The sequence below is a fragment of the Pecten maximus genome, chromosome 2 (genome assembly GCF_902652985.1).
Source record: "Pecten maximus chromosome 2, xPecMax1.1, whole genome shotgun sequence".
Classification (NCBI taxonomy): Eukaryota; Metazoa; Mollusca; class Bivalvia; order Pectinida; family Pectinidae; genus Pecten; species Pecten maximus.
The window spans coordinates 41,022,341-41,155,599 of record NC_047016.1 but is presented as its reverse complement, the minus strand read 5'-3'; the positions used below and the strand labels follow the sequence as shown (position 1 = coordinate 41,155,599).

The window sequence follows — 133,259 nt, the reverse complement described above, 5'->3', positions numbered from 1 at the left end:
CGTAATCACCGAGCTTTCTGTGCAGGTGACACATCCACTTCCATGGAATTCTTCTTTAAGGTAGACCGACCCTTCGGGTTTCCTCTGATAGATCTCCTTAATTTTATTTGTATTTCAATGTTAATTATGCTCTTATCACAAAAAGCACATAAAAAAAATATGTCACCACGTTCGCTTTACTACCAGGGCCACATAAAGATACACTTTTTTTTTTTGTGTACGTATTAATTAATAGAGAGCGCAGCTCGAACGGGCGCAGCTCGAACGGGCAAAGCCCGTTCGCATAGCGAACTTAATGGTAGAGATGTCTCGGAAACCCCCCTTTTCCCCGAATATACTTAAGAGTTCAAAAACTTTCTCAGTAACCGGAAACAGGAAGTCACGACAAGATCCAGTGTTGCGCAAGACTGTATTCAAAGTCACATTCTCGGGAGATAACAAAATATCAACATTTTAAAAATATGCAAATGTTTGACTTCACACTAGTTAGAATTTGTTTATAAAATTTATCTCGAACAATTTCTTAATTTTTAGCTTGAGCTTATGCCGTGGCGCGGCGTCCGTCGTCCGTCCGGCCGTCCAGCCGTCCGTCCGGCGTCAACTTTCCATTCAAGCAACTTCTTCTCAATAACCAAAAGGCCTAGAGACCTAATATTGGGCCTGTAGCATGCTGGGGTGAAGGGCTACCAAGTTTGTTCAAATGAATGACCTTGACCTTCATTCAAGGTCACAGGAGTCAAAAAGGCTAAAATCTTCAAACGACTTCTTCTCAACAACCAACAGTCCCAGGGAGTTGATATTGGGTCTGTAGCATGCTGGGGTAAAGGGCTACCAAGTTTGTTCAAATGAATGACCTTGACTTTCATTCAAGGTCACAGGGGTCAAAAAGGCTAAAAAAAATTAGACAACTTCTTCTAAATAGCCAAAAGACCCAGGGACTTGATATTGGGTCTGTAGCATGCTGGGGTGAAGGGCTACCAAGTTTGTTCAAATGAATGACCTTGACCTTCATTCAAGGTCACAGGAGTCAAAAAGGCTAAAATTTTTAAACGACTTCTTCTCAATAACCAAGAGTCCCAGGGACTTGATATTGGGTCTGTAGCATGCTGGGGTAAAGGGCTACCAAGTTTGTTCAAATGAATGACCTTGACTTTCATTCAAGGTCACAGGAGTCAAAAAGGCTAAAATCTTTAAACGACTTCTTCTCAATAACCAAGAGTCCCAGGGAGTTGATATTGGGTCTGTAGCATGCTGGGGTGAAGGGCTACCAAGTTTGTTCAAATGAATGACCTTGACCGTCATTCAAGGTCACAGGAGTCAAAAAGGCTAAAATCTTTAAACGACTTCTTCTCAATAACCAAGAGTCCCAGAGGCCTAATATTTGGCCTGTAGCATGCTGGGGTGAAGGGCTCCCAAGTTTGTTCAAATGAATGACCTTGACTTTCATTCAAGGTCACAGGAGTCAAAAAGGCTAAAATCTTTAAACGACTTCTTCTCAATAACCAAGAGTCTCAGGGAGTTGATATTCGGTCTGTAGCATGCTGCGGTAAAGGGCTACCAATTTTGTTCAAATGAATGACCTTGACCTTCATTCAAGGTCACAGGGGTCAAAAAGGCTAAAATCTTTAAACAACTTCTTCTCAATAACCAAGAGTCCCAGGGAGTTGATATTGGGTCTGTAGCATGCTGGGGTGAAGGGCTACCAAGTTTGTTCAAATGAATGACCTTGACTTTCATTCAAGGTCACAGGAGTCAAAAAGGCTAAAATCTTTAAACGATTTCTTCTCAATAACCAAGAGTCCCAGAGACCTAATATTTGGCCTGTAGCATGCTGGGGTGAAGGGCTACCAAGTTTGTTCAAATGAATGACCTTGACCTTCATTCAAGGTCACAGGGGTCAAAAAGGCTAAAATCTTCAAACGACTTCTTCTCAATAACCAACAGTCCCAGGGAGTTGATATTGGGTCTGTAGCATGCTGGGATGAAGGGCTACCTAGTTTGTTCAAATGAATGGCCTTGACCTTCATTCAAGGTCACAGGGGCCAAAAAGGCTAAAATCTTTAAACGACTTCTTCTCGATAACCAACAGTCCCAGAGACCTAATATTTGGCCTGTAGCATGCTGGGGTAAAGAGCTACCAAGTTTGTTCAAATGAATGACCTTGACTTTCATTCAAGGTCACAGGAGTCAAAAAGGCTAAAATCTTTAAACGACTTCTTCTCAATAACCAAGAGTCCCAGAGACCTAATATTTGGCCTGTAGCATGCTGGGGTGAAGGGCTACCAAGTTTGTTCAAATGAATGACCTTGACTTTCATTCAAGGTCACAGGAGTCAAAAAGGCTAAAATCTTTAAACAACTTCTTCTCAATAACCAAGAGTCCCAGAGAGTTGATATTGGGTCTGTAGCATGCTGGGGTAAAGGGCTACCAAGTTTGTTCAAATGAATGACCTTGACCTTCATTCAAGGTCACAGGGGTCAAAAAGGCTAAAATCTTTAAACAACTTCTTCTCAATAACCAAGAGTCCCAGGGAGTTGATATTGGGTCTGTAGCATGCTGGGGTGAAGGGCTACCAAGTTTGTTCAAATGAATGACCTTGTTTATATTCAAAACGTAACGGTATAATTTTCAACGAAAATATTTCCGGTGTTTTACGAGTGCAGCTCCGGTCCGTTCGAGTTGCATACCACGTGATGTGTGGACTCGGTAAACTTCGGCAGATCTCGCGGTATTCAAGGAGTAATTTTAGGCATGGCCTATGTGAGAGCGCAGCAATCCCGGTGCCCATGAAATTCGAGAAACAAGCACACATAATCTAGTCTACTAGAATAGTAAATCCCACGTGATTTGTTTCATCTATGCGGAACGTAGAGTACAGTTTCCGATGGTGTGAAATGTAAAACAGACTGGTCGTATCACTGCCTCAAATATCATGTGAATTTAAATACATGCTTTATTTAGCGTAAGATATATATATAAAATATATATAATATTGTAATGTTTTTAAAACTCGAGGATCAAGACCGTGATTTCGATGCTAATCTATTTATGGTGGTCACGTGACTCCTCGAATACCGCGAGATCTGCCGAAGTTAGCCGAGTCCACACATCACGTGGTATGCAACTCGAACGGACCGGAGCTGCACTCGTAAAACACCGGAAATATTTTCGTTGAAAATTATACCGTTACGTTTTGAATATAAAAAATTAAGAAATTGTTCGAGATAAATTTTATAAACAAATTCTAACTAGTGTGAAATCAAACATTTGCATATTTTTAAAATGTTGATATTCTCCCGAGAATGTGACTTTGAATACAGTCTTGCGCAACACTGGATCTTGTCATGACTTCCTGTTTCCGGTTACTGAGAAAGTTTTTGAACTCTAAGTATATTGGGGGAAAAGGGGGGGTTTCCGAGACATCTCTACCATTAAGTTCGCTACGCGAACGGGCTTTGCCCGTTCGAGCTGCACTCTCTATAATTTGAATGAAGGCAAAGCCTTAGAAGAGCGCAGCTATGACAGTAATCACTCACCGTAACATGTATATACTAACACATTTTCAGATTTTATATTTTTTTTAGCATTACTGTCACGCAAACGCTTGCATCATCCAGTAATAACAGGCTATTATGGGTAAAAAAAAACTCTATTTTAAGCTCTGATTTCATATCATCATTTGTCAGAAAATATTGGAATGTTGTTTACATGAATTGTAATGTATGTCAGGACTCAAACTTTTCATAGCCATTGGGGCCAACACTAAGAAATTTTACATAGACCGACCAGGTTTTCTATAGCCTCAGGCCATCGTTGTCCTGATGTGAATTTCATTGTCTTTACTTTGCATTGTTGGATTCCAAATGATCGTGCACTTAATAATGGCATCAGTATTCTACTGCCATATTTCTTTGCTACTAACAACGTAAAAGGGCAGAAGGTTTTGGCCTTGTAGTGTTTGTATGTGACTTTGGCAATATTTTTATACTGCATGTATTTCATACATAAGCTACATTTTTATACTTTGTGCATGTTAGTTAAATATTAGTGTATTAATTTTGATCTCTCTTACAATACATACATGTATTTAGTATGTATAATTAAATGAAGGTTTTGCTGGCATTTTTATACTCCATTTACTTGAATAGTAACTACCATTTGAAATGATGCAGTGCATATTAATATATGTTTTTCTACCTTACCTACACTGTAGGTAGATTTGATAGTTATATTTTGTATAACATTTATGTAGTGTTTGTGTATACATTTAAGTGTATATCACGATTGTAGATTTAGCTACTAATAAAAAAGATATTAATGCCAATTTTTTTCTGTTGTTTATAATAAAGATATTATTATCAATAAATATTTATCAATCAATAAAGCCAAGCCAACAACTTTTACACAAGGGCAGGGGACTTATTTGAGGTTAAGATACAGTACCCATTCAAATCTTCAGCGACTTCATTAGAAAAGTAGAGTTTGATTAAACACAGTCTGATATTCAACAGAGGGCAAAGTGCTTGCATGCTTAATCTTGTGCAGACAAAGTAGTTTTTATACGCAAGACGGGACGTATTATGTTATGTTGGCGGGCGGGTAGGTGGGCACATATGGTGTCTGGACCATAACTCCAATACTACTCGACCCAGGCTCTCCATACTTGACACAAATATACATCTTGATGAGCCGGAGTGTCGCATACCCCCTTATTTGCGGAGTTATTCCCCTTTGATGATTTTACTTGTCCGGACCATAACTCCAATACTACTCAACCCAGGCTCTCCATACTTGACACAAATATACATATTGATGAGCTGGAGTGTCGCATACCAAAATCATGCCCCTTACCCCCTTATTTGTGGAGTTATTCCCCTTTGATGATTTTAGTTCGGGCACATATGGTGTTGAGCTCTCCATACTTAACACAAATATACATATTGATGAGCCGGAGTGTCGCATACCAAAATTATGCCCCTTACCCCCTTATTAGCGAAGTTATTGCCCTTTGATGATTTTACTTATCCGGACCATAACTTCAATACTACCCGACCCAGGCTCTGTATATTCTGTATATAAACATGTGAACTAATTTTTGTGTTGTGTCTAAACCAAGGTTTCCCATATTTGCAACATATATACATCTCATCATGTAAAGTTGCCCTTCAGTTTCGACTCACACCATTATGTGTATCAATATCTCCTTCCAACTTTCCAACAATGATACTTCATTTTAAAGCATTACAACCTGTGAAATTACCCCCTTCCAAGTGTCAAATATTGCGGCGGGCGTATGTTGTGGCCCTCCAACGGGGCCCTTGTTGGAGCTTGCGTTAAAAGACGATATAATAGCTGTACCCTGACAGGCGGCCATCTTGGATTTTGAATGTTGAAGTACGTATCACTCTTTATTGAGACGATCTCAATGGATATTTCTCACCTTTATATGTAGGTTTTTCCTCTAACCCTTTGTATGAACTTTTTAATTTAAAAAAAAAGAATGACACAGAAAAACAATGGCTGACATGTGGCCATCTCGGATTTCGACAGCAGCAGTTACGGGTACTGAGCGAGTTTAATCCAATTCCAAAAGAAATCCAAGCAAATTTAGAATTGATGTTCGATGATTAATGTATGTGAATATTAAGAAGGAAAATAAAATATTCATGATTTTATATATATGTAATAGGGTGATTAATGTCATGCTTTATATAATTTGTATGTATATATTTTATTGACTTGTGTTATTTATTTATTTGTGCCCATATTGTTCAGTGTGTGTGTAACAGAAGAGGTGTTTGTGTGTTATAGATTACAGGGAGTGATTATTGCTGACTTACCTGTATGTCTATTTTTAAGTTACCTTACCTGTATAGTTATATTTTTATACATCACATGACGTACATGTGATAGGTTTCTATACTTTTTATTGGTCAAGATATTATAATAGCCTTTGGTCAGTTTGGCGGGAATCTCTTTGTAAGGAAGTTAGTTCTCTACAGTCTGCCAAACTGATCAGACCTATACATATATTGAGTCGGACATTTGTGACAAAGGACCGAAAGACAGAGAATTTATAGGTAAGTTATGGTTCTAGTGAATTATTACTGTTTCAATGTATTGTATCTAACTAGCTTATATTGTAGATTTGCTATGAACTTTATAAGTTTGGCATTTAAGTTAAATTATTATCTTTATTCAAAATCTCTATTTTGAATTGTAACTTTGTATATACAGAGTAGTATTTTTCAGTAATATATATATATAAGTGAGTAATGGTTAAATTAATCCATTATATATGTACAGATCTGCAGTATTATTAGAAAGAACTGTTTTTATGCATTTTTTAGATTGTCATAAGAAACATGGAATACTGGTGATGATATGAGGTTGAAACGGCTCTGTGCCATACATAGGTGAATACCTTTTTAGTGTATTGTAATGTTGGGAGAATCCAGTTTGTTTATATATGTTGATACAAATCTCTTTATAGGTGATTTGTACTAGAGTAGATCTTTCGTCTCAAAGATAAATTTCATGTTAAATGTATATGATCTATATTTATTGTAATTTCAATAAGATAGTTGTAAAGATAATTATTACAAAGTTAATATCTTAGTTAAATGTAATTACATGTGTCCAGATAGCTTATATTTCGTGTTTAGCATAACTAGTGTGATTCGCTAGTTATCTCCCTTGATTGTATCTTGCAATGTATGTGCTTTGTGTAATTTTAGTCTTTTATGTTTGATACAGAGTGTAGGTGTTTTAACCTACTGAACTTGTCAAAATAAAGAACTCACGACAAACAAATCATGTCCAAGTGGTTATTTGATATCCCCGGTTACATGTGGAGCCCCCAGTGAGGAATATTCATCGACAGTACAAGCGTCACCGACTGTGTTTCAGACAGTGTGTTTCACGTGTGTATATTCAAGCGTCCATAGGACGGAGACTCAATTTATGTCATTCTTGCTGAGATGTGCTGCCCTGCTTGATCCAATCACTTTAGTGATTCAGACTTTCCAATATGGCGGCATATTGTGTGTTTTGAAATTCTATGGATAGTTATTTTGGAAATTTTGGCGTTTCCAGCTGAAGAACAAGGTAATTCGTAGTATTTGCTGACAATAAACATTAATCAGAAATTGCAGAAGCTGTGTTTACTTGAGACATTGTTTGCCAGTTCGTATTTATATTGACATTTGGTTCGAATAATATTGACATTTGTTTTCACGTCGTTTATAATAATTTGCATGTGATCCCAATTTGTTAATTTATTGATATGGGGCATGTAACGTTGAAGTTGATATAGAATTGTATTGAATATAGTTGTATTTTCTTGTAGATTTTGATTGATTGTGTTCATATTTATTTTTTGTTTGATTATATCACTGGTATTTCATATTTTTTTATAAATTCACTTAGGAAAATTCTTAGAGTTAGAAGAAATTGGCTGTATTTTTTTGATACATTTCTGTTGTAATTCACGCTTGTATTTCTCCCTTCTGCGGTAGATAGCAAGACAGTGACTTAGACCTGACCGCGACTGATTGGTTTTTTGTGTGCTTTATTTTTTGTTGGAATTGGATTAGATTGTCTTATTGAATTTTCATAATAATTTTGTTTATTTTTGTTAATTTGTTTTGTTTCAATTCATATTTACTCCGAAATTTGGCAATTTTTTTTTTTTCATTTTTTCTCCCTTATTTAAAATTTTCAGATTAGTTTCTACTTTAGATTAAATTAGTTGTTATTCTTAGTTAGTTGTAATCGCAACTAGTCATTATAATTAGGATTTAATCTTAGATTCTTTGAGTGGTTTTTGTGTGTGAATGTGTTGTCTGTGGGCTTTATTTTCTGTTTACAGTGTTTACTTAAATTTACTTTGATATAAACATTGTTGCTGTTGATACTGAATATACCAATCCTTTATTCAGACAGGTAAGTATCAGATACTGTGCATGTCTACATAAGTAGAACTTGTCTTTTGCTTGATATTTTTTTTTCAGGATTGGACTTTCATTTATTTCAGTATTTTGATTTATTTCAGCATTTAAACTATATCTTCTTGCATCTTATTTGAATTTTGTTTTTCACAAATTTTGATTCTGTTTGAAAACCTTTGTTTTCAATTGTGACTTTTGATGTTCATTGTTTGGTTATTTGCACTGTGTATAACTATTCCATACATTATGTCGGACTTGGATGAGATGACAGAGGAGGAAGTGACTAAGTTGGTAGCACATTTTAAGACGATGAAGACCAAACCGAAGCTTGATTCCCTTGCAGATTTTCAGGCATGGATGAAAGATCGGGTTTTGAAAGATGTGGAAAGCAAGGAAGATAGCAAGGCAAGCGTGAAGCAGGAGATTCAGACGCAGTATACTACCTCTGCCATTCAGCATTTCCCCAAGATTTCACATTTCTCGGGTGACAAGGACAAGAAGGATGTTCCCTATGATGTGTGGAGGAAAGAAGTTGAGTGTATAATTAGAGAAGGGCATCCTGAGCATGCAGTAGCACAGGCTGTCAGGAGTTCACTGAAGGGAGAAGCTCTTAGAGTAAGATCTATTCTGCCAGCATCCGTCACAACAGGAGAAGTTATTGCGAAGATGGATAGCATATATGGAACGGTGGTGAAGTGTGAAATGTATCTTGCAAAGTTTTTCAGTGCTCGACAGGAATCTGATGAAAGTGTGTCGTCATGGAGCTGCCGACTTGAGACATTACTCTCCAAAGCTGTAGAAGGTGGACAAGTTGATGCCAGAAAGACTAATGATATGCTGTGCACTATGTTGTGGCAGGGTCTTCGGTCTCCATTGAAGGATGTGACTGCACATTTGCTGGATCGCAACAAGGTCTTTGATGAGCTTCGAATTGCCATACGTAGGTTCGAGGAAGATCAGAACCAGAGGACTACAGAGGACAAGACAACCAAGAAACAGGTAGCTAAGTCTATGGCAGCTGTTGACACCCCTTCAGCTGAGAAGGGAGGACTGAAGGAGATTAAGGGGATTGTACAACAGCTGGCTGCGGATGTCAAGGCACTTAAGGAGGGAAGTCGGGAAAAACAGAACAAGCCGAAGAAGAATAAGATGTTTCAGCAGAGGGATTTCCAACGACCTCAGAATCCTCAGCATCCCTACGACCAGTCTAGAGGGAATTATTTTCAGCCTCAGCAGGTATATCAGAATCAACCGAACTCTGGCTACAATCAACAGGAACCTACTGCTGCCATGGACAATGACCAGGATAGCAGAGAAGAGCCAGAATGCTATAGATGTCATCAGAGAGGGCACATTGCATTGGGATGTCGGGTTAGGTTGGATCATACCAGGAAACCTTTAAACTCCCAGTGGCCATCATCAAGGGGGGGACGATAGGCCATAATGGACGACGGAACCAGACCATCAGACAACCTCCAGATTTACTTGGACCACCTACCGAAGCCACCATTTTCATTGACAGATTCCAGACTAAGGCCCTTTTGGATTCAGGCTCTACCGTGTCTACAGTAAGCCGTAACTTCTACGACAAACATCTTAGTCACCTTGAGTTAAAATCTTTGGATACTGTCCTGAAGGTGGAGTGTGCTGATGGCCAGGATTTGCCATACCAAGGACTCATAGAAGTGCCTATCAGTCTGGAGGGAACAGGTCTCAGCGATGAAGATAACAGGATTGAGAATGGTATCTTCCTTGTGGTTCCGGATAGCCCCTATAACACCACAGTACCTGTACTTGTGGGAACCAACATTTTGACTGTGATGCTACAACGCGTAAGAGATGAATATGGACGGACATTCTTACAGAAAGCAAGACTCATAACACCTTTGTACTTGGCTTTCAGATGTATGACACTGCGGGACAAGGAGTTAGAGAAGCACAATCATCGTCTAGCTGTTGTTAGAAGTGCTGAAGATAAACCAGTAACCATACCTGCTAACTCTGAGGTAACCGTAGATGGGTTCACTAAGAAGAATTTAGCCTACCCCAGTGTTTGTGCTCTTCTTCAACCAACTCCAGGATCCTGTATACCAGACGACTTGGATATTACCCCATCTCTAGTTCCCTATCACTATGATAGTAAGGGAATTGTCAAGGTTCACATCACCAACCTATCTACATCAACTGTAACGATACAGCCTCGAGCTCTACTATGTGAGATGCAGCCCGTTACAGTTGAGGATATCACCAAGGAGACAGAGGTGAATTCTTCAGAGGATGTGCTGGAGAAAGTAGAGTTATGTACAGAGGGATTGTCAGAGGAGGAGATAGTTAAAGGGAGACAATTCTTGGAGCAACATCGCCATATCTTCTCTACTGGTGATACAGACTTAGGCCATACATCATTAGTAACTCACAGGATTGAGCTTACTAATGACATACCCTTTAAACAGAGATGTCGACGTATTCCACCGTCAATGTTTGACGAAGTGAGGACCCATTTACATCAGTTACTAGCTGCTGGAGTCATTCGTCGCTCACATTCCCCATGGTCATCGAATGTTGTACTTGTTCGGAAGAAAAATGGAAAGCTACGTCTTTGTGTGGATTACCGTCAGTTAAATGAGAGGACTGTCGCTTGCTGGTAACAAATTCTTTTCAGTTGTGGATATGAAGTCAGGATACCATCAGGTTGAACTTCATACAGAACATAAGGACCGTACCGCTTTTACCGTAGGACCATTTGGGTTCTACGAGTACACCCGTATGCCCTTTGGATTGGCGAACGCCCCGGCAACCTATCAACGGCTGATGGAAGAGGCATTGCAGGGATTACATACAAAGATTTGCTTTGTTTACATTGATGACGTGATAGTGTTCTCTGGGACTTTTGAGGATCACCTACAACGCCTAGAGGTGATGTTTAAGCGCTTAGAGGATTGTGGGATGAAGCTTGCACCAGACAAGTGTTCTTTATTCCGTCGCAAGGTGAAGTATGTGGGCCATATAGTGTCAGAGCATGGAATTGAGCCGGATCCCGAGAAGATTGAGAAAGTGACATCATGGCCACGTCCCGAAAATTCTGACGATGTGAGAAAATTCCTGGGTTTTGTCGGATACTACCGCCGCTTCATCAAGAATTTTTCACGCATAGCCCGACCTCTTACTATCCTTATGACCCCACCTGAAAAGAAGAGAGGACGGAAGCCTAAGAAGCAGGACCCAGGCATACATCCCTGGATATGGGAAGACGAACAAGAAGAGGCTTTTCAGGAGCTCAAGACAAGTCTTACTGGACCACCAATTGTAAGTTATCCTGACTTTTCGAAGCCTTTTGTTCTCCACACGGATGCCTCTGGATTAGGATTGGGTGCCATATTATACCAGTACCAGGATGATGTAAAGCGGGTGATAGCATATGCTAGTCGAGGATTGACTAAAGCTGAGAGACGTTACCCAGCGCACAAAATGGAGTTCCTCGCTTTGAAATGGGCAGTTACAGACAAGTTTTCGGACTACCTCATCGCCTGCCCTTTCACTGTCATCACGGACAACAATCCTCTGACATATGTGTTGTCTTCTGCTAAGCTTGATGCTACGTCACAAAGATGGATAGCAGCGTTGGCCAACTATGATTTCGACATCCAGTACAGACCCGGTATCAACAATGCTGATGCTGACAGCATGTCCAGACACCCTTCACTCAGCGCAGATTCAGAGATGATCTCCAAAGATGTTATCCAAGCACTTAGCAAGGGCATCGGTGTCACTCCATACATTGAGACCATTGCTATGTCGGCACAGGTACCTCTGGATATACCATCTTCAACTACTCATCCTATTCCAGGACTACAGGAGGAACAGATGCGTGACACCCTTATTGGATATTGGATTCCATTTGTGAAGTCTGGAATTAAACCGCGTCGAGAGGATCTGCCTCCTTTACCTGGACATCAGGCTATGATGAAAAACTTTGAGAAGTTTAGAATCAGAGATGGTGTGTTGTGCCGTGACGTAATGAAAGATACTGACGTTGAGACCCAGATAATCCTACCGAAGTCCAGAATCTCTACTGTACTCACCATGTTGCATGATGACTTTGGGCATCAAGGACGCGACAGGACTTTATCCTTAGTTCGGGAGAGATTTTACTGGATTGGAATGACGAAAGATGTTGACGAGTGGGTAAGAAGTTGTGCTAGATGTTTACTTCGGAAGACACCAGCTAGGATCTGTACTCCGCTTGTATCCATCAACACCTCTCAGCCTTTAGAGCTCGTATGTATGGATTTCCTTTCGTTAGAGACATCTAAAGGTGGAATCGAAAACATTCTCGTCATCATCGACCATTTTACCAAGTACGCCGTAGCTATACCAACGAGGAACCAGACTGCACGGACAACCGCAGAGACATTCTTCAACCATTTTGTTGTACACTATGGTCTTCCTCGAAGGATCCACACAGACCAAGGACCAAACTTTGAGAGTCGGTTACTGAAGGAACTTTGTTCTCTTACTGGAATCGACAAGTCGCACACCACCCCTTACCATCCCATGGGTAATGGTCTTTGCGAACGTTTCAATAGGACGCTCCTTGGTATGTTGGGAACCTTATCACAGGAACAGAAACAGAACTGGAAGGCACATGTCTCTTCATTGGTCCATGCGTACAACTGTACGAGACAAGATTCAACGGGACAGACCCCATATTTTTTAATGTTTGGGCGAAATCCAAGGCTGCCAATTGATATAGCCTTTGGACTTGATACCAGACCTCCAGTGAAGTCATTAACTTCATATGTAGAGGACTTGAGGAACCGTCTTGTGCGCGCTTATGAGCTTGCAACAAAAGGTTTGGACAAGGCGAGAACCAGACAAAAGGAATACTACGATAAACGAGTACGAGAAGCGGTGTTAAATGTGGGTGATCGTGTTCTGGTGAAGATCGTGTCCTTTGACGGAAAGCATAAGCTGTCTAACAAGTGGGAAGAGGAGCCATACCTCGTCATAGACCAGCCCCATGTCGGAATTCCAACATATGTTGTAAGGAAGGAAAACGGTGAGGGACGGGTTAGGACATTACATAGGAACCTCCTCTTACCAATAGGATACCTACGTAGTACTAAACAGGACTCAACTCCACCCATACCACCAAAGAAACCGGTTCCCATCCCGAGAACGAGGAAGAATATGACTAGGAAGGTGCCTTCTTCTGACGAAGGGTCCACTTCATCTTCAGAGGGGGAGGAAGTGTTAGTGGTTGCGAGTGATGTTAGACACAACATCCTATCCGGATCAGCCACTAGCACAGGTCCTGAAGATGAGCCTAGTTTGGAAACTGAGCAACCGGTGCCAGATACGATAGCGGAGCCAGAACCAGATAGTCAGGAAACCTCTACTGTGCCTAGAAGGTCGCAGCGTACTAAGGTGAAACCTGCATGGATACGTGGCAACCAATATATCATGAGGCAACAGGCAAGTGAGCCCGAGTGGAAAGTACGCGCAAGATTCCTATCAGAGTTGGTGGAAGATGGAGCTCTGAGCGGGCAGGATGATAGAGTTGTCTCAGCACTACTTAACATAGTATCTGGTAAAACTTGAGTTTTGTCCATTTGCAGTACTAGTGTTGATAGTTTTCCATTAATTGTATACTTGTACTATTTCATAAAGATTATTATCAACCATTATACATCCCATGTCCAGGACGACATTTTTCGAAGCAGGGGAGGATGTAATAGGGTGATTAATGTCATGCTTTATATAATTTGTATGTATATATTTTATTGACTTGTGTTATTTATTTATTTGTGCCCATATTGTTCAGTGTGTGTGTAACAGAAGAGGTGTTTGTGTGTTATAGATTACAGGGAGTGATTATTGCTGACTTACCTGTATGTCTATTTTTAAGTTACCTTACCTGTATAGTTATATTTTTATACATCACATGACGTACATGTGATAGGTTTCTATACTTTTTATTGGTCAAGATATTATAATAGCCTTTGGTCAGTTTGGCGGGAATCTCTTTGTAAGGAAGTTAGTTCTCTACAGTCTGCCAAACTGATCAGACCTATACATATATTGAGTCGGACATTTGTGACAAAGGACCGAAAGACAGAGAATTTATAGGTAAGTTATGGTTCTAGTGAATTATTACTGTTTCAATGTATTGTATCTAACTAGCTTATATTGTAGATTTGCTATGAACTTTATAAGTTTGGCATTTAAGTTAAATTATTATCTTTATTCAAAATCTCTATTTTGAATTGTAACTTTGTATATACAGAGTAGTATTTTTCAGTAATATATATATATAAGTGAGTAATGGTTAAATTAATCCATTATATATGTACAGATCTGCAGTATTATTAGAAAGAACTGTTTTTATGCATTTTTTAGATTGTCATAAGAAACATGGAATACTGGTGATGATATGAGGTTGAAACGGCTCTGTGCCATACACAGGTGAATACCTTTATAGTGTATTGTAATATTGTGTAACTTATTATGGGAGAATCCAGTTTGTTTATATATGTTGATACAAATCTCTTTATAGGTGATTTGTACTAGAGTAGATCTTTCGTCTCAAAGATAAATTTCATGTTAAATGTATATGATCTATATTTATTGTAATTTCAATAAGATAGTTGTAAAGATAATTATTACAAAGTTAATATCTTAGTTAAATGTAATTACATGTGTCCAGATAGCTTATATTTCGTGTTTAGCATAACTAGTGTGATTCGCTAGTTATCTCCCTTGATTGTATCTTGCAATGTATGTGCTTTGTGTAATTTTAGTCTTTTATGTTTGATACAGAGTGTAGGTGTTTTAACCTACTGAACTTGTCAAAATAAAGAACTCACGACAAACAAATCATGTCCAAGTGGTTATTTGATATCCCCGGTTACATATATACTGAATGAGAGGGGTGTGGTAGAAGCATTTGGAAAAAAAAATGAATTGAATTTGATGTTTAACAAGTCGAAAGAAAGGTGTATTTCCACATTTTTTTGTCATTATATAACTCCTAGACCTCGGTGATTGTAGACTTGGAAGCATTTTTTAAAAGTTGACAGCAAATCTTCAAAGTTGTAGGTTTGGACGCCGGTAAAGATGATTACTCGTAAGTGATAAGCTGAAATGGCTGACAGATGGCCATCTTGGATTTTGATTGACGGGAGTTAAATTGTATAGTCATATTTTACAAAAGGAAAGCAGAAAAGTACGGGAAAAGTTTTAACTTCCATAGACTCAGAATAATGGTGACACTGTGGTTGATACACAACAGTGAATGCCGCCATATGCAAGCTCCCTTTAGAAAGACTTGTGAATGTTAACTATAACAAGCGAGATATAACATTTCTGTCCTCTTCTAACGTTTTTGTTTGTGTTGATTATTGTCCAAATAGATGGCAATTTCATGTAGTAAAGTTGGCACGAGTTACCTCAGATTTCAAGGTTCAGTGATCGGCACTATACCTTTTCCAATTTTCATTAGTTTCATATCAAGCTATATTTGGTAGTCGGGGACGTTAAGGTTCTGTTTTGTTTTGTTTCCATTGGCGCTTTCCTGTTTATTTACTACTTTTTATTGGTGAATAAACATGTATGATTTTTTTTTTATCAGTTACAATGCCAGTTTCGAAATCAAAACTGAAATGAACGCCTTCAATGATTATCTTCAAAGTCTTTAGTATTTTATGATTAGATAATGTTTTATTCTTGTAAAAGATCTGTGCTAGTGAGTGAGTAGACCGGAATGAATTGACAGGTTTTACGCTAATCACTCTTCGCGTAGAGATTTTTCAATATCTGCGACGTAGTATATTCTGTTTCTACAAATAGCTGGACTTTAACCATGTAGGTATACCGTTTATACACAAACACATATATATATATATACAGAAAAATGTATACAAATACTGTACCGACACCGATCTCTTAACCGTAAGTATCAAAATTAGTTTGTCAACTCTGACGTCCAAACTTTGGTAGTCATTGGAAACCTGTTGTTACTTGCATTTTTCAAAATTCATGTTGTTTAACTTAAATTTAAAACTATGTTTCTACGTCAAACTCTTATTCGAATTCGTTGGAGCTAGGCTAGCGACGTTGTGAAGTATCGGCTAACTGTGATGTCACAATAGTATTATTTTCTTCTGTAGTAATTTTGTTGATAACCTTACGCTGGTACATTTTCTCATTTTGTCCATCTGTTTATCACACTTGATAGTCTTACTCCGGTACGTTTTCTCCGTTTGTCCATCTGTCTATCACACTTGATAGTCTTACTCCGGTACGTTATCTAATTCTGTCTAACACAATTGAAAGTCTTACTCCGGTACGTTTTCTCCTTTTGTCCATCTGTCTATCACACTTAATAGTCTTACTCCGGTACATTTTCTCCTTTTGTCCATCTGTCTATCACGCTTAATAGTCTTACTCCGATACGTTATCTCAATCTGTCTAACACACTTGATAGTCTTACTCCGGTACGTTTTCTCCTTTTGTCCATCTGTCTATCACACTTAATAGTCTTACTCCGGTACATTTTCTCCTTTTGTCCATCTGTCGATCACACTTAATAGTCTTACCCTGATATTAAAATGATGTCCCTCCGTCCGTCAGGCCGTCTGCCCATCCTGCCATATATTACATGTATTCGTGTCATTTGTCCTTTCATCACTCCATCACTGCTTCCGTCCTTCTATGTATATACAGTTGTATGTATGTCACTCAATCCATCTGTTTATCACATTGTATCTTACTCCGGTACATAGGTTGATCCCCGTCCTTCCTCCCGTCTGTCCGTCACGTTTTTCAGAAGTTATCTCAATAACATTGTCTTGTTTGAACATGTTGTATTTTAATGGTAAAACTCGATTTGTCTATATCACAGGGCCTTGAAATGTTCCTATGACACAAAATGAAAAAAAAATATCCCGGGGTTCGACCCTAGATCACATATTGTATGACTCAGAAAAGAATCAGGCCTATCTCCGATAAATTGGGCAAGGGCTGATTATTGAAAGAGGAAATATGTGATCATATAAATAGTTGTACTAAATGTTGTACCCGACGATAGTCATTATGAAATCAATATCACAAATTTTCCTTGTTTTTTTTTTGTTTTTTTTTTGGGGGGGGGGGGGGGGGGGGGGGGGGTTCTTTACACTAGTTCTCCAGTACTTATTACCACCGGTTCTGACCCCCATATCACTTATTGACTACAATCAAGTTATATAGCGGTAGGAGGATCATGGGGCACATCTGTTGAAAGATACATCTTGATGATCTAAAAGACACTTTTGTCTATGAATAATTGTGTTGCTGTCCTTGTAAAATACATGTATGCACATTTGTTTACCTGAACTTAATAAACTTAAACATATCGTATACTTTGATAATCAAGATTCAATATTATTGAAAACACAAAGACATGTCTATGAATAATTGTGTTGCTGTCCTTGTAAAATATATGTATGCACATTTGTTTCCCTGAACTTAATAAACTTAAACATATCGTATACTTTGATAATCAAGATTCAATATTATTGAAAACACAAAGACATGTCTATGAATAATTGTGTTGCTGTCCTTGTAAAATACATGTATGCACATTTGTTTCCCTGAACTTAATAAACTTAAACATATCGTATACTTTGATAATCAAGATTCAATATTATTGAAAACACAATATATTGATCTCCGGTACGTTATCTCATTCTGTCTATCACATTTTATAGTCTTACTCCGGTAGGTTTTCTCCTTTTGTCCATCTGTCTATCACGCTTAATAGTCTTACTCCGGTACGTTTCTCCTTTTGTCCATCTGTCTATCACGCTTAATAGTCTTACTCCGGTACGTTTTCTCCTTTTGTCCATCTGTCTATCACGCTTAATAGTCTTACTCCGGTACGTTATCTCATTCTGTCTATCACACTTAATAGTCTTACTCCAGTACGTTTTCTCCTTTTGTCCATCTGTCTATCACACTTTATAGTCTTACTCCGGTACGTTTTCTCCTTTTGTCCATCTGTCTATCACACTTAATAGTCTTACTCCGATACGCTTTCTCCTTTTGTCCATCTGCCTATCACACTTAATAGTCTTACTCCGGTACGTTTTCTCCTTTTGCCCATCTGTCTATCACACTTTATAGTCTTACTCCGGTACGTTTTCTCCTTTTGTCCATCTGTCCATCAAACTTAATAGTCTTACTCCGGTATGTTTTCTCCTTTTGTCCATCTGTCTATCACACTTAATAGTCTTACTCCGACACGTTATCTCATTCTGTCCATCACAATTGATAGTCTTACTCCGGTACGTTTTCTCCTTTTGTCCATCTGTCTATCACACCTAATACTCTTACTCCGACACGTTATCTCATTCTGTCCATCACAATTGATAGTCTTACTCCGGTACGTTTTCTCCTTTTGTCCATCTGTATATCACACTTAATAGTCTTACTCCGGTACGTTTTCTCCTTTTGTCCATCTGTCTATCACACTTTATAGTCTTACTCCGGTACGTTTTCTCCTTTTGTCCATCTGTCTATCACACTTTATAGTCTTACTCCGGTACGTTTTCTCCTTTTGTCCATCTGTCTATCACACTTAATAGTCTTACTCCGATACGTTTTCTCCTTTTGTCCATCTGCCTATCACACTTAATAGTCTTACTCCGGTACGTTTTCTCCTTTTGTCCATCTGTCCATCAAACTTAATAGTCTTACTCCGGTACGTTTTCTCCTTTTGTCCATCTGTCCATCACAATTGATAGTCTTACTCCGGTACGTTTTCTCCTTTTGTCCATCTGTCTATCACACTTTATAGTCTTACTCCGGTACGTTTTCTCCTTTTGTCCATCTGTCCATCACAATTGATAGTCTTACTCCGGTACGTTTTCTCCTTTTGTCCATCTGTCTATCACACTTTATAGTCTTACTCCGGTACGTTTTCTCCTTTTGTCCATCTGTCTATCACACTTTATAGTCTTACTCCGGTACGTTTTCTCCTTTTGTCCATCTGTCTATCACACTTAATAGTCTTACTCCGATACGTTTTCTCCTTTTGTCCATCTGCCTATCACACTTAATAGTCTTACTCCGGTACGTTTTCTCCTTTTGTCCATCTGTCCATCAAACTTAATAGTCTTACTCCGGTACGTTTTCTCCTTTTGTCCATCTGTCCATCACAATTGATAGTCTTACTCCGGTACGTTTTCTCCTTTTGTCCATCTGTCTATCACACCTAATACTCTTACTCCGACACGTTATCTCATTCTGTCCATCACAATTGATAGTCTTACTCCGGTACGTTTTCTCCTTTTGTCCATCTGTATATCACACTTAATAGTCTTACTCCGGTACGTTTTCTCCTTTTGTCCATCTGTCTATCACACCTAATACTCTTACTCCGGTACGTTATCCCATTCTGTTCCATCTCGATGTTATGTTATTAGTTCTACTCCGATAAATCCCCTCCTTCGGACTGTCCATCTGTCTGTCACACACGATATATCGTTATAATTCTTACTCTGATATTAAAATGATGTCCTTCCGTCCGTCAGGCCGTCTGCCCATCCTGCCATATATTACATGTATTCGTGTCATTCTTCCTTTCATCACTCCATCACTGCTTCCGTCCTTCTATGCATATACAGTTGTATGTATGTCACTCAATCCATCTGTTTATCACATTTTATCTTACTCCGGTACATAGGTTGATCCCCGTCCGTCCTTCCGTCTGTCCGTCACGTTTTTCAGAAGATATCTCAATAACATTGTCTTGTTTGAACATGTTGTATTTGAATGGTAAAACTCGATTTGTCTATATCACAGGGCCTTGAAATGTTCCTATGACACAAAATGAAAAAAAAATTATCCTGGGGTTCGACCCCTAGATCACTAATTGTATGACTCAGAAAGGATAAATTGGGCAAGGACTGATTACTGAAAGAGGAAATATGTGATCATATCAATAGTTGTACTATATGTTTTACCGTATACTTTGACAATCAACATTCAATATTATCGAAAACACAAAGTTCCCTTTTTTTGTGCCAGTATTATTATTGTTATTATTTCTTTTTTTTAATGGAAACTTTAAACACCTTATATATACAGCTGAAATTGTACTTGCTCAAGTTACTCATTGATTTCTAAGGGAGATAATCCTACGTGTCTGGATGAAATGTAACACGACGTTTAGCTATGATACTGAGTATGCTGGAGAGAGACATTTAACTGGATATTTCTGTTCATATCCAGTATTCTTTAGGTATAACACAGTCACTTTTATACCAGGATCAGGACTGACCGTAGTTACGTCACCACACAGGAACCGCCCATAGGCCGTCACCAGTCAACAGCTAGGTAGGTATAGAGATACAGCAGTTATCTCCCTTGCATTGTCACGGAGCTTTTGACCAAGAACTACTGTAAAGAAATTGTAATCGTACTATGTACACATATATTTATATATTTGTCAAAGAATAAGCGTTTATATAATTCCCCCTGTCTCCTTCCTTTCATATCATCACAAATAAAGGGTTTAATAATGTTCAGATTATTGGCAGTAAAATATATTTCTTCAGTTCAAAAGAAAACAAATATATATAAGCCAGTTGTATATCATTCTTATATGAATACCGTATGCCCATGTACTGTAAAATGCTAATCATTACTCATTACTGACTCATATAACTAAGATATATATAAAAGGATCTATCTTAGAGCACACACTTATCATCGTGTATAATTAACCGCGTTATATTAGTTGTATTATGGAAACCCTAGCTGTTTCAAGATGTAGTTTTATTTGAAAAAAACTATTTTGTTTTTGTGTGTACTCAAATTCTGTTTATATTTTAATGTTATGTCTTCTGTTTCACTTGCACACAGTGTGTGGAAAGAGATGATGGCACATTTGAGAAGTAAAGCGACAGAAACGTCTGATCAACGTGACATTTCTGAGGAAATTTCGACATTTGTATTTCTCGGTCTAACTGGCAGTGCCGTTCTTCCATTGAACCCCAGCATCCTGGAGATCAGTTTACTGCCGATCGAGCGGTCAGATATTCTTCTGCTGGCCGGACAAGGGCTCCCAAGGTCACTCAATAGACTGACCATGACCTTCAAACCCCATAGGTCACCGATACCTATAAGAGTCATGCAAAACACAGGTACTCTAATACCCCTTTTTTAAACAAAAACCTGTCTACAAAGACCGCTTTTCACTGGTCCCATGGGTGGCATTTAAAGTCACGTGTCTACATACCTTTCGAGGTGTGCCACTTTTTTAACGTTTGGTATTTCTTGAAAGGCTATAATTTATAAACTGTAAAATCGTGTATTAGCAATAAGAGCAAGACGGGGAGGCGATATACAAACGGTTTTGAGTTATTTAAAAAATGTTTTAGACTCTTGAATTTCGGACCAATTATAAATAAAATAAAATTCTAGAGTAAAAATTTGAAGATACACAATATATCTTACAATGCATTCAGATGTATAGTTAAACTATAAATACATTTACGAATATTTTATCAATACTGTTAATTTATTTATCAGTGTTGCTATTTTTAATTTTCGTCACAATATTTTAACTACAGCTGTTTCGTCCTTCTAGGACTCGTCAGTGTTGTTATGGATACCATACAGCTGTTTCGTCCTTCTAGGGCTCGTCAGTGATGTTAGGGATACCATACAGTTGTTTCGTCCTTCTAAAGCCCCTCAGTGTAGTTAGGGATACCACATACAGCTGTTTCGTCCTTCTAGGGCTCGTCGGTGATGTTAGGGACACCATACATCTGCTTCGTCCTTCTAGGGCTCGTCAGTGATTTTAGGGACACCATACAGCTGTTTCGTCCTTCTAGGTCTCGTCAGCGATGTAAGGGACACCATACTGCTGTTTCGTCCTTCTAGGGCTCGTCAGTGATTTTAGGGACATCATACAGCTGTTTCGTCCTTCTAGGTCTCGTCAGCGATGTAAGGGACACCATACTGCTGTTTCGTCCTTCTAGGGCTCGTCAGTGATTTTAGGGACATCATATACATCTGCTTCGTCCTTCTAGGGCTCGTCAGTGTTGTTAGGGATACCATACAGCTGTTTCGTCCTTCTAGGTCTCGTCAGTGATGTCAGGGATATCGAGCTGTTTCGTCCTTCTAGGGCTCGTCAGTGATGTAAGGGACACCATACTGCTTTTTCGTCCTTCTAGGGTTCGTCAGTGATGTTAGGGACACCATACAGCTGTTTCGACCTTCTAGGGTTCGTCAGTGTTGTTAGGGACACCATACATCTGTTTCGTCCTTCTAGGGCTCGTCAGTGAAGCTAGTGGCTATATGATGTTTTAGGAACATTTGTTTGACCGGCTATGTCTTTATAAAAGCATACACGTTGACTTTGGATGGAACTTGAGATTCAAACGGCAGCTATGAACAGTAAACACAATTAATATGACTTATACGGATTTATTTAAGTAATTAAAAGAGCCTATTTGATGCTGTTTAAAAGGAATGAACATAGCAAGAACACTGTTGTCGAGACTGTGGTGGTTGGGTCTTTTTCATAAAACTTTTTTACCTCAAACTCAGCAGCTGATCTAGTTTTCTAAAATAAATCTCGTATATTTAGAGTTTTTCATTGTGCCTAAGAAGAACATTTCTGATAACTAAAATAACTTTCTCTTTGTGCTATAGTTGTGTGATATTATTCATAACTGTTATTTGAATTTCAATATCAAACAGAATCAAGGCGCGTGCTCATGCAGAGTCAACTGCGGTCAATTAAATGCTCCAATTGTACACTGTATATTATAGATATTTGTGAGCAAAACGGCATGGCTGTTTTGTAGAACATCTGTGAGTTTCGAAGCTTCTCCCTAAACATGTATTTTTCGCATGCTTTGCCAAAATAAACAAACAGCTTTGCAAATTAACATTACATGTCAAAAGTAAGGTCCATGGTCAGCTATGATACATACAAACAACTGTCAAGTTAATTCTGTTAAAACATACCAGAGTTGTGGCTGACAAGCTTGTAGGTAAATTACTGGATATGCTATTTAGTTCTCCATTCATGAAAATAAACCAGGCCTAAATTAATTAAATGTTAATATAGGAACTCAGAGTTTCATTTACCCATCAATTAATTAAATAAATTATAGCTATTGCGTATTAAATCCATGAACAGTAAAACCACATTGACTCAAATTAGGCTTCTTTCTTTCAGAGTTACTGGACAGTTCTGTTGAGCACAGTCAAGTTATTTGTGCCGAAGACGTAGCAATCATAGAAAAATTTATCGAACGTCTTCCCGGGCCAGTTTGTCTGATTTCGTATTCAGCAAACATATACGATTATAGGGTCATCAAAAATGAACTTAACAAACTAAATCGGAACATTAGCAGAGATGGGCTTTTTTGTACAAGTCTGCGTAAAGCCGTTTGTGAACTGCGGCCGGAACTAATCTCTCATGAACTAAATGATGTATATAGAGAATTGTGCAACGGGGAGGAACCAGATTCAACAGAATCGGCGGAGGGGACAGTGCGTATGCTCACGGAGATTGTTTCTCACCTACCCGGGGTTATAGGATGGATGGATCTACACAACGAGTTATTTTAATGAAAGTATCATCCAATTTAATGTGACGCACTACTATTTCAGTGACAAACTACACGGAACTGTTATAACGTGAATCCACGCTTCCTGCAACTCCAAAGTACAAGGGTTACGTTCTCTTTACCTTATCTCTTCGTCTTGTTACTACCACCTCTGTAGCTGTTATTTGCATATCAATTAATTTAGTTCCTAAACACGCTGGGTTGTATATTGTGTTGTTATTGTTAACGTTTTGTAAATGTTTTTATAGGACCGCATGGGTTGTCCCTAAGGTTGCTTTAAACAACTCCAGATTTTGATCAAATCTGTTTGTGGGTGGCAAAATTCAATTATTTATGTAACTGCCCATTTCAGATACATTTTAAAACGCTTCATGCTCAGTATTCGAAGGTGATGTCAGATAGAGGATGACGTAAAAGTGACGTCAGAGGATGACGAAACATAACGTCAGATAGAGGATGACGTAAAAGTGACGTCAGATAGAGGATGACGTAAAAGTGACGTCAGTTAGAGGAGGACGTAAAAGTGACGTCAGTTAGAGGATGACGTAAAAGTGACGTCAGATAGAGGATGACGTAAAAGTGACGTCAGATAGAGGATGACGTAAAAGTGACGTCAGTTAGAGGATGACGTAAAAGTGACGTCAGTTAGAGGATGACGTAAAAGTGACGTCAGTTAGAGGATGACGCGAAGCTTGATGTCATTTTGAAGAAATAAATATACTTCATGATGACAAACAGTTTGGCAGTAAAGTTTAATATTCCAATAACTTTACAAACACACAACTCCGTATCAGTGGCACTCGTCTGTGTCAGGTATCAATTAACATTAACATTAATTAATACATACGACTCTATTGCTTGTTGAAATTTTGAATTTATTTGATGTTGTGTTGATGCTGAATAAAATATTGGTATAAATTATCATTTTAACGTTTGTGTTATTTATCTATTTACTGTTTACCTGGTAATTTTCGCCCCGTTTAATTTTCGCCATTTTCACCCTTTGAAGATAGGGCGAATTAAAGATGAAAGCGAAAATTCAAGCTGAATTGAAGGGATTATAAACCATAGTACATGGGCCAAGTGTAGTCGGATCAAAAACATACCCTCTTACTTTTCAACTGTAAAATAACTTGCTTGGCTTAGTATTTGCAATTTAAAAAAAACGAAACATTGTAAGTGATTTTAAAACCAAGTCATTTGTTAAAATTATGTAGTCTGGTCATGATAAAAATTCAAATCAAATTCCTGCCATGGAGAAGACAAGTTTTATTCGTTCACCGTTGTGGCTTCCATTCATGTGCATGTACAAGTGAACAAGAGAAAATCCTGGTCAGTCATTAGTCACGGCATGATGAACTTACAATTGATCGTGCTTGCTGATGCATACCCGTTACTACTGCAGTTGTGTTGATACTGAATTGATATAATATTAATATGAATTATGATTTTAACTTTTGTGTTATTCATCTATTTACTAGTATTTATTTATTCATTCATTTATTGGTATAAAGAACACTTTCTTGCCTGTCACACGAGGCGATGGTCGTTTTATTGATGAAATAAACGACAGTTTGTGATATCAAGATCATTTCCATTTGACATCATAACATACATAAACATATTAGAACATTTGGTCTTTGGTGGTAACACAATATATGCCACACATGGTTCCAGATATATAAGCCCTAATTCTACTCTGGGCTAAATAGATTTGGAACCATGACCAAACCCGAAGCTCTTCACAATAACATTATACAGTTGTTGACTGGGGTTGAGGGCAACAGATGATTTGTTGAACCCGAAGACAAACTGTTGCCCTCGGGCAACAGTTTGTGTGAGGGTCCAACAAATCATTTGTTGCCCGAAAACCCAGTCGATAACTATTTTGTTATACCCCAACAAATCATTGACGTCACGAATTGTAGGTGTGATGTCACTCCGGTCCAACAGCACATTTTAACAGTCGATTTTAACAGTTCTTTGGACCGCTCGACGAAACAGTTCATTTATTGGCATTTTTGTCAATAGAGTTTATATAGAAACTATTTTATAGGGGTATAAAAAAATGGTTTCGTTCACAGTTGTAAAATAAAAAGGTGCACGTGAAAACAAAAACTACTTTTTCTAATAACCGTCAAACTTTAAACGTGAATCACATGATGGTCTAGCTGTATGCACGTGTAACTGATCGGGGTGCCGGATTTGTCTAATAATGTACATATTTGTTAATCTTCAGTAAATAGATTTATCATAGTTATGTAAATGAGTGTATGGGTAAGTCCGGGTCAGAGTTCAGCACGTGCCGCATTATTGGCACGTGCGATAGGTAGTCTTAGGACAGTGATGACACGTACAGGTGTCTGTGTTTGCCTAGCCATTGTACTATACGCAATACGGACGTGTTTTCTCTATACCCTTATCACTTGGGTTCACATTGACATGTCTGAGAAGGAAAGTTTAGAGGAAATCATTGATTCTCATCCTGCTCCTCCAGCAAAGGAACCAGCCAGCAATGACGCTTTCCAGGCATTAGGCTTATTCACTACTTACCTGGATGAAAGACTAAAAAGTCTCCGTGAAGATATACGAGATGAGCAGGTCCTATCTGCTAATTCTTTCAAACGGTTGAAAAAGGAAAGAGAGGTAAAGTTCAAGTTTAATGGTAACCAGAAGCAATTTGAGTTTAACACAGAAGTGCTTGACGAACTTGAACTAGCAGAGAAAGCTGTTCATAAAAGTGACGCAAACTCTACTTTGTTAAGCCTGTCGAAAATCAAGACTCTTATTCATAAAAGAAACAAACTCATTCGTATTGCTGACAAATCTTCCTGTGGTTGGGATACCGTGAAGGAGTATGAAAGTGACGAGCTCGCAAGTGATTCCGAAGATGAAAAGAAAATCCGTCAGGCGGAATTTCGGGCACAACGCAAAAAACGAGTCCAAAAGAAATCTACTCCAGCAGCCGCGACTGGTGGACCCCCCGGGAAACTGTATGGCTCTCAAAGTATTGGCGGTAATCATTCTGGTGCTTTTCGTGGCTCCCCTCAGTTTCACCAGCATTCCAGGTTTCATCGCGGAGGGACCTGGCCTCAGTTCGGCGGTAGGGGGCGTGGCAGCCCCGCCCCCACAGACTTGTGCCATGCCTGTGGAGGAGTTGGACATTGGAGAGCAAATTGCCCAAAGATCACGGATTCAGCCGGAAAATGAAGACAATTCAGTTAAGTACCATACTCGAGATTTGTTTGATTGTCAGCTTAATGACGAGAATTATGAAATTTCAGAAAACCAGATTTCTCGTGATTCAAAGCCAATCTCCAGTGTTAAAGGTCGTTTGAAAAATTCGTTAGACTATTGGAAAAACTGTGTAGAAGCAAACGATTATTTTTGAGCGTTTTATCTGATGGTTATTTAATACCTTTTGTATCCACTCCATACAAGAAATGTAATAATAACAATAAATCAGCTATGAACCATTCAGAATTTGTAACGGAGGCTATCTTAGAATTGTTACAAGCAGGGAGTGTAGTTGAAAAGTTTGAAATTCCACATGTTGTAAACCCGTTGTCCGTGTCGGTTAATGCCAGCGGCAAAAAACGTCTGATTTTAGATCTGCGTGAAGTAAACTTTCATGTTTGGAAAGAGAAAATTAAATTTGAAGACTGGAAAACAGCTATGGATTACATCGTACCGAACGGGTACATGTTTAAGTTTGATTTGAAATCGGGTTATCACCACGTGGACGTTCATTCTTCTCATCAAAAATATTTAGGTTTTTCATGGGTCATTGACGGGAGAATCAGGTATTTTTGTTTTACTGTTCTTCCTTTCGGTCTTTCTTCAGCCCCGTACATTTTTACAAAAGTGCTCCGACCCCTCGTTAAATTCTGGAGGAAAAATGGAATTTGTATTGTTGTGTATCTTGATGACGGATGGGGTATACGTTTAGATTTTGACACCTGTAAAGGTCATTCAGATTTCGTCAGACAGAGTCTTGTATTTGCTGGTTTTGTAGCTAATGATGGAAAGTCTATTTGGCAACCCACGCAAAGATTAGAATGGTTAGGGATTAATTGCGATTTGGTTATCAACGCTACATCAATTCCTATAAGGAGGCTAGATAGTCTTACTCAAGTTCTTAGGAAGATCTCTACCCCCGGGTGTGTGGTGACAGCATGTCAAGTAGCTAGTGTCACGGGCAAAATCATATCCATGTCCCCTGTCTTGGGTAATATAACTCGATTGATGTCTAGGTATTTATACAGGTTGGTCGAGAAAAGGTCGTCTTGGGATTCCGCTTTCGTGATAGACAAAGATAACGAATGTTGGAGTGAAATGATGTTCTGGCTTTCTAATGTTAACTCTCTCAATTTGAAGTATATAAGCAATCGTATCCAAAAAAGTAAATGTGTCGTATACTCTGATGCGAGTAGTCATTCTTGTGGAGCTTATGTAGTGGAAGTTGACAATGCAGTATTTCATCAAACTTGGTCGTATGAAGAGTCTCTCAAAAGCTCAACTTGGAGGGAGCTCTATGCTATTCAGTTAGCTATGTCAGAATTTCGAGATATATTGAGAGGTCAAATAATCACATGGTATACTGATAATCAAAATTGCGTCAGAATTATTGAGAGCGGAAGTTCGGTGTTAGAGCTTCAAGTTTTAGCCTTGAAAGTTTTCCAGTTAGATATCTCTCTTAATTTGTCGCTTAAAGTTGAATGGATCCCTCGGTCTGACAATGAGAAAGCTGATTACATCAGTAAGATCATAGACTATGATGATTGGGGTATAGCAAAAGATTTTTTCGAGTTTTTGAATGATATGTGGGGCCCACATACTGTGGACCGATTTGCTAATCATTTCAATTCTAAAACATTGAGATACAACTCAAGGTTCTGGTACGCTGATTCTGAAGCAGTTGATGCGTTTTCCCAAGATTGGTCGAATGACAATAATTGGCTTGTTCCTCCTGTATATTTAGCTCCTAGGGTGATAAAATACATGATAGATTCACCATCTTCTGGTACGTTAGTGCTTCCCAAGTGGATTTCGGCCCCCTTTTGGCCCTTACTTTTCGGTGATCACCTAGAAACCCAAACCTGTATAAGCGACATTCTTGTTTTCACTGAAAGTGACCGCATTTTCGTACCGGGATCACACAAATCGCTGTTTAATTCAGTTGATTTTAAGGGGCACGTGCTTGTAGTACGTTTTGATTATCAACAATAAGTTGTAGCCAGGTGATCGGTTAGTGGTGATTGTGAGTGCGTGATCAGCTAGAAGGACTGTGATTGGCTGACTCGAGATGTATATATTGTTGTGCGGCCACTTGGACATTGACATGAACCATGTATTGTTACAATTGATGCCACTTGGTTTTTGACTGAAAATGACTTTGAGGCCACTTGGCTGTTGAAATGAATAATTAGCTTTTTTGTTTGCTTATTTCATGAAAATATCATGAGGCCACTTGGCATTTGATATGAATATACGAGGATGCCACTTGGCTTTTGATAATAGTGTACATGTACACTTTTTAGATAATTGATGTTTAGAGTATATTTATTGGATTTACTCAGCTTGTGGACACATGAAGGTTAATTTGTTGTTGTTGTTTTTTTTTTTTATAATTTTTTAGTGGTGATCATAATGAAATAAATGTTGTTGATTAGAGTTTGTTTACACGTTACAGATATTTTCTCGAATGGTATTTGGAAGGAGCGTTCCTTAATAAAAGACGGTAGTCTACGTAGTCTGGCTTCTGACCTACACGACTTCGTGCTAAAATCAAGGGCAGATTCTACCAGTAAAGTTTACCAAAGGCGATTTAAAAAGTGGGTTGAATGGTGCAGCCTTTACCCAGAGATCACCCCTATTCCAGCCAAGGAATTCCATGTTGCGTTGTATTTAAAACAGATCGCAGAGTCTTCAAAAAGTTCTACTGCGATTGATCAAGTATTTTATGCTATCGGTTGGGCCCACGATTTGGCAGGATTGCATAACCCTTGTAAATCAGCGTTCGTCAATCACGTGAGAGAAGCTGCCCGCAGGCAATTAAAGACATCCGTTATTAAAAAAGAACCGCTTACTCCAGAACATTTGAAAAGCTTAGTCTCGAATTTTGCGGGTCATAGAGCGAATTTGAGTGATTTAAGGCTTGTAACATTGTGCCTGTTAGGATATTCTGCATTTTTACGTTTTTCGGAAATTTGTAATATTAGAAGATCAGACTTAATGTTTTTCGAGTCGCACATGAATATAAACATACCAAAGAGTAAAACGGACATTTACAGAGAGGGTAACACAGTTTCAATAGCTAAGCTAGATTCCCAATGTTGTCCTGTTTCTATGACACTTAGGTATTTGCAGCTTGCTGAAATTCCTCACGATTCTTCCGAATTTATATTCAGATCTTTGTCATTTTGTCCAAAATCGAACTCCTATAAATTAAGAGGTACTTCACCGTTATCATACACTAGGGCCAGGGAGGTGTTACTTGAAAAACTGTCAAGCATAGGACTTGACCCTTCAAAATTTTGTCTACATAGTTTGAGGTCTGGCGGTGCGTCGGCTGCGGCTAATTGTGGGGTATCTGACAGATTATTCAAAGCGCATGGTCGATGGAGGTCAGAAACTGCCAAAGATGGCTATGTGAAAGACAAGCTTGAGTCAAAATTATTTGTATCAAAGAATTTGGGTTTGTAACTTGATGTTAGTTCTTACAAAGTTCTATGTACATTTTAAGGGATTACATGGTAATAAACATGTTAACAGTGTATCCCGTTCTTTGTTGTCTGTACGTCCTCATATAGCTAGGCGGACTAACTCCCAGTAATGAGTTTGAGTTTATATGATAAATAATTTATGTTCGTTTGAGAGAAACGAATTAGAATATAAATAGATTTATCATAGTTATGTAAATGAGTGTATGGGTAAGTCCGGGTCAGAGTTCAGCACGTGCCGCATTATTGGCACGTGCGATAGGTAGTCTTAGGACAGTGATGACACGTACAGGTGTCTGCGTTTGCCTAGCCATTGTACTATACGGACTTCCCACCCACCCACCCCTTTTTGAATCGTCTGTGTCTACTTTTGTTTTCGTTCTGTGATTGTAGAACCTTTATTGGACGGACACAACATGGATGTTTGTAACATTCCGAAGTCGGATTGAAGCGAAGACACAATGGGAAAGTGATGGACTCTGTGCTTGTGATTTATTGTTATATCTAAAGTGAATAAAGTACGTCCTCATATAGCTAGGCGGACTAACTCCCAGTAATGAGTTTGAGTTTATATGATAAATAATTTATGTTCGTTTGAGAGAAACGAATTAGAATATAAGTCATAAATGCGACCGGTTGTATATGTGATTAACATTTAACATATAGTGACGTTTTAAGTTAAGGACTTTCATTATCTGTTGTGTTTATCTGGATATTCGTGCGTGGGTATACCGTGTTCATTGAATGATGGCGGACATTACAGGTGAGCTGATTACAGGTGAGGTGACTACGGACAACTCGTCTAATGGCCAGGTAAGCGCACAAACAAGCCAAATATATATTCCTCTGTCACCTGCTATTAACTTGTCTTCACATTTAGACAACATTACTCTAGAACAAGCCAGGAACGTCTCAACTCCTGTTCTCGGACCAAATCCTATATCTATACACGGTCCTGGTATAATCGTGTCTGTGAACAATTATCACCAGACAATTCGTCCCAAACAGACCCGAAGAATCTTTTTCAGTATCACTCGCTCGAGGTTGAAAACTCCAACTCTAAACAGAAATTATTTCCCTCTGATATTGACATCAACGACACAATTTATTGTGTGGTATCAAGTCCCATGTTCATTCATCATTTGATTCAAGCTTTAGTCCAACCGGTCGCCAACACAGTAGCATGTGTTTTACAACAAACTTTGATTAAGCAATTAAATCCTCAGATTGAACAAAAAATGACAAACTTTATAAACAATAACGAGAAAATGAAATCATTGCTAAACACCTGTGTAGAGGAGAAAGTCGGAGACTGTATTTAGAAGGAAGTCAGTCACTAAATTCGAAACAATGTTGAAGCACAAAAGTCTTCTTCAGGATAATGCAATTAAAGATTTATACACAAAAATCGAAGAACTAGAAAATAAGGTCCTAGTCCAAGAAGCCATTCTTGATGAACACGCTCAATAGACAACGAGTTGTATATGATGGTTATTCATCTAGTTTTAAAAATGTAAATTCTGGAGTCCCTCAAGGATCAATTCTTGGACCTTTTCTATTTTTACTCTTTATTAATGATCTAACTAATGAAGTATGTACCAATATAAAGCTATTTGCTGATGACACTTCTTTATATGTTATTGTAGATGATGACTTGGTAACTCCATGTATGGAATTAAATGAGGATTTAGAATCTATCAACAACTGGGCGACCCAATGGAAAATAATCTTCAACCCAAACAAAACTATAGCATTAACCGTAACTAAAAAAAAAACAGAAATCATCCAACACTTATTTTTGATAATCAGCCTCTGAATGAGAAAGATATACATAAACATCTAGGAGTCACATTCAATTCTAAAGGTACATGGAGCAATCATATCCAAGATATTTATGAAAAAGGTTATTAAAGATTAAACATTTTAAGAATGCTCAAACATAAAATTGATAGGAACTCATTAATTACACTATATTGTTCATATGTTAGACCAATTTTAGAATATTCAGATGCTGTTTGGGATAATTGTACTACTGCAGAGTCGAAATTACTTGAATCAATTCAAATTGAAGCAATGAAAATTATAACTGGGTTAAGAAGTGGAACATCTTTGGAACTCCCTTGAAACAGACTTAACTAGTGCTCCTTCACTGAATATTTTTAAATCTAAATTGAATAGAAATAGACCTTTAAACACTGATACTACTCATTTATTTAAACTATGCTCACCTAGAAAATTAAATATCATTCTTTGCCAATTAAGAAACTCTGCTAGCAACTTAAATTATCACAGATTAATAGATCATCTAATTCCAAATTCAGCCTGTTCCTGTGGTTATTATTCTGAGGATCTAGAGCATTACTACTTCTATTGTCCAAATTACAACCATATAAGGCACTTTATACATGACATATTTATACAAGTTGGTTTTATAGATATTAACTTATTAACATGTGGTAACTATGAACTTTCACTTGATCTTAACAAATTTGTATTAAGCAATGTAGAAAGATTGATAACTAATTCGAGAAGGTTTTAATTCTCTTTGAATCAATTAATTATATAATATTTCATTAATATGTATGTATATCATTATAATTGTTCAATAAAATACTCATCTTTCTCACCGTCAGGTAGGTGAAGCGCTTTTGCTTTACAAAATTTTGTATAATTATCTATCTTTTATATATATATATAATGTTTACGTATATAAATAAAAATATTTCCTGAACTTTTGATACTTTTCAACTATAAACTATTCCATTAAACTATGAAAAACTACTTAAAATATTACAATGATGTGTGTATGAGTGTATGAGTGTATGTGCAAATGTTATAAATAACCCTAATTATATAGTTCTATTGTTCAATTTGTGTAGATTCTATCAATATTATATTATCAAAATGTCATTTATGTGGGAGAAGACTGATATAGGCAAAGCCTGTTGTCAACTCCCTTTGTACTATAACATCTTGTATAATAAAATTTGTTGAAATGAAAACACGCTCAATATTCTCGCAGGACGTGTCTTAAGTTCCTAAATGTACCAGTCCCTGAAAGGGAAACTTCCATAACTTTCGACCCTCTTTCAGCTTTTCTACGAATTTGCCAAAAATCCCTACGTGTGAGGATTTCCGACAGCGACATATCCCGATGCCATATACTCGGGCCTATCAAGGATAATAAAACCACTGTCATTGCCCAGTTTGTGAGGTATTTCGACCGTCAAAAATATTTGAGTGCAAGAAACAGCTAAAAGGAAACAAAAATGGAACAATGGTTGTTGTAGCACTTTCCCCGAACCGTCAGAAGGTTATAAATGAACTTAACAAACTCCGCTATGAAGGACATTCATTTTGGACAAGAGAAGGAAACACGTTCGCAAAAAAAAATCAGAAACTGAAAACAAAGTCCAAATCCAGTCAATCGGTGACATCTCCACATATGTGTCCGATTATATCTACCAACCAACCAAACAAACAAAAGTAACATAAATCGTTTCTCTCAGAGATCCTATGACCGTACATACATAAGTGTAGTCAATGTTCTGTCATTACATAAAATAGTCGTTGTTTGAAATTACTTACCTGTCGTATGAAGCAGTCTATGGATCTCAGTGTTAAAGTAATTTTCACCCTTTTTATTTTTTATTTTCATCATGGCAAATTGGCATCTGGTAAAACATGATACTAATCCTACATTACACAGTGTCAAACTATAATGTAATCCCACAGTAAAAAATATGTAACATATAAAACATTTATCTTTCCGGTTTGAACTATGCATGTGAATCATCTAGAGCCACTTTCGGATAGACGTAATAGAAGAAAACTACAATTATCGTATAAGATGATTTAACTTCAGATTTGAAAAATATTCTAATGCCCCAATCTGTTGGTCAAAACATCCCCTATGCATTGAGAAATAGAAATTATTTTGTTATTCCTAACTATAGGCTTTCTAATACATATTCAACCTTAAAAAAAAAAAAAAGTTTAACTTCAGATTTTTTTTAAATTCTAGTGCCCCAATCTGTTGGTCAAAACACCCCTTATGCATTGAGAAATAGAAATAATTTTGTTATTCCTAACTATAGGTTTTTTAATACAAATTCACTCTTTTTACCTTCAACTCTTCGTCTATGGAACGAACTAGATTGTAATATTAGATATGCTCCTAGCTTGAGCATTTTCAAAAATGCTATTACGCCAAATATAAATACATTTAAACCTCCCAGTTATTATGGTTTTGGGGATAGGACAATTAATATAAGTTAAGGTATCAAAACAGTTCTCTCAAATATGACTTATTTCGTTTTAACCTGGTAGAAAATGCTGAATGTATTTGTGGTAACCCTTGTGAAATTGCCTTTCATTTTTTTCATTTAGTGTCCAAATTACGATATACAGAGTCAATTACTTTTTCTTAGTCTTCGAAATGTAGATACAGATGCAGCTATGAACTTATAGTTACTCCTATGTGGAAATGTTCATCTACCAGTAGACACTAATTTAATCATATTCAGAAATGTGCACAAGTTTATAAAAACAAGCAATATATTCTGTTCTGTACTTCCTGCCTTTTGACAAATCGGAGAACAATGTTACAAAGATGTTACAAAAATATTGAATTGGTAACCTTTACTCTTTATTTTGTCAAATATTGTAATTTTGTATTTGTTTTGGGAAAGGGCGTTGATAAGTTGCAAAAACCTGTGCCCAATTCCTTTGTACGTTTTGACAATAAAATATTTTGAATAAAAAAAACATGTATAGTATGTGTGGTAACCATAAATGTTATCAGTACAGTGGTAACTGACAAAATAATTAAACAATTTAAAAATGCATTTAAAGTGGTGATATGTATTAAGCTCTATGCCCAATGCTCTAGGGGCAATGACTGTCAATAAGTCAAATCCCGAAATATGTGACATCTCCATCTTGCGCATAGGGTCGAAGTAAGGAGTTTAATGACATCAGGTGATGTATATCATCCTATGTTGGGTTTAACCAGTCATAATATAACATGTTACGTCTCCTTTCTGAGCATTGGGTCGAGGGAAGTTGCTGCGGGTCTTAAAAATTGTGTTTAAGTTGTTTAAATGGCACCAGCCGCACCTAAATTGTGCTATTTACATGATATATATACATGGTTTCCATCGCATAGTGTCGAGGAAACCAATTTTTTGTGTGCGGTAGTTGTGTGACATTTGAGAAACCTATCCGAGAACATTAAGAGGACAATTAAAATAGCATTGCCACCACGCAATTTGTTAAAACGACGCAATTTGTAATAAAAATGGCATCACCTTCATGTGAACTCAGTACATGTTAGTGAGTTCCTGCACCAGGAGACGTAACAGTTGAAATAGCACACTGATTAGATGGTAAACCATCTAGTGGATGCCACGTATTGTGAGTTACAAATCCTGTCATGTGACGATCAAAGGGCAAATTTACAGAATACAATCACCATTTCAACATGTCACCACTTTTATTGTATTTTGAAATTGTTTAATTATTTTGTCAATTACAACTGTACATAGTCAAATGGTGAGGATAACAACATTCATGGCTTCCATGCATAACGTGAACATGTTTAAAGTTTAACTGTTTTAAGCACAAAATAGTTTATGTTTTCATGTGCACCTCTTTTTTATTTTACAACTTTGACCGAAACCATTTATGTTATTGTCAAGAGCTTCAGGTTGGGTCATGGTTTCAAATCTATTTAGCCCAGAGTAGGATTAGGGCTTATATATCTGGAACCATGGGTGGCATACATTGTGTTCCCACCAAAGATGTTTGTTTGTTTGTTTGTTTTTGTTTAACGTCCTATTAACAGCCAGGGTCATTTAAGGACGTGCCAGGTTTTGGAGGTGGAGGAAAGCCGGAGTACCTGGAGAAAAACCACCGGCCTACGGTCAGTACCTGGCAACTGCCCCACGTAGGTTTCGAACTCGCAACCCAGAGGTGGAGGCTAGTGTTAAAGTGTCGGGACAACTTAACCACTCGGCCACCGCGGCCCCTCCCACCAAAGACCAAATGTTCTAATATGTTTATGTATGTTATGATGTCAAATGGAAATGATGATCATATCACAAACTGCCGTTTATTCTATCAATAAAACGACCATTTTCATTATAATGTGTTCACAAAGCCAAGATCCTGTATAAAGCTATATGCTTCGTTGGACGAAATGACATGAAACAGATTGACAGATTATGCAAGCTATGTACTCTAGTTATGTTATTTCGCACATACGAAATTCTCTTCCAATATTGTGTAAGTAGTTAATCCAAAAGGTCATCCTGATGCGACCTCTTATGCGATGTCGTTAGATGTTCATGTAGCGTATTGAGAATGAGCTAATATATATATTCTAATAAGATTGGACATAGGGCAATGCTTATCAACTGTATTATATTGTGATGAAACAACACCAATAAAGTGTTAGGCTTGGTTATAACCAGTTTATTTCAGCAAACCAAATATTGTATGTTAATTTACGTCAACTGTGACATCTTTAAATAAGTGGAAAGACAATGCACGGCATCATGGGAAAGGCTGGCTCGTGATAGGACCTACGTGATACCATTGCAGCCGAGGGCTTGCCTGTTGGTTATTGACTGATGAAAACGTTCACTTCATGTTTTTCAAGATCCAGTCCCTGTGGTAAGACGTCTTAGCATATATGGTTGGTCCCCGACAGTCGGCATTACCTCCAAGTACAGATCCTACGTGAACCCATTTCCGGTTCACAAGGCATTGGAGAGGACTACCACTATCACCCTTTAAGGAGAAACACATACAAGAATTAGTAAGCAGCACAAAACGTCAAAATGGGAAATTGATTTCACGTTAATAATACATTTTTTATCGAACCAATGTATAAGAGCTACATTCATCAGAACGAGATATCAATCGGACAGTAATTTATCAAAATTATATTTTGAAAACAAAATGACTTCACCCTTATTTGTGTCTTATTGTGATGGAGTAAAAATAATATTTGAGACATATCTTCTTTTCAGATTATTTTTTTCTGCGTCGTTAGTGTAAGCTATATTTAGACGGAAAATCGAATAGACATTTGAAAGAGAGGAAACTCTGTCAACAAGGAAATTGTCAAATAAAGCTATGTCCTCTATCGCCTGCTATGTCAACGACCTCGTGATTTTTGTTGGCATCTTGCCTCACGCTTACGTAATTATTGGACCATTTCTTCACAAATACTTTCAGAAGAGGAGTCAGCATCCAGTATGGGAAGTAAACTTATACACACATACCACACACCGTCTATAATGAGCGGCTTGAATGTCACACAGACATAACTCTAGTTTCAAGATGATAGCACATGCTGCGGTATTTTACTATGTTTCGTGTGTTGTAGAATGAGAGGTTGATTTGAAGTTAGATAAAATAGAGCATATATATCCTCTTATAACACTGATAATGATTTACAGTTCTTTGAGTTATCATTTACCATAATCGTTTGCTTCATCAAAATTAATCAATGTTCCCGTTCTATGCTGTCATATGAATACAGTTCACTGATACTTACAAAACAAGCGCCTTTGGGATCAACGCTAGTACACATCATATCATCAGTTGCATTAAATGAGCCCTGGATGCCGGCTTCGCACTGAGCTTTTGTTATCACTGACGTCTGAAGCTCTTGCAGAATTCTCGCATAACGAAACAGTTTTTGTCCTGAAGAGCGAGAAAGATACATCTAAAGCAATAGGCATGTGACACTTCATTGATATAGAAAGATATAACGGCTATATGGCAAATAAATGTGCGTGCGTGCGTGCGTGCGTGCACTGCTTTCAGGAAAACACAGTATCAACGTAACCATATAACACAACCTATCGAGGAAATGCACTCGATACCAAATAGATGTGAAAAACGTTCTTTTTGCTAATCAGTGTGATGTCATCAACCAAAAACCATATTACCATCTTATTTTTGTGGTACAGCACTTAAAAATACCTGAAATTGAGGACGTATACAAATACATTACTAACAGTATACCCGTGTATGCTAAGATACCATACGGATGGATGCAGCTGCTTAATTACATATACGTAGAGGTAGAATTGATGCTATTCGAATGCCCGTGTATGCTAAGACATCATACGGATGCATATATCTGCTTAAATACATAGAGGTTGAAGTAGAATTAATGTTATTCAAAACAAATCATTACAAAAAGTTCCTTACTGTTGTAGGCCCCCCAGCCAGTGACGTAACAGGTTCTGTTGGTGGGGTCCACACTGTCGTCTGCCAGTTTGGGTATCGGACGAATGTATTTGCAGAACTTGACACATCTTTCTAGCTTCAAGATCGACAGGTCGTTTTTCCCTGAATATCTATCATAATCAGGATGCTACAATATAAAAACGATACTGTTATAATATGTTGTTATCATAGCTAAACAAACTTCAATTAAGTATATGATACAAAAGTACATTTCTAATTGCTAAATGTTCATTTTCGTCAATTGAAATTGATTTGCTGTTACCTTTATTATTTTCTTGACTTTAATCCTCATTTCTCCTCTGGTACTTCTTTCGTTTTTCTTTCTGTCATATTCCCCAACTTTAACTCTGAAAAACTTTCTCCTAAAATATGAAGAAAAAAAGTTTAATCTTTAACATGTGATATATAATAAGACAGTTAGTGTGAATTAGTTGTCACCAGTGGTAACTTCAGTGGAGTAATATAAGTTCTTGTAAATCATTCTTGAACTCTATACTTAACTGACGATTCGGATTTTGTATACAGTAAAACTCACTTGTGTCGAACACGCTTGAATCGAATACATCGGATGAGTCGAACGTTTCGTTCAGTCCCGATTTTTCCCCTTCTTTATCTTAGTAAAGCAAACACGGTTGATTCGAACACTGTTGAATCGAAAACTGCGGTTGTGTCGAATATATGTTGTGGTCCCTCCCTTCTAAACTATACAAAGTTCAAGTTATTAATTACTTTAAGCGTTTTGGCTCATCCGTAGACATGTGAATATTCATATTATATCAAAAGCATTGGTCACTTTTGCGCCACACCCGCACCGTCAAATAAACGTGATATCCAACGTTTAGCGTAGAGAATGACCATAACATTGTGATAGTAAATTAAAATACTTATTTATTAACAATTACTGGCTTATTGTAAAATTCTCAGATTGGAAAGACCAAGTAGACATCATGTAGGCATATATATTATATCTTCATCCAATACACACTGTGCCTGTTCACTCATATACACATATACAACACATGTATACATATATACCCTCACAAATATTGATATGTATTTATTATATACATGTATATAACAATTAATTTACTATTGACATCTTAAACAATATCCTATCATAGATTTGTATTGGAAACGCACATAGAGACAATTCAACTACTAATAAAAGAAATACAACATTTGTGTGAGATACATTATATCACTATACACAATTATTGGTTAATAAGCCCTTCTAATCTTCTCTTACTTGCGAACTTAAGATATTTAGCAAGATTTCAGATATCCTTTCTATTATTTGTTGTAAAAGGCTCTATTAATTTGAACATGCTAGAATTTCTAATATGATAAGGTTTAATGTATTTCTTTCGTAATGGATCAAAATAAGTCAAAACTTTAAAATGAAATGGAATTCATCTTGAATATCTTCCAACATACAAAATGAGCACAACCTCCGGTTTCGTTCTACATTATAATATCTCCCAGTTTCAATACATAACTCATGAGAAGACAAACGTATTCTAATAATTCCTTTTAAGCTCAAAGTATCGAGTGGCTTCATTAAATTTTCTTGCATGCAAAAAATTATTTCAAAGAAATCTATACAAGCTACTTTTTGGCGAAGATTTTTTTTTTTCGAAACACTCTTGACGAAAGACGTCAATTATCCTTTCTTTATAAACAGAATATACATATTTTTGTCCACATGGTACAACTCCCATATATACCTTACTCTCAATCTATATAGCTCATTCTTAATACCAATTATCCAGATATCGTTATTTTTTACCATTTCTCTGTAACATGCTTGTAAAATACAATTTTCTATGTATTTTTTTAATTTTTGCCAGTATTTAATTATTCTACATTACCTGTTATATATAAAGGATATCTACCAAGTTCAGAATACACCATACAATAAATACAATAACCCCTATTACACTAACCATTTCTGTGTTTTTTAAATTTTATCCCAATGATTTCTAAGTTCAACTACACCATACAAATAGGGGTATTTTAACGAACATTTAGTAATCTTGTGCAAACGATAGATACATTTTTTCTACTTCCGGTGCAATATGCAGTCCCCATTATTCCGATCAGTAAGTAAGTACATTGTATAGTATTTACATATGTATCGAAAGCCGAAGTTTGTGTTTCAGGGTTAAAAAGTTATTACGACATACTTTCATTACTGCAAAAAAAATCATTCCTCCCTGTACATTAAAAGATTTGGATTTCGATAGATGGACAGTTGTCATTTAAAATGCAAGTTTCACAATCATTAGCATATAAGGCATACAGAATCGGTGACAAAATCTCACCTTGGAACAATCCATTTTTATAATCAAAAAAATCTGATAGAGACCCTTCAGCATTCACGCAGCATTTCACATTCTTATAAATAGACCTAGAACGTTTTAACTTTCTGTTAATTAATGACTGTATCACCGATAGACATTTCTTTTCTAAAACCAAACTGAGCGTCCGAGATCTTGTTATAATTTGCGTTAAATTTATTAAACTTTCGTTTAGGATAGAAGTAAAAAGCTTTCAAAACAACTGACTAGTGTAGTGTCCCTATAATTGTTGGTATCAATTCTATCTCCTATTAGTTCCCTGTGATCAAAGTAATGGGTAATTTCCAGATTTAAAAATATTGTTAAAAAGTACTATTAGACATGGCATCAGAACCTCTTTCCACCTTATAAAATACTCATTCATAATTTTATCATGTCCAGGTGCCTTACATAATTTCAGATTCCTTATAGCGGTATTTATTTCACTTTCATCAATATCCTTGTCCAATTCGTCAAATCCCATCATGTGTACTTTCATCATGTTCATTTTAAAATTATTTACGTCATTGTTGATGGTAGGCGTCATACAGGCAAGATCACGAAAATGTACAAAGAAATAGTTCTTGTTCAAATTACATTAACCAAATTGTTTGCGTTTCCTGAATTAACTAAGAAATGATTTTGGATTATGTTTCCTTAAATAGTTGTACATATTGCCCCTGTGCCCTTTATACTCTCGCTTACATTTCAATTATGCTTTCTTGTATACCTTCTTTTTAATTACAAGTTGTCGATGGGTCTCATTCATATTTAGATACATTAAAATCATAAAGTGCATTTTTATACTGTATATATTTTTGTTTACAGTCCATATTAAACCATGGCTTATCTTGGTCAGCAACTAACCGTCTCACATGTGTATCTTTATCGGTTATTTTGTTACACACTGGTAGAATTAATTGATTTAATCGAGTCTTAAAACCTTCAACACATTCATTAACACTCTTTCTACCACAATACCCTGTGTTATTCAACTTTTCTACCACAATACCCTGTGTTATTCAACTTTTCTACCACAATACCCTGTGTTATTCAACTTTTCTTCCACAATACCCTGTGTTATTCAACTTTTCTACCACAATACCCTGTGTTATTCAACTCTCAAACCATCAGTTAATCATTACAGCTGTTGATTAACATTCTGTTTAAACCACACGTGGTATAAACTCTGTACGCATTTTGATTGGCTAACACGGTAAACTTTGACCCAAGCTGCAATTGTTATTGACGTCATCAATAATCTAATGACGTCACATCACCGAGTCCCGGACGTCACCGGTACACTTTATTTGCATACGCGAAATTATACTTGGCCACGTTTCCCTTTGATTCAAGCCGATATTATTGTGGTAGAAACAGGTCACACGACTCGAAATTGTTGGATATGGAATTTATTTCACACTCGTTAGTTATTTTTTAAAAGTTGCAAAAAACACTCGCTAAAGCTCGTGTCTTTTGTAACTTTAAAAAAATAACTTAGCCTACTCGTGTAAAATAAATTCCATATCCAACAACCACTCGTTATGTAACCTCTATCTATACTATGACTAACAGGGTAACATAATTCAAGCAAGTTGTCAAAATTACTACACAAAACTTTTACTATATGAAAACATGTTCTTTTGATATTCAATATCATAGATACCAAAGAAACTGTTGGTGGTATACCTGTACTTGTAAACAACAAAACAAACAATATAAAAGTCAATACATATATCCTTACCATTCAAAAGTCATTTTCTGTTAGCCCTAGCATGAATTAAATATCTTCCAAAATTCCTTAAAGTTTTAACATTATTGCTAGAGAACAGTTCTGTTATTTGGTAAACCGATGGTCAACAGTAAAAGTATGGATTGATATACACAAATGCATTTAACTCTTAATTCTGAATAAGTTTAACAGAACAATATAAATTAAGTTTCATCTTCAACTTCATTACTTTCACATAGCATACATAACCTTTCAAATCTTGGGATACCAGTGTATCTACTTGTTTCGTCATTCAACGAATGTGCACTCATCCTAGCTATTATTTTCAGTGGCTTGCTTAGGTAGACCTATGTAACAAACTTGTCGACAAAATATTTATATATGATACACTTTGAAGAATTTTCTAAATTAATTCCCAATTCTTGAATAAAAATATCATATATCCGTTGTTTATATAGAAACAAAAAATATTTTTCATTTTAACACATGCTGTGTCAACCATACATCTCCAAAACCTGATGAATACAATGTGTATAAATCATGTTTCAAATGAAAAATCAAGTTTGCCTTATAATTCGGTTTTTGGCATTAAGTTCTACTATTTCGTTATAACAAGCCCTCAATATATAATTATCGGTCTACAATAGTGTTGTGGAATCCGGAATTACTCTCCGGCGACCGACTCCGTCCCTAGGACAGCGCCACCCGACTTCCGCCTGTGTGAGTTCCAGGAAACCTTCGGCCAGAGCGGACGTCTTTGCAACGCCGGCGGACAACTGGAGCCTCCAAGGACTATCCTGTCCCCAGCAGGATTGGCCCACGTCACCTTACTACTAAGGTAAATACTGAACCCACAACAATTGGTGTCAGAAGCGGTCATTCGAATGTCGTGTTTACACGGGTTTTGAACTTATCTGAGTTCTACTCAAGGCGCCATATTTGAATTTGATGTTTAGCTTAGCTTTTGTTTATATGGTTAGGTGAGGTAATCTCATCAACCATTAAGCAAAATTAGTATGATTTTAGGTTTATTTAGCGGTTTTGTTTATTATTAATGAAATCAATACAGGAATTATGTGAATTCATACGAGGCGAGAGTGTATTCCAATCAACTGGCCGGAGTAAACCTATTTTGGTTTCTGATAGCAAAGGCTTCACACTTAGGAATCGATATCCGGACATAAGGAGTGTTTGTTTTCCTCTTGAATTGTGGTGTATCACTGGAGCGTCTACTTATCAACTTGTTAATTTGATTGATTCCAGAATTCAAAAAGCCCTGAGAAGACATAGATTGATAACCATATATTTTTGGGCCGGTACATGTGATATAACGGAAAAAACTGGGAAATTCATTAGAATTAGAGATATATCAGATAATGTTACAGTTACAGCAGTTTTACAGGAATTCAGGAGGGCTTTAAATATTGTAAATAAATATTCTGATGTAGTACAAATCAAGTTTATAGAGATTCCAACTATTTCAACAGCAGTGTGGAATAAATACAAAGGACATAAGACCCCAGAGATCTTCAATGAGGAGGATAAGATTATCACTACTCAGGTCACGCAATTAAACCATGAAATAAGGAATTTGAACATTGAACTCTGTCAGAATACTCTGAAATTCAACAATTTTCTACTTAGAAACAGGAAATCTCGTGCGAAAACAAAATCCAGATATTCCTATAAACTGTCGTTATTGTGTGATGGTGTGCATCCGGGTACCTATCTAAGTTTATGCTGGATCAAGTGTTTGCTGGAGGACATAAGGAACAATGACACAGACATAAACAACAATGATAAGTCAACAATTGAGGATCAACATTCTGGAGATATTTTACAGATTGCTGTAGATAGTCAAGAATTGTTGGAGATTCTATAGGTAAGCATATGCGTGATAGAACGAATTCATATACAGTAACTAGGTGAGGTGTCCTCATCAGTCACATAGTATATGATATTATCAAGTTTGATTGAAGGGTAAGTTCATTTGATTAGCTTGTCTTATGTTTTTTGTAAGGTGAGCGTAGCTCATCAACAATTGTTTTCAGTACACACAGCAACATAAGAAATGGCTGCCATCAATATGAACTCGGCGACATTGGACGAATTGAAATCCATTCCTAAAATTCAGGATAAACGGGCTGAAGCAATCCTACAGAAAAGAAAAGAGCTGGGAAAGATAACGCTAACTGCTGTTAAACAGATAAGCAATATTCCAAGTACCATTTGGGATCCACTTGTTCAGCAGGGTGTAATAACATTCGATGCTGTGGACTCGGAGGGGGAGGAGGGTAAATTGGATCAAGCAGCTGCATTGACAAAAGACACAGAGGCCATTGTTGCCAAATATGAGGCAACCCTGGCTAGAATTGAGAATGAGAATAAGGAAAGGGAGCATTACCATCAGTTTTAAATGGAAAAATTGAGGAAAGAATTTGCAGATAAGATGAGAAAGCAGCACAAACAACATCAGGAAGAATTGGAGGCGTTATGGAGTAAGGAGGAGGTGGAAGATACAAAACCCCCAGCCACAGAAGGACTTCCTGATTTTGGGGATATGGTTGAGAAGCTAGCTCCAGGTGGAAGGTATAGGAGGAATTGGGTTTCCTCAAATGAGGGTACGCCTAGGAACTCAGGCAGATCCAGTTTTAGGATGGAAGGCCCTCCCCCGCCTAAAATGGCTTTGTATGATGGCAAAAGTGACTGGCGGCCATACTTCCTACAGTTTACTCACATTGCTAACCGGTACAATTGGTCTAATGTCCAAAAGTTGGACAAACTCATAGAATGCCTCAGAGGCAGTGCCCTTAACTTTTTCACAACCAGGCCACGCGCTACGCAACTAGATTTCCAGTCGATTTGTAATAAGATGGAGGAAAGGTTTAGTACCAAGGACCCCCCAAATCTTGTGAGGAGGCAGCTGCAGGACACTAGACAGTCTCTGGAGGAAAGCTTCCAAGAGTTTGCAGAGAGGATTCAAGAACTGGTACTTGATGGCTACCCAGCTGCTCCTGAGGATTTTCTTCAGTTAATTGCTGTTGATACCTTTCTACGAGGTTGCACTGAGAAGCAAGCAGCTCTTTCTGCTATGGACAAGGACCCAGTTAACCTAGACCAGGCTATAAAGCTTGTCAAGCTGGCCTCCACAAACCAACGCCTTATTCTTGGTGGTAGGAAGTCAGAAGTGCGGCAGGTCAGCTTTGAGGATGATAGAGAAGGGAGTCACGTGCAGGTGAGATCTGTCACCGCCACAGGGCCAACTATTGCTCAGCTTGACCAGAGATTGAGTAGGACAGAAAAAGCAGTAGAGGACACTAAGGTCTCCATCGAACAGATTTTAGGCATCCTCAGGGAACAAAAAACAAGCTCTGGACGATATATCTCTCCATCACGATCCTCTAGTCCAAACCGACCCAGAGGAAATAATTGTTTCCAGTGTGGCAAAGAAGGGCATTTCGCCAGAGACTGTCCGAATAAATCCCCTCAGAAAGACTTTAACAGATCACCTTCACCAATAAGAGGCGGGTCTTTAAACACCCAAGGGGTAAGGCAGTAGGCCAGCCCTTATCCCAAGATGAAGACACTGGCCAACCGCCACCTAAGTTATTGGAAGTAAATCTTTATGACAAGGACAAAAAGGTTAATCGTCCAACACTGTATGTTTCGGTGTCACTGGGCACAGACCCTGCTGATATAGGACTACAAGCGGTTGTAGACACCGCCGCTCAGGTTTCTGTAATGAATGTCTCCACTTGCCAACGTTTGGGATTGGACGTCGACAATCCTGAAAGGATCACGCTTTGTGGGGTGGGGAAGAACTCCAGACTAGTTGCCCACCTGGTGAGGTAGGTTCCCGTTAAGTTGGGAAAGGTTAAGCTGCTTCGAGATTTTGTTGTAGCAGACATCTCTGACCAGATCCTGATTGGAATGGATTTGCTGCGAGATTGTGAGGCCATTATCGATTTGGTCAATATGAATCTCATCTTGCAGGATCAAGATGTTCCTTTGTGTTATGGTGATGGGAGATCCTCTGTGCCTCCTTGGCAGGTTCAACGAATAATGGCTGTAAGGCGTACAGTCATACCCCCGTTCTCTGCAAAATTTGTAGAAGTAAAGGCAGACTCCCCGGGTACCGAGGATATGGTATTTCAGCCGGAACGGAGTGGTGCCACGGAGATGTCTCCAAATCAGTTGCTAAACCCTGAAGGGTTCATGAAGCCAATGATCCGGAATCCGACCTCCAGTTTTGTAACAATCGAGAAGGGAACATACTTGGGCATCGGCATAGGGTTGGAGGGAATAGTGGATGACTCTGTGGAGGAATTTACCATTCGTAGTTTGGGCGTGGATTCTACTGGGGAGCCAGTAATGCCCTCTCATCTCGAGGCACTCTATGCCAGGTCCACAAAGGAATTGTCGCCACCAGAACAACATAAATTAGGCCAGCTTCTGTCAGAATTCCAAGATATCTTTGCTAAGGATGATCTGGATCTGGGCAAGTTCAATGGGGATATTAAGCACCGAATCGATACTGGGGACGCCAAACCGATACGGCAATCATTGCGTAGGACCCCTCTCGGATTTGAGAAAGAAGAGCAAAACCACCTTCAACAGATGTTAGACAGGGATGTCATTCAGCCTTCGTCTTCCGAATGGGCTTCGGCTCCAGTCCTGGTGAGGAAGAAGGATGGTGGACTTCGGTACTGTATAGATTATCGAGCTCTAAACGAGGTCACTGTGAAGGATGCATTCCCCCTTCCAAATATTTCGGAGTGCATTGATACCCTCAGGGATACAGTCTTCATGAGCACGCTGGACATGGCATCTGGGTACTGGCAGGTGGAAATTACTGAGGAAGACCGCCACAAAACGGCATTTATAACCAAATATGGATTGTATGAGCACAAGAGACTCCCTTTCGGTTTATGTAATAGCCCTGCCACCTTCAGTAGAGTGGTGCAACTGATGCTATCAGGTTTGTCATGGAAGGAATGCCTCTCTTATCTGGATGATATAATGGTTCTCGGATCAGACTTTGATAATCATTTATCTAATCTAGAGAATATTTTCCAGAGATTCAGACAGTATAACCTGAAGATTAAACCTTCCAAGTGCTACCTATTCCAGCGTCGTGTCAAATTCCTGGGAAAGATAGTTTCTGCCGACGGGATAGCTGTAAATCCGGAGCATGTAAATTGTGTGGAAAGCTGGCCCACTCCAAGGAATAAGAAAGAGTTAGAATCCTTCCTGGGATTCATTAACTATCATCGGGATCATTTGGAACATCTTGCAGATATAATATGGCCCCTTCACCAGCTTACTGGTAAGAAAAGGGAATGGCATTGGGCAGACGAACAGCAGCAAGCTTTTGACAAGGTGAAAACAGTCTTGTGTGATGCTGTTACGCTGGCCTTTCCGCGGACCGATGGCACTTTCATCCTCGACACGGATGCTTCCGACAGGGCTCTTGGTGCTGAGTTGAGTCAGGTGCAGGATGGGAAGGAAATGGTGATCAGCTTCGCCAGCAAAACTTTGACTCCTCCGCAGAGGAAATACTGCACCACAAGGAAGGAACTACTGGCAATCATAACCTTTACCAGACATTTCCGCCATTACCTACTTGGACGGCCTTTTGTGATCAGAACTGACCATAACAGCTTGACCTGGCTACTGAATTTTAAGCATATTGAAGGACAGTTAGCCCGATGGATCGAGGAGTTGTCACAATATAGCATGACGATACAGCATCGTCCTGGTAAGTGCCATGCGGATGCCGATGGCTTATCAAGGATACCAGATCTGCTATCTCCCTGTGAGCATTACTCCCCCTCAGTTTCGTTAAATGCTTTACCCTGTGGTGGGTGTCCATATTGTACGAGAGCTCGCCAACAGTGGCAGTCTTTTGAGGAAGATATAGATTATGTCGTTCCTCTCACTATCCGGCAGGTACAAGTCCCTGATGATGCTATTCCATCCAGTTCCAACTGGATGGATGCATATACCTCGGAGGAGCTACACAATAAACAGAGGGAGGACTCTGATCTCCGAAGGGTTTCAGATTGGCTGGAGTCAGATTCTATTCCAACCAAGCAGGACCTGTATCTTTCTAGCTCAGCTGTTCGACATTGGTGGACCTGCAGATCACAGATTGTATCCCGACAGGGAATCCTGTACTATCGCTGGGAGGACCCCTTCGAGGTGAAACTCCTGTTCATGGTACCCAAAGGATTGACGCATGTAGCACTCAAGCAGTGTCATGATGCTGAATCAGCTGGACATCCCGGTCGTTCAAAAACTTTGGAGCGACTGAAGAATTCAGTTATCTGGTATGGGATGTCTGAGGATTGTAGGAATTATGTTAAATCCTGTCAGGTCTGCAACCGATCCAAGAAGGTTAGAGTGAAGCCCCGGGCCGCTTTAGGGTCCTACCATGCAGGTCTTCCCATGGAGAGGCTCCACATGGATATTGTCGGGCCATTGCCACTGACACAACGAGGCAACAAGTACATCCTGGTCATAATTGACCAGTTTACAAAGTGGATTGAGTGTTATGCCATCCCTAATCAAGAAGCAGAGTCAGTTGCTAGGAAATTGGCTGAGGAGTTCATCCTTAGATTCGGATGTCCTTTAGAACTCCACACTGACCAAGGGAAAAATGTGGATGGATCTGTAATCAGGAGCCTCTGTCAGAAGCTACAGATCGCTAAGACTAGGACTACTCCTTATCGACCATGCTCCAATGGGCAGGTTGAGCGATACAACAGATTGGTGTTGCAGATACTCAGGTGTTACACAGGAAATAAGCAGAACACCTGGGATGACCATCTTAATCAGTGCTCCGCTGCCATCCGTGCAACTCGCCACAGACAGACTGGTTTTACCCCAAATAAACTGATGCTTGGGAGGGAGGTCACCCAGCCAGTTGATATAATGTTTAAAACTGTGGACATGGACACGTGGGAGGATGAGTCAGGCTATGTTGAGGGACTAGTGGGGAGGATGTCTCGCGCTCATCAGCTGGCCAGGGAAAACATAAAGGAGGCCCAGGTCAGGCAGAAGAGAACTTATGACCTTAACCTTCACACTTCTAAGTACAGTCTAGGGGATGCAGTTTTCAAGCTAGATACTTCTAAGAAGATTGGTCAGAGTCCTAAACTGAAATCTCCATGGGTGGGCCCTTATTTAGTTGTCAAAAAATTGTCCCCAGCCCTTTACCGGATTTGTGACAGGAAGTCACGGGCAACGGTTGTTCACCATGACCGCCTGAAGGCTTGCCATGATCGAGAACTCCCTGTTTGGCTGCTACGACTGCGCTCTGACCTTCAGCTTCCATTAGATGTCCCACAGGCAGATGGCTCGGAGGAGCTGGGTCATCCAGAAGATTTGGATGCTAGAGCACCAGCTTTTCCTGGGGTTGGGGTAGTTCTGGATAGCGACCCTGATTCGTGGGAGTCTCCGGGTGAGCTGGAGGAGGAAACTGAAAACCTCTTGGATAAGTTTGATGAGGGGTCTGAGGACCTCCTGGGGGAACATGAATCAGGGGATGCTGCCCCCCCTCTCAGGAATCGGAGAAGACCCGCCTGGCTCTCCGATTATGTTGTGGAGTATTTAATGATAGAAACCTTACGTTGTAAATAATATGGAAAACGACCAAAATAAACCATAGAACTATTAGCAGCTTTCTTCACACCAAAAACAGATCTTAAAAACAACAAATGTAGCTCTTCCCCCTCACAACCATAATTCTAAATTCATGATATATAAGTATCAAATAATGATAACTTAGTATTTTCATTTAAAATATACTTCCTTATCTTAGGACTGAGGAGATAATAAGCCTTTAAACTATAATTTTTTTTATCTTTATACTGAATATTTTATATTAGATATGAATTTAACGTTGTAAATATCTTTAAAATACGACGAAGAAAAATTAAATGGCATTAAGAAACATAACAAAATATGAAAAAGATACATCTTGGTGATTCGAACACCAAACTTTTGGATTGCTAAGCGATGGTTTTACTATATGAGTTATGCGGACTTTTGGAATGTGATGTTTATGTTATCAGATATAGTCAGTCTAGTCAATGCTAAATTAAAATATTTTATCAACTACGTTTTTTTTAATTTTCCGATACCAGCGCATCGGAGGACCACTTTTTAAGAATGGGATTTTAGTTGTCTTTTGGTACATATAATAAAATAAGACGTTGTAAAAGTTGGTCTTCCGATGCGCTCTATGTCAAAAAATGATGTGAATGCGGGAGAAATTCCCTCGAAAGTTACAAAAGCCCGATATGCAATTTTACGGCCATTTAATGAAATATCCATTGTAATGAACAAACACATCTTTTGCAAATAAGAATATTTACATGTTATAGATTTAAGGTTTGTATTCAAAAACTCAGATTTTGACTTTTTTTTTTTATATATATATATATATAATTTTGAAAACGGTCACCGTTAGGTCGAAACAGGCTAATATGCGCCATACCTCTTTGGACATATCTATATTAAGTGGTAATTACCTCATTCTTTTGGTGCAATGGGCCATTGTCAGAACGGTATCGGCGTTTAGGAGTGTACCGCCACACATGAACCTATTTTTGTGTAGGAGAAGAACCTGCCATGGCCACGCATCCTCTCCGGCATCATTGCCCCCTATAATCCTAGGAACTGCCCCTACACGAGAGAGAATATGCTGGTACAGTATAAGGGACCAAACAACCAATTATTTTCCCATAGACTTCAGTGTTAACGTTTTGGAGTATATCATTAAAATTCTTGAATTCAATATGGCAATTATGGTTTATAACAAAAGTTTAGGGTCTCATATAACACGTAATCGAAAAAAAAAATTGGGTCCTTCAGCTCAAATTTTTTCCATGGTAGCCATTTTGAAAATGGGTGAATTTCGCAGTAAAAATTCTCAAAAATCTGAAATGTTTACCTGTTATCTATTTTTACCTCAACTTTTGGGGAGAAATCAATCGTACTTACAAAATTTATATCAATATTTCTTATAGATAGTTACCTATCAGGCTACATATTTATTTTGTTACTTCATAACATACTGGCCAATTAGTGGCTGCCAGACATTTTATCCCTGGCTAAACTTTCAACTATAGATAGGGAATGTTTCAAAAGTCTATAATTTTTATTGGTTGGTTGTTCCCTATAAAGGAGAGTGCTATATCTTGTTCCATGTTTACAGTAAGCCTCATGATATTTTTAACAAATTTAACTTAAGTACTCGTTTACTTCAATCACCATTCAAACAATGCATGTACGTGCATATTCTGGAATGTGCTGTTATAGAAATAACTTCTACCATAACACCATAACTACCTAAGCGTGTTTCAAAGTTGTTTGTAAAAATAGAAAAGAATTATATTTTTCAACTAAAGGAAACAGATTTTTCTAGCAGTTGTTTATAAAAATAGAAATAATTATATTTTCCAACTACAGGAAATATATTTTTTCTAGAAAAAGTTTCTTTTATCTTTTCACAATGACAATAGATGTTATGTTTTCATGCTATGAAATAATATGTGATGTAACCTACACGATTTCAAACAAACACGAATAAACTGTAAAAGCATGGTTTTCATGCAAAGGTATTTCTGTGAGGCCTTTACATAATGATAAAACTGTGGGGTTGGGTGTTTTTTTTATCAAATCTTGGTATACCTTACCTTGTGTGAGCGTGATAGCGAACCCAAAGACGGCCAGAATCGGCAGAATCCACCGGTCGTCCATAGCTTGCTCGAAACTCTGATAGTTTGTCGACACGCTTACTTACAAAAGTTAAACTGACGTCTTATTGTTCACTTCACTTCTATACAGGCGACAGATTATATGGCCTGGGGCTTGTGTAAGACTGTTAGCGAGGTCTTTAATATATTGCTTGAACCAAACTTCATATACTTATCTTGGTCATACATCAGACGTTAACTGACCACTTAGATATTACATAAGGATGTGACAAATCTATTATTACACACACATATACAATAATTACCCATTTGAATGAAGTTCAGAAAGTTCACTTCTTAATTATGAGGTCATCAACTGTTTCTTCGTTTCAATGGCGATTTATTGACTAGACATCAGTTCTCGTCTATTTTGAATAAAGCCTTGGTTTTCTGCAATACTAATTCAGGACACTATCGGTCCCATAGTTTTCGTATAAAGAAGCTGCTAAGCATGGTATCTCTGAGGACACTATCAAACAATGGGGTAGATGGAAATCTGGAGCTTTTAGGTATTACACTCAGTTGTCAATTTTATACCGTATTGAAGACAAGTCCAAAATCTAATATTTCTTAAGTTTTCCATGTCATTACGCTGAAAATTAGATAGTGAGGTCTTCAATCGAGATATGGAAAGTAAATTGGGCATCCGCCAGACCCGGGGGGGGGGGGGGGGGGGGGGGGGGCATGCATTGGTCTTCAGCATACACGTGTTCGCGTACAATGGCATGAAGTCTCGGGCATAAAATGGGAGCAGCTTAACGCCAAGGTGGAGCAGTTATTACAGAAGTCAGCACCTCCCCAATACATATAGTTTTACCTTTATGATCAAATGACATGGTGCCTGTGCCCTGCAAAGAGCTTTTTTACCGATATTAAATATACTATCTTAAAGCTGAGAGCATTAATCCCCCTCACTACGATAGTGTGGTCAGACTTCCTCCCTAGAAATGAAATTTTTACTTCCACGAAAGGAATCAATTATAGAATTTACAAGACTGAGCTTTGTTTAGAGAATTATTTACTAGAACTCCCCCCCAAATTAGCCAAAGCGTACTGTAAATTTAGAGTAGGTAATACAAAAATACCAATTGAAAGTGGTATATGGTCTAATATACCACGGGAACATAGAATATGTACTTTATGTAATTGAAGAGAAATAGGCGACCAATTTCATTATTTATTTAACTGTGATCAGCAACTTATACTCAATAGTAGACGGAATTATATGTCTAGATATTATTGTGAAAGACCAAATACATTTAAATTTCATACATTATTCAATTACGTAACTAAAAATGAACTTATTTCATTGGCTAAATTTATTATTGATATAATTATAATAATTAATTCACAATACTGATGTCCATCCTGTTTTACCATGTTTCATTGTTATCCATTTGTCTGTATTCTTATTCTCTACACTGTATTGTTTACGAGAATAAACAAATTGTCATTGTCATTGATAGGTGTTATTGGCATGGAGCGAATAAACCTTTCAAAACAAAAGAAAAAAGAAATATGGTTGATAGTAAATTTAAAACAATCCCCATGAAAGAACGGGGTCGTGTAATCCGTCACCCAGCTATTTCTGTGAGGGAACTGTCGCTATATAGATTAGATTGGGGTCCATCTATCTGCTTCGACTAATGATATGTTCCTTAATGATATTCAGAGGGGGGGGGGAGGGTTAGAAACATTTATGTCCAACCCATCTGTGAGGGTGGGGTGGGAGTGTGGTGGGTGTTGGGAGTGTCCCATGGATAAGGGGGGTAGGGGGAGGGGGCCTTCTTCGTGAGGGAATAGGTTTATACCGTGTCATCTGGCAGGATCCTGGGGATTCAGACACGAATGCCATTATTGTTGACTTCAACCCAGTTCTAGGCTAGGTCTGGGGGGCAGGATTTGTTGTCCACTCGCGAGACGGGGAGGGGGGCGGGGCATGGTAGGTCTAGGTCAGTCTCATCCATGGTTTACCACGAGGAGAGGGGAATTTTAATCCAATCCCGAGAAACCGGGTGAGGCGTCCAAGCTACTTATTGGTGATACTTACAACCGGGAAGTATTTGTCCACTGTGTTGAAAGTTAATATGTTATATCATTAAACCTGGTGACATGAAATGGGTACATGAAATATACATACACATATATGGAAATAAATGAATAAATCATGTCATAAATAAACTCTGGGTTGTTGTACGATTGCTCCCACTCAAAAGCTACTTTGGAGGTATACCGTGGTGGCGCTGATGTGCCATATATGTATTGGAGAATACAGGCGGTAATTTTCTGAATTCTTCGGATCCTGCCAGACATGGCTATTGAATAATATGAAGCAAATGTAAGGTATGGATAATTGGCTAAATGTAAAGGTGCTTATCACCAAGAATCAATGAACCAAACTTCATATTTTGCTATACATTCACATGTTTGTCATTCATTGTAGGTTAACTGACCACTTAGACTTTACAGAAGGATATGGCCAATCTATTATTACATATGTATACAACTAAATCGAACCATTGGAATGAAGTTCAGAAAGGTTCATTTCCTAAGTACTCTTCGGGGCATCAGACGACATTAGTCGTTGCTTTCGTCCTGTCCATTACTTGCGCGGCACACCCACACAATCTATAAACTCAAATCTATCACTCTAACACGAAGACGGAGTATATTAAATATAGCATTATCATCGGGACATAATCTACGTAATACGTATATTAAAATCGACACAAACCAGGAAGTTTTTGGGTTTTTTTTTTCTAACCAAGAGCGTTTTCGCTTTACTCCTCAGGTCCCAGTTGTTCAAAAAGGTGATTGAGCTAATCACAGTTTTGATTAACAATTTTGAAATTCTGATGAAAGACTTTCTAGGAGAACTAACTTGATTTGATTTTTTTACGAAATCAAAGCACTTCTCAATCTGTACCTACTGGATTTTTTAAGAAATATACAAACACGGGTCTTGAAGTAAACGAGAAATAGGATTATCACTAATCAAGTAATTAGCTAATCATCTTTTAAACAACTGGGCCAAGATGCTTAGTAACATATCTTCATGTCATAAGTATGTCATAAGTATGATAACGTCATAATTAATAAAGGAAGATACTGTCTATAAAAGACTGATCAATTTTGAGTTGAACGATCGGATCAAAGTATTTTTTCCTTTCCTTTCCATTCTGATACAGATGTATGGTATCTGTGTGTATTCCAAAAAAAGAAATATTTCAAATATCTTGTGTTCGCGTTTATCTTTATGGTAGCTTAACTTATTATTTTCGGTATTCTGGTTTTTGTATATGTTGTTCATAATCTCGGATCCAGGCTCGTAATTCATTTCCAGTTTCTCAAACGGAATATTCCTTACAGCCCGTGCATGCAATAACATATATGACATTCAGCGTGCTGCAAGTCATTAACGAATTGATTGTAACAGATTTCTTTTAATTGTAATGTACTTCATTCTGGAATAAATTGACATGTACGACATCTCTGTTCCTTACACTACGTCACCACAAAGTTCCTGGCAGTTGGTTATTGTGGACTCACGCGATATTCCTTGGAGGTGCCTATAGGGTGTGTTTGACTGTTGATAATTTTCTATTTCTCGATAACAAGATTATCCCCGAAATTTTATACAGAAACTAAAATTATAAACTCCGTGATGCTAGTAATTCCTGTATACAAAACATGTTCCCCTCCACTGTCCGATTCTGGAACCAACTAGATGTTGTAATTCGACATCGTATCGAATAGTGTACTTAAAATATCTCAGCCATACAGAAACTCCATATTGTTACTTTATTGTATAATGGAACTCTAATATATCGCATGCTAAAAACACGTCACGTGGTTCCAATTCTTCAGAATTGATGACCGGTATTATTAATGCGGGCATCTCAACAATATATATATTTTTTGTATTACTTCTATTTGGTTGAAATTGTGCCGTGAAGTAAATGATAGGTCATTACGCTAGACCTGCAGCTAGTAATACATGGGTGTAATACATGGGTGTAATACATGGCAGTAATACATGGGTGTAATACATGAATATAATACATAGGTGTAATACATGGGTGTAATACATGGGTGTAATACATGGGTGTAATAAATGGGTGTAATAGATGGAAGTAATACATGGGTGGAGTACATGGGTGTAATACATGAATATAATACATAGGTGTAATACATGGGTGTAATACATGGGTGTAATACATGTGTGTAATACATGGGTGTAATACATGGGTATGTTACATGAATATAATACATGGGTGGAGTACATGGGTGTAATACATGAATATAATACATAGGTGTAATACATGTGTGTAATACATGTGTGTTATACATGGGTGTAATACATGAATATAATACATGGAAGTAATACATAGGTGTAATACATGGATGTAATACATGGGTATGTTACATGAATATAATACATGGATGTAATACATGGGTGTAATACAGGGGTGTAATACATGGGTGTAATACATGGCAGTAATACATGGGTGTAATACATGGGTGTAATACATGGGTGTAATACATGGGTGTATTACATGGAAGTAATACATGGGTGTAATACATAGGTGTAATACATGGAAGTAATACATGGGTGTAATACATAGGTGTAATACATGGAAATAATACATGGAAGTAATACATGGGGTGTAATACATGGGTGTAATACATGGAAGTAATACATGGGTGTAATACATAGGTGTAATACATGGAAGTAATACATGGGTGTAATACATGGGTGTAATACATGGGTGTAATACATGGGTGTAATACATGGAAGTAATACATGGGTGTAATACATGGGTGTAATACAGGAGTGTAATATATGGATGTAATACATGGAAGTAATACATGGGTGTAATACATGGGTGTAATACATGGGTGTAATACATGGGTGTAATACATTGAAGTAATACATGGAAGTAATACATGGGTGTAATATATGGGTGTAATACATGGAAGTAATACATGGAAGTAATACATGGAAGTAATACATGGGTGTAATACATGGAAGTAATACATGGAAGTAATACATGGGTGTAATACATGGGTGTAATATATGGGTGTAATACATGGAAGTAATACATGGGTGTAATACATAGGTGTAATACATGGAAATAATACATGGAAGTAATACATGGGGTGTAATACATGGGTGTAATACATGGAAGTAATACATGGGTGTAATACATAGGTGTAATACATGGAAGTAATACATGGGTGTAATACATGGGTGTAATACATGGGTGTAATACATGGGTGTAATACATGGAAGTAATACATGGGTGTAATACATGGGTGTAATACAGGAGTGTAATATATGGATGTAATACATGGAAGTAATACATGGGTGTAATACATGGGTGTAATACATGGGTGTAATACATGGGTGTAATACATTGAAGTAATACATGGAAGTAATACATGGGTGTAATATATGGGTGTAATACATGGAAGTAATACATGGAAGTAATACATGGAAGTAATACATGGGTGTAATACATGGAAGTAATACATGGAAGTAATACATGGGTGTAATACATGGGTGTAATATATGGGTGTAATACATGGAAGTAATACATGGGTGTAATACATGGAAGTAATACATGGGTGTAATATATGGGTGTAATACATGGAAGTAATACATGGAAGTAATACATGGGTGTAATACATGGAAGTAATACATGGGTGTAATATATGGGTGTAATACATGGAAGTAATACATGGAAGTAATACATGGAAGTAATACATGGGTGTAATACATGGAAGTAATACATGGAAGTAATACATGGGTGTAATAGATGGAAGTAATACATGGGTGTAAGATATGGGTGTAATACATGGAATTAATACATGGAAGTAATACATGGAAGTAATACATGGGTGTAATACATGGAAGTAATACATGGAAGTAATACATGGGTGTAATATATGGGTGTAATACATGGAAGTAATACATGGGTGTAATACATGGAAGTAATACATGGGTGTAATACATGGGTGTTATACATGGGTGTAATACATGGGTGTAATACATGGAAGTAATACATGGAAGTATAATCAATATAATACATTTTTTCTATTATATCATTAAATGCCACATGATACATAGTCGGGACCTCGAAAACGAATACACTCATTTGTTGTCGAGACATCTGCTTTAATCGTCCCGGTGTCTGTAGGGACATCCCAGTGTGTGTAGGGACATCCCGGTGTCTGTAGGGACATCCCGGTGTCTGTAGGGACATCCCGGTGTCTGTAGGGACACAGACTTTTCTGTAGGGACATCCCGGTGTCTGTAGGGACATCCCGGTGTCTGTAGGGACATCCTGGTGTCTGTAGGGACACTGAGACTTTTCTGTAGGGACATCCCAGTGTCTGTAGAGACATAGGGACTGTTTCATAATAAATGCACATTTGTATCACTTTTAAATAGTGTACAATGTAGTTTTTTAAATTAGAGTTACAGCAATATATAAGTGCTATAAAAACATGTCCCGATATTGACCTCTTCCATCCCCTTGACTCACCCTCTTACCACTAACTCATACTATCACTCCCCCCTAACTCTCACCTTCTTACTCATTTCGCACACACTCTCATCCTCTCTCTCTGTCTCCCCCACTCTCCACTCCCCACTCTCCACTCCCCCACCTTCTCTCTCTCTCTCCCACCCTCTCTACCACCCTCTCTCTCTCCCACCCCTCTCGCACCCTCTCACTCTCTCTCATCCTCACCCTCTCTCTCACACATCCTCGCTCTCATACCCTCTCTCACCCTCACCCTCTCTCTCACACACCCTCTCTCTCACCAACACCCTCTCTCTCTCTCTCTCAACCACTCTCTCACACCCACTCTTTCTCCCATTCTCTCTCTAACACCCTCTCTCACTGTCTCACATACTCTCTCACTCTTCACATTCTCACTCTAACCTTTTCGCACAACACTCACTCTCTCGCCCACACTCTAACCACTTCGCTCACACTAACACGTCACACTCTCACCCTCTTACCCACCTATCACTCTAACCTTCTCATTCAACTTCTCTCTCATAGGGCATCTCCAATGAAATGAAAGCATAACCGTTATCAGCAAAGAGTATCCAAACAGAGGTGCAGTCCTACCAGAGTAGGAGCCTCAGATAATGGACTACAATATTACTACAGCAGTATGTCACATTCAAATGAGAAATTGCAAATGTAGATGAAAGTGTAGTGTTAGTACACTGTCTCAACCTACATAGGCACTGGGGCAAGCATACGAGAAGGTCAATTGGGGCTTAGGGGACCTTTGATTACACGGTGGTACATATTTGCACCTGTGTTTGAAAAATAAATATAATTTTTTCTTTCCAAAATCCTTCCACTTTATACAAAAGAAAGTCGATTTTCCCAGGTGTAAATATTTTCTGCTCTTTTTCATATATCGTCACAAACGTTTCGTGTTCAGTAAATTTGATTGAAAATGTTTCAGAGTATTCTAAACATTTACGTATTAGTTTTGTTCCAATTGTTAAAAGTAAAGTACTGAAATAAATTATTTTTTATTAAACCCAATGTAAATGTATTGGAGGTAACTCTTGATTTGTTTCCCCAGGTAGACTTAAAACAGTTCACCCCTCCCAGTACAGTCCCTAATCCCTCCCTCAGCCAGTACCTCGGTATACTAATCCCGGCAATTATCACCGTCTGTCGTTCCTACCGCCCAGTTAAACTTGTCGAACTACGTGAGCTCTCGATGTTGTGTTAGACAATAAAAGAACAAATTAATACTGCTTTACTACACAAAAATAATGTTCCGTGAAAGGCGATTTAATTGGTTTTTATGTATATATATATTTTTTTGTAATGGAAACGTAAATATTTATAGTGTCTCATAAGTGTGATAAGGCTGGGCATTTTAATGTGTTAATGTGTTTTTATGTACTGTTTTGGAATGTATGACACTTAAATTAAATATACAGTAACGTACATGTATCTTATCTAAGAATGTCCAAGTTAATTTCAACTAGTCAAAAAACGCAAGGCAGAATAATATCTTTAAGACAACAGACACTATTTAAGCATCAATTCAATTTCAATTCAATTTCAATTCAAGTTCGATTCAATTTCAATTCAATTCCCAGTTATTGGCTTTGAGCTTTACATCTCATCAGTCATTGTAATGTAGCAGTGTAGTATCTTTATCTATAGAGAATGGACAAATCTGTTACCGTATTTAGACATTATATCACGTTTCTACTTAATCGTGTGGCATCATATACATATTTACTTAATATTGCTACATCTCTTTAAAGACAACACAACAAAAGACAGCACGTTTGTTGTACTTATTAATTGGATCAATCTGTCCCAGGAGTACTTTTTTGTACATCTTGATATCAAAACTTGAAAATTTGGACAAATTAACAGAAAGTGATATTCATCTTCTATGTCACCGGAGTTGCATGCTCTTCACAGACGTTCTTTCTTACAGTATTTCGATATCGACAAGTTTCAGTGTACAGAGTATGTGCTGATAAACGTATTCTACTCAAAGCAATTCTATTACGTGTTGGTATCTATTTACATGATAATGCTATAGTGATATATTTAAGTTTCAAATTGTCTTCTTTTGAAAGTTTTTGCCCTTCGATTGCAGATAAATTGAATAACGCGGATGTATGCTAATGAGCCGCGAGGCTTCACGTGAAATAAACATTGAAACATTGAAACCTCGTACAAATCCTTCATCGACACCATGTTTGAAATAACACGTTTATGCACCTCGTACAAATCCTTTACCGACACCATATTTAAAACCCTTCATCGTCGCCAATTTATTTTTGTTTAATTATCTGTTAGACAATTTCATTTATATAAATAACAGTTAGTTTTCCAACGAAGGTCATTCTACTGTCCATCAGGTTATAGATATTACAAAACTATCTGTCTATCTTTCTGACATTATAGGAGATTGAAAGTTAATCTCTGATTTAAAAAAAAAAGTACACATACAATATCCTTCCATTGGTTGACTCTTTAAGACCATGGATCTTAATTTCTTAAATAATTTTGATTTATCTTCAAAGACGATAATATTCATTTTATATTTGATTTTTTTAAGTGGAATTCCTTCAACACGATGTTCAAAGAGGAAATACAGAGAAAGAAGATGTCTGAAAAACACATTTATATATGTCACCTAACGGCCGTCTTGACAATTGATAACACAGTATTTACGAAAAATGATTGACCGTTACCTGCGATATTGCGCCTCAAGGACACATTAACTTTCCACGAAGCGCCACACTCGTGGTCAGTTATGTTTCTGTAACACGTTTATTTCCTCTGGCTATCGTCAACGATAACTTCCGCACACTGTATGCACTACCACTGACGTAATTTTACCAATAATGGTGTGAAATTTTGGGGTGGTACCTTAATATGTCCGACCAGTTGAGTGGTCCGTGTTGGGTTTTCACAACGTCCGGGTTTTTGTATATAAGTAGCAGCGAAAATTTTCGCCCGTAAACAGCTTGTACTGATAAACGCATGCAAAGGTGGGTCTTCAAAATACTGTAGAACTAGTGTATTTTCACACACAAAAAACTTATTACTTCTGTTAAGAGAAAGCATACTTTATGTTAATGAAAGCAAGCTGTGTAACTGGCTTCAAAGTAATTTTCGGCTTGTTTTATTACAATCTCTTCTAAAATAAATGTTCAATGCTATGTTAGATTATAATTGAATATACACTATTTTTCAAGATTTTTTTGGGGGGTGGGGGGGGGGGGGTTAAATCTAGTGGAAATTGCAAATTGAAATAGAATAAATCATTAAATCAGTTAATTAAACATTGATCGTGATATTTTAAAAAAGAAATACTTATTCAGTCAATATAATGCATGTTTCAGATGAGGGCTGTATTAATCTCCATTGCCGTTGTGGCCTGTTGTGTGGTTACGGCCAGGAGCGAGGCCTATGGTAACTATGGCGACGGCGTGGGGAGCCAATACTTACAAAAAGGTCATATCAACCAGTACAGCACTGGGGGATACACCAAGGCTTACTCCTCATACCCCACGTATTCTGGATATTCCGGATATGGCAAAAAAGCTGCAGTGAAGAAACAGGTTATATGGAATCCGCCATTCTCTGCCCCTCTGTTCACACCCTCCTCGACCCTACCATCTGACGAAAACTCCATTTTCAACGGCGATGGAACTCTTTGTAAGTAAAATAAATATATTATTGACGAGTTCATGGAAATATATCCATTATGACATATTGGAACCATATAAATAAAATTTGTTAAAATTTTGCACGGGTTCCGCCATATACCATTTTATGCATTCAAATATTAGCGGATGTCGTCGATGAAACAATATTCGCTTAGCCTTCCGGACCACCTTGTCTTATTCTCCTGGTACTTTTTCAAGTCTCCGCATCCAAATTTATATAATTCGTTCGTACTATTCCCTCTTTATTATTTTGATATTTAGAATTATGGTTTCTTCTGCATGTAGATTTTTTTTAGTTTTTTTTTCAGTGTGTTCCACTATTTTCAATTTCACTACTTTTACATTATTACTTATAAACATCATTTATCGGTTTACTATCAATAACTCATTTATTACTGATTAAACATTTTCATTTGTATAACTATCTATAATTCTTTCTTTTTGTATTTCAGTGATGGTTCTGCTTGTCGGATTCCTCCTCCTCCGAGCCAGCAACTCCGGTTAAAACAGATTTAACTAATAAAGTAAGTTTATGGCAGTATTTTAAGAGAATATCAAGATTTATTTTGGAAACTTCATGTAACTTTTGGTACTGTTTATAATTATACAAAAGTTAATTTTCGTTTTCGATAAAACATTAACACTGTTTATTGGTGAAGTAGCAGCTTTAGATATCAATTGAATATTGAAAGCGTTTGTTAAAAAATGAAATGAAAAATATAAATGAAATCTTATTTGCCAATGGTTCTCTTCAATTAAATAGGCGTTATTCATTATAGATTGATTGACATGTATCTAAATATAAAAATACAAGTAAATTTGACTAAGTACCACCCGAAGTGTTTAATATCATACTGCTATTACATTAGCTCTACATATAGTATACATATTTACTTATCTTTACCTATTTTTATCTATATACTTTCATCTTTGTTTCAGGTATCATGGTCTACTCCAAGGAGAAGCCAAAATCGCAGGGTATTTTTGTTTCAAATTGTGCTAATAAAAAATAAATAATTTTGATTAAAATGAAGACTGAAATTTGTTTTATCTTGTCGTTTGTTGATGTGGAAAGACAATAAAAGATGAACAAAGGAGAAGGACACACGTTGAAAGGACTCGCACAACTGCATGTAAATATTTTATTATTACTAGTGACTCCATCCCCTGAATCGCTCATTTGAAGTTCAAATAATGTGTAATTTATATCAATTAAAGTTTGAAGTTCTCGCTATCTGAGAAATTATGTTGTTGTATAGGTTGTAAGAGCACTCAGAAACTCGAAAAACAGTAACCTTGATATTTACAGTGGACTGGGGAACCCCCACCTGGGGAATTCCCGCTTTTTTCATCCGTAGTCCTACGTCATTCTATTTTCAGCAGGGGTGTATATTTTTTTTCCAAGTCTTAAGATATTCCTTTTTATTCTCGCATATAAGAAGTACCTATTATTTCTTACTCAGAAACTGCTTCAAACTTCAGAAACATATTTTCGTTAGGGACATGGTTATCGGTAAAACAGCAGCTGATTGGCTGATTTAGTTGTGTGAGTTCTGAAACCATTCTGGCATTGCTGTGAGCATTAATTTGGACGTGGTGTTGGGTTGATTCTTACCCATTTTAACTTTTAAGCCTCGACCCCACACCCAGAAAAACGGGGGCATATTTGACAAGGAGATGGCCGTCCTTCCGCTTCTATTCCGGATGATAATTTGAGAGTGAAGTTCAAAATCTGTGTGTAGTTTTTCTTTGCGGAAGGGGTATAGAAATCTTTTAGTTTGGGCGTGGTTATGGAAAGGTCAAGGTCACCGGAAATAAAAATTGAATTAAGCTTGTCCGGAGAATAATTAAGAATGAATTGTGAAATGAAGTTTTAACTTTTTGTGCGGCTACGACTAAAGGAATGGAAGAACCAAGTTGATTTTGAGCATGGTCGACCAAACGACAAAATAACCGGATATACACATAGATTTTGGCTTAAAACTCACGATATTAAGTTGACACTACATGGTCAAGCAATGCTCAAATGTAATGTGTTTAGCTCACCGTCATTAGATGAAGGATCTCAGCTGTTTCCAAGTTTTAATCCAATGGCCCGATGCAAGGGGCAAAAAGTGATCCCGGGGTCACACCATCCATTTATACAGGATTCCCTCACTCAAAAATGCTCTATACTAATTTGATTAAAATTCAACAAGTCATTCGGGACTAATAGTGATTTAAAGGGATATTCCACACAAGTCGGATATTGTCCGTCCGTTGTCCAGGGTTACGTTATCGTAGCAACTATCCCCAATTCTACTCTCAAGCATTGTAGAAAACTCAATCAGCCTCCTTTCAACTGGAAGTTTTAAAATTGTCATAATATAGTCTAGCCTTCTCTTGATATGACTTTCTAGCAATCTTTTCAATAGTACATACATATGTATATAATATTTATACGTTCATAATTAAATAAATTGACTCGATTATATATATATTTTTTATATGAATTTCTCGCAACCATTTCAATGGTACATGTATATAATATTAACACGTTTATTTTTCTGAAATGAATTTCTCGCAATCATTTCAACAGTATATGTATTATATTGACACGTTTAAATTTACTCGATTGTAATTTTTTTTTTTTTTAATGAATTTCTCGCAATCATATCAATAGTATAAGTTTATAAAATTGAAGCGTGTACAATCTCTAAAATGAATTGACACGTTTAAATTTCTGAAATGACTTTCTCGCAATCATTTCAATAGTATATTATGTATATGTATATCATATTGACACGTTTATAATGTTTCAAAATACTTTCTCGCAATCATTTCTATGATGTATATAGATAGATAATTATTTATCAAATGGCCTATTTTGCAATCATATATTGCAAACTTATTATTATCGTTATTACAAATTAGTAATGTATTTGTCAACGTAAATGCGACCATGCATGCAGAATTATTTACTTACTGTAGAATGTACATGCTGTCTGTAATCTATGTCACGTTTAAATCAATTTTCAAATTTGTCATCTATGTACAGGTTGTCTTATTTATCTAGAATCACAGAAGGTTATGTTTCTGACCACAGTTACCCCTCGGTCAGTTATATATACATCCTATAGCATGATGCACCATGCAGATACATGTATACTTTTGTATATTTGGTGTTTGTATCTTCATATTTTGTTCCTTTTCTTCCGCTGGATTCATGTACACTTAGTTAATGCAATATCTTCCGTAGGTCACCCTGATACATGTATACCCATACCAAATCATTCGATCTTTGATAATGGGTAATGATTTTATGGGTCACAGGGTGGCAATCGGAAATTTTATGCCAAAGCATACAGATATATGATTTTTCGATTACGTTCTGTTTTCTTCCATTTTAAAATATTTGTCTTTTTAACTAACGTCTTAAAAAGCACTATAGCTGTATGTGTAAATTTGTTGAAAAATTATCGTAAAACATATATGAGCAATAACTATTTTTTGCTTATTTTGATATTACTATTATTACAGCATATGGATATTGAGTCAAATCCAGGGCCTGTAGAAGGTGAACTTTCTGTTTTTCATTTAAATATTAGAAGTGTGAGAAACAAACTTGAATATATTGAAAATATAGCAGGTGAATATGACGTAATATGTCTTACTGAAACTCATCTTGATGTTGAAGTCCCAAGCAGCGAGTTATTACTGGATGGCTTCCACCACCCTTTTAGACTTGATAGAAATTTTGCGGGAGGGGGGATTTTAGTATATGTAAACGAGGTTTTGAAAGTTAGCAGGATAGTTGATCTAGAACGTCCCGACACTGAAATATTATGGCTCCAAATTTATCTTCCCGAAAAAAACATACTCATTGGGACTGTGTACCGTTCTTCCTTTCATACAAATCAATTCTGGGAAAATCTTCAGGCTTCAATAAGTGATGCGGTGGAAATATCCAGTAATGTCATACTGCTTGGAGACCTCAATGTTGACATGCTTACTATGTCACAGAATCATGTTTTATCTGATATAATAAATTCGTTTAATTTTATAAATGTCATAAATGAACCTACTCGTATAAGTCCCACGAGGTCAAGTTTACTCGATCCAATTTTGGTATCAGAATCAATTTCATACACTTATTCCTCTGTAGTATCTACTGAAAATGTAGTTACTGACCACCAAGGTTGTGTTGTATATATTTCTGTTCCGTCATTTCAGAAACTAGCATATAAACGTAAAATTTGGTTATATAAAAGAGGCGACTATGTACTTTTTAATCGTCTTGTTGAAGAATATGATTGGGATACTCTTTTCGCTACATGCAACTCTGTCAATTCGGCCAGTGAACGTTTTACTGAATTTTTTCTTGATTTTGCTCGTAGATCGATACCACATAAGGAAATTACTGTAAGACCAAACGATAAGCCCTGGATGTCTTCAGACCTTAGAAAAAATATGAGAGCTCGTGATAGATTTCGGAAAATAGCCAAACGTACCAATCATCCACGGGACATAGCTAAATTCAAAAATCAGCGAAATAAAGTGAATAATATGAAAAAGTATGCACGACAGTCTTTTTATGAAAATGTTGGAAATCTTATTGAGTTTTATCATTCGTCTGATCCTAAAAACTATTGGCGACTTGTCAAAAGATTGATGGGGAATTCTGAGACATCACGTCCTATCCCTACTTTAGTTGATCCAATTTCGGAACGTTTATTAGTCGATGATAAGGCCAAATGTAATGCATTGAACGACTATTTTTGCAGTATCACTAGCATAGATGACAACAATAACGATGTTCCTTTGTTAGAACCTAAAACAGAGAGTTCTTTTGAGTTACCTGTAATAAGTCAAAATGACATATCTGATGTTTTGATGAATTTAAAACTTGGTAAAGCTTCTGGCTCTGATGAAATTAGCCACCACATGTTGAAGTATACTGCTAAAACTGTATGTAGACCACTTGAATTGCTTTTTAATTTGTCGTTATCAACTGGTATTTATCCCGATACTTGGAAATTTGCTAAAGTGATACCTCTTTTTAAGAAGGGTGATAGGCATTCTCCTTCTAATTATAGACCTATATCACTTTTGTCCTCTGTTGGTAAAACATTTGAAAGAGTTATCTTCAAGTATTTACATAATTATTTTCTTGAAAATTCACTTTTCTATCAGTATCAATCAGGATTTATGCCGGGTCACTCGACCGTATATCAATTAATTGATTTATATCATAACATTTGCCTTGATCTAGAAGAAAAAAAACATTCTTGTTTAGTTTTCTGTGATATTTCTAAAGCGTTTGACAGGGTTTGGCATAAAGGTTTATTAGTAAAACTAAAGTCATACGGGATATGCGGAAATTTTCTATCATGGATTGAAAACTACTTAACCAACAGACGACAAAAAGTTTTTATAAATAATTGTTATTCGGATTTTGGTTTGATACATGCTGGCGTCCCTCAAGGTTCCATTCTTGGGCCTCTATTTTTCTTAATATTTATCAATGATATCTCAGAAATTCTTCAATCTACTGCACGTCTTTTCGCTGACGACACCTCTTTGAAAGTCTCTTCATCTTCATGTCTAGAAATACAAACAGTTTTAAATAGAGACCTGGATGCTTTAAACAGATGGGCAAGTACTTGGCTAGTTACTTTTAATCCAAATAAGACGGAAGTTATTTTTATTTCTAATTCGGATAACGTTGATGAAGATCTGGAACTGATTTTTGATGGTCATTTTTTAAATTTTAGTAGTAAGCATAGACATCTTGGAGTTACATTAAATTCAGATGCTAAATGGGTAGATCATATAAATGAAATTTATAAGTCGGCTATGGGAAAAGTAAATATATTGCGAAAACTTAAATATACATTAAAGCGTGATGCTCTTTTACGAATTTATAAAACTTATATTTTACCAGTTTTAGAATATGCGTGTGAAGTTTGGGATGGGTGCACTTCAAGTGATTCAGAAAAGTTAGAGAAGGTTCAGCGGGAGGCAGCTAGGATAATAACAGGGTTACCATTATTTGCTAGAAACGAGTCATTGTATTCAGAAACAGGTCTAGAATTACTTTCAGTTAGAAGGAAAAGACGGAAATTACAATTAGTTTACAAAATGGATAGACATCAAACTCCAAACTACATTACAAATTTACTTCCCTCTACAGTCGGTGAAAACAGACAGGGTCTAAGAAATAATGAAAAATATAGAATCCCAAATTTCAGACTGTCTATTACAAAACAATCTTTTCTACCTTCCTCTTTGACGATGTGGAACTCTATACATTCTGATATTAGATCCATGCCTTTTTCTGCTTTCAAGTCAGCTTTAGCCCCTAACTTACCATGCTCAGTACCTCCTTATTACTTAATTGGTGATAGAAAACTTAATATTATTCACACTAAATTAAGACATGAATGCAGTTCCCTTAATCATGATCTTTACCGTTCAAATCTGGTCCAAAACTCAAATTGTGTAAATTGTGGCTATTATTGTGAGAATGCCTATCACTTCTTCTTTGAATGTCAATCTTACACAAATGCTCGAGTTGTGCTTTTAAATCATTTAAGTGATTTAGATATAAATATATCTTTAAGATTATTACTTTTTGGAAATGAAAATATGTCTTTGGATTTAAATTGTGTTGTATTTAACAAAGTACAAAATTTTATAAAATCCAGCGGAAGATTTTAACAAGATTTTAACAATATTTAACATGTTTGAAAATTTTATTGACTTTGTTATATTATTTTGTGTGAGTGCCTAATGTTATGTAGGCCTATATCTCTTTCGTACTGCAGTTGATCAGTCTGTAATATCATCTGTTGTCTATGTAACTATTGTAAGGAAATGGCTTCATAAGTTGTAATAACTTGTGCCAAATCCTATTTGCAAATATGTGTAAATAAAATATGTTTAAAGTCATATAATCTATGTAAGTATATCACTCCCTGTCTATAAAAACCGTTTTGTCATGAAACCGGGAATAAGCGACCACTTGTACTAAAGATCGATGGTTTTTGTTCCGAAATCGATGTAACGACCGGTCTCTGGGATTGTTTCTCAGATCACAAATTTTAACTGATCTTCAGGCGAGAGATATATCTAAAACATTATTCATAAAATGGAAATGGTAAGATCCCAACTTAAACATTGATCAGTTTCATACAGATTACGTCACGCTAATATCTGATGGGCCTCAGCACAGGAAGACGGGACTTGTGAATTATACTTTACGTCCCCTCCCCCAAGGAAGATTGTTACATGCCCCTGGCGGCCTCAGGGGTCTGATCGTTCATTAGGTTACAATGCCAGTGTCATATCGACAGTTGTATGTACCCCAACAATGTTAGATGATAACGTCGAGAACCTTGTGACGGGCACCGTGTCACCTCGGTTGTCATCAGAACCAAAAAATAGCCAGATACCTTAAGCTACATGAAATACAATTTTATGCTGTTTTCAAATTATAATAAGTAATACTCGCGTCCATTTCGACCAGTCCATGTCTTCCTCAAGCTTTTTTCCCCGGATATGGATCAACTTGATCACATAGTGTATAATTGATTTTGTTATACGCAAACACGTGATACTAAGGTCGTTTTGTTTATCGCTGTCGTAAACGGGTTCACCGAAAAAAGGCTGGACACAGTTGGCGTATATTGTTTTCATGCGAGCCTTGACAAATACTTACATTGTAAACAATGAGTAAAGTGTATATATTAACTTATGCAGGCCAAGATTCATGTCTGAAATGTTAAACAAACATACCCCCAGCACTCCCCGTGTTGTGTATTGCTACGATTATAACGAAAATACTTATGGTATGCGTACAAGGTGCATCTGGTTCCGAATGAAATATTTTAAAAAGAATGGTTTTGTGAATGACAGAAAGTCATTTGAATGTGTTCAAGCATCGTCGGTTTCCACGAAATATGTCTTCGCATTGCTCCGAGGCTCGTATTCAAGGGTTATTGATTATCTAGTAATTTGATTGGTTCCGTAGAAAATGGCGACTGACAATTTGACCAATCAGAAACGTCGTATTATATGCTCTTTGGTTCCTTTGGCAAGATGTCAAACAACCATGGATGCAACCATCTTGGTTTAGCGTTGCTAATTTCCGATCGAAGAATAATTTCGTTAATATGAAGCATTTTGATTGGTTGGTAGAAATATGGATAATTATGCTAAAACGAAGACTTTCATGTCAATGACAATGACAATTGTTTATTCTCGTAAACAGTACAGTGAGAGAATATGAACACAAACAAATGGATAACAATAATGCATTGTTAAAACAGGATGGACGTCAGTATTGTGAATTATTTATCTTGTTTATATCAATAATAAATTTAGCCAATGAAATAAGCTGTGTTCCCACGTGTCATACGAATGGAATGTAGGGAAGAGCCGGCATGGGGGCCGACAATGGTGTTCATGTCGATTTGAAAGACAAACAACAAACAGTATCAATGTTACGTCTTTGAAAAAAACAGAGCCACCCAACCACTCAATACACCGGATTCTATTGAATGCCTTGTTAAACAATTACATATGAATTTCCGTAGTTTGTATACAATAATGACTTTTGAATAAACATCTGGGTTTTTTTCGTTTTTTTTTTTCGTATCGAAGTACCGAATGCCATATTGAAAAGGTTTTAAACTATTTGATGGGAGATGGCGAAAGTTTGGTAGGTTATCAAATCCATGTGTACTTATCTACCTTCGACCGTTAGTTTGTAATTTTCATATACAATTGAAAATCATTAGTTTTAATTTCATTGTTCTCAAATGTATTGTTCTCATTAAAAATGTCGTCTTTCTTGACATTTGAAACATTTCCAAAAATGAATACAGGGACTTCACATAATAAATATACATGGACCATGGGTTTGGACTTTGTGTCAGCTCTTTGTGGACTAGGATATGTCCGGGTGGTATGAGTGAATTTATATAGAATATTCCTTAATTTGTAATGTTTTTGAGACAAAAAGTTAAACTGTGAAGTTTGGGTATGTTTTCAGAAATCTGCATATTTCATCTCAAACTCTGCGCTCGAACTATTTTTCCTGAAAACAATATTCTTGATATGTTCAGAGTTCTTCATAGCGTAATAAGAGCATTTTGATGATAGAAATGTTTGTCAATACAATTGTATGTCATATTCGCGTGATATTATTCACAACCGCCATCTGCATTTTAAGGTTAAATTAGAATCAATGTTTATGGTTTTAAAAACTCAAATCCAGTCAAACCAATATCTCTACCACCTGCCAAAAACACTTGTAAACATAACGTAATGGCTATTTTGTCAGTATTCGAGATCCACATGAGCTGAATATGTTCTCCTGAAACTTGCATTTTTACGCAAGTTTCGCCGAAATTAACAAGCAACTTAACAAATTATATGTTAACAGGAAGACACATGGTTAGCCATGATATATATTAAAACCTAATCATTGCAGCAGTGTAGTGATTTATAGTCTTGAAAAATAGCACTGGATTTGCTACTTACATGAACCTTATATAAAGTCCCCTCCTACTCTAGTGGACTTGACTTGTTTGATCAATCTCGTACGGACATGGGCACGGAAGTTTTCTTCGGTTTTGTGTCAAACAAATGCGATAAAAAGTATTTATAAATAATCCTTCTATAGTCCAGCCCTCTCTCGCTAGAAATCCTCTGATTTTAACTTCTACGGAGCACGATGATGTAGCGAAGTCTTAATGTAGGTGTCCCAACTTCGCATCTTCCAGATGAAAGAAATCCCTTCGTTTTTATACAAGGATGGGAAGTTTTAAATATTTGTCTATACCTTACACAACATCAAATATGGTCGCATCTATCCAGTCATTCTGGGCTGTGTTGAGAATTGGACATTTTGATTGACAACGGATGGATCACTAACCACGGCCATAGAAAAATATATTTGGTACATTTAATAAAAATTATTAAGATTATCATTATTAAAATTTAGTAAGCCGCATTAAATACACGAAAATAAATAACTAAAAAACAAAATGTAACCCGCCGAAAATGATACATACCTGACATTTTCATGTCAATGAAAACATAATTAATGATCTTAAGAAAAACAACATAAAAAGCGAAGCATAAAAGCACTCGAAGTCGAACATAGACACATATCTATGTCGAAAATGACACAAATTCTATATCCAGTATTGGAACAAATTCATCTTAAATGTTCCAAGTAGATATATATTCAAAATCTAATTTTCAAAGTAGATCAATATTCAATGTTAAATGTTCCAAATAGATATTTATTCAATGTTAAATGTTCAAAGTAGATTTATATTCAATGTTTAATGTTCGAAGTGGATCAATATTCAATGTTTAATGTTCAAAATAGATATATATTCAATGTTAAATATTCAAAGTAGATATATACTCAATGTTATATGTTCAAAGTAAATCTATATTCAATGTTTAATGTTCAAAGTAGATCTATATTCAATGTTTAATGTTCAAAGTAGATCTATATTCAATGTTTAATGTTCAAAGTAGATCTATATTCAATGTTTAATTTTCAAAATATACATATATTCAATACTTAATATTAAATGTTCAAAGTAGAGCTATATTAAATATTCAATGTTAAATGTTCAAAGTAAAAACGTAGATCTATATTCATTGTTAAATGAACTGCTTCGCAGTTCATAAAATGTTCAAATTAGATATACAATCAATGTTAAATGTTCAAAATAGATTTATATTCAACGTTTGTATAACAGGAAACAGGGAGTCGTATTTAAAAACGTAAGTTCTGATTGGGTTGAAGAGTTCCTCAGGGTTCTATTCTTGGTCCTCTGTTGTTTTTAATGTATATTAATGATATCATGATAGACATAGAATCTACCATCAAATTAATCTGACGATACAACACATTATATCATAGTCGATTGTCCGAATAGCACAGTTATGAATATGAATAGTGATTTAGATAAACTAACACACTGGTCGAAGCAATGGTTAGTGGTTTTTAATCCAAAAAAGACAGAAAGTATGATAATTAGTAGGGAAACTACTGATCTGAATCATCCTGTTCTACTAATGAATTCTGAAAATATTAAATGTATCATTTCAAAAACACCTTGGTCTAACGTCCTCGCAAAATGGTAATTTTTTAGATCATGTTAATTATATTATAAGTAAAGCTTCGAGCAAATTAATATACTGCGATCACTCAAATTCAAATATGACAGACGTTCTTTCGCCCTGTATTAGAGAATGCCGACGTCTCGATGGACTGTATCTCTTACGGATGTAGTATGTACAAATAAAAAGACTGATTAATTCTCTTCCCTTCTTTTCTTCCATTTCTCCTCACCTTTCTGTTTCTCCTCATCCCTTTCTCTCTCCCTCTCCAACCCTATCTCTCCCATTTTCTCTTTTTCTCCTTCCAAAAAACATGGTTTAATAATGTAGATTAATGTATAATATACCAATTGCATATTCTTCTTTACTTTGTACATTATTAAGGAAAGGGTGATCACATAAGTTGTAATAACTTGTACCCAATCCGTTCGTAAACTTTTTGCAATAAAATATGTTTAAACTATAACAAAAGCTCGAAAGTGTAAATTTAGAAGCCGCCAGAATATTTACTGGTGCTAACAAATTAACATATACTGAAAAACTGTACAGTGGGGTAGGTTGGCCTATATTGATCGACAGAAGATAAAACCACAAAATCATCAAATTTCATAAAATGCGCTATCATAATACACCAGTATACCTCAGCAATCTTGTTCCTGACCCAATTTCATCAAGTCACAATTATAGGACTAGACAGCCTGAAAATATTACACAGATTCGTTGTAGAATTAGCGTATATGCTATGTCTTTCCTTCCCTCTGCTATTCACTGTTGGAACAATTTGCCGATCAGCATACGTAACAATCCATCTCTTTCTTATCTCAAAACTTATCTAAAAAGATCATCTCCGCCGGAACCACCAAATCATTTCTACTGTGGGACACGTCTAGGTCAAATCTATCATGTCAGATTGAGAATGAACAGTAGTTCACTGAATGAATGATCATTGATTTAAAAGAAACTCAATCCCCTCACCTCTGTGCACCTGTGGTCTAATTGAGGATACTTATCATTTTCTCTTATCATGGAATATTTTTTCCTATCTACGACATAAGTATATTATCACCTTACCATATAACATAACTGTAAGTTTATTTCTGTCTGGAGGTGCTTCTCTTTCCATCGACGATAACACGAGGATATTCCTTACTGGGCAAAATTTTCTTGTAAAATCAAACAGATTTTCCATGCTAACGTAGCATGTACATATTTTGTACGTCTATTATGTTAGATTAATACCACATTAAATATATATCTACAACCAGATGGAAGCAGCAAATCCCACTTTCACGTTTTCTCCCTTTTTATTAAATTCAATACATTAAATTATTTGATCAAACCCAACTGATGTTTTCACATTAGACTCACATTAGACGATGTTGTGTTTTATCATTGTATATGCTATTATGTAACGTCAATCTTTATATATAGGTGTCAGATTTATATAAGTGTCTTGACACTTGTTTCTGATTCCTTTTTGTATTATTTATATGTTGTATATATATTGTTAAATGGAAAATCACAAATACAACACAGTTTGAACTAAATTAACTCCTAAAACGAATCCTTATATTCCGTTAAAAAGCTATTTAAACAATACACAAATATTGTTTACATCTCGTTTCTCGCCAATTTCAAAGTAAATACATTGTACAGACACCTCCTTTTCTTCAGCTCATCAATATTCAATACGGTAACTGATCAATATGTATCGTATTTATATAAATGACCAAACATTTGATACTACGTCAGCATAGCACTCCGCAACATAAAGTAAAATAAAACCTTATTGGTTTTATTGTTTAAACCGTAAATATCCAGGCCATTTTTTGTCACACTCCATCAAAGCCATAGGACCTACGTTATCAACATGAACAAGTGTGTCCAGTTCTCAGGGAACGAACTCTCAAAGTGAATAAATTGATAAAAAAAATACCTTGCTATGTTTTGTTTTATCTGTTATAATTGTAATTAAGGTGATCTTGGCGATTGTTTCCGCCAGCTCGTAAGTCGTTAATTTTTTTTTCCGATAATAATTACCTTCTGGTTTTTAAGACACAAAAATCGCATTTTTTTTTTTTTTGCATAATATTCAAGATAAACGAAAGTTATTTACATTTATTAAATGATTTATCGTTAAATCAGTAAAGATGCTGTCTTTGTGAGTATTAACAGTAGACCATGCGCCTTTAAAGAAGTATCTAATACATGTATGTACTCATAAAATACCTGGCCAGATGCAGCTAAACTTTTATAATAAAATGTTGAATTCAAAGAAGGCACCGATATATCTATGTGGTATACCTTTGGTATTTAATGTAAAAAAAAAGATTTCAATATGTTTTGTACAAATCAAAATATACTTTTTAAACGATTTTCCGCTTATCAAGAGAGAGGTCGGGATACTTCGCTAAATGTATAATTTCACAGTATTACGTAGGAACTGCAAACCGTCGAGAAATATTTGACGATTATGAATATTTTCATATGAATTACCATGAATACATAATAAATATATAACATTACACTTCTTCCTGCTTAACCTAAATGTTCTTCTAAGAATATCTGTACCGTACCGCTAGCTGTCTGGCTTGATTACGTCACTACACATTACGTCAACGAAACAAACCGGAAGTTTTCTCGTTCCCCTTCTCTCTCTCCACTCACGACAGCGGAAGATCAGTTCTGTATAAAAGGGGCAAATCTCAAATCAATCGTCAGTATTTTGCAGCTTGCAGTAAAGTAAGTACATACAGATATATGGCATTTCTATAATATCTTGGTATTAATGGTATTAGGAAACCGATATGGTGTGTGCTCAACTCAATCATTGATTTGTTTTACATTTTGATACATATATTTTCGATATATAAGTAACATAGATAAGATGTCCTCTTAACAGTTGTCTATTTCTCTCCATTACAGGTATTCAGTCAAGATGAGAACCGCCAGTGTCACCCTTTTCGTTGTCGTCGTCGCTTTGGGCCTCAGCGCCTGTCTTGGAGATGATTTCTATGATGACGACTACTACGGCAACACCGGATATGTGATGGGTAGCTACCCCTCGTACGGAGGAATGTCATACGGAGGAATGTCGCACGGAGGTGGATACGGAAGCGGATACGGAAGTGGATACGGAAAGGGGTACGGAAAGGGATACGGAAAGGGATACGGAAAGGGATACACAAATGTCGAGACTGTTGTCCGCGCTCCCTATGTCGCCCCTATGTACCTCCCACCCCCACCGGCTGTTGCTGCTGGAGCTTACCAAGATGATCAAGGCATTTTCGGTGTCGGAAACGGATGGGGTAAGTAAAATAAATCTATAGGAATGTACATGTATTCTGTAATCACTCTTATTAAAATATTGTTTTTCATGGTTATGATACATGTAATTGCATAATTTGTTGAGTAGGTATACAGTACACGAATTAATTTTGTAAACTGAATTTGTTTGAAACGTGTTGGCATATGTAGTATATAATTGTAGGATTCCTTTTTTTAATTTATTAAAATCGCTGTTTTGAGTCGAACGTGTTACGAATTTAAGAGATTTTCAATTAAGACATTTTATAAAATTTCGTTTCGTTTCTTTTTACAGTCCTCATGCTTTTGTTGCTCCCATTCCTGCTCCGTAACTCCAACGGAGGACTCCTCGGATAAATTTCTGTCCATTATATTATATCTTTTGTCAGCAAATACAATATATGTAAGTATGATGTATTTTTAATCTTAATTATTTGTTACGAGTAAAAGAGAAAATATAAACTGAATTCAATAGACGCCGCAAATATTGACAAATTTATCAACTTATCTTTATATCTCAGAAAATCTTAGAAAACAAATATTAAAAAAGGTGTTTAATCTTATTATTGATACTTAATTGATAGTGACGTACATAGAGTTAGATCCGATGTTTAATTTATTTTTCTCTCGTTTCAGATACAGCGCAATATCACGTTATGTTTGGACTATCTGTGGAAATCCATTTTGTTCATTGTCGTATTTAAGTTTTGCCCATGTTTTGTGGTTCATCGTTCATTAATAAAACTTATAAAACTAATTGGTTGGTTTTTGACTTCTTAATTTCTCTATAATCACGAAATCATTACGTGTTTAAGTCTGAGAAGTGGAAAATAATATATTGGTTTAGTTTAAGCTTTTAGGTTTTATTACAATTCACAAAATTGAAATGATAATGTTTTTTTCATGAAATAATTTTGTCGTGAAAAATTAAGACAAAGCCGTATTCAATTTTGTGAGTAGTAATATATACAAAAAAAAATGTATTTTCGTGTATCAGAGATACGCACGTTTCAGTAAAAGATGACATGTTGAATTAAAAAGCTTATGTATTGATAAGCCAGAGACAGCTATCAAACAATTACAGTTGTGAAGATAACTTGAGCATATTTCGTGAAACACCCAGCCATGACCAAGACGAAATATCCTGAGAACGACTGAATTTCTAAAGTTTGTGAGCTCTTCCTGTGGGGTAAAATGCCTCTCTCGCTTAACCGATTTAGGTGTTTTTTTTCAAATGATGCTGTATTCGACGAAGAGCATATCAATCCAGATTACAGAAATGTTGCACAAATTTCAATTACACACGATTGTACTGTACAAAATACACACGATTGTACTGTACAAAATACACACGATTGTACTGTACAAAATATACACGATTGTACTGTACAAAATACACACGATTGTACTGTACAAAATACACACGACTGTACTGTACAAAATACACACGATTGTACTGTACAAAATACACACGACTGTACTGTACAAAATACACACGATTGAATCGTACTGTACAAAATACACACGATTGTACTGTACAAAATATACACGATTGTACTGTACAAAATAAACACGACTGTACTGTACAAAATACACACGATTGTACTGTACAAAATATACACGATTGTACTGTACAAAATACACTCGACTGTACTGTACAAAATACACACGATTGTACTGTACAAAATACACACGATTGTACTGTACAAAGTACACACGATTGTACTGTACAAAATACACACGACTGTACTGTACAAAATACACACGATTGTACTGTACAAAATATACACGATTGTACTGTACAAAATATACACGATTGTACTGTACAAAATACACACGATTGTACTGTACAAAATACACACGACTGTACTGTACAAAATACACACGATTGTACTGTACAAAACACACACGATTGTACTGTACAAAATACACACGATTGTACTGTACAAAATACACACGATTGTACTGTACAAAATACACACGATTGTACTGTACAAAATACACTCGACTGTACTGTACAAAATACACACGACTGTGCTGTACAAAATACACACGATTGTACTGTACAAAATACACACGATTGTACTGTACAAAATACACACGATCGTACTGTACAAAATACACACGATCGTACTGTACAAAATACACACGACTGTACTGTACAAAATACACACGATTGTACTGTACAAAATACACACGACTGTACTGTACAAAATACACACGACTGTACTGTACAAAATACACACGACTGTACTGTACAAAATACACACGATTGTACTGTACAAAATACACACGATTGAATCGTACTGTACAAAATACACACGATTGTACTGTACAAAATACACACGACTGTACTGTACAAAATACACACGATTGTACTGTACAAAATATACACGATTGTACTGTACAAAATACACACGATTGTACTGTACAAAATACACACGATTGTACTGTACAAAATACACACGATTGTACTGTACAAAATATACACGATTGTACTGTACAAAATACACACGACTGTACTGTACAAAATACACACGATTGTACTGTACAAAATACACACGATTGTACTGTACAAAATACCCACGATTGTACTGTACAAAATACACACGATTGTACTGTACAAAATACACACGATTGTAAAAAAAATCACACGATTATACACTGTGTATACGATTGTACATAATTCACGAAAATAGAATCTTTAGATATCAAAAGATACAATATGATATTTATTTCATTAGTTAAGTACCTACAGCAGAAGATTTTCACAAATTCCATACCTAGGGCTAGTTCTCAGAGGTCGATTCGACTAATGAAGGAAAACAGTTCCAAGACAAGAATTTTGGAGATCCAGATTGATGAAGATCATGGGCATCACTAAACTGTGCTATATTATCACCTGTTCTAAGGTCTCCGTTCAGATCACTCTAATGTGTTATATAATCTATCTTGAGTTACATCACAGATCAGTTTACCTTTCAGCGTTATCTTGTCCTCTATATGATATGTTTAAATCACGTGTTAAGTCATTGTTATGCAGAAGACGTTTACCCATCTGGACCACCTGGGACTTATTCTCCTTTCTCTTTTCAAGAGTATAAATCAAAAAGTGCATTTTTTTTTTATTCTGTTCTCGTTTTATCGACATTGAGATAGAACAGCTCGTATTCTAGTTTAAACTTTGTTTTACTTGTCAATTTCCAATTAACAATATATACAACATATAAATGATACAGAAAGGAATCAGAAACAAGTGCCAAGACACTTATATCAATCTGACACCTATATTAGGTATTCTCTGTTTACCCTTCATTTAGTATACTGCTCTAGTATCAATTACAAGGTAATGACACGTCACGACATGCACTTGAGCTACATATTAGTTTCCTGGCTGCTCACGCATTCCACTGACCCAATCATTATATTACATATATCTGTATATAACTCATTTATGTCATGTATCCGTTTCAAATTTTGAAAAATAAATCACTTTATTTTACCTAATTATATGTGTGATGATAATTTTATAATTACCTCTTTGTAATTTTTTTTTTTTGTTTTTTTTAATAATTGGAAAACGAATATTAACATTTAAACAAAATCGCAATTCTAACACCAACACATTTTTTTTAATACTACGGTACTTCACAGATATCTTGATATCGACAAGAAACATTACCGTGGTCTAAATAAACTAAACCGGATGCCAATATAGAAATCTCTGTATTATTTTCGTTGGGAAATACGTAGATATAGCAAAGAGTACTTGGTCCCAATTTATTTTTTAGCAAATCCCTTTCTGGTCATTTTGGACTCAATGTAATACATGATTTTGTCTGTTATTTAATTTTTATTAATTTTATTTACCCATGAATTTTACCAGATTAATATTGCCTGTAAGTATGAGTTGTGCCTAATTTCAAACCGTTCGACCATCATTGATACGCCAAGGAATTTTACAATATTAATCACAATATTTGAAAAGCGTTGTCATTAATGCTGGCTGTAATAAGTTTGCCATATTACGAAATATGTATTTGTATCACGACCTATGAAAATAGTCATGAAAAGACTTGAACAAGTTGCATTTAGTCATCACAAGTTTGAAACAAGCGTGAATATACAAGGATTGACACTTGTTTTGTCGATCGGTGATTAATTACTCCATAAAAATTTCCCCATGAAAAAACACCCCGTGAAAATAACCCCATGAAATCACTCCATGAAAATCATCCTATGAAAGTCACCATGGAAATAGCAATGAACAATGAAATTTACCCCATAAAAAAAACACACCCCATCACCCCATGAAATGGACAATAGTAAGATTCATCCTTAAACGAAATAGAAACAAACAGAAATATTTTAATATCAGAGTTAAAAAAAAACTCAAACAAAGAATACACAGACTAATGCTTTTGGTTTAAAAAATCATTTAACTTTTTTCGTTTTTTTTTCACAATGAAATACATTAAAGTCTCTCGTTTCCCATTTTTTAAAAACGATCGTTATGTACATTTGTACCGTGGTACGAGTACATACCAATGAGTGTATGCTCCTTAGATTTATCAAACCTCCATTTCGATCGACTAGGGACTGACTATTGTTGCGATAATTAAGCATGTTGTGAAGTATTCGAGAATTACTAACTATATGTTTCGAATGTAAAATACAGGTTTTACAAAATAAATAAAAATATTTACATTATACATCACAAGATGTCGAATACAAACATATCATAATATCAATCTGTAATTAAATGTAACATAATTTTCCTCCAATAATTGACCTATTTTCTCGATAACATTCGCTCCTAACACATACATTGTACCCGTAAATAGAACAGCATAAATTTTTCAAAAAAATGAATAAATATATAAATATGTAATCACTCACATGTACCGTTACCATGGTAACTTGAAAAATCTAGAATATGTTTCAGTTCAGTTCTACCATCGAGACATGTACTTGTCATATATTCAGAACTGGATCAATGATATGAGATGTTTTTAAATATGTAATTATGTTATAACGACTGAAATGTTTAGGTTGCTTCAGCGCATCAACCTTTTATTCCAAGTATTTAGACATCACATAGACTATCATATGCATATTCTAAAATTAAATATGATGTTTTTACTTCCCAACTTGAACAATTCTTTCCAAGGCATATAAATGTATTCGTTCTAAATCTTAATCCTCGAAACACTTACGTATTTTTCACATTTGAACATACATTTATCGTGATTTTTGCACAGACAATGTGTCCCGAATTTCATAATAGGAGACCCCACCTTACCAGATACTTATGGTCTCGAATCTTGCTGACATACCATTGACTACAGGCGATTAGATGAAACCAAGCAATAGGTGGAGTCAACTAGGCGATAAACCAGTATTCACCAATTCACTAATCAGTTGTGCAGATTTTCTTTTCTAAACCTCTTAATATGTTTGAATTATATACATAAACAAAAGAATATCTCACGAGAAATTTGGATTACGACGCCTGTAATTCTATCTCGCGTTAAACACGGTGACGTCATGATTACAGACCCAGATATGGCGACTGTCGGTTTTGACCCAATCGGATAACCTCGGGCCTTTCCGGCAAGCTCGGAAAAACACGGATTATTGAAAAGAATACCCGAGGAGTTCCGAATGGGTTTTGACCATTGCTAAGCCCGACAGCGGCCGTCGGCTACACGTTTTCTTCTTACCACCGATTATGCGGGACTTTCATTAATAGTTTTAATTTTGTTACCTGCTTAAATTGCCCCTCTAGCTATGCAATACAACACACACCTTATCTTTCCATTTGTGGGTAGTCTATATTGATAACCCATACTTTAGATCTAATCATCTCAGTTTGGCAACTTTATGCTCTTAAATTGTTCACAACTACGTGTTTTCGCGTACATCGATACTAAATGAACACCCATTTTCTCCAAGTTCGCCATAACCATGCATGATTATCATAAAATCTTATAAAAATTGACGACGATTTAGAATATACACACGTATTCGATGTCCTTTTATGATTCTCCAAAAAATGCTACACCTTCACAAAGACTAATACATTGCTTTATAATTCTATAGAAAAGCAACTAGTTACATACACGAAACTTACGTATTAAAATGTTGATATATTTAGGTTATATCACAATGTAGGTAGCATAACATTTTTTAATATCTTGATCAAGAGAGCACTGTAAATGGCAATATGTGGATTGCAACTTTAAGTGACTTCATCTCGAACGCGAATGAAATATAATTCTCTTTTACGAAAATTATCCCAACCGGCTTTCGTAATATACTATATGTTATTACTGTCCTCCGAAAGTTTTGAACTCGAAAAAATAATATCATGCCTCTATATTTGGTTCATAACTTTCAGCAATGTAAGCGACTATTTTGAGTTTATATTTGGTAGTGGTTCACATCGCAATCTCAAGATTTAACCATTTGAAGAAATTTTGTATTTTTCATAAAAAAGCAACCATTTCTAATCATTTACAATATGTTTCAAATTGACCCAATATTTCACATGGCTGCATCAATACATATAAAATATGACGATGTGTGTGATAAAGTAAACAACTTATCTTTACACATGTAATAAGAGAAAAAGGATGTTTAGATCGGTCTTTCTTCCTGTCATTCTTCTTTGCTTTCTTTCTTTATAATCATTATAAGTATACTGTGTCGCTATCACAATCTTTGTAATATATATTTGTTGAGAGGCCTTTTATAAGTTGTTAAAAACTTGTGTCCAATCGAATTCTTAACAATAAAATACGTTCAAATCAAGAAAAATATATTTTGCATATATATGTACATAATACTATGGGTCAAAGAAGTAATATAAACAGTATAATCCAGATAACACTGGGTCCTCACATAAATGTATGGCGGATACGAATTACTTGTAATGGTTATATGGGGCAAAGAAGTAATTCAAACAGTGTGAACAATAAGGCTTGTTAAATTTTCGAGGCAATCCGCCCCTTTATCAAAACACAAAAAATTACAAATACAATCACATAATATATATAAGAAGTACTGGAAATACAATAAAATACAATAGAAATCTATTGTATTTTATTGTATTTCCAGTACTTCTTATATATAATACATAATACTAAGTATACAAAGTACCACTATGTTATAACTGTGTATATACCTATACAGAATGTTCAGATATGATACATAATATTATAAACACTGTAGGTGTACATTAACTTATAACAGTTAGTAACATTCAAACTGATTATTTGAAGAAAAAAAATGGAATGAATGGGATGAAACTCGATTAGAAAGAGAGAATAATCGAAACTAATGTTTAAAATCTAAAATCAAAGGAGGAATGTAAGTGAAATAAGATACATGGGCAATAAGAATTAATTAAGAATGAATGGAATTATATATATATAACCCAGGTTTAGTTTATGTATACCTTTCCATTAACGTAAAACAAAGTATTTATCACAGCAAATATACATATAAAAAATTATCTATAACATCACGCAACAAAAATTATATCTATAACAATATAAATGTCATAATCTATCACTATAAACTACCCCACGCCTAAATAGGGTTCGTTTCCTTTTTCATGAAATACTATTCTTAACTTATTTCTTTGCCTTTCCATTGAAGGAAGACTTGCTTATATAAAAATAGTTTACGGCCGCAATCAATGCTGCTTACAAAAATAATTTAACCGATCGAGACACATGGTATAGAAATATATATAATAAACACAAAAATCATGGGAAATAATAACAACGTCCAGTGATCCAATGAAAGTCTACAATAAATCTATCACAAAAGCATTTCCTAATATTCATTAATCAATAAATGTGTTTCAAAATAGTAATTTTTATCAATGATTCCCGACCCCTTTTGTCATAAAAGAAACTATTCGACGTTATTAAAATTTATACTTTAATACGTACACGTTTGTCCGGCATGAAGTTCTCGCTATATCGTACAATAGATAAAAAAAAAAAGTACATAAGTACATAAAGAATAAAAGAAGATGTCCCCGTGTTGAATGCCCTATAACCGTGTAATATCCTTTATAGCAAGATCACGAATACATTTAAAAAGTGGTAGCAACATGGATGTTATTTACAATTATTACCAAAAAAATCGTGAATTCATAGACGCAACCTAACAAGACGGCTTCAAAGTTCCTTATTAATATGTGTCATGACTTTAAATATGAAATTGCCAAACAGATTAACATAGGTTAATCCAAAATGATATTGCAAACAATGCTTTGTAGTATTTAAACTGAAAGATGCAAATTTATTTAGCATATTAGTCGTAATTCCAAGATACAATGAGTCAGCGTATTTCTTTTCTTTTTTTGTTTGTTGTTGCTTGTTTGTTGTTTTATATATATATATATATTTCAGGCTGAAAATTGTTACAGTTGTCAAGGAAAATTACAATATCACGATAGCGGTACGACTGCCATCCTTATTATCTATTTTCTGTCCAACCTTTTTTGAAAAACATTTTGAATTCGTCAATTTTTGTGACATCCAATAACAAAATAAAACAATAGGCATGGATATATTGACAATTGAATTTTAACAATTATGAAGGAAACGCAAAATGTATATATACATAAACGCATTCAGACAAAAATATCTCGTACCTTTAAAAGTTTCACTCTAAAAGGTACTTAATGAAAACTATTATTAGTAGAGTTTTCAAACATATCACTTCATCTAATTTAATTACTTATCTACAAGATGAGTTGACCATCCACGTAACGCCCTTCCACATTACACATGATTACAAATGACCTATTTAATGTCTTGGTAAGGTGTTAGAGAACGACTGGTGTTCTTCATATAATTTCTAATATTGGCCAATACATAACATTGCAGAACTTCCTCTTTGAAGAAACCCGTACATGGCATATACCTACGTAACGTATACAAGGAAGGTTACAAGACTAGACATACGTCTGGCAAATTTCGTCCAGACGATGTGGAATATGCCAAGGGGTATGAAAAGCGAAACATACCGGAAGCTTTTTCTCTCGCTCACTCACGACAGCGGAAGATCAGTTCTGTATAAAAGGGACACATCTCAAATCAATCGTCAGTATTTTGCAGCTTGCAGTAAAGTAAGTACATACAGAGCTATGGCATTTCTAAAATAACTTGGTATTGATGGTATTAGGAAACCGATATGGTTTGTACTCAATTCAGCCTGCAGTTTGATTTGTTATACATTTTCAAGTGTATTTTTGATATGTTGAAGTAATAGCTTTAAAATATCCTCTCAACATTTTCTATTTCTCTCCATTACAGGTATTCAGTCAAGATGAGAACCGCCAGTGTCACCCTTTTCGTTGTCGTCGTCGCTTTGGGCCTCAGCGCCTGTCTTGGAGATGACTTCTATGATGACGACTACTACGGCAACACCGGATATGTGATGGGTAGCTATCCCTCATACGGAGGAATGTCATACGGAGGAATGTCGCACGGAGGTGGATACGGAAGCGGATACGGAAGTGGATACGGAAAGGGGTACGGAAAGGGATACGGAAAGGGATACACAAATGTCGAGACTGTTGTCCGCGCCCCCTACGTCGCCCCTATGTACCTCCCACCCCCACCCATGGCCCCTGCTGCTGCCGCTGGAGGTTTTGGTGATGGTGGTATTTTCGGAGCAGGAAACAGCTGGCGTAAGTAGTCATTTCCATAATCAGGTTGTTACGCTTATTTTGTCGTAACCGTTTGGTTATTTATTTGTGATTATATTTATACCACCACAAATCGGTAACACTGATAAACTGGCATATATGTTTAAGGTAAGATGCTATAATGTAACATGTTGATTATTAAATTCAAACCAATCCTAAATGTATACAGAATCATAATAGGCATCTTACCACCTGCGCGTGAGGAAATAGTTCGTGAACACTAGTTGCTTATGATTTTGTCCACAAATTATCCAGTAAATACAGAATCATCTGTATTGTGCATTAGATTGATCCTTAGTTAAAATTGCTGTATACGTACGTTAAACCTCCAAGTACGAATTTAGTTCGAATAACGCCATTTTAGGTTATTTTTTGCTGTTGTTTTCGTGCGCATGATTTTTATTTTGTCAACATGACATTATAGACTCGTTTTGTCAACATATCAAACTGTGTACAACATGGCACAATAAACTTGTGAACACGCAATAGCACCTCCATAGGAACTCTGTAGTAGTATATTACACCAATTATAAACTATGTATTTACGTTTCGTTTCGTTTCTTTTTACAGTCCTCCTGCTTTTGTTGCTCCCATTCCTGCTCAGCAACTCCAACGGAGGTCTCCTCGGATAAATTTCTGTCTAACTAGTTGTTTCAGTGTCAAAAACTACAATATATGTAAGTATAATTTAATTTGTATTCGAACCAATATCCAAGAGTTGGCTGTCCTGTAAAACTATTTTTCTTTTTTTTTTAATTTTCATTAAAAATTGATTCTCTGGATCTTTTTCCTAACGACCGCAAAATATTTATAAGGAAATATATATATCTTAATAAAATTATTGATGAGAGAAGTTAGCATTGCTCAGAAATACTCCATAATCCGCTTCATTTGTATGCATAACGGAATGTCGTATGGTCGTCACGGGACCAATCTTTCAAAAAAAATATCAGCACAACAATTTCATTTTAATTATTGAAATTGATATTCAATATCAATTCTCTGTAATACGTACAAACTTGTTGTAATTGTACTACTTCCATTGACATTCAATAATTTCAATTTGATTTTAATATTTAGTTTTTCTTTATTTTCAGATGTCGCGCAATATCAAGTTATGTTTGGTCGGTCTGTGGAAATCCATATATTTCATGTCGCATTCTGCTGTATATATTCATAATTTATTAATAAAACATGTATAATTAAATATTTTATTTGGACTTGTCTTTTACCTATGAAGAGATACACGTAATTAGAATCCTGATGCAAAGTTATCTATGATATGACTGTAGGTCTGGCGTGATGTTTATGTTTACTAAACTATTTTTAGTAACACGTGTTCTATTATGCAGCATAACAGATAACTCTAGTTTTCTCTTGATACTTCAGCTCCTCCTCCTGTCCTGTAATGATGTCCATCCTAACCCAGGCCCCCAGATTATAATAACTGTATATCTATTTTCCACTTGAATATTCGTAGTCTAAGAAATAAGTTATCACATTTAGAAAATTTGGCTTCTGATTATGATATTGTTTGCGTCACCGAGACTCACCTTGATCTTTCTATTTCTGACGCTGATATACTCCTGGGTGGTTACGAGTTATACCGCAAGGACCGGGGAACCCCGGGAGGGGGGATATCAGTATTTACATCCAGTCTCTTGTGCACCCGTCGTAGAGCTGACTTAGAATTTCAGGTGGGTGAGGTTATTTGGACGGAGATAAATTTTCCATATAAAAAATATCTTCTGTGTACTCTGTATAGGCCTCCTAACATCGCACAATCCTTTTGGAATCATCTACAGAATTCTATAGACACTGCTATTCAGGAAACCCCAAATATAGTATTAGTTGGTGATATAAATGTTGATCTTTTAACTGTAGGAAACACGCACGTTGTGTATGATATTATCCACACCTTTCACCTAACAAATGTAATCGACAAACCGACACGCATAGGACGCACGAGCTCTACCTTACTTGACCCCATTTTACTCTCCGACACGTGTACTTCTAACTTTTCTGACGTAATTGACATTGGCGATGAGGTATCTGACCATAAAGCGATGACTGTAGAACTGACTGTAGGTACAGTAATTACCAGGACGTTTAAACGAACCATAAGATGTTACAATGAAGCTAATTACGAACTTTTTAATAGTAAACTTGACGATACAGACTGGGTTGATTTATTCTCTACCTCGCACTCCCCAGATGACATGTGTGTTAAGTTTACAGAAAAATATTTGGACATAGCTGAGGAGTGCATTCCTACAAAAACTGTTACAATACGACCTAATGACAAGCCTTGGTTTAATTCTGACCTTCGACGTGAAATAAGGAAAAGAGACAGACTTTTAAAATTTTTTAAATCTAATCGCTCTATAAGAAACTTGACGAATTTTCGGAGACAACGTAATCACGTTAATAATCTTAAAAAAAAGCACATAAAAGAACAGTTCTATGCGGACATAAATGGTATTTTAGACCGTTTTTCTGATTCGAATCCTAGAAATTTTTGGAAAGTTGTCCGCAGATTAATAAAATCTGAAACTGTTAATACTATACCACCCCTTGTAAATAATAACGGAGATCTTGTAATGACAGATGTAGATAAAGCTAATATACTAAATGATTACTTTGTTTCCATTTCTACTATTGACGATACAAACATCGACGAGCCAGGGGTCGAACTTAGGACGGACGCTACTATATCAGACATACAATTTGAACTCAATGACATAATCGACATACTTAAATCTTTATCTATATACAAAGCTGTAGGTCATGATGGGATTAGTCACAGTATGTTAAAAAATACTGCAGTATCTGTAGCTTATCCTTTATCATTAATTTTTAGATACTCGTTGGATACTGGTGTCTTTCCAGAACATTGGAAATTAGCAATAGTTATGCCATTATTTAAGAATGGGGATAAACATGTTTCTTCAAATTATAGACCTATATCATTACTCAGTACTATTGGTAAAGTTTTTGAACGCTTAGTTGTGAAATTTTTGAATAATTATTTACTTGAAAACTCACTTATATATAAATACCAGTCAGGTTTCCAACCTGGTCACTCTACCGTTCATCAAATGATAGAAATTTATCATACTGTTTGTGAAAATTTGGAAAAAAAGCAACCAACGTGTCTAGTTTTTTGTGATATCTCCAAAGCGTTCGATCCTGTGTGGCACAAGGGACTAAATGTAAAATTAGCTAATTGTGGAATAAACGGAAAACTTTTAAAATGGTTAAATAATTATATCAGAAACCGGAAACAACAAGTTTTCGTAGGAATTCGTAAATCTTCCGTCAGAACTACTAATGCTGGCGTTCCGCAAGGGTCAGTATTGGGTCCTCTTCTTTTTATCCTATATATAAATGACATATCAGATAACCTTGAAAGTCTTTCTAAATTATTTGCTGATGATACCTCCTTATTATGTTCTGGTCGATCGCTCTTGGAAATTGAAACGAAAATAAATAATGACTTAGTTAAAATTCAAAATTGGGCAGAAATATGGAAGCTTTACTTATATCAAATAATGAACACGAACATGTTGTAGATATAAGCTTTAATAATGTGGATGTAGAATTTGTTGATAACCATAAACACCTAGGAGTTACTTTAGATGCAAATTGCAGATGGTCCACTCATATTGACAACATTTGTAAAAAGGTATCAAAACAGGTAAGTATCCTCCGAAAGCTCAAATATCTTTTAAACAGACAAACTTTAATTAAAATGTACAAGTCTTATATTCTGCCATTATTTGAATACTGTTGTGAGGTTTGGGACGGTTGTTCTCTCGGTGATGCAGACAAATTGGAAAAACTTAACTTAGAAATAGCAAGAATAATTACTGGATTACCATCTTTTGCTAGCAGACTTTCGTTATATTCTGAAAGTGGTTTAGAACCACTTGCTACTCGTCGTACTAGGAGAAAACTGCAACTTTTCTATAAAGTCACAAATCACCTAACACCAAATTATTTATCCACTCTACTTCCTCCTTTAGTATCTGAAAACTCTCACTATAACCTCCGAGACGCCAATAACTACTCTTTACCAAATTTCCGACTTCATTTGACCAATATTTCGTTTTTCCCGGCTACTATTCGACTTTGGAACCAATTAGATTTAGAAACTAGGCAAAGTAACTCATACTTAGTTTTTAAAAAGTCTATCACTAATATATCAAAAGTCCCTTATTATTACTCTGTTGGAAATAGAAAATCTAATATATTGCATGCAAGATTAAGAAATAGTTGTAGTACTTTAAATAATGATCTTTTCCGATCTCATCTGATTGATTATAGTTACTGTCAATGTGGTCATCCTATTGAGGATACATATCATTTCTTCTTCGTCTGTAATAATTATGTTGAACAGAGAATCGAATTGTACCGAAATCTGAACAATTTCATACTGCTAGATCTGCAGCTATTACTGTATGGAAGCAGTGATTTATCCATAGAGGATAATGTTACAATATGTAAAAACACTCAGAAGTACATTCTTGATTCGTATAGATTTTAATTCCCCTTATCTTTCTAAATATATCTGTGTAAATTTATGTGTGCTTATCATATCTATTCCGATGCCGATGGCAAAAGAGAATTGAATTTCCAGGAGGCATAGGAAGCGAACGGAGAGAGCTAACCATGGCACAGGATGTGATGAACTTTAGAAACAGCAGAGTGTTTTGAAAAGTGAATAGTGTGAACTTCTGCTATCGGCATCGGAATAGTTTATTGGAATAGTTTACTTGAATTGTTTATTCATTTGATAATCTATAGTCATAATGATTTTCTTTTTTTAATTATATCTTCATTATAACACACTCTCTCTCTCTCTCTCTCTCTCTCTCTCTCTCTCTCTCTCTCTCTCTTTTCTCTCTCTCTCTCTCTCTCTCTCTCTAGCTCTCTCTCTCATATGTAAATATATGTCATCTTGTAAAATAAATGTATTATATGTATGTAAAATTATATAGGGAAAGGGCTTAATATAAGTTTGATAACTTGTGCCCAATTCCCATGTATATATTAAGATACAATAAAATATGTTTAAATCAAATATGATATGAAGAAGAATTTGATATTTCAGATATTGTTGAGAAAATATCTTTAACACTGTATTGTTTCTACAATTCTACAAAAAGAACTCCTACCAGGGATGCTTTATAATATGCCTGAAGTACAATGCATTAGAAAAATATATGTCGTTTACAATATTGAAATGTAAAAAGTGCAATCCTATCTGTCAATCATGACGTCATCAGTTGTCACAATATTTCAACCAATCACATTCTTATTACTTTATATTCTACTTCAGAGTTTCACAGAGAAACTAATTCGATACTACAGACACGATTGACGTATTCAGCAAACAACGCCGTAATTATGCGTTAAATACAGGGTGTTCCAAAAACACCTGTCCCGACTTTTCGACATTATAAAAACAATAAAACATCTGTTAAGGAAATATGACAGATATTAGATCAGGGTTTAACATTTGTCTCCTCATCGAACTGTAAGCCAATGAAAGTACGAGCTTGTTTGTTGAAAAAAAGGTACGAATTAACTCATGAAGAAACTACACTGAAAGGCTTTTACCAAATACACACAAATAAATAACAAATTGAATTATAAAGTCAGTAACTGATACAACGATTAGAGGTTTCTTTGTCTTGGATATATGGCATCATATGCTGATCATTTATAATCGGAATAGACATTCCTTTCCATATTTGGTTGGGCCCATTTTGATTGTCTTAGTTGTCTCTGTCTATATTTCCACTGTTCTGTTTACTATGATCGCTGACAGATCCTAAGAGGATGGCATTGCTCACGAGGAAGTTTTATATCCATTATTTAGCATATTAACTACATTGTAAATTCTTATTGATAAAAGGTGATAACATTTGTGTCTATTGTAAATCTTTGCAGTTTCCTGGATACCATTGTCTTCTGGTAATAGAAATGTTAGCTCCAGTTTTAAGGCGTAGATGATAATGGTACAGTCTTGTTTTCTCATAAATGCCATCCTCAAAATCTGGTAATTAGCTGGGTTTTATTTCAAGATGGATAACAAAGAGGATGTGAACATTGATGCGGTAAAACTTAATTATACAAATGGAAAATTCGCCGACACTATTGAATAAGTTTCTGATAAACAAAATAGCCCCAAATCTTTATTCAGAAAGCAAATATTTTATATTGTTTCCAAATTTGAAAAATCATGTTGTCTAGGAGACCAGAGTAGCATAAAATGACAATACTTGTTGCATGATTGACAAAAAATGACGTCACATGACATGACATTACGTGTTGCATGATTGACAAAAATGACGTCACATGACATTTTTTAATTCCTCCTCCTCCTCCTCCTCCTCCTCCTTAATCTCTCTTTTTTCAGTAGTGTCAAGTCACGCTCTGAGATCTTTATGGTGTCAACATTTCACATGGGTGTTCGCCATATTATACAAAAGTCTATATAGCTACCCGCTAATCAGAGGACAATGACAGATCCGTGTCTATCAAAATATGCAGCTTATAAGTTACATTAGTCTATTCCATATCTTTGTAATGACTAAGCGCACAGGATCTACGAATTTTCCTCATACAAGTATCGTTCGTTTAAATTGATATATATTTAATGTGTATTGAAAAAACATAAAATCATTTGATCATGTTTGAAGCGATTAGAAGTACAATTGATCATTTATCTACCATAACATATATTACTTAGACACGTTAATTGACACGCTTGCCAACCTTTTGTGAATATGTGGATTTTAGAAAGGCATATGATAGCCTAGACCGACAAATTCTGTTCTCGATACTTAGAGATTACGGTTTGTCAGGTTAAATTGTACAGTGCAATTGTCTCAATATATAAAAATGTAAAATGTTGTGTAACGCTGAATGTTTTTTATACAGATTGATTTGATGAAATAAAAGGGGGTGTTTGTTATCTCCGTTGCTTTTCAATTCTTATATCAATGATTTGATGATGATGTTAGAAAGTGCTGGTACAGGAATTGATTAATGTGAGAGTAAAGTATGTGCACACTTATATGTAGGTGATTTGGTACATTTAACAGAAATTGCTGTAGATCTGCAAGTATTGTTTGACCTTTCAGGTGTCTAGAAAATTAAAAACAAAATGGAAATTAGCAAGGAAAAACTAATGTGAATTTCCGTCCTGTATCTATTACGCGTATCAAAAATGTTTTCAAATGTAGTGGATATATCATTTCTGTGTGAGATAGGTATGTATATCTTAGAATTTTATTGTCAGAACATTTGGATAATTCTATGACGGATAAGCATGTTGCTAATTCAGCCTCTTGAGCGTTTGGCTTGCTAATAACTAAATCAAAATGTATGGGCGGCCGGCCTGATGGTACTTTACATCATTTTGTAATAATACAGTTATACAAAATCTTGCTTGTCGTTTCTTCTTAAGTGTAGGTCGATATACGCCTAATGCGGCAGTAAATGGAGATATGGGATGGCCCCATCTTTATTAAGCAAAGGGAAAGTGTTGTAAGACAATCCATAGATTATGCACCGTGGAAAGTGACAGGTTAGATCAGCTAAGAAGATGTGAAAATTTGATGTTCCAAGGTTATTTAGGAATAAGGAATTATGTCATTGGCTCAATTGGTTTTTCTTCTAAAGTATTAACATGCTCTGTTACGGAGGCTCACTTTAATAAATACTTGCATGATTGGCAGTCTCAGTTCAATAGGAATTTGTCACAGAGAAATTCTGGAGGGACAAAATTGCGCACGTATAAAAATTTGAAGATAAACTATGATGTAGACAAATATTTTGGTCAAATTATGCCCAGAAAGTTTCGTAGTGCTCTGGCGAAATTCCATTGTGGAGTTGCTCCACTAAGACTGCAAAACTGGTAGATACGAGGGTATTCCTATAGAGGAACGCTTATGTTTCGATTGTTAGACGGTGGTTGAAAATGAAGATAACTGTCTATTACATTGTGAACTATACAAAGATCTAAGACAAGAATTATTTGTAAAGACGTCTATTTATCCTTTATTGATGGATTTAAGTGCATCAGATAAGTTGGCAATCATTTTGAATGATGAGGCCTTAGCAAAACAGAGTGCCAAAACCTGTTTTATACTTTACAAAGAAGAATATTTTTATTTAGTTGATAAGGGAATGTAAAAGTGAATGTGGTATTTTATGTGGATAAATGTTGTTTTGGTAAGATAACAATTAGTTGACAGGTTTCGAATTCGCAACCCAGTGGTGGAGGGCTAGTGATAAAGTGTCGGTACACCTTAACCACTCGGCCACCGCGTCAGCATCTCCTTAATTACTTACGATTATGAGAGTGAAAATAAAACAATATCAGGAGGGTTTTTTTTTACTTGAGAGTCGTTTCCCTGTAAAGTGGACATTTATATTTTTCACGTGAGTATAGTCGTTCCTATATTATGTTGCGATATGTGTTGTGTGTGTAATTGGCGCTCCTTTTCATGTGTATGTGACATGTATTGCTGTTTATGTGTGAAATGAAAAAGATAAAAATAAATGTACAAAATAAAACAACATTAATCCAACATTAGTCTTTGACGTCCTGATATGACCTGAGAATATCCTAGGTACTAAGACGTCATCAAACTTGGTGCAAATCACCATGATAGACCTATCTTATTCTATCCTTTCCCGAAATAGAGTTGTGTTAGACGATGTGGAATATGCCAAGGGGTATGAAAAGCGAAACATACCGGAAGCTTTTTCTCTCGCTCACTCACGATAGCGGAAGATCAGTTCTGTATAAAAGGGACACATCTCAAATCAATCGTCAGTATTTTGCAGCTTGCAGTAAAGTAAGTACATACAGAGCTATGGAATTTCTAAAATATCTTGGTATTGATGGTATTAGGAAACCGATATGGTGTGTGCTCAATTCAGCCTGCAGTTTGATTTGTTATACATTTTCAAGTGTATTTTTGATATGTTGAAGTAATAGCTTTAAAATATCCTCTCAACAGTTTTCTGTTTCTCTCCATTACAGGTATTCAGTCAAGATGAGAACCGCCAGTGTCACCCTTTTCGTTGTCGTCGTCGCTTTGGGCCTCAGCGCCTGTCTTGGAGATGAATTTTATGATGACGACTACTACGGCAACACCGGATATGTGATGGGTAGCTACCCCTCATACGGAGGAATGTCATACGGAGGTGGATACGGAGGCGGATACGGAAGTGGATACGGAAAGGGGTACGGAAAGGGATACGGAAAGGGATACACAAATGTCGAGACTGTTGTCCGCGCCCCCTACGTCGCCCCTATGTACCTCCCACCCCCACCCATGGCCCCTGCTGCTGCCGCTGGAGGTTTTGGTGATGAGGGCATTTTCGGAGCAGGAAACAGCTGGCGTAAGTAATAATTTCTGTAATCAGGTTGTTACGCTTATTTTGTCGTAATCGTTTGGTTATTTATTTGTGATTATATTGATACGACCACAAATTGGTAATGCCAATTTTAAGCTGTTAACACCGATAAAGTGACTTATATATTTAATATAAGATGCTATACTGTACCATGTTGTTTAAGAAATTCAAACCAATCCTAAATGTATACAGAGTCATAATAGGCATCTTACCACCTGTGCGTGAAGATATAGTTCGTGAACACTAGTTGCTTATGATTTTTTCCAAAAATTATACACTAAATGCACAACACAGATGATTATATTTTAGATTGATCCTTAGTTAAAATTGCTGTATACGTACGTTTAACCTTCAAGTACGAATTTAGTTCGAATAACGCCATTTTAGGTTATTTTTTGCTGTTGTTTTCGTGCGCATGATTTTTATTTCGTCAACATGACATTATAGACTCGTTTTGTCGACATATTAAACTGTGTACAATATGGCACAATAAACTTGAATAGCACCTCCATAGGAACTCTGTAGTAGTATATTACACCAATTATAAACTATGTATTTACGTTTCTTTTCGTTTCTTTTTACAGTCCTCCTGCTTTTGTTGCTCCCATTCCTGCTCAGCAACTCCAACGGAGGTCTCCTCGGATAAATTTCTGTCTAACTAGTTGTTTCAGTGTCAAAAACTACAATATATGTAAGCATGATTTAATTTGTATTCGAACCAATATCCAAGAGTTGGCTGTCCTGTAAAACGTTGTTTTTTTTATTATTTTTTTTTCATTAAAAATTGATTCTCTGGATCTTTTTCCTAACGACCGCAAAAGATTTATAAGGAAATATATATATATCTGAATAAAATTATTGATGAGAGAAGTTAGCATTGCTCAGGAATACTCTATGATCCGCTTCATTTGTATACATAACGAAAAGTCGTATGGTCGTCACGGGACCAATCTTTCAAAAAAAATATCAGCACAACAATTTCATTTTAATTATTGAAATTGATATTCAATATCAATTCTCTGTAATACGTACAAACTTGTTGTAATTGTACTACTTCCATTGACATCCAATAATTTCAATTTGATTTTAATATTTTGTTTTTCTTTATTTTCAGATGTCGCGCAATATCAAGTTATGTTTGGTCGGTCTGTGGAAATCCATATATTTCATGTCGCATTCTGCTGTATATATTCATCATTTATTAATAAAACATGTATAATTAAATATTTTATTTGGACTTTATTTAGAATCCTGATGCAAAGTTATCTATGATATGAAGAAGAATTTGAATATTCAGATATTGTTGAGAAAATATCTTTAACACTGTATTGTTTCTACAATTCTACAAAAAGAACTCCTACCAGGGATGCTTTATAATATACCTGAAGTACAATGCATTAGACAAATATATGTCGTTTACAATATTGAAATGTAAAAAGTGCAATCTTATCTGTCAATCATGACGTCATCAGTTGTCACAATATTTCAATCAATCACATTCTTATTACTTTATATTCTACTTCAGAGTTTCACAGAGAAACTAATTCGATACTACAGACACGATTGACGTATTCAGCAAACAACGTCGTTATTATGCGTTAAATATAGGGTGTTCCAAAAACACCTGTCCCGACTTTTCGACATTATAAAAACAATAAAACATCTGTTATGGAAATATGACATATATTAGATCAGGTGTTGACATTTGTCTCCTCATCGAACTGTAAACCAATGAAAGTACGAGCTTGTTTGTTGAAAAAATGGTACGAATTAACTCATGAAGAAACTACACTGAAAGGCTTTTACCAAATACACACAAATAAATAACAAATTGAATCATAAAGTCAGTAACTGATACAACGATTAGAGGTTTCTTTGTCTTGGATATATTGCATGATATGCTGATCATATATAATCGGAATAGACATTCCTTTCCATATTTGGTTGGGCCCATTGTGATTTTCTTAGTTGTCTCTGTCTAAATTTCCACTGTTCTGTTTACTATGATCGCTGATAGATCCTAAGAGGATGGCATTGCTCACGAGGAAGTTTTATATCCACTATTGAGCATATTAACTACATTGTAAATTCTTATTGATAAAAGGTGATAACATTTGTGTCTATTGATGATAGATAATGGTACAGTATTGTTTTCTCATCAATGCCATCATCAAAATCTGGTAATTAGTTGGGGGGTTTTCAGGATGGATAACAAGCAGGATGTTAAAAATGATGTTGTAAAACTTTATTATTCAAATGGAAAATCGCCGACACTATTGAATAAGCTTCTGATAAACAAAATAGCCTAACATCTTTATACAGAAAGCAACTATTTTATATTGTTTTCAAATTTGAGCAACATTGACCAATGAATGAAAGAATAAAAACACGTGTGGGCAATCAAAGAGTAACATAAAATGACAATACTTGTTGCATGATTGACACAAATGACGTCACATGACATGTCATTACTTTCTACATAATTGACAAAATGACGTCACATGATATTTTTGAATTCCTCCTCCTCGGCCGCCTCCTCCTCATCCTTAATCTCTCTTTTTTTCAGTAGTGTCAAGTCACGCTATGAGATCTGTGTGGTGTTAACATTGCACATGGGTGTTCACCATATTATACAAAAGTCTATATAGCTACCCGCTAATCAGAGGACAATGACAGATCCGTGTCTATCAAAATATTCAGCATATAAGTTACATTAGTCTATTCCATATCTTTGTAATGACTAAGCGCACAGGATCTACGAATTTTCCTCATACAAGTATCGTTCGTTTAAATTGATATATATTTAATGTGTATTGAAAAAACATAAAATCATTTGATCATGTTTGAAGCGATTAGAAGTACAATTGATCATTTATCTACCATAACATATATTACTTAGACACGTTAATTGACACGCTTGCCAACCTTTTGTGAATATGTGGATTTTAGAAAGGCATATGATAGCCTAGACCGACAAATTCTGTTCTCGATACTTAGAGATTACGGTTTGTCAGGTAAATTGTACAGTGCAATTGTCTCAATATATAAAAATGTAAAATGTTGTGTAACGCTGAATGTTTTTTATACAGATTGATTTGATGAAATGAAAGGGGGTGTTTGTTATCTCCGTTGCTTTTCAATTCTTATATCAATGATATGATGATGATGTTAGAAAGTGCTGGTACAGGTATTGATTAATGTGAGAGTAAAGTATGTGCACACTTATATGTAGGTGATTTGGTACATTTAACAGAAATTGCTGTAGATCTGCAAGTATTGTTTGACCTTTCAGGTGTCTAGAAAATTAAAAACAAAATGGAAATTAGCAAGGAAAAACTAATGTGAATTTCCGTCCTGTATCTATTACGCGTATCAAAATTGTTTTCAAATGTAGTGGATATATCATTTCTGTGTGAGATAGGTATGTATATCTTAGAATTTTACTGTCAGAACATTTGGATAATTCTGTGACGGATAAGCATGTTGCTAATTCAGCCTCTTGAGCGTTTGGCTTGCTAATAACTAAATCAAAATGTATGGGCGGCCGGCCTTATGATACTTTACATCATTTTGTAATAATACAGTTATACGAAATCTTGCTTGTCGTTTCTTCTTAAGTGTAGGTCGATATACGCCTGATGCGGCAGTAAATGGAGACATGGGATGGCCCCATCTTTATTAAGCAAAGGGAAAGTGTTGTAAGACAATCCATAGATTATGCACCGTGGAAAGTGACAGGTTAGATCAGCTAAGAAGATGTGAAAATTTGATGTACCATAGTGATTTAGGATTAAATAATTATGTCATTGTCTCAATTGGTGTTTCTTCTAAAGTATTAACATGCTCTGTTACTGAGGCTCGCTTTAATAAATACTTGCATGATTGGTAGTCTCAGTTAAATAGGAATTTGTCACAGAGAAATTATGGAGGGACAAAATTGCGCACATATAAAAATTTGAAGTTAAATTATGATGTAGAAAAATATGTTGGTCAAACTATGCCCAGAAAGTTTCGTAGTGCTCTGGCGAAATTCCATTGTGGAGTTGCTCCACTAAGACTGCAAAACTGGTAGATACGAGGGTATTCCTATAGAGGAACGCTTATGTTTCGATTGTTAGACGGTGGTTGAAAATGAAGATAACTGTCTATTACATTGTGAACTATACAAAGATCTAAGACAAGAATTATTTGTAAAGACGCCTATTTATCCTTTATTTATGGATTTAAGTGCGTCAGATAAGTTGGCAATCATTTTGAATGATGAGGCCTTAGCAAAACAGAGTGCCAAAACCTATTTTATACCTTACAAAGAAGAATATTTTTATTTAGTTAATAAGGGAATGTAAAAGTGAATGTGGTATTTTATGTGGATAAATGTTGTTTTGGTAAGATAATAATTAGTTGACAGTAAACAATCGTCAGTATTTGGTTTGTTTGGTTTGTTTTTGTTTAATGTCCTATTAACAGCCAGGGTCATTTAAGGACGTGCCAGGTTTTGAAGGTGGAGGTAAGCCGGAGTACCCGGAGAAAAACCAACGGCCTACGGTCAGTACCTGGCAACTGCCCCACGTAGGTTTCGAATTCAATCGCAACCCAGTGGTGGAGGGCTAGTGATAAAGTGTCGGTACACCTTAACCACTCGGCCACCGCGTCAGCATCTCCTTAACTACTTACGATTATAAGAGTGAAAATAAAACAATATCAGGTGGGTTTTTTTACTTGAGAGTCATGTTTATGTGTGAAATGAAAAAGATAAAAATAAATGTACAAAATAAAACAACATTAATCCAGCATTAGTCTTTGACGTCCTGATATGACCTGAGAATATCCTAGGTACTAAGACGTCATCAAACTTGGTGCAAATCACCATGATAGCCCTATCTTATTCTATCTGTCCAGAAATAGAGTTGTGTTACTGAATGTACACTTGGAGTTTAAAAAGGAAAAAAAAATGTGTGTTTGAATTTTTTTCATGCATTTTGGAAGTCGGCCTATATTGAAATGTTAACTTTATTGGCGTATAATTAATTTTTCTTTGTTTTCATGGTAAATACTCAAATGTGATTGGTCGAAAAATTCTTTTCATTCTTCTATGAAAGAAATTCCGAGAATGGCGCGAAAAATGTGACGTCACAATACGACAATTGACGTTGCGTATGGATTTGAGAAAAATAATCCCATTTAAAACCAGCAATAAAATTGTACATAAAACATGTTTTAAATTAGAAAATCATTTTCAAAAATTAATTATAAGCGTTGATGTCAATTTTTTTTTAGTTTCATCGGGGTATGAAACAAATTTTGTTTGCAAACTTCTGTAAGAATCCGCTACGCGAATTCATACAGTTTGCAAAAAAAATTTGTTTCATACCCCGATGAAATTAAAAAAAAATGACATCAGTGCTTAAATGGTCTCCTGACGTATAGCGATTTTAGAAACGTAAATTTACATATGGTCATCTGACGTATAGCGATTTTAAAAACGTATATTTACATATGGACTTCTGACGTATAGAGATTTACAAAACATACATATTTACATATGGACTTCTGACGTATAGAAATTGACACATACATTAAATCATTCGATGATTAAGAACAAATCAGCATCTACCGGTCAATTTAAACCTGCGTCCCCTACCAAAACAGTCGAAGGTAGTTATAAATATAAACATATCTGTTGTAAATATTCCATTTCTTAATAGTTGCCTTCCTACTTTCCCATCTGCAGTTTGTAAATGTTGATACCAACTCATTACACTAATCTTTGTTGTAAATAGCGATAATTTACCACACGAAAGTATAGATACAGACTGATGATTTGAAATGTTGGTTTCATGACTTCATCGAGAAATATTCTTATCACTTGGATTTAACCATAGCTAAATTTGCGGTGTCAATGGTAAAGAAGACTTTGTAATACCTATAATCCTTACAGTTTACGAACCAATTTTAAGGTGATAGTTCCGGCATTTTATCTGTTACAAAAAGAAAAACAGCACGTTTTATTCCGTATCTCTGGTTACTTTACGTTAATTTTGTTGATGTCTTTATGATTAGCTACTTAGCACATGTCATTATCATTATCTTATTTTTTTCTTATCTTTTTAAATTGATGAAATAAATATTGAATAAGAGTGATTTATCCTTTATCGAAACTATACTACGTTAATTTTAGAAATGTGTTTTTTACATACCGATGACCTGATTTATCAGAAAAAAATCTACAAAAACAGGTCTTAGGAAACATTAACATAACAGGTATCATACAGCTGTTTTGCATTAAAGGACATGTACAATAAAGTTATGACAAAAAATATGTTATGTTACAAGGTAAAAAATACAATTTTATGTTTTATAAATCCTAAATCAGTTTTGATTCATTAATTCAATATTTGGTGGGGTTAATATATGAAAAAAATCGGAATATTACAGAAAAGGCACACACTATTAGCACCTTTCAAAAGAAATTGAGAGTTCGATTTAGTAGTATGACTTAAACTGCATTATACAGCTGTTTCTAGGACTCCACAGTAATGCAAAGGGAGGCGACAAAATTCACACTTTACAATGGGGAGTTGAATTGAGACTTTGATTCCTAGCTCAGATTTTCTTGAAATTTAAACATACAGAAGTAAGCATTTGAAATAGAAGTGCGCGTAACTTTTTGATCGTGAACCTTGTACTCTATATGTCAAAATGTGATGAGACTCAAATTTCCATCATTGTGATAATAAAGGGAGGGGATAATCCCTTTTTCAAAGGAATTTTGTCATCTGTTTTTTTTTTTTGCGATTTTCTAGTTCAATAAAACTAACATATTTGTTGTTTAATACACACAATCAAAGCATTTTGCATGTTATTGTCACTGTCGGTCTTTGTGTTTACATATTTACTTCGGTTAAATTTACACATTGACAGTTTTAATATTCAGCAGAGTATTACTACAAATAATATATTTTAAAGCTTAACTTGATGCTAACGTTAGTTTAATATTTTGAGGGATGAGATTTATGTCAACTTTCAATGTAAAACCCGCTGATATCCTTTTTACTACGTGTGCATAATGAATAAATTCAGTTAGCGTTTGTATTTATTGTCCTATGGTGCTCAAGATATAAAAAATGCCTGCTTGCCTTTTCATCCGAAAAAATACATGAAATATCCCAACTGTGTTATCAGAGCCATTAAGATATCAGCATTGATAAAAGTACGTTTTCCAGTGTAGATGCGGTCCTTTATAAAAAAAAAAATTGCACAAATTGTTTTGAAATGATAATGCGATATTTTGTTGAGTTTGGACAGTTCTTAGTATTGTAGCGGAGCAAAATCAATGACGTCAATGATTACAATAGCTTTATGTTATTCATCTATTCATACCTTATAATTGAAGTTTCTTCTTTGGTGATTAATACAACAATATGTAGTGCACAATGTACTTGGTGATGCCTAGACATTTACTACTTATGGGGTATGCTAACAGGCATAGGATCTATGCTGTCCTCACAAAACATCGTCTGGTTCATTTATACAAACTACATTTTTGTATATTACTTCTAATGAATAATCGTATGAAAGCTTCTTTACCATGAATATTTTACAGGAAATCCGACTTTTGCATTGATCGGTAGGTAGTTATTATTTCTGCCGTCAATATCTCCTCAATTCCGATTTTGACAGTGAAAATAAAACAATGTAAGGTATTGCCTAAAATTCATTTATTCGAATTGTAAGTCATTTCCCTGAAACTGGAATTATTTATATTTTCAAGTGAGTACATACTCTAAATCCATTGACTGTAACGCAAATTTATTCACATACGAAAGTATAAGACCGCAAATTATAAAACATGGATGTTATTTTTCAATATTGTTATGGGTTATATAAATCTAAAACACTAAGACTAGTATTCACCTAAGTTACGGATTTGGAAAGTGGTATTCTTATCGGTTTGGTTTTATGTTTCATGTATTATTCATATTGAATCTATTTATAGTATAAGAAATATCGCTCAGCGTTATTTTCACCCTCGCATAAAACTAGTGTTTAGTATGATTTCACTTTCAACTACTGCGAAAATATATTTCAGCTTAAATTTCAATAATTTTAGTCTCAGGGTTATTTTGGTGTATTTTAAAATGCGGCGGTCGTTTCCATGTAAATCATTGATCACGTCTTGTTAATCATTTGAAATTCATCGTGTTATTCTACAGAGAGATGCTTATTTCATTGCAATATAATTTGCAATTTACTGAATAGTTCATTAAATATACTAGATGATAAACACTAATAACATTTGATTTTACTGTTGATATCTAATGCGAAGGATTTTATTTCATTCAATTTGTGCTAAGCAATTTAGATGTATTATCGTATAATGTTTTAAAACGTGTTACGGTTATGAAATTTTATGCCATATGATATCGGTATTAAACTCCAATGGACAGCTATTTAATGGCCTAGTGACCTAATAACGGCATGCAGTGATATTCAATGTTAGATAAATTAGGTAAGTATGACAGATATCTTAAGGCGTCTATCGTCGGCCCACCTGATGTTACCTGTGATTAGATATCCCAGACCATTACCTGTGATATTGTACTATAATTCGTGTGCGAAATCAGGACGGAACCACGTCTACCTCTGTACGAGACAGGTGACGGTTGACGAATATAGCCAGAGGCGGCGAAAAAAATTACAAGGAAGTTCGGAGCATACCGGGTTTGCAAGCTTGATTAAAAATGGCTGCTATTACATCCACATTTGAAGGTATATAAACGGCCAGTTTCAGTGAGAAAGTATTCATTTAGAATCACCTTACTGACAGTAAGTACCTATTCAGTGTTAAGACATTTACCTGGTCAGATACACAGAATATTTATACTGTACACGTATTGAATCAGTCTTTTTTCACAAACTCTGAGCTGAAATATTATTTAAGTTGTGTTTTCGTGTTTGCATGAAAAATATTTTGTGGAAACATTTGATAGGGAAAATATTAGTAATATGTGGTATGTGAAAACATTTAATAAGTAATGTATTACTAGTACATGTATATGTTAAGTGAAAACATGTTATATCGTATGCGATACTAAAGTATAGTATAATAACTAGTACATGTTATGAAATTATAATAATCAATCTTGTTTGGTCCAGGATATTGAACATTTCTAAATGTGTTCTCATATCAGTGTAAAATTATTTGCCATGTTTTGTTATATTATTAAGCGAACTGTCAACATTTTGTCAAAGACATTGTTAAAGAAAAAGACATTATTTATTTATTTATTTATCTAATACGCTTTTTTTCGTATATTTGTTTTTAATTAGAATTGATAGTTCCGAAGCTTAGATAGATGGATATAAGATATGGTTAAATTCTTAGAACCTTTGATTAATGTTCTAATAATTTGTTCAACTTGATTTACATTCGATTGAACTTATTTTTCTTCAACCATTTTCAGGACAAGATGAAGAGCATTTCCGCCACTCTGATCGCCGCCATTTTCTGCCTCGGTCTGACCGGGTGTCTTGCTGATGACTTTGATGACTTCGGTTATCAGTCTGCGTACTACCCACAATACAGCACCGGATATGCCAGTGGTGTTTCCTCGGGCATGGGAATGGGCCATGGATACCATGGATATGGAAAGGGTCATGGATATGGAAAGGGATACGGAAAAGGATATACCGAGGAGACCATAGTTCGTGCCCCAATGATGCCAATGCAGATGCCAATGGCCTTCCCACCTCCAGCACAGAGTGGTCTTGGAAATGGTATTTTTGGAGAGGGAACCGGAAATGGAGAGATCGGACTCCTTTGTAAGTTTTTTTTTCAGAACAACTAACATACCTTCTACATATTCTTAATTCCTAACTGATATTTTCATTTGAGAAATGCCATTATGAACATATGATATAGAGCAATAATCAATTGTTTGTATCAAATGAAAATAGGGTTTTTAAAGTCTTAACATGTATGTCACGCCTAAATTGTTTTATGAATACAAAGTTTAAATTATTAAATGAATGCCACGTCTAGATTATTCCGATCCGTGGTACTTCTTTAAAACTACACGCATGTTTGAAGTTGTTTGAAAATTTCAACACTTATACTCTTTTCACATCTAGAGTCGTTTATGGCAGAATACTTAAATGCATTACTATAATTTTAGCATTGTCGTATGTCATTGTGCAGTAGTATGACATCTACATGCAAAATGTCCTAATGTATTCTGGTGTTTTTATTTTTCCATTTATCGTATTATTTGTTCAACATGTCAATATATTCTACGATTTCTATTTTTCAGTGTTCGCCCTTTTCGTCCTCCCTGTATTCCTGACCGGAAGTAACGGCCTCCTCGGCTAGAAGGCGAACGATGTCGTCATCATCTTTGTCAGTCAACGCAACAATACTTTTAAACGTATGTATTTTTTGTTTTAATATAGTGCTTGTTTTTCTGTATCGTCTTTAGTTTTGCTCTTAACTAAATAAACGCCTTATTAATCATTTCTGCTTATATTCATATACGTATATGGTAATTTTCGACTACGAAAGAAGTGAATTTCATTTGAAAAAAAAAACAACATTTAAAGCAATTTCACTTCGTACCCTTAGAATTAAGTTTGTACATTGAAATATGACATGGAATTTATATCTTTATATATTTTCTTTCAGATATCGCGCAATATCACCTATATGCCTGGTCGGCCTGTGGAAATCCTTATTTATGTTGTTATTGTTAATGAAAAAAACCTTACATTGAATTGCTGGATTTTGAGTTTTCTGTCTACTTAAACAAGGAGGTAAATGTCGATACACATATTATATCAATCTCAATATTCTGTAATGATTTTTATAACATATTTTAATTTTGATTTTTGATATATTGACCTTTCATTTATTGATAATCTTTCAATATCTTCTTAATCCTTTCACGTATCTACTTCAATACTGATGGTCAGAATGAAGTCTACTTGGTAATTGAATATTTTTGTGAGAATGCAAACGGACGATAACATTGTTATTTTCTTTCATTGTTCGAACCTACTTCTAAATGCATAATTTAAAAATACAAAGAATAGAGAACATTGTCTCGGTCTCTCTAAAAATGAGGTAGTAGTTTCAGTGTGTTAAAATCGACTTGGTAATTAATACATACGATAAATACCTGGAAATGTTTGGACAGGTAAACGTTTCACAGTTTTACAATGACAAGAGAACAGATAGAAAATATCTTAAAAACAACGCACATTAGTGGATAATTTTATACGAGGCAAGGAAAAACAAATTACGAAGAAAAAACTTTTTTGACTGTTGCCTTGCCCAGCCCACAGGCGCTTGCATATAGAAAATATCACTTTCGATTTTTTTTTTGATATGACAGCGGTATGTGTAATGTGTAAGAGGGAAGGCCGGAAACTTCGCCACGAGCGAAACGGCACCCCATCACACTTCAATCGACCAAAAACACATTTATTCAAACTGACACGGCGCACACTATATGCGACCGTCATCAGAAAACATTCATCTTTAACCTACCGTGCCACTCAATACGAAATGTTACATCCAAAACACAATAATCCGTGAAAACATCGCCGAATTCCTCGCTCAGAACGCCATTTCTCAAACTGCTCCCTGAGCCTGTCCAGATTCTTCATTTACATACGAAGTTGAAAGGTCATGTGATTGTATAATCGGCTGCCGCCAGGTGCACTTTCGGGGGTCATCTCCGCATGCATTTTGTCCGGAAAATGCTTCGGCTTGCTGAAGATTTTCATTTAATTTACGATTATTTGAAGAGTTTCGTCGATGAATGATGATTTATAATCATAAATTATTGGCTGTGTGAAGTTAGCTCAACATACGACATACGACATACGACATTCAAAACTTCATATCTTGTGTTTTTACCAGCCAACGAGGTAACTTTTGAATGTTCAGCGGCTGAACATACGACATACGACATTCAGATTTTGAATGTTCAGCCGCTGAACATACGACATACGACATTCAAAACTTCATATCTTGTGTTTTTACCATCCAACGAGGTAACTTTTGAATGTTCAGCGGCTCAGCATAAGACATACGACATTCAGATTTTGAATGTTCAGCCGCTGAACATACGACATACGACATTCAGATTTTGATTTTGAATGTTCAGCGGCTCGACATACGACATACGACATTCAAATTTTGAATGTTCAGCCGCTGAACATACGACATACGACATTCAGATTTTGAATGTTCAGCCGCTGAACATACGACATACGACATTCAGATTTTGATTTTGAATGTTCAGCGGCTCGACATACGACATACGACATTCAGATTTTGAATGTTCAGCCGCTGAACATACGACATACGACATTCAGATTTTGAATGTTCAGCCGCTGAACATACGACATACGACATTCAGATTTTGATTTTGAATGTTCAGCGGCTCGACATACGACATACGACATTCATATTTTGAATGTTCAGCCGCTGAACATACGACATACGACATTCATATTTTGAATGTTCAGCCGCTGAACATACGACATACGACATTCAAAACTTCATATCTTGTGTTTTTACCATCCAACGAAGCGGCTGAACATTCAAAATCTGAATGTCGTATGTCGTATGTTCAGCCGCTGAACATTCAAAAGTTACCTCGTTGGCTGGTAAAAACACAATATATGAAGTTTTGAATGTCGTATGTCGTATGTTCAGCGGCTGAACATTCAATATTTGAATGTCGTATGTCGTATGTTGAGCCGTTGAACATTCAAAATATACCTCGTTGGCTGGTAAAAACAAAAGATATGAACGTTTTAAACGGTTTGCCGGATCTCGTTGGCTGGCTGAGCATTTACAGCAAAACTTCCGCAGCTAAAACCCGCTGAACATTCAAAATTTGAATGTCGTATGTCGTATGTTCAGCGGCTGAACATTCAAAATCTGAATGTCGTATGTAGTATGTTCAGCGGCTGAACATTCAAAATTTGAATGTCGTATGTCGAGCCGCTGAACATTCAAAATCAAAATTTGAATGTCGTATGTCGTATGTCGTATGTTGAGCTAACTTCACACAGCCTAAATTATTCATTATTTTGAACGTTAGATTACCATGCACCGTATATGACAGTACACAGCAGGCGCGGATCCAGGAATTGGAAAGTCCAGTAATTTAGTGGTAATGTGGTAATGCGTGCGCCATAGGCGGGGCCGATTTTTTTTTTTGCGAGGGGTCTGGGGCCAAAATTTCGGAACAAAATTTCGGAAAAATGAAATGATTAAATGATTATAGCAAATTTTGCAATCTTTCGAGAAGAAGATTTTCGATAAGTGGAAAGGGGGGAGGGGGCATAAATTGATTCACACAGAACGTCACTATCGTATCGTTTTCTATATAATGCAATAATTGTCACAAAGGTAGAACAAAATGCTTATTTATTGATTAACTTTTGTCAGTTTACTGGAATCTGGACGAACAAAAAGAAAAGTGAATCACGAATAAGACTGACATCAGGTTACTCGAACGTATACATGTGTACCAACATTACTTACTTCAGACCTGTTCATTTATTTCTGCACATTTTACAAATATCATGTCGTCGTCAAATACGAAAATCATACTTCAGACCTGCCAAACGATCTGTACGTTGTGATCTATGATCCATCATCAATTTATTTTCATTTCCCACAATGTTAGATTTAATGTTTGCTAGAAGTTCTTCGAGTTCAATCCAAATTTTATGACTACATCTATCACTGTACGAGAAATATTGAGGGGCGGACACTGGATTGCGTACTCCCCCTGAAAAAAATAGCAGATAGCAGGGGTAAATGCAAAATCCTGCATTCACGATAGATTCATACCTGGTGTGTTTTATAAAAACAAGTATATGAGAGATGTTTTTAAATGATTTTATATTATTATTTCGCTGATTGATACGGGAATTTGTTTTTTAAGATACCCTTACTTTGACAATTTTAGGGGGGGGGGGGGATTTAAATCCGCCAGTGACAATGTCAAAGAGTTTAACGCATTGTAAAATGTATTCTTTGTAATACTCATTATCCATTTATTCCACTTTACATCGCTCGCATATATAAAATTTAAGTTATTGATGAATTACCTGATTAATTGAGTGTGTAAGCATCAAACGCTACTCTAATAATATTCAAGCTGGCTGAAGTGCTTACAGAATTATGAAACTGAATTAAAATGAGAAAGAAAAGAGAATACTTGAGGGGAAAGTAGTGGTTATTTTGTGTCAACGCAAGACTTTTATAGTATTTTACTGCTAACGCCAGAATACCCAGAACAACCTCTTATTCTTATCGGTATTGTGTGCGGTATATACATTTTTAACTAGTCATGTAGGGGTCCGTTTTTTTTAAAATTGAAGATTGGCATAGCCCTAAATAGATGACAAGTACAATAAAAAATCAAAATATCAAACAACCATCAGCTATATATTACCCCCTCCAAATTTTAACTTCGAAAAATTCCAACTGATACTGCTTGTTCATGGTATACGTATAATGTCCCGGCCCTGTCTTGAACAAGTTATTGAGCACCGTTATATGCAATCTTTTTTTTTATTGAAAACGAAGTTCAACAACTACTGAAATGATGCAGTTGAAAAAAAGGAAAGGACGATCTCATCACTGCATGGCATTAAAACATGCTATCTTATTAGCCCGTAATATCGCAAACGACGTCCTGTGCATGCACCTGTAAAATAAAGAATGCCGAGATGACCCCAAAAAGTGCACCTGGTGACAGTCGATTATACAATCACATGACTTTTCAACTTCGTATGTAAATGAAGAATCTGGACAGGCTCAGAGAGCAGTTTGAGAAATGGCGTTCTGAGCGAGGAATTCGGCGATGTTTTCACGGATTATTGTGTTTTGGATGTAACAATTCGTATTGAGTGGCACGGTAGGTTAAAGATGAATGTTTTCTGATGACGGTCGCATATAGTGTGCGCCGTGTCAGTTTGAATAAATGTGTTTTTTGGTCAATTGAAGTGTGATGGGGTGCCGTTTCGCTCGTGGCGGAGTTTCCGGCCTTCCCTCTTACACATTACACATACCGCTGTCATATCAAAAAAAAATCGAAAGTGATATGTTCTATATGCAAGCGCCTGTGGCCCAGCCCTCCCTCCCTTATCTACGTGCCTATTCCGCCTTTCTTCGTTTTACCAGAACGTCGAGCAAATGTCGGTAACAGATATAATTTTTTTTTTAAGTTGTAGTTTGACATTTTAAGATTTAAAAAATGGTTAACTTTATCTAACAACAAATCTGCAAAAGTTTTACACCGCGTTTAGTGGTTTTAAACACATCTATTGAATACATAAGTCACAAACATGTTCTTAAATAATGCAAATTTTATTAAACTAAGTCACAAAAAACGACGAACATCAACAAAGTATACGTCAAATGCGGAATATGTTTTCTTTGGTCATTTTATATTGTATAGAGGATATCTAACAGTTTCTTCTGTAAAACCAAACATATTTGACGATTGGGCTAATTATTTGATAGTTTTCACGAGTGAGAAGCACTCGTGAAAAATATCAAAATATCAAAATATCAAAACATAGCCGCACGAGTGAAACACATTTGGTATTACTGAAGATACTGTTTGATATTCTGTTTACTACATTTTATAGCAAAATATATCGAGGCAGCTCAATCTCTCCCAGAATTCATTGCGGCCCCTGTCAACGACTCACAAATGTACGCCAAATCGTGAGGTTATGTATTCTATCATGCATTATGACGTCATATAACATGACGGAGAGCTAAATGCAAATCCCCATAGTCGTTTGTCAGCAGTGTTCTGATTGATCAAATCAGAAAAAGGGATAGTCTAGTGAAAAATATAAGACAAAGTGATATTTTCCGCTACTGAAAAATATTACTTTTATTGAATAAATAATTTTTGATATTTCACTTGTAAAATGTAATAAATAAAACATTATGTTGCAGTTGGTAACATCATATGAATTTCACGATAAAACAATTTATACCACAGGTGGGTAAATCAAGGTTTTCTGACACAATGATTTCACAGTTGTGTATGTCATGATTTTGTTATAAAATGTAACATTTTACAGCCGAGAAGGCCCTTCATATGATGAAATGAATGTCAAGCTCGTTCCTATTCCATCTGAGATTTAAACCAAGATGATGCTCGATTTATAAAAAAAAACACATGTAATTGGAACTCGTTTTACATATCAGAAGTACAATGGTTTGCTTACTTAAGTCCTATTTTACTACAAAAATCTATATGTATCAAACAGCACAAACATAGTACATTTCACGATATTAAAATCATTTGTAAAATTCAACCTTACACATTTTTAACTGTTTCTGTATAAGATGCATTCAAACTGGATAAACATGATCGTATATTTCATTCATCTCTTAAGAATAATATTCATTTTAATTGAAAGTTCAATTCCTATGAAAAAGAATATCATACACAAATTCAAAATTTGGAAACATCCTTGATTCATCAGCGTTTATTTGTTTATTTATTTATTCATTCATTCATTTACTTTTCACTTGCAATAATTCAAAAATCCAAACGTATCGTATATGTATCAACAGTGGGGTGAGACTAGCCGATTCAAATATTATGTAAAAATATATCTTCGTTGTGAAATATACCAGTTTAAAGATAAGCAATTAAACAGCTACTTGGAATCTTATAGGGTAAGGTTTGTATACAAATGTTGTCGCTGAAACCATACAAATAAAACTAGAAGCAAAAGTATGTCTTATAAATGGATATATTTATATAAAAATGGGGGAAATTGGAAAAAAGATTGTCATTACTATTTGGGAGATGTAACAAAAATAAAATGATGATATTCGAAAACTAATGTTTATATACAGTATTTAATGATTCGCTTAAACAACCATACAGCTCAAGGCACAGCCTTAAAAAGACTGCACTTTTAGAAGAAGATAACTATAACTTTATTAACTTCATAATAACAATAAAACATTAAATCATTCTGAAAAATAACAGTTTTCTATGTATAACAGCTATTTATTCATCATAACATTAATTTTCAAGTTTCATATAAATGCATACCCCCTCCCTCTCCTTGTAAAAAGTAACGACCTGAAATAAATGTCTGGCATAAAACCATAAGTAGATTCAATGCTCCTAGAATAAAGCTCTATATATTACTAAATACTTTTTATCGTTCCACAAAAATCCCTAACCCCCCCCACCCCCCCCCACCCCCAACCCCCAACCCCCAACTTCGTTAGTTGCTTCCCCTGTTTTTTGGTGTGTTTTTTTTCTAGTCTTCCCCTGTGCCAGGTTACGAAATATTAATATTGAAACCAGTGTTGATAAATGAACAATAGAAACAATCCGAAATATAATTTCATTTCCTTCCTTTTACTTTCATGGTAGGGGGATCAGCCTATGATTTGTGCACTTGTTCCCAAACCGATTCCACACATTATGGGATCAGAAGTTTTCTGATGTTGCGGCTCCTTTCTTCTGCTTGTCTTTTATGATGACGTTTTTCACTCCAATGACTCCCATTAGTTCTTTACTCATGAAGTAAGGTTTCCCAACGGAGCCATCATTCATTTCAATATCTTCCACTGCAAATGAAATTCGACCAGAAATATCAAATAACGAATTTTTGTCATATATAGCTGACAACATTGTTTATTGATGAATAAGTTTGTTTTAAAAGGTTTCAAACTTTCGTTATCGTACGAAAAGCACGACGCATTGTTCTTATGAACATTTTGAAAAAGATTTTATACTGTCATGTATTGATTTTGTTTTCGCGATATCTGTTTTTGACAATGTGTAATGTAACGGCTTATATATCATACTTTCTTTTTAAGATCTATAGCATCTTTAAAGATAGACTTAAGGATGTATGTGACCATTGCGACATTAAATGGTCATATACGTAATAAAACAATTTGCTATACGTACAGAAACACATAAACAACGTTGACAACGCCATGGAGAAGACATCGAAGAAAACTGTGGCGACTATGTAGCCGCAAATCAGGATGATCTGGAAAGAAAAAATAAATCCTATGGTATGTGTTGGCAAACTCATGTGCGAGTTAAAGTTTTTTCACCAAAAGTTATATATACGTTGTCATCAACTTATTTTAACTTCTCGACTTTATACTTGGTATATATTGTATATATTTTACAGGGAAATTGGTATTGTAAATAACAAAAATAGTGAAATGAATGTTTTTAATTAAATCATTTTGTAACGTGTATGAAAATGGAAGCACTTTATTTCTAATGAGCACACTTCATATGGTGTGACATGACCATATGGTGTGTTCCTATTAAAGCCAATATCCAAATACTAAATACTATATCTTTAATCAATGGGCCCATATGTTTTTCCTTGTACGTGTTGATAATTCCTAACGATAATGTAGTATTTGGTCTGATAACACGCAAACATGGCTGTGTTTGGATATTTCGAAAAACCGAGAATTTTGATTATGTGTATCTTAATGTGCTAAAAATGTATATCCCATTGTGTTGAGCATCGTAGTTGTTATTGAAAACGCAATGATCGGAAAATTGCTGATATTTTGGTAACTTTGATAACGCATTGAGTTAGATATGTAATCAGAAGTGGATGCAAACCAAATATGTGGCGATGTAAGTGTTCGAGGTGGTGACGTATCCGGTAAGCAGATCGTCGGCCAGATAGTTGAAAGTATAAAACGCCAAGGCCTCTGAAACATTCAAATAAGAATTGATTATTCTGCAAGTTTATATATTTTAGCATTAATCTTATTTTAGCGCTTTGCATGCTAAAACATTCAACTAAATAAGGATAGCGCTAATTGTAAATTCTGTATATTCGCTAAAATGACTATGGCAAAATAAGCATGCGTTACATGTTACATTTTAGCGCATTAACGGCAGCTATAATATAACTTAGCTTAGCTTATGTTTTAGTGTAGCACAGAATAACATATTATGTGTGTAAACATTTCTAATTTTCAAAATCTCTTTCTCAAATTGTTATAATATCAGTATTCTCAACATGCGTCAAGCAACGTCTGCTGCAGAGAGGAAACATTAATATTCATTAGTTTTGTTAAGATTTGAAAAACCCTCAATGGAATGTTTTATTATCGAAATCGAGAGTTACATGTAACTTTTACTGAATATACATTCTAAGTAATGATCAGCTGTGGATATCTAATACAATACACTTAAAGATAACACTATGCTATAAATCATATATCAATAGCATTGCTACTCCACATATCATCTATAATCACAATATATTATTATCGAATACGCTATCACTTTATATAACATTGTACGATGTACTGAATCCAGTACCTTCATTCAACTTTAGAATATTGAATATGCCTATGTATCGCGTCTTATATTAATTTACAACTTCATTTAAAATACATTATGGACATGCGTAAATAATACCCTGTCTGTAATCAATCCTAATTAAGACTTTATTAAATTACACAAAAATATCATCATAAGCAATTTCAACCCGATACGCCAAAGGATAATTCATATTTTTGCGGCTTTTTATTTTTATATTTATATACAAAGAATCATTATACACATGTTTTATCGTGTTTATTCATTCATAAATGCAATAGGCAAACTTTGACTTCGTGCTTCACTTAGCAATGTACACTGTACACTAAAGACTGAATCTCGTTACAAGAAACCATACATCTCTTCCCTTCCCTTCATTGGTTACATTACAGGCAATCATGATAAACAATACAAACCCGTTGCTCCAATGATGACGAGTTTACCGACAAAAAGGACAAAATCTGCTACCTTATCCACTACGGCCACTCTGTGAAAATCAAGAAAATCAAACAATTGATACTTAATATCATTTGCTAAAGATACGAAATGCAAATCCAAGTATTCAATATAAAGAAAACTGTTATTTCTTTTAAGGTTTTTTAAGATGAAAAAATAGGTATATCGAGCGTTAAACTCAACAGATTCTACTTGCTTAAATGACATACAAGATACATAAGCACCTTTCAATACAAACTTAGAGTAAGAGTCAAAAATTAATTAAACTGCATCCTCCAACTGTTTCGTCCTTCTACATCTTCTTCAGGGATTCGCCAGTGATGCTAAGAACATTGATGTTTAAATGTCCGAGGCGACGGAGGTGCAATATCCTCTATCCTTCATGATATTTAATAATACTGGGATTCAAAGGTCTTCAAAAGTAAGTTTTTCTCTTTGAATATGAATTATGAACAGTCCTCACCTTAGAATATTCCTCATGATCGCGAAGAACGCGTCTTTTGCAGAAAAGCAGAAGTTTTTCCCATGAATGGCCATCTAAAAATGAAAAGTAAAATAAATAAGAACAAAACAAAATGAAACTTAGGACTAAATATATACTCTAGAGATATGTAACACGATACCTGTAGGGTTAGTAGATATACCGATATTATCTACATGTATTTTGCCTAGCAGTTTATTGCTGAACTTAAAATTAGTTTCTAGACCTTTGTCAATAAGATAAGTAAAATAGTCTTGAAAGTAAAATAGAAAAAAGTTTGCAATAAAACGCCTTAAACTACAATATTGATTTTAGTCTTCCGACCTGTGAGTTTCATTTTTAACATGCCATTTTTCTTAGTTTTAATCTGACATGCGTTTTACAAGCCCGCATGGCATTGTCATTTGTAAGACCTTGCTACTCGTCATCGACTATTGGACTAATGTATATATAATGTCAATTCCACATATTATAAATTGAATTTTCCTTGCAATGTGTCAACTGGATTCTTACCTGTATATATGCATTCTTGGTTAAGAACTTTAGGCATTTCTCCAAACACCAGAAGCAGCATTTCAGACACCTGATGGAAGGAATGGTGTACAACAATTTTTTATTTAACTTTTACAAGCTTGACGCAATCAACTTCGAAATTCACAGTTTTGTGGCTGATCACAAACTTTGTCAACTAGTCAACAAAAATCGCACTATATGGCAAATAAAACAAACAACTAAATTCATTATTTATTTCATAATATGATGATTTTTTAATTTAGAGTCAATAAAAGGTATTGAATTCAACATGCAATTCACGATAAATAATTGGAACAAAATATATTAATGATATGGACAATCAGATGATGAGAATGATTTGGAAGTATGCCGCATAATATAGAGTTTGTCTGTATCAGTAGTGTCGCCATATTTTTTTATTTCGAGTATTTTAAGAACGTGATGGTAATCATACAGTGATAAAAGCAATTGTATGCAATGTCGATCTTAAACAAGTGCTGTAGTTTTAAGGTTATTGTGTTTTGTAATGTCAATGATACTGTTTTACAAATAAACCATTAGGTCTTAAAATTAAGATGTATATATAAAAGAGTTGAGGTAAATATATCCCAGAAAATGTTTGTTTGTTTCTTAGTCTTAAATATAAAGGCGGAATACTACAAATCGGAAAACCATTATATTCAAAACATGTATTGGTACAGTGAAACCTGTCTAATCCAACACCATGTGGGAGTGACACTTTTGGTCGGATTAGACAGGGTATCGCAAAAGTCAGGTATTTGTTGTTGACTACACTTGGCATCACGAAAATACGGTACAGTGTCGGATTTGACAGGATGACGGAAAAGTCAGGTGTCGGATTAGACAGGTTTCACTGTACCATTTAACTTGATGCTGTTTTCAATGACATTCTTAATTTGTATTTACATTAGATATAGTCTCAAGACAACGGCAGACTTTCATACTCGCGGAAATATCTTGTGTTAGCTAAACAGCCTAATCCAAATAATAGTGTTAACTATTATATGTTGTCTTGGTGTTTGTGGTTCATTTTTTTAAAGTAAGTTTTAATATGATTGGAATATTTCATTTATTTTATATGATCAAATTATCTAGTGAAGGATAACTTACTTGACAATAAACTTCGCCACAATGTTTTCACTTTTGTTCAGTTTGTGATCAAGGTATTCTAGTACGACCCGAATCATTGCTACCACGGCAAGGATGAAGGAACCGAATGCTAGGGATCCCAAGTGATACCTGTAATCAACCAACATACCTTTGATATATCAAACCACAAGGGAAACTGTTGTTGAAAGTGAAAGATATTCTAATATAATAGTGATACCGACCGACGAAGTAACAACATTGATACTTATCAAGGTCGTTTAACTTCTTTTTAGTACACATTAAAATCAAAATATTTTTTACATTGTACATTACTTTCTATCTCATAGTAAGGATTTTTTATTCAATTTTGTTTCCATTCCTTTTTTGCTCACAACATATAATTAAAAACAATAGATAACTGTAATCATTGACATATAATGTATTATCTCCGTACGATCACTACACCATTGTCATACATGACAAAATAATGAAGAAACGGTATATATCTCTGTAATTTATCAAAGTAATTGTAAACTAAGTTCATAAAGTGTCATTTAAACATAAAATCAGTCATTGTGTATAAAACTTTCTAAACTTTTGCAGACAGATTTGCCGTTCCTTTAAATTGCTACAATAATTATAAGATCACTATTTTAAACGTTTACCTGAATGCTCTCCACAACGACGCAGCGATGGGAAATACCGGGATGTCCTTTGGTTTCTCGAACGCCCAATAATACGACGCGAATGCACCAGCTAGAGTCAACTGCCCCAAGGCTACCACGAAGTTTATTAGCCAGAAAAACATGAAGAGGGCGAAGAATGCGGCATACATTACGAAGCTAAAAGTAGAAATATGGATATTCTGAATATGGCCTCACACGAATGGATTATACAAAGTGGCACCTAACACTATAGGATAATGATATTCTGAATATGGAATCTCACGACCGGATTATACTAATGCACAATTATAACAATTGATTCTTATATTTGCATCAATATACAGTACGCAAAATATATAATACGTAATCATTTAGTTAGATTGTGTTCATTTCCTATTTGATGTGCAACATGACTGTATTTATATAATTACAGTAACTGATATAATTTGAAAATTTAATTTAAATTAGTATAGCTAGGCATTACTTCTCTTCCAAGTTCTTTAGGTAGCTACACGTGTCGGAGGTCGAAGATGTATTCTGCAAAGTAATAAAAATATGCTTCAAAGCTAAGACATCGAACTGACGTTTACTAGTTGATGTTTCCAGCCAAGCTATTAGAAAACTTAGAGAAGCCGGTCACTCATAATTTGTATTTACCGACTGGTTATTATTTCTGACAATACACTACTTCGTTATTGTAACCAAATTAAAGGCATTGAATTCATATGATTAAGCTTTATACAGTTTTATTATTATAATGATTTGATATATTTTAATTGGATTTGTTTGGTCCAATTAAATCCAATTAATTGGTTCCAATAAACAACAAACTGTATGGCGGGTTTTTTATGAAGACATAATTTTAAGAATTCAGAATATGTTACGTACCGAGCAAGTCGACCCCATGAAACCAGACACCTGGGACTCAATCGCATCAGTATCCCATTTTCCATTAGACCACGTGGACGTCGTGTTTTCGACAGAAGACATGGTCCGCCCTGTGGAAGCCAGGTAACTGAGAAGGAGCTTAAGGAAGGCTATTTTCAATGCAATAAGGTTTAAAAGAGACATATCGGTTCGTGAGGTAGGAAAAACACTAGAAGAATACAAAAAGGTGTGGGGTTTGTAAAAAAAAATTCACTGAAAACTAAAGACCAAAAAAATCACGTCAGCTTTATAAAACCTTTCCCCATTATAGGACGCAGGTAAAAACCGATTCTACCGGAATTAATCACCTCCTACTGTCACGCATTAATACACAGAAGATGTATTTCGAGTCAGTATTGGGAGGGATGGGATGTATGGAAGAATTAATGCGGAAAACAGATAACTTCCTTTGTTACTACAGAGGATATCCTATTTCTTGTTATGAATTATTGAAAACAAAATGAACTCGATGCAATGATTATGAAATTTACTTTCATTATTTATTACTCTCTATTTTATTTTACTCTATCTTTTTTCTGATATGTTTCTGCCTTTATATTAGCTTAGCTGAGCCGAGAGCGTTAACCACTATACAACAGAAATAGCGACATAGAGTGCATATTATCGCAAGAACACATCGTAGTAAGACACGATCCTCCTGGCTATTTTGCTTGCTTATTTGAATACCCAGTCTGACGTGATATCTAAGTTATCAGCTCAGCATAAAAGGATACGCCCCAAATATCAGAAAGTAACCAACAACCAAAAGTTGGAGGATCATAATGAGTATAGGGAAGGCTAGCGTTGTCATTATCGCTCCGACGGCTCTGAAAATACAGAGAAAATAGTATGTTACATGTTAGCAATGTACACACCCATTCAGTTTTTAACCATTTTACTATATAATGGCTCCCAGAAAAATATAACTTATACGTGAAAGAATAATATTGCAAAATGCCTTTCAGACTTCTCTTCGTACGTATGATAAAAAATGTAACAACTGTACTTCATTTCTGTTCATGCATAGAAATGAATGTTGTTGTTCTTGTTTTTCTTGTTGTTGTTTACCTGCTGGCTTCTTTTATCAGTCCGATGGCTATCCTGATCCTTTGACACAGGAAAATGACCATCACCAGTATAATGGTGAATATCAAAGCAGTTATGATTCCTGTACAAATTTTAAAAAGTAAATCATATTTTTACTTTCTTAGTTTTCTGTAAACATAAAAATACTTGTTTAATTGTAAAAACATGTACATCTTATTGTATTTATAATAACGACAGAACACTCTAATATAATTACTGAATCAGAAGAAATCCTTGGATTCGTATTGAGAATAACGACTGCGTGACAAAGACATTTGTATAATCCACCCTATGACAAGACACATCACTCAGACCTTACGTAAGAAGAAGTCGGGTTTTCTATCATTTTTACAATATACTTCACATACAACAAAATGTTAGAACGAACAGCTGTAAATTAATAATGATATTCTTGCGTTAAAGCAAGCCGAAAGCTTCTTTAAAATCAACAATCCGTCTTCAGACGGTTAGCAATGTAGATTATCAAAATACATTCATGTAAGCCACATGTTTAGATGTTTACCATGAATCCCTACAGCTATAATAGATTATGTGTGTCACGCTTACCAAGGCCGAGAAACATCTTTGATTTCGAGTAACTTATTGTCCCAACGGAGAGATATATAGTCATCTCGGTCTGGTCGTTTGACGAGTCGAGGTAGTACGTGAAGAGGTGAACAGTCGCTGAAGCATACAGACATTTAAAACATTTAAAATCGGTCTTGTACAGAATAAATGTCACGAAAAAATCTCTGAAGTTTCACTGTGGTGCGACTCGTACTCTGCATGCATATATTGAAACATTAAGACTTCTACTGAAACATATGTACCAGTTCGATTCATTCCTGTTTGAATTTCCTCTAACTCTGGCATCACAAATGTCCTAAAGCATCGTCTTATACCTTTAAAAGCAGTGTATGGATTTGCCACATCGCCGAAATGAAGTTTTACATTATTGGCGATGTCATTAATCTGAGAGAACATAAAGACAACCAGAAAGAGTTAAACATACCATATCCAAAGGCTCCCAGCATTCCAAAGATCGTAAACCACACCATGAAGCCAGCCATTATCCGGAGTAACACGATATAAAGCAGGGATATCAGCGTGATAATTATCATGAAACTGAAATTAAATCAACAGATTTCAATTAATCAAAATAGATTTAAATAGATCAATAATTTAAAATAGTACAATCAACTGAAATAGTTGAATATAAAATAGTCCAAAGAATTAAAATAGACCAATAAATTAAAACAGACCGATTAAGATATATCAATAAATTAAAATAGTCCAATTAATAAAAATAGGTAATTAAGACCATACATTGTCTCTGACCATTGTTCTTTTGCTCATTTTAGGCAATGTGATAAGTAACGTTAAGAAAGATTTCATTGATGTATTTTAATGTTCCTCTGCAACAGGGTGTCTGTCCATTATTGTGAAGCTAAGTTTTTATTTAAATTATTCATGACTTTTTTTTTAACCAATTTTTTTTTTGGGGGGGGGGGGGGGGATGGAGCGGGAATGACACCCAGTTTTGTTGGTACTTGTCATAAATTTGGCTTTCTTTCTGTTTTCGGTATATTATGCAATTTATCACATAACTGGCTTGTCCTACCATGTCATACGATCATGTCATAAATGTCGTAAGACATATGTGTCATAACACTATTGTGACGTCGAAAATACGTTATGACGTCACATATTCAATATGACGTTACACGACTGTTTCTACGAAAACAAATACCGTCAGTGTCGAGATTAATCCGTTTTACATAGAAGCAAATTGAAAAGTCTTTGCTTATATTTTAAGAAATATAAGCTACATTATAAAATCATCTTACATACGTGGCTATGTAAAATATCGTGGCATAGAAAGTTATATTAATTCAATACATTCCATAATAAACTATTGTAAGATCATCTATGTTGAATATTGTTAACCAATCGAGATTTATTTAGAGAAAATGTTTTTTTATCCCCCACATACAGATATATAGACTGAGAACATACTCACACCACAATGATCCACCACGTCTGCAGGACTTCAGACATTATTTTCTCGGCGTACTCCTTCGCCTTGATAAACGCCCCAAACACGCTGTAAACCGATCAATAAGCAGAGTTCAGAACAATGTAATATTTGTTGTAAGACAATTAAAATATTCGTTGTCTGTGTGGTGGTTAGTGGTTCCATTTGACATATGACATTATTGTCACTTCATAGGAATGATGGCAAACATTTATTAAAGAAAGCACAGAACCAAATCAAAAACAGACAGTTTTTTCCCGTATGGACAGAAGATTTAATAGGAAGGTGAATGCATCGGGACATACCGACTGGATATTCAGATGAGAGAAGTTTCCAAAGTTTTATGTGAGCTGGACAATACATGTAGATGTAAAATATATATACTAAAAAAGTTCAGTGTTTTTGTTAGAGGGAGTTTTTTAAGTGTGTAGTTTGTTGTAAATTTAGGTGATTTTTTTGGGCTGAATTTAATACAAGAAGGTGGCACCCATATAAAAAGTCAAATTGGTAGAATTTTAATGTTCTATTTACAGGTGTTAGATGACATTCTTCAAAATAAAGGTTAGTGGACTAGTGTAGAAAGACAGTTGCAGATAAGTGGTAAACGTTAACATTATCGTCTATGGGAAATCATTTGGTTCCGTGGTTCCTTATAGGAAGATATAGACAGCACGAAGACCATTATAAAGATAGTTCAGAAAGGTAATACGATTGAAAAATGATGATTTACCAAGCAGTGATATGATACTAAATTTCTTGTATGACATTGTTCTATACGTACTCTAATGCAGTGGAGAGTATACTGGCTGTCAAACCTGTGCCATCCTTGCTTGTCAGAGTGGTGGGTACGCTACTGTTTATATTACCATCCAGGTCCCCGATATTGTTGATGAAGTTGACCAGTACCGTGGGCACACAACGGCGTATTACTGAACGACAAACATATCTTATTTACATTATATCATGGAATTAATACAATTGTGACTCCTCGCTTAATCATATTTATCACATTCTGGCATGTTCGACCATGTAATGCGGTCATGTCATAAATATCATTAGATATCTTAAGGTATGGACATGCAGAATGTAAGAAGTACTGTGTCATGGTATAAAACGGGTGAGAATAATACAGGACTTACATGGAGAGCTGGCAAGAATGTATGCTGGGCACGAGTCGTCCGATACCAGTTGGTAGACCTCTTTCTGTAATAAATGTTCGTCATATAACTGTTATTAATACCATTTCACACCTAGGTTGGTAATATAAGCAAAAGAAAATACCAGCCTTGGTGTTGCAACTTAAATATAATGATACTAAAGGTATACGGTTACCCATTTGCAAATTAGAAACTATATTTAACTAATTTACCGGGTTAAGTTTATTTATTGAACATGGCTAATTCCAGAAAAAAAAGACTATGTTTACTATATTGACATGTTTACCTCTGCGTCATTGAACAGTTTTTTGCCGAAAAGGATGATGCAGTCGATAACAGCTATATATATGACAGATTATTCTGTGCTGTCAATCATGAGTTAAAAACTGACCGGAATGAGTCTAAAACTGCAGTCTTCTCATCTTACAAGACATTACTTACGGTCATATCGGCAGATGTTTTACAATATTTCAAATCAGAGGTGGACGACACGTCTGATAAAACCGAGTAGTAGTACGTCGGACACGCTGAGACGCAAATCTGGAAAATGCAAGACGAAAATAAAATGCTTAGTTCGTTTGACTTGTTATGAGTAATACAACAATGGAAACGTTTATTGGTATATACTATTCTTTTTGCTTAGAGTTAAAACATATCGATATGCTTAAAGGGCCATACTTATAGGAGAATAATGTTGAATTTCGAACACGAATAAATATCTACAAATTAGCACAAAAATAGTCATGTAATTTACCAAAAGGTTTGTTTTGGAGATGCTGTTTCTTAAAATCACAAATAATTTGCTGTATATGCTAACAGTTTCTTCTATACAGTTACTTTGTGATAAGATGTAGCGTGGAATGATTCCAAGTCACAAACAATCAAACCTAAAAAATGGTCATGCTGTTATGCTCACGAATGTCTATAGCACACGATAGGAGCATTTGTTTGACCGGATTTTACTATATGTACGTATAAATACTTATTTTGTTTTGATCTTGAAATGTTAATGGCAACCGTGAATAAAAATAATACAAAAATGGCATAAAGGGAGGCATTTAATCAATAAAAATGCTCCTATCTCATACTCTTACGACATATAATCATGGTAAGAAGTACATTTTGATGGCAAATTGTTAAACTAGTGAGTTTAGGGACGTTTGTTTTAGCCCAAACTCAGCTGTTGAACATTTTTCCCTACAATCAGTCTCTTGCGATGTCTAGAGTTCTTGATTTGTTTATGCTTGAAATACCTCCTTATATGCCATATTTGTACGATATTATTCATATCTTGCGAACCTGTGGTGACGGACAGCCCAGCAAGAATACGGCTATCCCAGACTTGGAACACTCTATCAGATCGAAATAAAAAAGATAGTCCTTTCCTCTGGAAATAAACAAAAAGAAAAACATAATTCTATTCTGAAGTCACAATTGCAAACGATTTGATTAGTTTATATTTTACCTCAACAACCATTTTTTATAATCAATGATATTGAAACAACAGTAAATAGTAGAAAGAAACATTGGCATATTTTTCATTTTCGAAAATTTCGGGGTATTACTATTTCTCTAAGTTGGTAATAAACTATGGTTTGAATAACACTACATTCTTCTTTTACAGGAACTGTTAGATAATGATATCAAATGCAAATTATTTCTTGAACTTTTAATCACTAACGGCTAAATACCCTCATGCAGCATCAATTGATGAAGGTATAAGTATTTCGTTGCCTGTCCGCACTACTGGCCTCAAACCTCATGATGACGTTCAATATTCAACAATCGGCTATAATGTAATAAATTCATATTTTAATGTACTATCCACTTGTGTGCTTATATTTGTTATCCTCAGACGTCATCACAAAGACTTACGCGTTGCTCCCCTGGCCACACATGACACCGTCAGAGTCCACGGGATACAACAGCAATAGGGGGTTTCCTTGCATGAAAGCTGTCAAAAATAACAAGTATAATGTGTCCTCTTTATTGTCACTCCGATGTATATTAGTTCATCCTTAAAATGTTACAATTTCAAACGTATTCTAAAGACAATACATCACAATTTATAATAGGTGGTCATGCCAACACACTAAGAGAGACAGGAGGCCTATATTATGTAACATTCGTCCAAATAAGAAATTCAATCTCACGTTTCACTTGAAAAGCTTGTAATTAGTTCCTATGATTAGTTCAATAATACAACAAAATACAGAATATTGAATACCGTCGGTATATATCCTAACGAATAAATGCTACTACATTATCACAAAGACAACATTGATGTCTTCAACTGGCAAAACATTTATACGGTTTCAGAGTTATGTGTATCTATTCTAAACAATCAAATTGTGAAGCAATTGCATTTCTTAAGCACTGGTTCCATGTTGCATGTCAATCGGATTTAACCGATATATGTTGATATGCAAGAGAACTAGAGAGAAATTACTGTAATTCCTTTACTTTTGAATCCAATTTGCTTATACCTGACAATTATGTCTGCAATATTATTATTAACATAAGTTTACATGATTATTCACTTCTGAAGTGACACTTTTTCATTTATATTTAAAGAGGTAAATGGCTATTAAAGAAATTTAAAATATGATGTTTTTTGGTAAAGATTTATGAACACATTAGAGAATTTAATAAGTAAAAATACATAATCTGTCCCATGCTTCATCATTGCTCATAAAATTAAGAACATTTCTTAACATAAAACGTATTATAGGACTTAAGAGAAAAATCTGAATTTAAGGATATTACCCTTCAATTTTGAAATATCTTATTATGGAAACCTTTGCGAACTTGGTCCAGACCCAATTTAGCGTCAAATTAGCCGATACCTAGGCATAACATTGTGCCATATTACATGATATCACTGATAACAAACATACATTCCATACGTCGACACCAGCATGAATATCACAAACATACATATCATACGCCGACACCAGCACGAATATCACAAACATACATACCATACGCCGACACCAGCACGAATATCACAAACATACATACCATACGCCGGATACCAGCACGAATATCACAAACATACATACCATACGCCGACACCAGAGCGAATATCACAAACATACATACCATACGCCGACACCAGCGTGAATATCACAAACATACATACCATACGCCGGACCAGAACGAATATCACAAACTTACATACCATACGGCGACAGAATATCACAAACATACATACCATACGCCGACACCAGAACGAATATCACAAACATACATACCATACGCCGACACCAGAGCGAATATCACAAACATACATACCATACGCCGACACCAGCACGAATATCCCGATGAAGATGATGAAAATGAGACAACAGATGATATCTGTGCATGATCTAAAATATAAACAAAATATCGTTCTTAGTGTCAAAGTAGCTATTCATTCATCAAAACATTGGCGTTTTACATCATTTAAGTTCCAACAAAAACAGTTGTTTACACAATTGATGAAATAGAAAATGACTAATGGTCTATCATAATTTCTGTTCCTTTTACGAAACCTTCACATCTGAGAGTGAGTAGACGATCAGATTTTTATATCAGTTGACAGTTGTTTGTGTTGGTTCATAATTGATGAAACATTTGTAAGAAAATTACAATGAAATATTATTTTATCAAACAACACAATAAAATCTTAATATGAAACAGGAAAATATCTATGTTTATGTTGTCATAGAAACCATCATTACATATACCTGTAGTACAAAAACGTATCATACCTGTTTTTCAATGGGCCCTTGAAATTAGGGTCATGTTGTTTTGGTTTTCCTGCAATAAGAACAAGGGACTGTATAAGCATGCATTGACATTAGTTATGCTTCTACTTTCCCAAAAGATGTGTGATTTTTAATGGTGCTTGAAGAGCTGACGAGAATGAAACGTATTCAGATATTTAAGGTAAAGCATCAATATTCTAAAGTGGGGTTAGTTACATATTAATCTCATAATAAAATATTCACATGCAATTTCAAGGATGTAGTTCTGAAATGAATAAATCATTCATTTTCTGAGAAAAACTTGTGACTCTTTTATTCGGCCTGAACTATTTGTAAAGTTATTATATGTTTTGTGTTGCATTGAAATGTATATGTGTGTTTGTGTGTTACTTCGTTTATTTTATCCACGCATCATAGAGGTATGAATTATCCATTATAAAAAACAGCTATCACGTAAAATATCATACACGATGTCACAAAGAGATGGAATGGATTTGTTGTTCCTTTTCATTGTGGCTATGAGTAGTAGTAGGTATCTACATATCACGCGGTGCGCGTTAGCGCCTCTCAGAAGATATGATGACAGATTATACTATCCATAGCCGCAACAAGAATGGGGGGGGGGGGGGGGGGGGGGGGGGGGGGGGGGATCCAGTCCATTCATGTATCTGCATTGGGGTGGTTTCAAATAAAAACGAAAAGAACAAGGTCATTTTTATTGTTCTAACTTTTGATAGCTAAAGACGAAAATATGCATAATGAATGAAACAGTCCCGCCAATGCACCATGCCACCGTTTACCGTGTCCTTCCTAAATTTCAGTCGGGTTTTTTTCAAAACATCAAGTAACATCAAAATTGATTTTATGTGAATAGATAGCAAATATAAGACAGTTTACGGAAATGAAACAGAGATTATTTTCACGCGAAAGGATGTTATAATGCTGCATTCAATGTTTTCATGGTCAAATGTGTGTTGCGAATCAACACTCAAAATATAAACATGATGGAATAACGATGTCCCGCCCCATAATCACCATCGTCGGGTAACAACCGCTAATAGAACTGCGCTACGCTAGATGCACTGTGCTACGCAGCACGTGATAAATGAAGCGTAGCGTAGAGAAGCACAATCAACCGCGGATATCGTCCGATGTAATAGTGCTTGGTGTGAACTTGTAGGAATGTTGAACATTTTGTATCATTTGTAAAATATTTCACACTCTCGATGTACTGTAGGTGTACATTATTCAACAATTATGCTATTTTTAGCGTTTTTCATGCTTTAACCATTAAGTTTTATTTTGGATTTGCGCTAAACTTTCTGAACGCCAAAATGAGAACGTTTACATGTATGAGCATGTGCTACTCAACATAACTTCTTACCTATCATTTTACACTCGCCAGTAGAATCTCATATAACACAGATTGTGTAGGAGCCATGTTGTATGGAACAATAGACATATCCGTTTTGGTTATACGTGTATTATATCATTAGCATATTTGGAACGGAATGTGGAGGGATAGTCTGCTAACATATATATATATCATGTCATAAGTGGTACTTCTAATAAATTGATATGTTTTATGGAAAACTATGTTTATTACCAGTACAAATGAAATTCCTTCACATTCAGATGCTAACTAAATGTCTTTTGATAAGTAATTCTATGTTATGAGAGGTGTGTACATTTATCAAAACTTTACAAATCACCCAGTCACTCGTAGCTTCTAATACGTACTTTACTGGTGTCGTCTGTATCTGCCCTTAATTTCAATTTAGTTTTATCCTAAGTACGCTAATTATCTATTGTTACGCTTATTATCTATTGTTACGCTAAATATCTATTGTTACGCTAATTATCTAGTGTTACGGTAAGTATCTACTGCATGTTAATAGTACAGATATTTTTTTTTTTTTTAAAAACAGTCACATTTTTCATTACAAGAACTATATGTTGCTAAAACAGCTCCAGCCAAATCCATAACACATGTGTCTTTGTTTGTGAATACGTAACAATATACTATTCATGTGTTAAATGTACCCCACGATAAATCGTGACGTACAACACATGATAATTACATAGACAATGACACCGAGCTGCCCCTTCATTGTTTAAACCTCATTGTCTAACACTGTTATCAATTAAGGCATGTGGTATATTATGACTGATATACAAGTAATTAGCTCCTTTTATACACATACATTTAAAACGTTAATAACTAATTGTTGCATTAGTTTGTTTTAATCCACACGTAGTGAATTAAATTGAAGCTCACTGACATTATTTATAGGAAGGATTGGGCACGTAATACATGTAAACAATTGTTTAATAAAGCTCACTGACATTATTTATGGGAAGTGTTGGGCACGTAATACATGTAAACAATTGTTTGATAGAAAGGGAACATTCTTACCATAGTCTTTTTTCTCCTCTGAAATGAAAATGAAAATATGTTATCATTTTTTCTCAAATAATATTCGGATAATCTCAAATATTGTAATATAATAATGTTATTAAGATGCTGAAAATACCGTAATGGTATACTCAATCTCGCAATTTCGTAATACCTTATAGACCACAGGTATTAAGAAATCCATAAGATTTTCGAAATTAAACGTGGGGCATACTATACCGTATAGGTCCTTAGCATCGAGGATGAATTATAGATGGAATCAGATATGTAATGCAATATCATTCAGTTCGGCAGTGAGGTAACGAACACTCATTTTGTGTTGGAAAGCGCCAATATCTTTGTCTTCGTACCATCATTAATCACCCGAGATTAACATTCTCATCCATGCAAATTCAACTACATTTTGTAATAGTAAGACATCCAGAAATGATTGTATCATTGATATTGCAAGGATCTTCACCAGATCGAATATCTTAAGTTGAAATGATGCTTTAATATTACGTTATTATATCGTTCAGCGAGTTTTCCTTTTGTATCCTCATCACCACAAGATTATCATTATCACTCTTCTTACATATGCGGCCATCCTATGGTGTTATATTTTGCTGGTGTGAGGTTCATTATCATTTTAGAATTGCCATTGCCCCTTCTCAATTTCGTCATTTTGAGAGAAAGCATACATAGTAAAACTATGTAAAAATTGACTAATGGCCTATCATTATTTCTGTTCCTATTAATAATCAACACATTTTTCTCTGAATTTTATCAGAATGGGTTTTTTTTTTTTAAATCACACCTTAAATCTCTGATGCATTGTTCATAGGAAATCTTAACTAATCAATAACTTTAATATTATATATCAATATCTATATATATAAACTATATCAGTCCCAAAATTAAGATCACTTCATTAGTTTTACCATATATACACAACTTTTGCTATACATATGTTTGCCAAAACCAACTATTAGTACCTTAATTATCGAATGTTGTTTGGATGTTTTTCTATCAAACCTGATCCTTTTATGTCAAATTATACCATCAGTCATATGTATAGTTTTAATACATTAATACATGAATAAAACAAAATAACAAATGAAAATTTTTGAATAAAAATATAACGTTCATGAAATCATTATCAAAATATTACAGAGTTAGAGGGATTTTTGTATTAAAGACCTCGCCCTCCATTCATGAAGGCGCCATTTTGCCATGCTATGCTATCAATATTACAACGACTTCACCATCGATAAAACTGGTTACAGACGATTGTGTAATCGAAACACACTTAAACTTGATTAACTTGATACGAATTCCTTGTGTGCTCTTATTAATGAAAAAATGGACATTACTATATATTCACCAAAAAGTATATAATCAAAACTTAGTAAGAGACAGATTGGTAAGGCTTTCACCAATCTGAGTATTTGTCAATCTTCGATCCCATACCAAAGTCGTCTCGCGGCGATATACCGACAGATGAAGTACTATTAGTATTAGTATTTTGTAATCTTACCTTCGGGAGCTACTTTCGACGACATTACGTTTGACGTAGATATCCGTAAATTCTTAAATCGATGCACCAAACTTTTAATATATATAAATGTACAGTAGTCTAAAAATTAAGATGGCGTCTCGAGTTAGACACATATACAAGTTATGCTTATACACATAATCTTTGCCAAAACCAAATGACATGGCTTTTAAACAACTATTTTGAATTAAGGATTTTAAATCAAAACACAATGGTTTGAACTGACCTACCTATCTATCTGATAGCATTCAATATGGATCATTCAAAGGCATCACGCGTAACATTTAAATGTATACATCGCATTGTAATCAACTACTTAACATGTAGCAATTATGCATGAAACCAACCAGTTGATATTACAATGTATATAGTGTCCAAAAATAGCCTATAAATGACTACATTCTGTTAAAGCAGTTAAAATTACCTCGAAGAAATACACGATAGTTCATCTACTTTTATGTTTTGTGTACAATGTTTCCGATATATTATTTGACTGCCTAGTTTGTATTTCGAATATTGTTAATGATAGTGCACAATCAATAGAGTAGGCCTGGACATATACACTCGGATATTTGCAGTGTGCACCATTTAACTCTATAGAAAAAGAATTAAGTTATCAAATTACATATCAACATTACAATATGTACGACTTTCTTCCACTTGTGTGGGGTTTAATCCCGTCATGCCAGCCGTTAACGGCATAATTGTGGTTAACACTAAAATGGGACGAACATTGAATGAGCAATGCACTTCAAACAAAACTATTTTTTTCCCCAAACTTCCTTGTTCCAAGTTAACACGCGCTTTTTAAACAAATTACTTCACAGACACATACCTGCCGCTTGGCTTGAACAAACAGCAGACACTTTTCCGTAAAATTTATAATCGTCTGCAGCTAATTTGCATGACACTGTTGATTAAATGATTTTAAAGGATTTCCTAATTCCAATATTGATAGCTGAAAGAGAAACTTAAAATGTGTTTTGAAAGATGTAGGTTCCTGAACGATATGTGAAAGTTTCTAAGGTTACATATCATCTCATTGGAAAATTGTACATGATGTCTAACGCTTTCCTATGTTATTTCTGGAATGTTGCCGCTGTTTCCAGTAACTGGAGAATCTAGCATTACCATGATTTATATATTTACACGGGGAGAGTTGTCGATGAAGAAACGCTTTCTCTTCCGTAACATCTGGTTTCATCCTCATAATTTTCCGTGTGTTATCCTTGTAAATCTGGCCATATTTTCACTCGTTATATCAATTTTATTCTAGAATTATAATAGTGTTTTGATTACATATTGCTGTTATGTTGAAGTTTGTCACTAGTTTCTTGTGATCCCGTTAAAAAGGGTTTGAGAGCTTGCTTATAATACATAAAAGGTTGAAATTTACATAAGCATTTAACCTTCAATTATTTTACATCACTATTCCACTGTAACGCATTCTCCTCAACACTTACCTTGAAAACTTTATTTTGCAACAACTCCAGATTATTCTATTAACACTGTATTA

General features: G+C 35.5%; 7 protein-coding genes and 1 long non-coding RNA gene across 10 annotated transcripts; 6 read left to right on the top strand and 2 right to left on the bottom strand.

Moving 5' to 3' along the window:
- Positions 1 to 20,222: 20,222 nt before the first annotated feature.
- On the top strand, positions 20,223 to 24,479 carry LOC117322102 (three-prime repair exonuclease 1-like). The gene is made up of 3 exons (XM_033876858.1): positions 20,223 to 20,327; positions 20,856 to 21,136; positions 23,185 to 24,479. The coding sequence occupies exons 2-3, from the start codon at positions 20,869 to 20,871 to the stop codon at positions 23,577 to 23,579; spliced, it is 663 nt and encodes a 220-aa protein (XP_033732749.1). The 5' UTR covers positions 20,223 to 20,327; positions 20,856 to 20,868; the 3' UTR covers positions 23,580 to 24,479.
- A 1,524-nt stretch (positions 24,480 to 26,003) lies between these two features.
- Positions 26,004 to 30,853, top strand: LOC117322101. Of its 3 annotated transcripts, XR_004531456.1 has the most exons (3): positions 26,004 to 26,799; positions 29,271 to 29,412; positions 30,694 to 30,853. XR_004531456.1 is itself a non-coding variant. In XM_033876856.1 (2 exons), exon 1 carries the CDS (start codon positions 26,021 to 26,023, stop codon positions 26,786 to 26,788), a length of 768 nt encoding a protein of 255 aa, XP_033732747.1. In that variant the 5' UTR covers positions 26,004 to 26,020; the 3' UTR covers positions 26,789 to 26,798; positions 30,694 to 30,853. The 3 variants fall into 3 exon arrangements, 2 of the variants coding, with proteins under 2 accessions (XP_033732747.1, XP_033732746.1); XM_033876856.1 differs by lacking the exon at positions 29,271 to 29,412 and having other exon boundaries at positions 26,004 to 26,798; XM_033876855.1 differs by lacking the exon at positions 30,694 to 30,853 and having other exon boundaries at positions 29,271 to 30,354.
- Positions 30,854 to 36,748: 5,895 nt separating this feature from the next.
- On the bottom strand, positions 36,749 to 52,467 carry LOC117322100 (serine protease 27-like). Its single transcript, XM_033876854.1, has 6 exons — positions 52,335 to 52,467; positions 51,168 to 51,321; positions 38,828 to 38,927; positions 38,527 to 38,692; positions 37,865 to 38,013; positions 36,749 to 37,092 (listed from the first exon to the last, which is right to left on the bottom strand). The coding sequence occupies exons 1-6, from the start codon at positions 52,396 to 52,398 to the stop codon at positions 36,943 to 36,945; spliced, it is 783 nt and encodes a 260-aa protein (XP_033732745.1). The 5' UTR covers positions 52,399 to 52,467; the 3' UTR covers positions 36,749 to 36,942.
- Positions 52,468 to 61,819: 9,352 nt separating this feature from the next.
- On the top strand, positions 61,820 to 63,679 carry LOC117341454. The gene is made up of 4 exons (XR_004535634.1): positions 61,820 to 61,953; positions 62,308 to 62,623; positions 63,087 to 63,158; positions 63,574 to 63,679. It is a non-coding gene; the product is annotated as an uncharacterized LOC117341454 (long non-coding RNA).
- A 12,731-nt stretch (positions 63,680 to 76,410) lies between these two features.
- On the top strand, positions 76,411 to 77,824 carry LOC117322098 (glycine-rich protein-like). Its single transcript, XM_033876852.1, has 4 exons — positions 76,411 to 76,503; positions 76,687 to 77,069; positions 77,363 to 77,470; positions 77,704 to 77,824. Exons 2-3 carry the CDS (start codon positions 76,700 to 76,702, stop codon positions 77,422 to 77,424), a joined length of 432 nt encoding a protein of 143 aa, XP_033732743.1. The 5' UTR covers positions 76,411 to 76,503; positions 76,687 to 76,699; the 3' UTR covers positions 77,425 to 77,470; positions 77,704 to 77,824.
- Positions 77,825 to 86,112: 8,288 nt separating this feature from the next.
- Positions 86,113 to 88,004, top strand: LOC117322099 (glycine-rich protein-like). The gene is made up of 4 exons (XM_033876853.1): positions 86,113 to 86,215; positions 86,403 to 86,779; positions 87,368 to 87,474; positions 87,895 to 88,004. Exons 2-3 carry the CDS (start codon positions 86,416 to 86,418, stop codon positions 87,427 to 87,429), a joined length of 426 nt encoding a protein of 141 aa, XP_033732744.1. The 5' UTR covers positions 86,113 to 86,215; positions 86,403 to 86,415; the 3' UTR covers positions 87,430 to 87,474; positions 87,895 to 88,004.
- A 16,945-nt stretch (positions 88,005 to 104,949) lies between these two features.
- Positions 104,950 to 107,002, top strand: LOC117322097. The gene is made up of 4 exons (XM_033876851.1): positions 104,950 to 105,061; positions 105,700 to 106,057; positions 106,546 to 106,659; positions 106,914 to 107,002. The coding sequence occupies exons 2-3, from the start codon at positions 105,706 to 105,708 to the stop codon at positions 106,602 to 106,604; spliced, it is 411 nt and encodes a 136-aa protein (XP_033732742.1). The 5' UTR covers positions 104,950 to 105,061; positions 105,700 to 105,705; the 3' UTR covers positions 106,605 to 106,659; positions 106,914 to 107,002.
- A 6,559-nt stretch (positions 107,003 to 113,561) lies between these two features.
- On the bottom strand, positions 113,562 to 127,149 carry LOC117343090 (choline transporter-like protein 2). Its single transcript, XM_033905386.1, has 21 exons — positions 127,026 to 127,149; positions 125,920 to 125,998; positions 125,344 to 125,431; positions 124,486 to 124,584; positions 124,027 to 124,090; positions 123,669 to 123,816; positions 122,873 to 122,956; positions 121,865 to 121,977; positions 121,420 to 121,536; positions 120,835 to 120,934; positions 120,501 to 120,593; positions 119,728 to 119,854; positions 119,324 to 119,376; positions 118,840 to 119,016; positions 118,196 to 118,324; positions 117,065 to 117,134; positions 116,534 to 116,607; positions 116,031 to 116,101; positions 114,904 to 114,995; positions 114,220 to 114,304; positions 113,562 to 113,873 (listed from the first exon to the last, which is right to left on the bottom strand). Exons 1-21 carry the CDS (start codon positions 127,147 to 127,149, stop codon positions 113,734 to 113,736), a joined length of 2,127 nt encoding a protein of 708 aa, XP_033761277.1. The 3' UTR covers positions 113,562 to 113,733.
- Between the last annotated feature and the right edge of the window lie 6,110 nt (positions 127,150 to 133,259).

Coding starts and splice junctions, on each gene's coding strand:
- LOC117322102 (XM_033876858.1), top strand. CDS start 20,869: ATGATGGCACATTTGAGAAGTAAAGCGACAGAAACGTCTGATCAACGT. Junction 21,137..23,184: donor AAGAGTCATGCAAAACACAG/GTACTCTAATAC, acceptor TCTTTCTTTCAG/AGTTACTGGACAGTTCTGTT.
- LOC117322101 (XM_033876856.1), top strand. CDS start 26,021: ATGTCTGAGAAGGAAAGTTTAGAGGAAATCATTGATTCTCATCCTGCT.
- LOC117322100 (XM_033876854.1), bottom strand. CDS start 52,398: ATGGACGACCGGTGGATTCTGCCGATTCTGGCCGTCTTTGGGTTCGCT. Junction 38,928..51,167: donor CATTGCACCAAAAGAATGAG/GTAATTACCACT, acceptor TTCATATTTTAG/GAGAAAGTTTTTCAGAGTTA. Junction 37,093..37,864: donor ATCCCAAAGGCGCTTGTTTT/GTAAGTATCAGT, acceptor TTCTCCTTAAAG/GGTGATAGTGGTAGTCCTCT.
- LOC117322098 (XM_033876852.1), top strand. CDS start 76,700: ATGAGAACCGCCAGTGTCACCCTTTTCGTTGTCGTCGTCGCTTTGGGC. Junction 77,070..77,362: donor CGGTGTCGGAAACGGATGGG/GTAAGTAAAATA, acceptor TTCTTTTTACAG/TCCTCATGCTTTTGTTGCTC.
- LOC117322099 (XM_033876853.1), top strand. CDS start 86,416: ATGAGAACCGCCAGTGTCACCCTTTTCGTTGTCGTCGTCGCTTTGGGC. Junction 86,780..87,367: donor CGGAGCAGGAAACAGCTGGC/GTAAGTAGTCAT, acceptor TTCTTTTTACAG/TCCTCCTGCTTTTGTTGCTC.
- LOC117322097 (XM_033876851.1), top strand. CDS start 105,706: ATGAAGAGCATTTCCGCCACTCTGATCGCCGCCATTTTCTGCCTCGGT. Junction 106,058..106,545: donor TGGAGAGATCGGACTCCTTT/GTAAGTTTTTTT, acceptor TCTATTTTTCAG/TGTTCGCCCTTTTCGTCCTC.
- LOC117343090 (XM_033905386.1), bottom strand. CDS start 127,149: ATGGTATGTATGTTTGTGATATTCGCTCTGGTGTCGGCGTATGGTATG. Junction 125,999..127,025: donor CGTGCTGGTGTCGGCGTATG/GTATGTATGTTT, acceptor TATTTTTGACAG/CTTTCATGCAAGGAAACCCC. Junction 125,432..125,919: donor TGTGGCCAGGGGAGCAACGC/GTAAGTCTTTGT, acceptor GTTTATTTCCAG/AGGAAAGGACTATCTTTTTT.